At 32.0% G+C, this 106,313-nt stretch overlaps 8 protein-coding genes and 1 pseudogene across 26 annotated transcripts; 6 read left to right on the top strand and 3 right to left on the bottom strand.

The window, feature by feature from the left end:
- The first annotated feature begins 5,177 nt into the window (after positions 1–5,177).
- On the top strand, positions 5,178–22,187 carry LOC107911689 (DNA topoisomerase 3-alpha). 5 transcript variants are annotated; one of them, XM_041105672.1, is made up of 25 exons: positions 5,178–5,590; positions 6,173–6,351; positions 6,438–6,510; positions 7,223–7,345; positions 7,429–7,550; positions 7,650–7,722; positions 7,825–7,941; positions 8,311–8,394; positions 9,907–10,086; positions 10,177–10,305; positions 11,212–11,286; positions 11,990–12,079; positions 12,191–12,295; positions 13,534–13,568; positions 14,936–15,065; positions 15,558–15,610; positions 15,683–15,782; positions 16,687–16,725; positions 16,887–16,965; positions 17,328–17,423; positions 19,574–19,645; positions 20,084–20,245; positions 20,772–20,892; positions 21,303–21,545; positions 21,781–22,187. In XM_041105672.1, exons 1-24 carry the CDS (start codon positions 5,303–5,305, stop codon positions 21,529–21,531), a joined length of 2,754 nt encoding a protein of 917 aa, XP_040961606.1. In that variant the 5' UTR covers positions 5,178–5,302; the 3' UTR covers positions 21,532–21,545; positions 21,781–22,187. The 5 variants fall into 5 exon arrangements, 3 of the variants coding, with proteins under 3 accessions (XP_040961606.1, XP_040961607.1, XP_040961608.1); XM_041105673.1 differs by having other exon boundaries at positions 20,784–20,892; XM_041105674.1 differs by having other exon boundaries at positions 17,328–17,399.
- Positions 22,188–23,828: 1,641 nt separating this feature from the next.
- LOC107911690 (aspartic proteinase Asp1) lies at positions 23,829–27,658 on the top strand. Its single transcript, XM_016839570.2, has 8 exons — positions 23,829–24,700; positions 25,010–25,127; positions 25,419–25,639; positions 26,241–26,465; positions 26,566–26,704; positions 26,806–27,009; positions 27,128–27,200; positions 27,316–27,658. The coding sequence occupies exons 1-8, from the start codon at positions 24,513–24,515 to the stop codon at positions 27,426–27,428; spliced, it is 1,281 nt and encodes a 426-aa protein (XP_016695059.1). The 5' UTR covers positions 23,829–24,512; the 3' UTR covers positions 27,429–27,658.
- Positions 27,659–28,666: 1,008 nt separating this feature from the next.
- LOC107911691 (probable glucan 1,3-alpha-glucosidase) lies at positions 28,667–35,634 on the bottom strand. The gene is made up of 6 exons (XM_016839571.2): positions 33,748–35,634; positions 31,667–31,940; positions 31,454–31,589; positions 29,768–29,978; positions 29,451–29,657; positions 28,667–29,165 (listed from the first exon to the last, which is right to left on the bottom strand). The coding sequence occupies exons 1-6, from the start codon at positions 35,317–35,319 to the stop codon at positions 28,812–28,814; spliced, it is 2,754 nt and encodes a 917-aa protein (XP_016695060.2). The 5' UTR covers positions 35,320–35,634; the 3' UTR covers positions 28,667–28,811.
- A 10,270-nt stretch (positions 35,635–45,904) lies between these two features.
- On the top strand, positions 45,905–55,121 carry LOC107911692 (fatty acid amide hydrolase-like; annotated as a pseudogene).
- A 1,150-nt stretch (positions 55,122–56,271) lies between these two features.
- LOC107911693 (CBS domain-containing protein CBSCBSPB3) lies at positions 56,272–63,476 on the top strand. 5 transcript variants are annotated; one of them, XM_016839572.2, is made up of 15 exons: positions 56,272–56,534; positions 56,621–56,789; positions 56,884–57,016; positions 57,899–58,063; positions 59,398–59,476; positions 59,594–59,707; positions 59,834–59,900; positions 60,559–60,664; positions 60,743–60,801; positions 61,596–61,702; positions 61,817–61,950; positions 62,199–62,281; positions 62,382–62,471; positions 62,938–63,109; positions 63,192–63,476. In XM_016839572.2, the coding sequence occupies exons 1-14, from the start codon at positions 56,419–56,421 to the stop codon at positions 63,106–63,108; spliced, it is 1,593 nt and encodes a 530-aa protein (XP_016695061.2). In that variant the 5' UTR covers positions 56,272–56,418; the 3' UTR covers position 63,109; positions 63,192–63,476. The 5 variants fall into 5 exon arrangements, with proteins under 5 accessions (XP_016695061.2, XP_016695062.2, XP_040961609.1 ...); XM_016839573.2 differs by having other exon boundaries at positions 63,220–63,476; XM_041105675.1 differs by having other exon boundaries at positions 62,977–63,109.
- A 497-nt stretch (positions 63,477–63,973) lies between these two features.
- On the bottom strand, positions 63,974–65,447 carry LOC107911225 (aspartic proteinase nepenthesin-1). The gene has a single exon (XM_016839101.2). It carries the CDS (start codon positions 65,396–65,398, stop codon positions 64,067–64,069), a length of 1,332 nt encoding a protein of 443 aa, XP_016694590.1. The 5' UTR covers positions 65,399–65,447; the 3' UTR covers positions 63,974–64,066.
- A 3,353-nt stretch (positions 65,448–68,800) lies between these two features.
- Positions 68,801–81,865, bottom strand: LOC107911694 (uncharacterized). 10 transcript variants are annotated; one of them, XM_016839576.2, is made up of 22 exons: positions 81,241–81,865; positions 81,112–81,174; positions 80,841–81,007; positions 80,682–80,742; positions 80,523–80,600; positions 80,378–80,437; positions 80,154–80,258; positions 79,733–79,843; positions 78,838–78,879; positions 78,575–78,688; positions 78,312–78,499; positions 76,620–76,909; positions 76,425–76,546; positions 76,225–76,267; positions 76,032–76,123; positions 74,093–74,141; positions 73,370–73,440; positions 73,095–73,214; positions 72,031–72,131; positions 70,611–70,656; positions 69,670–69,726; positions 68,801–68,983 (listed from the first exon to the last, which is right to left on the bottom strand). In XM_016839576.2, exons 1-22 carry the CDS (start codon positions 81,376–81,378, stop codon positions 68,915–68,917), a joined length of 2,187 nt encoding a protein of 728 aa, XP_016695065.2. In that variant the 5' UTR covers positions 81,379–81,865; the 3' UTR covers positions 68,801–68,914. The 10 variants fall into 10 exon arrangements, 9 of the variants coding, with proteins under 9 accessions (XP_016695065.2, XP_040961611.1, XP_040961612.1 ...); XM_041105677.1 differs by having other exon boundaries at positions 69,670–69,763; positions 81,241–81,811; XM_041105678.1 differs by lacking the exon at positions 78,838–78,879 and having other exon boundaries at positions 81,241–81,811.
- A 10,740-nt stretch (positions 81,866–92,605) lies between these two features.
- LOC107911696 (chloride channel protein CLC-c) lies at positions 92,606–98,653 on the top strand. Its single transcript, XM_016839580.2, has 8 exons — positions 92,606–92,888; positions 93,073–93,284; positions 93,687–93,887; positions 95,180–95,357; positions 95,616–95,878; positions 96,335–96,604; positions 96,917–98,045; positions 98,253–98,653. Exons 2-8 carry the CDS (start codon positions 93,112–93,114, stop codon positions 98,340–98,342), a joined length of 2,304 nt encoding a protein of 767 aa, XP_016695069.1. The 5' UTR covers positions 92,606–92,888; positions 93,073–93,111; the 3' UTR covers positions 98,343–98,653.
- Positions 98,654–100,032: 1,379 nt separating this feature from the next.
- LOC107911697 (GDSL esterase/lipase At5g08460) lies at positions 100,033–102,289 on the top strand. 2 transcript variants are annotated; one of them, XM_016839582.2, is made up of 4 exons: positions 100,033–100,595; positions 101,103–101,230; positions 101,308–101,809; positions 101,910–102,289. In XM_016839582.2, the coding sequence occupies exons 1-4, from the start codon at positions 100,355–100,357 to the stop codon at positions 102,128–102,130; spliced, it is 1,092 nt and encodes a 363-aa protein (XP_016695071.1). In that variant the 5' UTR covers positions 100,033–100,354; the 3' UTR covers positions 102,131–102,289. The 2 variants fall into 2 exon arrangements, with proteins under 2 accessions (XP_016695071.1, XP_016695072.1); XM_016839583.2 differs by having other exon boundaries at positions 100,060–100,571.
- Positions 102,290–106,313: the final 4,024 nt, after the last annotated feature.

Genomic DNA, 106,313 nt, shown 5'->3' on the forward strand with positions numbered 1-106,313 from the left:
AGTTTGATTATATGCCCTTATTCATCGGTCGGTATCTAATGGCTCTCACTCTATTTCTCATGAAGTTTGGCACACAACTTGTGCCTCTCAAACTTCCTTATAAAATCATCATTTTTCTTTAAAAAAATATGCAATAATTACCTTCCAATCAAAGATCTTCTCTCGAGAAGATCACCTCTCAATGATAATATTTGTTTTTTTATGCAAAACTAATAGAGAATCTGTTGAACATCTTTTCTTTGATTATAATTTTGTTAGGGCGGTTCAGTTTGGTTCTTCATTTGTTAACGGATTAAATTACTTCTGCATTTTTTCGTTATCTAACCGGTTTCTCAATTGGCTCCAATTAAATAATACTAGTACCTATGAATAAGGAGATTATGTAGTGTCATTGCTTGCACTCTTTGTATCATTTGTAAATCAAGAAATGAACTCATTTGTTGGAATGCCAACCTCGCCCCATGTGTTGTAGTCGAAAGGATCCATGATCTACACCTTTCTATTCTCAACGCTTACTCTCTTTGACTCTATTCAAATATCTCTTTAAGGAATTTGATATTTGGGTGCGATTTAAGAGCTATTAACTGCCTAGACTCTTTCATTTTGCATTGTTCATAAAAATCAAATGAATATGACAGGTGAAACTGCAATTGCCTGGGATCATAGAGGCTCTCAATTTTTGTTCATCCGAAGCTTTAGATTTGCAAGCAAGCTCTAAGTCAGGCTCCTTATCCTTCACTCTATTATTTTAAGCTTTAAAACTCACAAAATTGCTTTTTATAACCTCTTTAGAAATGATAAAAAAAATGATAAAATATCATATTCAAACGCACAAAGGTACGATGAAAATTCCAACCAACACTTGAAGATATATAAGGCAAAACTCTAACATGTCACCATTCAACATCAACTGTTGAGCGATAATTCGCTATGCAAAGAAGGGATTTTTTGCTTATATAATATAAAATAAAATAAAAAATACTGAAATAGCATGTTTCAAAAATTATATATTAAAATGGTACATTCAAAGGGGTGGAGGGTGATGCATAGGCGGCATCACCCTAACATTCTGACAGCATTCTGTTAAAAAAATATATTTTAATAGTGGTGCCAAAGTGATAGGCGACACCACTTTTTCTTTTTTAGTTTGTAAGCAGATAATTATGTATCCAAATGAGTAATTATGTGAAAATTTTTAATGATATTTTTTCACATGTTTTATTATTTTTAAAATTTTTAAATATAATTTAAAAATAAATGGTATAATTAAAAAAATTACCATTAATGTATTAAATAATTATCATATATAAATTATTTATTTTTATTAATTGAGCCAGATGGGAGAGGGGGGAAATACCACTGGTGCCGCCTATTAGGTAGGCACCATACCCTTATACCCCTAAGTGGTGCCACCTATCACTTTGGCACCACTATTAAAATTTTTTTTTACCAGAATGCTGTCAGAATAATAGGATGGTACCACCTATGCACCACCCTCCACCTCTTTAAATGTACCATTTTAACACATAATTTTTGGAACATGTCATTTCAGTATTTTTTTTAATATTACATAGGTAAAAAACCCGTAAAAAAGCCAAACAATGGACAACATATGCCTCAAAAACTTTTATTTGTTTTCCATGAAATAACCTTTCTTGCTTTTGTACCCAAAAAAAAAGTCTCTAATATCTCTATATTTTATCAATTAAATTTTAATCATAAAATATATTAACAAATTTATTTCTCAATATTTATCCAATCTATGCTTTAAGTATCAATTTTGAATTAAAAAAATGAATTCCAGAAAAAAGAAATTTAAAAATGTATTTTTATAAAAATACATAAAAAATAAAAAAATATAAATATTAGTAAGATTAATTTTAAAATATTTAATTATTATTTTAATAACCTATAAACCTTATTTTTCATTTATTTTAATAGTTATTAGCTTTTTTCTCTCACAAATTCTTTCCCCCACCCAAATGTTCAAAATTTCCAAAACTCGGTCATTCTCCATGGTGGGAGTCGTTGTCAGTCGCCACCCCTACCATCAAATGATATGATCTTGATCTCATTTTTATTTCAAAATATTTTTATATATCGTCCTATATGACCATAGATTTAGAAGTTCACAAAAAAAATCCTTCTGATCGCCATTCTTTTGGAGTTAGCTTCAAGCTGTGTTTCTCTCTTCGTTCTACTTTTCCTCCTCCATAAAATTCCAGTTTAAAAGCCCTCTATAAGTGTCTCAAACCACTGACACATGAGGAGAGAGAGAGTTTTGACAAAAAAAAAACACTGAAAGTTACTTAATGAGGTTTAATGGGGGGTTTTGTGGTTTTTATTTCGTGATTTCATATGTGATATTTTTTAGTTTTTTTTTTAGGATATTTGAAGTCATTTTATTCATGAAATTGTAAAATGGAAAACTTTCTCTAAATTTTTTTCATGTTTCTAAAAATAAAATGTGTTGACATGCGTAAATTACAAAACAAATTTATATTTAAATGTTTTGATAATATATGAGTACGTTATTGTTTATGAATTAGATTATATAACTTTGTAAAAATAAAATTAGATTAACTTATTATTTCACTCTGCCTTGGATCACTTATTCAATGGAGAGACCATCAAATATTACCTCTTTCATAAATAAATTCGTATTCAATATGGGTCCTAACAGCTTATTACAAACAATCAAACAATTGTTTAGTGATGAGCCGCTTAATTGGGCTGTAATGTATTGTTAATTCCCTTCAACAAGTGTTGAAATACAATCATGTATGAAGTTATGAAAAGTTCATCAACCTAAAACTTTCATCCAAAATAAAGACCAAGTTGCATTACACCTGTTCAAACTTACCAGCAACAACATGAACAATAGACTTGAAGGGCCATCGAAACTAGCTCAAATCCAACTTCTTTAAAGAAGTCCAAACTTGATCGTAAGGAGCAATAACAAAACCATTCTTTGAGAATAGATCCACCATTAACATAATGAAAATGAAAGTTGTCGTTGTCGGCAACAATCTTGAAGTTGTTGCTAAATGGGAACAAAACTTGAAAGCAAACCAAGTGGATTAAGGCTTAGTTTGGATAGACGGTGTATTTACTTGCGATTAGTGTAAAAACAACGGTGGTAGTGAGATTAGATACTGTAGCGATATTGTAGCGTGAAACAAAAAGTAAACTACATGCACTACACTGCACCCAATTACCCATTCAAATCCCACCTAAATAGCTTACTCAATATTAAAAACGATGCTCTCCTTAAAGTTAAAAATAAATAGGAAAAGTGGAGCAACTCGAATACTTTTTTCAATTTGATTCTAATTTTAATACTGAAAGACATAACTTCTTGAACGATTAAATTCAAATTATACTTACTTTATACATGAACCGTCTTGCACTAACATCCACTCAAAAGGGTCATTGCCCCGTTCTAACTCCACATTAATTACCTATCAAGGTTGTTTGGCTTTATGCAACATGTGACAACCTTTCAAGTCATTGTCCATCCTTTTGACCTCATTGCAATACCTTTATTCCTACATGCTCTACCTTTGTTGATCTTCAAGGACCTCAATCGATACATTGCATTAGGTCTTCTATTATGGTTTATTCCATAGGAAATTGTTTGATTTTGATCATTTGGTTTCCTAGCATGCAATGCTTCTTCTTATTCTTTTTCTCCTTTTGATGGATCACCTCTTAAGTTAGCAAATGAAAGGTTTTCTCTAAATAAGTGTGCTTTAGTCTCTTACCAGGTTGATATCATTGTATTGTCTCATTCTTCAAACAACGTTATATATTTCTTTTCATTGATTTCCAATCAAAAGTTGTTGCTTTATTTTTAGTATCATTAAGAGGTTGTGAATAATCTTATATTTTTCTTCTCTTTTTTTCAATAGACATTGTTTATATCTCTCATCGTAATCGTTACTTTTATTTCGAACAAAAAAAAACAATGAATTAAAGTCTCATTCATAAATATAAAGACATAGAGGGCTGAGTGACTATAAATTACTTTGTTAATATGGAAAAATAAGAATAAGAAAATTTTCATCCCTATTTACTCGGTGGTGCAATATATTATTTTTCAAATCAAATTTTGATTTATTTTAGAGTAGTAAAATTTGTCATGAAATGCGTTTTAGTTAGCTTTGGCTTTGCAATGGTTTATTGATATTTGAATAGAGTTATTGGCATTGTATTATTTATCAATGATGCAAAGGGTTTGTAAGGAAAATAAAAAATGATAATTCTAATTAAAGTGTTTGGATAAATTATAAAATATAAGTTTTAAAATTACAATTATTTGAATTTATAATTAAATTTGAATTCAAGATTTTTATTTAATATATAATTAATTTTAAAATTTTATTATATAAAAATAAATATTTTATATTTAGAAAGGTATAAATAATTTAAAAGTTATTTAAATTTTATTGTTTTTAGAAATATTTATAATTTTTTTAATTTGTCAAATAATATTCAAAAATCATAAAACAAAGTTTATTTTGTTAAAATAAATCTAAAATTTTAAAACCAAAAATTAATATAAAAAATTGAAAATCAAACCAAACTAAAACGATTTACAATAGTCAATTCAAAAATCGAAAAAATTCCATCAAACCAGATAAATATCACTCATAATTATACTTATTAATGCATACTAGTTTTAATGTAAAATAAAATGATACTATAGCACATTTTATCATGGTATCGAATCATATTGGACATAGTGGATTGTGTCAATCTATATTGATTAATACTTGTACGTGTTGATTTATACTGTTTCTACGAGATTTTATTTTCTCAAACCAAATTTTAAAGTTTTTTATTAATAATTTTTATTTTTCATATTTTATTCTAAAAATGGTCCATAAAAAAAGATGTCGGGATATTTAATTTTATAATTTTAAATTTTATATTTTCACCTTAGCATATTCTATACATAAATAATTGAATCATATTTACATGTATGCATAGTTTTATTTTGCTAAAATCAAATTTTTAATTAAAAAATATTTAAAAATATCAATTAAATCGAAATACATTGATATTAACTAAATTATAGCACGTACACAAGATGAATAAAGAAAATATAATAAATTTATAAAAAATGAATATAAAAATTATTATGGCTTTACGTTTGACACCATTGCCATTCGAGATCGGCTCGCTTCTTCTAGAAATTTACCTCCTATTTTCTAATACGCGGGAAAGGCCTCTTTTAAAACTTCCATTGCCAAGACTAAAATAAAAAAAATAAACAAAATCCAAAACCCTCCCACATCCGATGTCGGGCACAATCAAGGTTCTGAACGTGGCGGAGAAGCCGTCGGTGGCGAAGTCAGTGTCGGGCATCCTCTCAAGGAACCAAGCCCTACGTGTGCGCGATGGCCGCTCCCGGTATAACAGGATATTTGAGTTTAATTACTCGATTCGTGGCCAACCCTGTCATATGCTCTTCACCTCTGTCACTGGCCACTTAATGGAGCTCGAATTCGAGGACCGCTTCCGCAAGTGGCACTCCTGTGACCCACTCGATCTCTACCACGCCCCGGTTCGCAAATTCGTTCCTGAGGTTTCCCTCTTTTCTTACATTTTTACCTTTTTCCTCAGTGATGTACTGTTTTCCTTTCTCAAATGATGATAAAAGAAAAACAAGTAAATTGTAAATAGCGAAATCAGATTACAACAAAAATGATGCATTATTTAAAATGTAGGATCTATATTTGATGCATTGTCGGTGTATAAATATATACACTAACAGTGAATTATGTTATGCCGTCTTTTAAGTTAGAATTTTAATTATCTGTATTTTCTTTTATGAGTTTTTAACACGATGTCAACTTGTTGTTTTCTGTCACTGTATAGATTTATAGACTGCACAAGCCTTATTTCAAAATGACTGATATAAGTGATAAGTAGAATCATGCGTTGTGCTATTAAGAAAAGTTAATGTTTTAGTTTTAACTAGCAGGTCAGGGAAATGTTGAAGTGCTAATCTAAATTATTCTTTAAAAAGGGGCAATGAAAGTGGTCAACAATGAAAATCTGACTCCCGCCTAGTCTTTGCATTTGAGAATTTCCGTAATTTGTTTTGTATAGTGTGCTAAATGTTTATATGCTGGATTTCACTTTTATTGGACTTTTGATGATTTAGGATAAACTGGATATTAAGAGGACGTTGGAGGAGGAAGCTAGGAGGTGTCAATGGTTGGTTCTCTGGCTTGATTGTGACAGAGAAGGTGAAAACATTGCATTTGAGGTTATCAACGTTTGCAGAGCTGTGAATCGTCATCTTACAATACGAAGGGCTCGATTCTCCGCATTGATTGACAGGTTCTTAAAGCCTAATGCTTTTGTTCTTTTTCTTTTGTTGTTTTCTTTGGCTTAGATTTAAGGTGGTCTGATGTTGGAAATGCCAGGGAAATCCATCATGCTATGCAGAATCTTATTGATCCAAATCCATGGTTTTCTGATGCTGTAGATGCTAGGCAGGCAAGTAACTCCCCTTATTGTGGTTGAAATGTAAAATTCTTATTTGATTGATACACAATTGATTTACAAGTTTCTGCATACTTTTGATTATTAGGAAGGAAGGTCATTTTATGACCTATTCATGTGTTTACTAAATTTTGTATAGAAAATTTGTTTAACTATATTATCTCATATTGGGGTTTGTTGTCATCTTCTGTTTAAGTTAAGCCACTCATCAATAAGTTTATGTTGGATGTTTAACATGAAATCTAGTTATTTGTTTCCTAAGTGGTTATTTTATGTGTTTTACATTGCCTCGTATTAGTTGCTTAAATGGTAGGCCTCTTTGTTGCTGTTTTTACATTGGGACTAATGTGAGGGGGAGTGCTGAGCTATGTTGCTCTGGCACTTCATTTTTCTTGAAGGTCCTGTGTTCGACATATGTATCCGACAGCTATTCGGATATGTGTATGGGGGATATGATTCTCCTAACACATGTAAGTCTTTGAAAAAATTGAACACTCACAACCGAGTCTGAGCACCATAGATGCTGAGTAGTGTTGTTTTGCGTCAGTTAAGTTTGGGGAGAACTAAAGTTGGATCTCCATATGTTCCCAATTGGTTTTACAATGAATGTTTAAGAACATTCTATCTTCATATTACTTCTGTCTTTGTTAGTATTTATACATCTAAAATCTGCAAAGGAAAAAGTTAATGTTTATAAATTTATCAGGAAATAGACCTGCGAATTGGTGCTTCCTTCACCAGATTTCAGACTATGCTGTTGAGAGATAAATTTGTTATCGATTCTGCTACAGATGACAGAAATCTTGTTCTAAGTTATGGTCCTTGTCAGGTACAGTGAGAAATTTTCTTGTGAATGGCAACCTCATAATGTATACGTTTTTTATAGTTGTCTTATATCTTTTAACAATTTAGTTCGCGACGCTCGGCTTTGTTGTGGAACGGTATTGGGAAGTACAGTCACATGAGCCTGAAGAATTTTGGACAATCAACTGTTCTCACAGATCAGATGAAGGTGTTGCCACCTTCAATTGGATGTAAGCTGGAAAGCTTTCTGTATATGTAAAATTCTAAGTTTCTTTCCCTTCATTCAAGGTAGTTGTAAGGATACAGTTAATAGCATTCTGAATTTGCAGGCGTGGTCATCTTTTTGATTACACTTGTGCAGTTATAGTTTATGAAATGTGTGTTCAAGAGCCAACTGCTACTGTGAGTTGTACTAAACCAAGTATTTGAGAACAATTTCAACTCTTGATCTTAGAGAAAACTCTTACTGAATGATAGTAGTTTCCGTTATCACTTGTCTTATAGGTCACAAAAGTTCAACACAAGGAAAAGCTTAAGTATCCTCCATATCCTTTGAATACCATTGAGCTTGAAAAGCGTGCTTCACGGTATTTCCGTATGAGTTCTGAACACACTATGAAGGTGAGCCGCTGGAAACATACATGTTTTAATTTGGTTTTACCGTCCTTTTGTGCACCAACTAGAAATGAGAGGTTAATTTGATAGGCTTGCTAAAACAATTCTTTCAAATCTGCATGTTTGTAGATATTTTTATATATTAGGTTGCAAGCAATTTTTTTTTTCTTTTTTAGTTGTTTTAATTGATATATGCCTATCTTATGATTTTCTTATATCTAGCATTAACTATTAAAATTTTGCGATACCAATCATAAAAAATACTACCTGTGAAAACTGTCCTTGAATTACTATAATTAATGGTGGAGATAATCATATGTTGGTTAATTAACAAGGCTTAATTCACTTTTTTACTTTCATTTTTATTGTTTATAGGTGGCAGAGGAACTATACCAAGCTGGGTTTATCAGTTATCCTCGTACAGAGACTGATTGCTTTTCAAGCAGGACTGATTTGCATGTTGGTAACTGTTTCCTCTTCACAAGATTCTTTTGTCTCAAGTTGTGTTAGTAATTTACAGTTGAAATAAAATCTTTTGGTAGGTCTCTTGGTGAATTTTAACAGTTAAAATTTTCAATATGGTCGGGTCTATTTTTCAACTTGGATTATTTATATTTTTTCTCCTTTTTCAAATGGATTTTACACGTTAAAATTTAGAAGCTGTTCCCTTTCTTCTATGTAACTGGTTGTACATAATCTTATGCTGATTCATGAAGCTGATTTGTAGGGATTTGTTTTTTGATTTCTTTCCTTTCTCTATCCTCTGCAACATGTATAAATTCTTCACTTCTGAGATGAATAGGACACAAGTATTCTTCACTTGACTTCAATTTCTAAAATAGCGTTATGATCTTTCTGAAGTTCATCTCTCACACACTTGTGCATATTTACCTAAATTGCTACTATAATTTGAGTCTCGAGTACTATAAAGAAGAGATATTAGTAAGAATACAGATACGAATTATCAATCTTATATGTGTAAATAAGAATAATTAAGTTATGTAATAATTAATTAAGAACTATGAGAAAAGCTACCCGAAGAGAAAATCTGTTGAGTGAGATGGATATACAGGAATAGAAATGTTTATGTAATAGGAGGAAAATTTAGAAAGTTTGTGCTGCTTCTCTTTCATGTTTCAAGAGCAGAATCTCAGATTGAGGGTAATGGTTGTGAAATTTAAGCTTGTCTTCGCTAGGTTTGGTGAGTGATGGCTGCACAGTTATAAGATTTGAAGCATCGGTAGGTTCAATTAGAACAGAACTTGTATGCTATTTTCCAGGTGATTGCATTTCTGTTATTCACAAGAATTTCTCAACGATATTTGTCTTTTCAACTAACTGATAATAAGAAAAAAAAAACCCTAGAGTTGGAGATTCAAAATATTTTTATCAAATATTTGGGCAATAAGTTTTATGGCTCTGTTACTTTCTTTTATGGACTTGTTTAGTTATTCTGATTGAAGATTCCATTCCTAGCACATTTAAGTCACTTTCTTATTTGTTTCTTGGTAGTTAAAACTCATTTTCTTGAACTTAAATCTCATAGTGGTGCCCTGCAGGATTTTGGAGGTGTTTTGGTTCTCTCTTTCTAATATATATATACAATTCCATGTTACATTTACAGTTCCTTCTTAACTAGTTACCAAACTTCTAAAGCCAAACCAAGACGATTCTTAACTTTTCATTCCCATTATCATTCTGATGTCTAGTTAACAGTCAACTTTTGTGAAAAAGGCAGTGGATTTATGATTGGGATCATCACCTTAATAAATAAAAATGTCTGAGGATGCTTGCTCCTCCATAAAAATCTAAAAAAAGTTTCTTTTTTATATTACCATTTCATATTGCCTTTTTGCTTTCTTAGAATAATGTTTCTTCAGGTAACATATATTTATGATCCCTTGTCATTTATTACCTGCAAAAGTTGTTTGAATTCAATGAAATTATTACTCAAGGTTCTATTTTATGCAGGCAATTGTGCAAGAACAACAGGGGCATCCTGATTGGGGTTCTTATGCACAGAGATTATTAGACCCTGAGACAGGACTCTGGAGAAACCCTGGCAGTGGTGGACATGATGACAAGGCTCATCCACCCATTCACCCAACAAAATTTTCTACTGGGGAACATGGTTGGAGTCAAGACCACCGTGTAAGCAAGTGTATTATGGCTAATAATAATTACTGTCTTGTCAGTTTCTTTTTGAAAATTTAATTCCTCCTTTTCCCCATTGCATCACAGACATTATACGAACTGGTTGTCCGCCATTTCTTGGCTTGTGTTTCACAACCAGCTGTAGGGGCTGAAACCACAGTTGAAATTGATATTGCGGGTGAATTATTTTCTGCCTCAGGAAGAGTAATATTAGAGGCAAGTATTTTCATTGCATTCCCATATTTTCTTTTTATTTTAACTTGAGATTTTCTCATGAATTAAGAAGCATTGGAGTGTTCAGCATTTGTTTGTTTATTTATTTTATTAATTTGGTAGCTAACCATTATATCACCTGCGACAAGACTTGTGATATTTGGAATGATTACAAACATAGGAATTAAAAAAAAAGTCAGGCTTCTGTTGTTTCCTTGTATGAGCATTCAGTATATCTCAATGGTCCAAGAGATGCCATTCCTGTTTGAGCTGCAAGTTGCATAAGGAAACTTGTAACTGAAAGTTGTTTTTGATTTCTGTTGACAACAAGTTGCCGTTTTGAACATTAAGGTTGGACAAGATTTTGGTCAACTCTAGCTTTCATTCAATTAAATATAATTTCTGAAACCAAGCAGCTTACAATGTCAATCCTGTTTGAACTGGAAATGGCTGATGGAAATTTGTGACTGGAAAGTAGTTTCTCATTTTCTGTATGATTTTAAGTTGCCATTTTGTTTAGGTTGGACAAGTTTATGGTAAAACCTTACGTCTTCTGAGTTCATTAACATAAATTTCACAAGTCATGTCAGTAGCAAATAGAATATGGCTTCTCTTGGAATAAGATAAAAGATTAATACCTTTTATTAAGCTCTGATGAGCCAATCAGCAATGTACACTATGACAAAGACATTAATACCTCCTTAGCTTTTCTTGTCCGCAATAGTTTTTTTTGAGATGTAATACAATATTGAAACTGCTTCATTTAACTGCATGAATGATTTGTGGTTGCTGGTTGGCTAGGTATCTTTTGTCTATAGGTGGTGTTGTAGCTTTTCTAATGCTTCATGACGTCTTTAGATTTGTTAACCATCTTGAGTTTTGACTAGGTTGCTTTTCTATTTTGACCAGAGAAACTACTTAGATGTTTACCGGTATGAATCATGGGGAGGTTCAATGATTCCAACCTACACTGTTGGACAGCAGGTTTTTCATTGTTTCTATACAAATCATTTCAAGCTTTTCAATTGGAAGTTAAATTGTTTGATAAAAAGTTGCAAGTTGGTTGTTGTTTATTGTGCTCCTGTAAATTGATATGCTCTTCTTCCATGTTGGGTTGCCTCTCTGATTGCCATTTTTGCCAACTATTTGATAGCTTGTCAGCCTAATTGGGGACTATTACTAGTAAAAGGATTAAATTGTTGGCTTAGAAGTTTGTGATGCAGATTTTATTAATAGAATTACTCGATACTGCCCTTGGCACATATAGATTTTTTTTCCCTCTTTTTGGTGATTAACCAATGACTCAAAATAACAATCTTAAAAGACTATAATTTCTTAATTTCGGGTTAGCAAAAGGGAAAGAAATGAAATAAAAGATGTTTTTAGTTCAATTGTGTAGATGGAATAACTTTTTGTGGAAGAGGCTGAGTGCATGTAGGTAAATGTTTGTATTTCCAAACAAGATGGTCATGTTGATTTTTAATGTTTCAACATCCATCTAGTACTTTATTTATTGATTTTCATTTCTCTCTTATTGATGGCTGAGAGACATTCAACTCTTAGATTTTATGACTTCCATGATTTATCATTCAAGTTTGATTTTATAATAGGCTTAAGCATCCACATTGCTCTCTTGAATTTTTAGGCCAGAATTGTTTTTATTCTTCAATTTCTTGTGATGTTTCAGTTTGCCCCGGCATCACTGACTTTAGACACAGGAGTCACTAGACCACCACCCCTTTTGAGTGAAGCTGATTTACTAAGTTGTATGGACAAGGTGAGAAGTCCGAAGTGCTTTTGTCTGACCAAGTTAATTATGGTTTCAATGGTTTTTCAGAGAGTAATTATTTTGAATTTTGAAACTTTTTTCACTCTTCTGCATTGCAAGGCGGGAATTGGTACTGATGCAACAATGCATGATCACATTAAAAAGCTGCTAGATCGATTTTATGCAACAAAGGACTCAAATACTCGTTTCTCGCCCACCAATCTTGTAATCTATTTTTCTTTTTTTTTCTCACTTTAGCTTTTTATCATATACTATTTACTTTTGAATATTCTGTGTTACCGCTTTTGCTTTGCTTATGAGCTAGGGGAGAAGTTGGATTAATGTGAGAGTACAATAAAGATTTTAGATTTGTGAGAATAGGAGTTTTAAAATAGCTTTTTCCTCTAAAATCCAGTCGACACAAGGCTATCTTAAACAAAAACATAGTAATTTTTAAATAATCTTTTTGTGCATCTATTAATGTTAGAGAATTACAAAACTTTATTAATATCTGTAAGTAGGTACTTATGTTTGTATGCCTATGAATACATATATGTGCACAGCAATGCATGTGTAAATGCCATGCACTAAAATGAAGAGAAAATAGTATCTAATTGTGTTCTATTTTAGAATTTTAATATTTTGTTCATAAAGAAAACAGTATCTATTTTTTATTGTGGAATAGTTTTGAAGTAAATAACAATAGTAAATAGATAAGGTGTTGAGGAAGACTCAAAACAGTAGCTTAGAATAGGTCTGCAATCAGGACCCCAAAACCTCCTTTGCTGTTGCCAAAAGTGTGCAGGTAACCCGAGTTTATCAATGGATTCCATAATGTGGGCATCACCATTGAGTCTTCCTCAACATGCAGCAAACTTTAGATCATCTTTTGTGATCTTGTTCCAAAAAGATGACTCAGTTTGTTCGTCCTTTTTATCAAGGTTCGAACAAATTGTTACCGCTTTGCATAGTTGTTCCCATTAAGATTTGAGACGTAAACCAGGTTAACTGTGCTGCTTCTCTCCTATTGCAATGTTGATGACTTCATTTGTTGTTGTCAGATTTAAGAGCTGCTTATTGTAGATTCAGAGACCTAAGACCTGATTCAGAGTCCTGGAGAAAATGACAAAGCAGGCCTAAAAAATGAAACCTTTTTTTCTAGATAACTTTCTATTCAGCATTGCAGGCTGCAAATTTACGCAGATTCCCAGAGAGCATTCAGTTCTGGTTCCATGCAAAATATGGGAAAATCACTCTTGTATATTAACTAAAATATATAGGAAAAAAAGTAGGCTATAAAAGGGACTCCTCTCAGAGTCTAAGGAACTACCCTACTTACCTAACATTCTCTTATTTCCTTATTTTTTTCCAATAAAAAATAAAATGTGTTTCTTACTAAGTTGTAATAGTAGTTTTATGACAGAAGTTGATTGGTACTGACTATGAGACTTTTGTAATCTCAGGGTGAAGCACTGGTTATGGGATATGATGACATGGGGTAAGTAGGATTTATTTTATTTTTTTGAGAAGCCAGTTTACTTAAATTAAAGTGTTAAGGACAATATACACAATCTTAATTCTTATTTCACTTGTTGAAAGGTTAATTGGTTTAATGTCAAGTTTATAAGTGGCATGCCATATCTGAAATGGTAATGAAGGTGCATTGTTTATATTTATTTCTGTTGTACTTTTTTACAGTTTCATTTGTCAAAATAGTGATATTAGGCTATAGTAAACTTCAGGGCTATTCTAGAATATATTTCATTTGGAGAAGTCTACTATTTAGTTGAGGCATTTGAATTTATAGGAAGTCTACTAAAAGAAACACATTTCTCAACACAAGTTTTTCCAACTTCAAAATATGGTGATTATGAGAGGCAATTAGGATTTAGGGGGTTAAAACATATTGAAAAGTGGTGCATACTTCCTTCCTTTTGCTGTCTTTCTGAACACTACTTCAATGGAGTAATTGGTCCTGTAAGACTATGACTATAAATCAAACAGAACAATTGGTGAGCAACTCTTGTGAATGGGTTTGGTTTCTCTTCATGTGATAATCTAAACAAATAGTTTTGAACAAAATTTAAGAGCTCATTTAATAAACAATCTGGTCTTGAACAAAATGTGTTCAATTCTTTATGTTTATGAACAAACTCGCTCATAATTGATGCAAAACTTGTTTATAACTTGTTTATTGTTTGACAATAAAAAACATTATATTTTATTGATTTTTGTTCTTTATTACTATATTTATTTATGCTTTCAATTTCTAATTGTTCCTAACATGTTCAGTATGTTCACAAACATGCTCATTTAATTTAAACAGACATGAATATGAGCTCAAACACCATGCTTGAATTATTAGTGAACATGAGTTAGTCTCTAACAGTAAAAATGAAGTAATTATCATGGACAGAGTCAAATTCATTCAGGATCTGCCCGTTCGAAGCCTTAATTAACTAGAAAACAATTCCTTGTGCTAACCTGTTGCAAACATGTGTAGAAATTGTTTCAAGAATTAGATTCTACGTGTTTTTGTTCTCTAAATCACTCACATGAGTTCCTATATATTTTTCCTCCTATCATATGAAAACTGAATCGTTTAACCTTGCAAAGTTGTATGGATGAGGATGGCCATGCTAAGTTGCACTGCTGTTTATGTTTTTGAAAGATGACCTTCCAAAAGCCTGTATTATGTGATTGTTTTGGTTGGTAGCTGTATTACCTGAAGTCACTAAGTATTTGCTTTTGTGGTAGTGCTTTTGCGGTAGTTTTTATTGGGCTCATGGAAGTGGTTGTATCGTAAACAATATCGTCTTCCGTCCTCTTACCTATTTTTGTTTGTCATTCATTATGGATATCTAGGTATGAACTCTGGAAACCAAATCTCAGGTCAATGATGGAGTTTGACATGAAAGAAGTTAGTGTAGGCAATAAGAGTAAAGATGAAGTTTTGGCAACTTGCTTGCAGCAGATGAAAGCTTGCTTCTTTGATGTAAGTTACTTGCAATTTGTGGGATTATCTTTTCGGATACTATCCCACCTGACATATACTGTTGATGATACATTGCTATCAAGTTTCTAATACCTGAATCACAGATGATGAAATTGATACATGGAACAAAACATTACTTGATGATACATGGAACACAACATTAGTTGATCCATGATGCCTAATTTGATGCATTATTTGGAACTAAAAGAAAAAAACTGGCATTTATTAAACGCAAATTTGGATGAGGCAATTTTGATGCCTGTTTTGGGTTCTTTAATGCAAATATTAGTTATCCTGTGAGTAGTCTGGACTCTGGTGGGACTTATGCAATAAATGTGCCTGATTTTCCAGGGAGAAAATAAAGTGCCTGTGGAGTTAGTGCTACCTATTAAATTTTCAACAGATTTGCTTAATTAATACTGTGATTGGTTGATGTGTTCATATACACTTTGATTGAGGTTATGTTTTTGACAAGCTGAGTATGGTATGCAGGCTAGGTTGAACAAAGTGAAACTATTAGAAGCTATGGCGGTTTTCTTTGAGAGGTACTATTTAATATCCTATATTGTAACAGAAAATATTGGATTGTTATGATGTGATGTTAACTGCTTCTGCAGATCAAATCGAGCTGTTGGGGGTGACAACTATGCAGCTGGAGAGGTGGTTAGGCAGTGTGATCTTTGCCAAGAATCTTCTATGGTGCTGAAGAAAAACCGTGTATGGATGACACTGATTCAATTTCTCTTTTTAAGTTCAGAAATTCTGTTTTATATTATCTTGGTGCTTGCTTTTTTGTCGCATTTCTGATCTCCTGTGCACTATTCTTCTTTCTTGCTTGTAATTATCTCAAATGAAGTCATCCATTCTTTCCCTTTTCAATATTCTTGATGTAACTTCTCTTATGCATAATATGAAGATTTGGTGGTTGATTAGATCTCTGCTTGAGCTTTTCTGTAAGCGAGGGCGTCAATATAACTTCATGGTGGATGACGTTCTTAAGGGTCATCATCTTTTGTCATGCAAATGGATTTCTATGTTTTGATTATTTATTTCCTCTAGTTTGCAGACAGCAGTATGTCTGTTGTCGGGCAAAGCTTGAATTGTTTCTATGTCATTAATTTTGTTGTCTAATAATGTAGTGATTGTGCAACAAGTAACATAGATGTCCTAAAGGCTAGATTTAGGATAGGCTCAGGCTTTGAATTCTATGGTATTGAAATGAAGGAAATATTAAATCTTTGGAATAGGAGTTGGCCCCTATACGTTGTTGGGCTGTGTGGTTATTATGAAGGGTACTGATCAACAAAAGTGAGAATAATTGATAATTTGTAACATGACAGATGTTTCATGAATTTCACTGGAGAGAAAAGATTCATGTTCTATAGCCAAAATCTGGCCTAGGCATCCTAAAACGTAAACCTTTTCTTATTTTATACTTAATTTTTATGGTTCTTTATGATTATCCTGCCCATTAATTCTTATGTTGCATTATGATTACCCTGCCCATCAATTTTTTTCATGATCTTGCCTTACTGTGTGCAATGTTTAATATTATTTTATAGTATTTTTGGCAAATAGTTGAGGTATTCATTTTGTTATTAACCACTGTACTTTTCAACAGGATGGCAATTTCATGGTTGGATGCTCAGGTTTTCCACAGGTCAGTCCTGGATTTATTTGTTTGTTGAAAATATGATTCAACAAAAAGCTAAAATAACTGGCTGGTGCATTTCAAAAAAAAAAGAAGAGTTAATTGAAACTTGATCCTGATAGATGTGGATTTGAAAGGCTAATGTAACACCTTCTGTGAACTCTCATCAGTGTAGGAATGCTATTTGGCTCCCTGGATCTATACTGGAAGCTGCAGTAACCAGTAATATTTGCAGCTCCTGCAATCCAGGTATGTACTTGGGATTGTATCTTCAAGTTTAGCTAGCAGTGATTGTATCTGCAGACCTGGATTAGATTGTTCGGGATCACTGAATATTTAGGAAAACTATTCAGTGCAATGCATAATTATAGGGTGAGGGGCTGAGGGCTATAAGCTAGATGCGACACTCCGAAGTTCTATTAATGGTTCTATGGCAGAGTTCAGCTTCACTGCCATACTGGTAGTTTTAAAAGCATAGTATAATGTAGAGCAATTCTTAAACAGATTATACTTGTTCTATATCACATGTGCCACCTTATTTAAAGTGCTCATTGACGTGCATTGTATTCTTCATGCTTCTTAACAGACTGCACTTTTGCCTTTTTTGATAGGTCCCGTTTATTTGATTCAATTTAAGTTTCTCCAAATTGAAATACCACCCGGCTTCAATGCTAATCATCTCGGTAAGGATATAGGTCCCATGACAGGTAGGGTCTTTACATCAAATTTGAAAATGACCAAGTTAAATTGGTCCTCTTTTTTAATATTTCATGAATTGAACTTATCCTTTTTATGACTTATTTTCTCGTATATCTTCTTTATGCAGTGCTATTGTCCCATTATTTTCCCCGTTGTCCTATTCTAATGAAATTTTCTTCTTAGGGTAATTATTTTATATACCATCAGTAAAATTTTTAGATTTCACAAGCAGAATTGAAAAGATGACATATTTCATTTTTTCATATATTTAAATTTTCTTTTCTTTTTTTTTTACTATAACCTACAACCATATGCCTCATTTTCAATCTTACTTTTGGAATCCAAAAATTTCATTGACAGCTTATGGAATAATTTTCCTTTCTTATCCCCTTTATAGAAATGTTTATATAAATTTATTGCTTTTTGAGAAACCTCCTTTCGTTTGTTAATCATATATGCATGTGCATGCGCCTTAAATAACTAAAATATTCTTTCAAAAATTCCACATTTGCACATAGAAATATCACACTTTTCTTGACAAATTTTCAAAAATGTGAAAACCTTTTATCTTAAAGTTCTCAATGATTTTTTTATCTCCAGTTTTAAATCAATGGTAAATGTTGAAAAATGAGCAATTCTTTTTTCATATATTTTATTCAAAGAACATGCACTGGTTATATAGAGGATGCAAACGACCTAAAAGGAAATAATCACCTATAGCTAGCCTAAGAATGGCTAGTCACATCACATGGTGTCAGGGTCAAGTTTGGTTCGGTTTGGTGAGTTTTTTGGATTTTTCTTGGCTTTTCCATAATAACTTCGGGTTTTTGAAATTTTTTTGACAAAATAAGTTTGTTTTATGATTTTGGATATTATTCATAAATTTTCAAAGTCTTTCATAAATATTTTAAAAAAAATTAAATTTTCAAGTAAATAAAAAAATCAATAACTTTGGCATAGTATTTTTTGAAAAATAATTGTTATATATAGTTTTTACGTCATTTTCATTATTTTAAATATAAATATTTATTTTCACATCATAAACAAATCAAAATTAATTATAAATGAAATAAAAAATAGAAATCGGTTTGGTTTGAGTAACCACAGTTTTTTAAATTGTATTGAAAAAATTGTTTAAACCCACGATTTGAATCTGTTTTCAATTTCTTGGTTTCATTGAGACACTAGTTTACAGGCAGATGACAAAGCAAATAAATGATTTTTCAATATTTTGTCTCATGTTTACATCTCCTTGGTCAAAATATTAGCTAACTCCTCTCCGTTATAAATAAAAGGAGTTTAAATTTGGCCACTCTATTTTTTCCTTGATGGTCTGTTAAGTTCATCATGTTTTGTCATATCATGCTTAATAGGATTATGAGCTATGTTCATAGCAGCTTCATTATGTCATTAAAGCTTCATTGTATTAGTTTTAACTCGTAACTCTTCTAGCAATGTTATTAACCAAATATGCTCACAATCCCTTGAGTCATTCTACTAAACTCAGCCTTAGCAATAGATATAGTTGCCACTGTTTGTTTCTTTGGATAGACCGTATAATCCTTTTTTATTTATCTATTAAGATTAAATGTGAGTTTTTAAAATTTCTAAAATAAAAAAGTTATAACATTTTAAAAAACAGTAGGAATCCATTTTACTTGGATTTGCTTCTTTTACACGTTAACTTAAGAGAAAAGCATCCTAGATGCGAAAAGCCCTTGGGGTGCCTCATCAAGAGGCCTTGCTTGTAGGCTCTTGAGGAGGTAACTTACTCTGCATGGTGCCTTAGCGCCTAGGCACGTGCTTTGGCAACGCTAGGCTAGGTTACTCCCAATTTAACAAATGTTGGATTTGCTTTATCTCCACTTGAAATGATCAATTTGTTTTAGGTTGGATACTCCTCTAAAAGTTAACAAGCATAAATGAAATTGTTTATACTTTCAACTTCACTGTCTTCTGCTATAGGACTCTTTTAGATTCTCAATATAGATTTATTTCTTGTTCTTTACCTTGTATAGATAATCAACACTCAGCATGTCTCCATTTAATCTACAACTTGTGCATAAACATGTATACTTACAAGGATCTGACCGATGTTCATATCTAAAGCTGCTGCTTTGTAGTGAGTGACTGAAGAGTTTCTTGTCTACCTGCTCAGGTTGCATTGGCGGTTGTGACGATACTCTTAGACAACTGATTGAGATATGTGGAACAGGTTCTCGCATGTCAGGTCTGTATACTTGTTTATCTGTAGTAATCATGTAGCTGTTCAAAAAGGAAGAGTAACACTTGATTTATGGATCTTCTGGTGTTTACCAAAATAATGAAATCATAACACTTATTATTGGCATCATCTATTTATGTAATTCCCAGGAACCGATCACAGTTTATTCTTAGCCAGTTTAAGAATTTTTTTAATTGACATTTAATTAATATTCTGTTAAGGTGTTATCAGATTTGTGCTGAATCTTTTCCTTGCATTATATTGAATCTTGTCCTTGCAATTGATAATGCCCTATCCACTTTTTGTGCTTAGAATTTTAAGTGTCTATATGTATATACTCAAAAACGAAGGTAGGAATATGAATATAAGTTGGTATTAGCATGTCTTGCTCTAGTCGAAGATAAAGATTAGGATTTTTGTAATTTTGTTTAATGTGTAATTCAGCACGAGGTAGAGGACCCACTACAACATCCAGCAATGGCCAGAGAAGTAGCAACAGACACAATGGTTGCGTACACTGTCAGCAAACAGGCCATTCTTCAAATGATTGCCCTTCACAGTTTTCACGTTCTCGAAATTCTCAGTCTCATACTCACTCAGAAAATGGTATGCAAGAAAGATTTATTTCTTTTTATGAATTTAACATTCATGAGAAGAACAAGTGTTGTTGCTTGATCAAAGTATAGTTAAATTTACACTTGCAGTAGGCTTGAGTATAATACTTTGCACAAATTGCATATTGTGGTTAAGCATCGCATTTTGGATGTGGTAACAGTTGACTCAAGCTGAACAACCTTACTTGACTAGATAGAAACTTGGCATCTAGGACACAGGCATCACGTTTTGAACCCAAAAACAAACTTGAAAGAAGCTGAAACTTGAAATAGACATCTGTAAAACCCAATCACAAACTTAAGTTATATTCTATAGGCATAGCATAGTTTTCCTTTCATTGTTGTTGTGATGCAGGTGCTGGCATCTAGGACATAGGCAGGCATGCTCTGTGTTGAGAATAGCATAATTTACTATCATTTCCGATTCTGAATCCTCTACACGGAACTGAAATGGTCTTTTTTTGTTTCTCTTTTTGAAAGTAAACTGGTCTATTTTTATGATGCTTGCATTTTTGCAGGGGACCCTTCAGTGTCCTGTAGCACATGTGGAATGCCATGTGTTTTACGAACTGCTAATACAGCAAATAACAGGGGAAGAAAGTTCTACTCATGTCCATCGCAAGAATGCAACTTCTTTATGTAAGTAAAAATAAGCTCAAGAGAATGTTCTCCTCTAACTACTGGTTCCCTTTGTAGTTTTTGATAGTTCAATTCAGCAGCACTCCTCAGGATTCAAAGAATTAAACTTGCGTTAGTGCTCTTCAAATACATCTGATAAGTGATGACAACAATTTTCACTGATTTTGGATTGAAAAGTAACTTTTATTAACATGTTATAACTTAAATAATGTTGCTCTAAAATGCATTTATAGTGCCAATAGGGCAAATAAGACAGGCAGTGATTAATAGTTTCATTTGGAAATAAGATACACAAAAGATGTATCTGATCTAATTCTTGTGTAATGTTCATGCCTTAAAAAAAGATGTCGTTATGTTACATGCTTCATCGAATGGCTGGTTTACTCAATCATCAAACCATGTTCATGCAGATGGGAGGATGGCGTCAGTAATGGTAATGATGGAAGAAGCATTCCTTCCACCAATTGCTCAGCATCCAATTCTGGCAGGAGAGGTGGCCGTGGTCAATCTGGTCGCAATAGATCACATGCTGCTGACACGACTTTTGTGTCAGCAACCGGGGATCCTGTATCCAACAGGTGTTATGTTTGTGGTGATCCATCACACTTTGCTAATGTCTGCCCTAATCGTGGCATGTAATGCCCTTCCAAATGGTATTTCTCATTCATACCTTGTTTCTCTGTTTGGTTACTTTTCTTCATTCTATGAGCTCACAATGCACTCCTTACCCATAAATTGTGGAGCTTCTTCATACAACTGATTGGTGATAGGATGATTTTGTAAGAAATGTGGTAAAAGGGAATTATAAGTGACATGCTCCCTCATTTTCTTTGGTACCAAAACTTGATAAAAAATGTGCTTTGATACCTTCTTTATTTTGTCAAATAGGAAGTTAAATGGTTTGGCTCCGATGGAAGTTAAAGAAATGGAGACGGCGAATCGGAACTCCAAAAGCAACATCCTATGTTACCTGTAAGATTCACATGTGCAGACCAGAACCGATCTCAACTTTTTTTTCTCTAACCAAACCTGCTTCTATCGTAGTTTAGATTGTAAAATTGTATTATCTGAACCATTGATATAATGTTAATAGATATCTACGAATATTCATATAAAATTTATAAGTTTTGCAATATATCATAGGTATACTCAAATGCAGTGGAGTTTCGACAAGATAAGTTTTGTAATATATTTATAATTTATTAAGGTTTTTATTCATTGACACCAAATGTTTTCCAAGTACGATGAGCGAAAAGTTTAAGTTCATTTGTGAAAGTAGACATTCTCTTTGTTAACAAAATATCTCTACTGTCGAAAACAGGATCAATTTCTGCGGAATGTTGATGTTATCAGATTAGTGGCTAGTTTAGCTACACATTATTTGGTCCTAGATATGCGTTTACAGCATATTTTACAAGAAATCTTATTGTTGCTGAAACTTGCATTTTTGTGTAATGTCTCAACTTACAAGCTTAATTCTCGTAAATTTAAAACAGTATTCTGTAAAGGGTTATTTTGATTGGGAATGTAAACCTTGGAAATTAGTAAAACGGAGTGTTTGTAGAAAAATGGTGGGGGACGATTGAAGAGAACAAGTGCGGGGGGGAATATATTGTTAGGTAGAGGTTAGTTAAGTTCACATGAATGTGATATAAACCATATATGTATATTAAGGTGGTTAGGTAGAGGTTACACAATGTTTTGACAAAAAAGTGTTGTTACATGCTTAGGTGGAATTGTATTTTTAACACTTGTCCAAACCACCTGACTCCAAAACAAGTATAATCCAGAGATCTATTTTTCTACCATTTTTTATTTTCTAAATTCCTTTTATATATTACTTTGATTCTCATATCATTCCCTATCTTTGAGATTCAAATAATTGAGAGCAGAAGCGGACTGTAACCGTGGCCTTAAGCGCGTTTGGTCCCCAAAATTTTGGGAAATTTTCATTTTTTTTCTAGAAAATTTTAATTAGGCTACTTAAATTTTTGAAATTTTACTAGCTCTCTCAAAACTTAATCTTAAGATCTGCCACTGAACTTAATTTCTTAATTTTTTAATAAAAAGCCTTAATAAGTCAATTGTTATTCAAGCTTAATATTTTTTTCCTAATGTAATACATGTATTAAGCAAAAAGTATATATTTTGATATTCAAATATCGTAGTGTTAATTTTTTAAAATTTAATTTAAGTTTTAGGTTTATTTTTTATGATTGTAATTTTTCATGTTTTATGATTAATTTAATAAAAATTAATTACAATTAAGATTTTTTATTAATCAATCTTTAAATTTAAATTAAATATTAAAAAATTAATACCATTATATTCAAATATTAAATGTAAGTACCACATTAAAAAATATTAAAATTAAGTACCAAATTCAGATATTAAATGGAAAAAAAAACCCACTCATATTATAGGGAATGTCAAAATCTAAAAGTTTTAACGTCTCCTTTTCACTTATGTCCCCCAAAAGAGTTCTCTTTTACACATAAAGGACCTTGTTAGTTGTCTTTAAATGGTTATTTATTTTGGCCAAATGTCTTTAAAAAGTTGGGAATATTTAATAAACAAAACCTTTTAACCGTTTGATCAATTTTATTCATTAAACATGGTCTGATACTAATATATTTTACATTATTATATTTTATAATAAGTAAAATATAAATAATATAAAATGTTAACAAAATAACAAAAATAAAACCAGAGTTTTGTTGCAACTAGCAAGTAAAAACTCATAAATTAAATTTAGGGTTGAATTAAATTATCTTATACAATCAATTATTTATATTATCATTCCCAGTAATCTCTTAATCTACTAAGAACAGCATTTATATTATTAATTTAAGTTCAACCCATTCCTACCCAATTATCAAAAAATATTATTTATATTATTAAATATCATAAAATGAGTGCTGACATGAAAGGAAACTGAGGATTTTGGCAATCAGAAATAGAGCCCTATTTCTCATTCTAAAAGACTTTACAAGGAAGTTTCCAAGAAATTACCCTACTTTATTTATTATTTTAATTGAATAAATATGCTTTCTTTATTTTATAAACCCTTTATACCTTAACTCCTTTTATTTTATTCCTCAAAGCTGTTTCATTGTTTGACTTGTTTCTTCCATTTTTCTTTTCTTTTTTTAAAGGAATTATTTATTTTTATATATTGGTCAGATAACGTGTTCATGGTTTAGAATGATTCCAAAGAACATACCACTGTGCAAACAATCCTCCCCCATCTAAGAGGAAAGGAAGCAAAGAACCTATTGGCATTGGCAACACTACACCAGAAGAACAAACCCTCTTTATTAATAATCGGAAATACCATTGAATGGGAAATTTCAAGAACCAAGCAATTCTCCTGCATTGTTTATATTACCTACAAGAAAAGCACCTTTTGGTAGATTGTCGACATTAAATACCAGATATGTTTCGTTAATCAATTCAAGGCCCTATATATAAACATACAAAAAAAAAGAGGCCGAAACCAGAATAAAACTAATAGTCTTAGTCTTGTTTCTTTCAGCCATTTTTTTTATAACGAATAGCCCAAGTGAAAGTTCCTCACAATCATTTGTCATTCAAAGAGGGGAAGCTCAAAACAGTGATCAATGAGAAAAGGGCAAGTGAATGTGTTCTTTTTGTTACTGTTTTTGAGTCTCTCTTCAGCTTCTGATCAGAAATGGAGGAAAGCAATGATGTCAGCTTACAATGGTTCTTCTTCTTCTTCTTCCATGATGATGAATAGAGTTGGGTCCTCCATCCTGTTCCCAATTCATGGAAATGTGTATCCAACAGGGTAAGTTCAGCAAATTATTTTCTGGGTCAAAATAGGCTCTTCTGCAAAGTTCTTTTATAAATCATGTGTATTGGGAATCTAATATGGAATCTATAGATACATTAAAGTGTGTACTTTTCCTTTGAATGTTGTTCATCTGGAACAGGGTCTATGAATATAGGGGATTTTATGTCTGTCTCTGACTTTATTTTTTGGGTTCTTTTTTTTTCTTTTTTAAATTTCTTGAACGAAGTTTTTAAATTTGTATGCTCACAAATTTCTGTAAATGTGAATGAAATCATGGAGTTCACTGTTGTTCTCTGTTTGTAGGTACTATAATGTTACCATCAATATAGGTCACCCTCCCAAGCCTTACTTTCTTGATTTTGATACTGGAAGCGACCTCACATGGCTCCAATGCAACGCTCCATGCGTCCATTGTATTGAGGTGAAATTATTCGTATATAATATTTTGAATATATATATGTACGCATACATATATATACTTTCCTTATCGTTAATGACAGTACTGCCAAATTCTTTGTTGTTTGTAGTATGTATGGAGCTTTTCTTTTAATTGATATGAACTTGCTGATTCTCAATCACCTCGAGTCCTGATGGATTCATGATGAGATAACCAGCAAACTGACTAATTAGTCCAATTATTTGCTGCAGATGTCACATACTACAAAATTCTAGCCTAATTTCTTATTAAATATTGTTATCACTGTCTTTGCAGGCACCTCACCCGCTTTACCAACCCAGCAATGACCTAGTTGCCTGTAGACATCCGCTATGTGCAGCATTGCATCCGCCTGACTACAAATGTGAAAGTCCAGACCAGTGTGACTATGAGGTTGAGTATGCAGATGGTGGTTCATCCCTTGGAGTCCTTGTGCGAGACGTGTTTTCTTTAAACTATACAAATGGAGTTCGACTCAGTCCTCGTTTGGCCCTCGGGTTTGTACATTTGTCCAAAATTATATTCGATATCAGTAGTAATATTCCTTTCAAGTTCATTGATCTTGCAAGCTGCCCCTGGCACCATCCCATGTTATATAAGCAAAGGTCATTTATCATTTCCAAGCGCTTATTTGGGAAAGAAATTTGGAGCAGAGAGGGAGAGGGTGTTGTCATGAAGAAATCCCAATGATACATATCAGGAAATTAAAAATGAATCTGTTTGAATCTGCATTAGACCTTATTTCTCAACTTCCTTAGTTTTTACATAACATCTACCATATAAGGAAGCTTTTTGATACTGCCGATCGAGTCTTAGCTCGATTGGCATAGATATTATTGCCAATGCAGGAGAACGTGGGTCCGAGTATGCTGAAGTGTGTTTATCCTCCTATTTAAGGGTCAGGATGAGTTATGGGTAGTTTTAAGCATGGTATAAAAAAAAAAAAGAAAAAAGAAGAAGCTTTTTTACTCCAATAGGTGCATTTAATTGTTTCTCAGTGCATTTAGCAGAATAAGTCTACTAGCAGATCTCATCCTCTGATAAGTTGTCTCTCAATACATCCTTAAACATTATGCCTTTTGGTTTCCTTGTCTGCAGATGTGGCTATGATCAAATTCCGGGCACATCTTACCATCCCTTGGATGGAATACTTGGCCTTGGAAGAGGAAAATCTAGCATTGTGTCACAACTTCAGAGCCAGGGTTTGGTGCGGAATGTCGTAGGCCACTGTTTAAGTGGAAGAGGGGGCGGATTTCTTTTCTTCGGGGATGGTCTCTATGATTCTTCACATGTGACTTGGACATCAATGTCACAGGAGTTTACGTAATTAAGCGTTCATCTTCGCTCCCAGTGGTTAAAACTTGATTATAACTGATTGCTTCTAAGACCTGATAAGAAATCTTCTGCTTGGCTTTCATGGCAGAAAATACTATTCCCCGGGAAGTGCAGAACTACACTTCGGTGGGAAAGCTACCGGTATTAAAAATCTCATCGTTATTTTTGACAGTGGGAGCTCTTACACTTACCTTAATTCTCAGGCTTATCAAGCATTAACATTGTTGGTAAGTTCAAGGCCAATTTCAGAATATCTTCCAAGTCTTAATTTTGTTACTTAGAATCCAAGAATGATGTTTTTCATACAAGTTCACTCTTACATGTATAGTTGAAAAAAGAACTAAGCGGACGGTCGCTAAAGGAAGCCCCGGAGGACCAGACACTTCCACTATGTTGGAAAGGTCGAAAGCCTTTCAGAAGTGTGCACGATGCCAAGAAATACTTCAAGACCTCACTGGCTTTGGCCTTTGCAAATAGTGGCAGAAGAAAAACCCAGTTTGAATTACACCCTGAAGCTTACCTTATAATATCAGTGAGCACTAAACATACACACACATACACACACATACACACACACACATATATGTGTGTGTATATGTTTTATTTATGTCTTTTTGTTGTTCATACTGAAACACTTAATGTTTTGACAGAACAAGGGAAATGTTTGCTTGGGAATTCTAAATGGAACACAAGTGGGGCTGCAAAATTTGAATGTCATTGGAGGTAAAGACTTAATGTTCCAGTTTACTGTTTTAATCGAATCGATCAATCGTCGGGTCTGCGGTTTTTTATTCTTAGTGATATAACCTTCTCCTTTTCTGTTTGGTGATTTGAACAGACATATCAATGCAAGACAGAATGGTGGTTTATGACAATGAGAAACAAGTGATAGGATGGAGCCCTGCAAATTGTGATCATCTTCCTAGGTTCAAATCTGCTTATTATATGTGAACAACATATGATACCTTCAATCTTAGGTAGTGTTATGCAGAAGATTACCCACAAACCATGAATGTGTTTACTTTGTATATATATTTGTATGGTTATACGTCTAATTTATTTTCTTAATATATATAATAACCAAAAGAAAGAATGTGTAGTATTCTGATTTCAATAAAAAAAATGTCTATTATTGAGAGCAAATAATCATAAAAAATAAAATAAGGCAGTAATATGAAGTGTAACATCTTAGTGTACATACAAATATCTTAGTCCAAAATATGATAGAAAATTTGAAATCAAATCATATTTATTTATCAGAAATGGGGATTACTCTCTCTAGAAATTCTTAATTGCCTGTTGTGAAAGAATTTGGATTCAAATTATTTGTTTGGATATCCAATACAAAAATAGATTTGGATTTGAGGAAATTCAATTTCAATTTTATAAGAGATAAATTTAATGGTAAAAAGAATTTTTTAGTTCTCTCAATCTTGATATTGAGCAAATTAATTTTTCATAAAAAAATTAATGTAATTTAATCTTGTCAATTTCAAAATTAAGCAACTAAAGATTAGTCACGGTGTTAATATTTTTCATCAATTGTATATTTTTTTAATTAGCATAATAGCAAATTGAACGCTTCGTTAATGGGTGGCCGTGCGTCCACGTACATTGTGCTCCCTTAAAGAGTTCTCTCTCATGAATCGTACATAACTCTTGACAAAAGCAAAAGACAAAACCCTAACACAACCCAAAAATAATACCACTTATTGAGGGGTCGACGAGATACCCAACATATGACACTTTGAAAACTTTCCGCAAAAAATATCGGCCCACTTTAACATATATTAGTATAATGTCAATGTCTGTTTTAAATTTTTAAAGTGATTTAAATTCAAATCTAAAAACATGGTTTTAAAAAACATTTTTGAATTGATTATGCGTGTGTGATGTTATATATATAATATTTCTAAAACAATGTTTTTAAAATTTAAAATTGATTGAAATTCAAAATAATGAAATTTCAAATATTTTAATTTGTAAATCGTGAATTTAATTTTTATAATTTTAATTCCCAATCTACCTAAAAATTTCCCAAACTCATTTCTTCAATAAAATTTGTTACAAGGATCTGGATCTCGAAAATTAGCTTGAAAGACCATCAGGAAACTTGGGCTTAAAATTTTGGAATTAGGGTTTCTGGAGATAAAATCTTGAAATTTGCGTTTAAGAATGATAGAGATAAATTCTTAAAAGTAGAAAGTAAATTGAACGAAGGAAATGTCAACGGCTTTCCAGTTTTCTCCATCATAAACTCTAAAAAGTCGAGAATAACGAAGTAGCAGGAGAGCTTTACTTGGCATTACATTTTCACCGAACTAAATAGACATCCTACAAAATTTTTATCTTCCAATCTTCAGCCACCCTCACACCAGGCTTCCGGATGGTTACAGCAACAGCAGCATGTTGTCCCCCGAACCGAAGTGGACCAAGTTCGATTTCAGCCTTCTGATTTCCTGGTTCGACAAGAGCAGTTTTAGCCCCAGGGGTAAATCCAAGAAGAATAACCCGCTCGATAATGCAGTCAGACGAAAACCTAGAGTTGCCAACGGGAGAGGATGTTAGATGCCCATTCGAGAACACAAAGCGGCGATGGATGTATGCCCCATGTTTGAAGTCATAGCTTTTTCCATCATCAACATAGAGTTCACCTTCAGCTGCTTGGGAACTGTTCAGAGCTATTACCTAAACACGCCAAGAGACTTCAAGTCAAGCATGCTTTCTATAACCTTTTGCCTACCAAAAACACAATCAAGTGCCTAATCAAAGGCACCTAACCAGAAGTTGTGCTCGTGTGCTTTAGTTGATTTGTTCTGTGCCTTAGGGGCTAGACATAAACCATGTCAATATTGAACCATCAAAAAGCCACTAGAAAATACATATTGCAAGAATTATCTGGTACTATTTTACACCAAGTATAGTAAGATATATTAGAGAATATTAAAGGGGCCAATCGGCATCATCACATACCAGTGTGTAAGGATCATGCACCATTTGTGTGGAGCTTCTACGGAACCGGTCTTTTCTTGGCACTATTGTGCCAGCTCTTTGGAAAGCAGGAATGCTCTCTTCTGAAACTTCAAGTTTATGGACCTTTCCTCCCTTATATGCAGTTCCTGTTCTAAGGTCGTACCACGATTCCTTCCCAGGCAAATATACTGATGCATGTTTAGCCCTCTATATAAAAGAAAATATATGAGACTCCAATTATTTAAGGGCTAAGAAGATAAGAAAAGCAAAGCAACAGAGAAAATAAGAAACAGTAGAGGTCCAGTTATGAGCAGTACTGCAGTATAGATCCCTTGTACTAAAAGACTGTTCCCAACCATGAAGGCTTCATCATTGCTGAAAGCTGCTTCATCAGATGGGAACTCCATCCATAATGGCCGTACAACAGGAACACCACTAACATTTGCTTCTCTGAATAATGTGTAGAAGTATGGAAGCAAGGTGTAACGAATTCGTATGGCATCTCTCATAAGTGCGGTATTTCGTTCACTGAAATAACATAAACCTCGTTACATAGCAGATCGGAAAAGTAAATACATAATAAATGTAGAGATATTGTATGATAACAATAAACTTTTTTATTTCATAAACATTTCCATGATTACATCACACCAAAATACATTTTAATTAGTACAACCACAACTTCACAGGAGGAAGAAAAAATAGTCCTGATTAGCAACAGAAAACCAAAAATTCAGTCGCAGTCGCAGCAATTAAATCTAAATACTAACACATTTTAAACCTTCATGATGCACTAAGGGAATGATAGCTAGGCTTATTGATGTGGTGCTAAAATAAACCCACCTATATGTTAAAATACATGCCACATGATAATTTATTGCCCCTAGATGTGTGGGGGGACTGTGAGTAGTGATGAGAGAACAAATACCATATCAACTAAAAGTGGGTTATCACAAGTCCTTAAATAAAGGGGCCTTTCCACCTATACCAAGCGGTTTTACGATGGGAACCTCATAATAATTTTTTAAAATGGCTCCATATGGGCTTTTATAGTGCAAGTCATTGCATAACCTCAGAAAAAATAAAGTAAATTCATTGAAGCAATGCCATAAAAGCAAACTCGAGTTACTAGTAGCTACAAATACTGGATTTGCAATCAGTCATTGAGCAGTTGAGGCTCGGCACGGAAACCTTTCCTTCATAAATAACATTTTTCTATTCAAATCCATGGCCATATCTTTTATTACAAAAAAAAATAAACATCAAGCTATATAAAATCCTTGACCAAAATTCACTTTGTTCATGTCCTCTTCATATAGATAAAGTAGCCACCCTCAAAGAACCTTTGACTCAAATTATGCATGTCTCAACAATCCAAACTATTTTGTAGTTTCCAGCCAAAACATAGAATTGAAACTTGAAAGAAAATAAACTTGAAATTCATATAAGTAAAATGAAGTTACTTATTGAGGAAATGAGCCATCATAAATCAGTGTGAGAACTAGAATTTTGAACTTCAAAACATTAAGCAAAACAGATCAGAAAACTACTTTCAGTCAAACCGTTTCTACCAAAAGGGTTTTTTCAGGGATCAACCAGATCACTTACTCCAAGAAAATCTATAAACACAAATGAAAGCAGTTGCATAAATCACGGAGGCTCAGAATGATCAATACCCCCAAAATACAATGTAGTGCTGCTGATCAGAATTCAATTCACATGCTCTCACTGGAGACTCAAACGACAGGCATACCAACAGTGAAAAAGTAAAGTTGAATAAAAACAATTCAGGAACTCATTAAGATGTACAGAATGAGATGCAGAAGAAAATGAGAACAGCGGAATGTTCCTAAGTGAGATTACTGCAACTTTGGTGAAGAAATGAGCTCAATATGCAGTTGTAGTTTTGCATGTTAGTGACATTTTATATAAATATGAAAAGTGAATGTTAATACATCAAGATGAAGAGAGTAGAATTAACATGGATGTTAAAAATATCATACCCAAACAACCAAGGCTCTCGTCTTTTTGTGTCATGATGAGCATGACCTCTAAAGAAAGGATAATAAGCACCAAGTTGATACCAACGCACTAATAACTCAGGCTCAGGATTGCCAAAAAATCCACCAACATCAGCCCCTGTGAAAGTTTATCTAACATCAAAAGGGAGAAGGTGCAAAAGTTTTTAACTTTTTTCATTTAAATGGCATGCATACCAGAGAATGTCATTCCAGTAAGACCAAGCGTCAAAACCATTGGGACTGAAACCCTGAGATGATCCCAATCTGCCGAATTATCACCAGTCCAGACTGCTCCATACCTTTGACTTCCAGCAAAGAATGCTCTGGACAAGACAAAAGGTCTGTCCTTACCATCTCCACGCTTTAGAAGGCCTTCAGCTGTTGCCATGTGGAAGTAATATCCATAGGCATTATGTAACTCCCGATGTTCCACTCCACCAAGATGTAAAGCATCTCTGGGCATTGTCACCTAACCACAGCAAAAGTTTAGTCATTTGTGCTATTTTGCCTGCTAATATGCAATTTTTATGAGTTCACAAACACATCCATATATAAGAACAAGGTATGACTGCTTTTTTGCAAAAAAAAATTCTACAGAGTTTCCATGGTTTTCGAAGTGCAGCCACCGTAGATAAACAATACTCAGAAATAACTTCACCTCCATATTCATGGAAATGCGGTTTTGAAGTTAATTAATAACAAATCAAGCATGATTATAAACATGCTTTTACATTCCAAACATTGGACAAATAGAGGAAAACATTTTTCATGCTTAATTTAGAAAATAAAGAACTTCTATCATCACTAGCCAACCATTACTTATCTAAACAACAAAAATTGTAGCACAAAAAAATAGATAAACAAATAAAAGCTTTACATTCTTATCCATTTCATTGAAAACATTATAAACAAGATTATAGAGAAACCCAAAACATAAGGACAAACTAATTGTGTCTGCATAACATCCATGCATGCTAACATCCATAAACTTAAACACCCAAATTAAAGCACTATCATGGCTAAATCAGATAATATTTGTTAGAAAACCAGGGTACCATGTTAAGTACATTTATCTACAGAGAGTATGCCCACTTATTATTACTTTAATCTAGTTTATATATGCAAACAAGTAAATAAATGTATCATGCCAAACAACAGGTTAAAACAAAATAGCCTGATAAAAAGGCCAATGGCCATGCTGCATGAAAAGTGCAAATTATGGATATACAACAAAATACTCCCAATAACCACAACAAGAACCAAAGATCTGAGAATCTGCATTCTTTATGATTAACAAGTTTCCTCCGATAAAAGGTTGTAACTATGTTCTTCTCTGCTTTCCATAGGGGAAGGTCTCTTTTCCTTTTCTGTCTAATGCACTAAATCTATGTCAGACTTGAGTGTTCCAGATACGGATATGCATCAGGCACGGGTATGATTAGATTTTTTCAAGTTTTTCCGTGTGTTAGGAGAAGCCTTTAAGGTCATATCCTCATATCCATGCATCAGAGACAAGCATCAGATGCAGGTACTTCAAGAAAAACAAAGAGTCCAAGTAACATAGCACTAAATAAAAGCAAGAAGGCATCTTAAATAAAAGCAAGAAGGCATCTTAGGTAAAGAAATAAGTACAACCAGTTCATTACTATTTTAACCACAACCACCTATAAAAAGCGCGAACCTGAGTGGCTATGTCCACTTGTATTCAGTCTAAGGGCATATATAATGGTTAATTAAGTTCAATCCAACTTAAGTACCATAGAGTTTATTAGCAGACCAATGATTGCCCACTTTTGGCTATTTATTGTATGAACTATCCTGAATACAGAAACATTTGCTGACAAATTGTGCAGTTAAGTTCCTTCATAATTAATTAAGTGAACAGTGTGAGCTGAATTTTGTCACAACTATGTACAATACAATTTTAGATCATCATATAAGAAAATCCAATAAAATACCAACTTAGAAAGGTGCAATTTTATTTATTACTTGAATAAAAGAGAACCTTCTAATTAAGTGTTCATCTCATCTCTTGCTCTTCTCTCCATTACTTCTTATGAAATCTCTATATTTTTCCCTTGAATCATAACTACATCAATTCTCCTCTTCTCCCTCTTATCTTTTCTTGATTGATATAGGTGGGACAGCAATAAGCTAGAGCATATAATTGTATAATAGCTTAGAAGAATAAGCATTAGAATAATGCAAAATGGGATAAGAAGATAACAAAAGGACAACATCATGAATAGGTAATAGGATTAACAAAAGTGGCATACCTCAGGTCCATTAAACACAGAAGGCTCGTTCATGTCATTCCAAATGTACAATGAAGGAGTTGAACCGACATAATTATCATAGGAGAACTTCTCAGCCCACCATGACCTAATCTCGGGATTTAACATATCTGGGTAGGAGGAGGAGCCTGGCCAGCACCACCCATCATAATCCTTGCCAGTTGCATCCTTTATATAATACCCCCTCTGGGAAGCATCCTTGTGCAAGTGAAATGACTCATCCCTCTTAATATGTGGATCCACAATTGTCACCATATGCCTACCTTTGGCAGCCAATTTCCTTTGCATCTCTTCTGGATGTGGGAATAGCATCTTATCCCATGTGAAATACCTCTTTCCATCAGTATGCTCAATATCAAGCCACAAAACATCATATGGAATATCATGCTCATCAAACTTGGAGTCCACATTCTCTACATCCTCTTCATCCCGGTAATTCCAGCGACACTGATGATACCCTGTGGAGAACAGCTGTGGCATTGCTGGCAGACCTGTTACACTCACGTACTGCTTGACAACATCCTTTGGTCCTGGTCCAGCAAAAAAGAACGTATCTACAATCCCTGCCTCACTCATCCAAAACGTATCTATCCGACTCTGCTCTGTGGGCATCAGAATTCCACCTTCAGCATCCCAACCCTTTGCCAATACATCAATCTGCATCTCCGCAGCATTCAACCAGAAAAATCCAGAACTTTGTCCAGATTTCCCATGCGATACCATGAAGGGGATAGAACCATATATCCCAAAAGGCGACTCGTGATGATACTCAAAAACATCCAAGTTAAACAATCTAAATGGCTCAGATTCCTCAACTCCAGGTCCCCTAGTGGGTTTAAGTGCAAAACTAGAGGCATGTTCCGGTATTCCATACACAAAATCAGACCCATAAAAGGAAACATCGAAACTAATGGACTGTGGACCATAAGGCCTAGTATCAGTGTGCCCTCTAAACCTTTCCTCCCAATCCTCATCCTCTTTCTTCACTCTCAATTGTTCAAAATCAAATAACCCATGTGAATTCAATGAAACTACACGTCGGTTACCTGCCTTCTCCCTGACGTAAACCTCAAAAGGATCGTGCCTAAGAACCGCCTCGTATCCGTCAGATAAGTACACCACGGAAGATAAACCCCCATCATCGCCGTTGATTTTCTCCGTGGAAGCACTCTGCAACCAGAGTTTTTTGGTCTCGAATTCAGAAATAACCACATCGGCGACTTGGAACCGTTTCTTGCGTGGGTCCAACGAGGGATCTTCGTCGATCTTGAGCCGCATGATCCCATCCTGGTAGACTGAAACAGAGAGAGTCAACGGCTTGATCTGATCTTGGTCTTGGTCGTGTGGAGCTTTAGGAATGAGCTTGGCAGTGAGATCACCATCGGAGATGGAGACATCGTGGGCGATTAGAGTGCAGGCGCCGGGTTTGCGAAATCGAGCTCGCTTGCAGAAGGGGGTCTGGTCGCAGGCTCGGAACTCGTCTTTTTTCCAGGAATAGACTGTTTGGGAAGCGAGAAAAATGAGGAAAAGGAAGGCAACCTGCTTCATTTTCATGGGAAAAATGTCATGGGATGGATGGAAATGAAGCCTGTGTGAGTGACACTTATGTATAACGTCGGAGATAACACTTCAAATATTAGGTTAAATTGAATGCTTTCATTTAGGATTAAACCTTTTCATTTTAGTATATTGAGCTACAACATTTTCGATTTTCATCAATCTAACTTTTTTTTATTAATTCAGTTAGCACAAATATTTATTGAAAATTAATTATGAAAATACAGTATAAAAATAAAACAATGATGTAGCATTTCATCTTCGTCTTTGAGTATAAAGCAGTTTAAAAATTTGCAGTTTATTCTCTTAAGAGACCTACAAAATATGGATGAGACTAATATTTAGTAATTTGAAAAATTAGACATTAACTAATTTTATAAATATATATTAAAATATATTATACTTATTTCTTAAAAAATATTATAGAATTCGTGACATTTCAAAAATAATATGATTGAAAAAGTAAAATTAAAATATTTAATTTTTAGATTTTGTTTTCAAATATTAATCTATTACTAATAATTTTAAATTATTTTTAATAATTTTTTATGTTTTTTAAGGTTATATATAGAGAAAGTTATAATGTTTCTTAATTTATATTTTTTTTACTTCACATTACTTACTAAAAATACAATTTAAGATTTTGTGTAATTGTTTCTTTAAAAAAATACTTTGTATAATTTTTGAATTTATAAATTTATAAATATGTTATTTATTTATGTAATTAATTTTGAAAAATGATAATTTAATTTTAAATTTTGTTTTAAAGAGGTTGTTCTTCAAAAATATTTTAATTCTATTTTATTAAACATAATTATTTATATTAATGCATTATATAGTCAAATAGTTATCACCATACACAAATTAATTGTATGTATTAATTAAAATGTAAATTAAATTATTACGATAAATCCTAAAATTATACATAAATTATAACTTAATGTGCAATTGTATACACGAACTTTGATTTTGTGCAATTTTATACATAAAATTTTGATTTGATCCAATTCTTGTAAATTATTAACACAATTATTGATATAACATCATTTTATGTTTATATATTATATACATAAGTAATTGTATTTATCCAATATAAAAATAAAATGATGTATTTATTTCTTTAAATGTGTATGATTAAATTAAAATTAAAGTTTCAAGTATACATTTGAACCACAATTAGAGTTCCATGTGTATAATTGCACCAATTTAAAATTCATATATGCAATTGCACATTAAATCAAAGTTCATGTATAATTTTGAGATTTATCCCTAAATTGTTTTATATTTCTTTTATAAATTTAATTAATATTTTATGTAAAAGTAAAGAAAACTTTGTAAATTTTTATACAATATTTTATTCTTATAATTTGTTTTTATAAGTATATAAATTTTATTAACAAATATTTAAATATATATTTTATAATATTAGATTAAGTGAATATTTATTATTATCATGTCCTGATTATAAATGTCCATTACTATATAGTACAAAAATTAGACACCACACATAAATGGATTATAGGCTTGCAATATATTGATATCAAAGCATTTAAATATATAATTTTTTATTTTTGCCGATTGAGTATTAATTTAATTGGCATTAGCATTATTGCCAATGTAGGAGGATGTGAATTTGAGTGCACTGCAACGTATTATCCTTCTATTTAAATGTTAGAAAGGGGATATACATAGTTATAGATATTGTATCAATAAAAAGCGGATATAATAAGATCAATGTAAAAAAAAACTCTAAAAATAACATATAATTGAAAAAATAATCTCAAAATTGTTTTATTTTGAAAATTAATTAAAAATGTAATATTTTAATAAAAGTCCAATTTTGTTAAAAACATTGTTCATAGAAAAGGAAATCTCAAAAATAATAACACTAAATATATCTCACAAATTTTCAACTGATAATATGTGTAAGTCTCTCTACATTTTTTATTTGTGGATTATAGGTGTGAATGGTTTATGCAACGGCCCAATCCTTTAAAATGCTTTGAGTCTTTACTTAAGTTGGGCCTAGATTGATCTACCATTGTTTCAGAATTTAAAGTATTAACACATTTTTATATTAATATTTTGCGTATTTATAATTAATTTGAAACAAAGTAAAATTTACTATTTAAATTTAATTTCAACTGATTTAGAATTTTTTGAAGTCTTTTTTCTCTGGTCGTTTCCCTCGGTTCTCTAATGGGACGTGCTAGGAAATAACTAAGTGCCATGCACAACGACATGTTATCCCTCAAAGTTTGACATGAAATCCCAAAGGTACCTTTGAAGGGGCCTCCTCGCGAGTAGGTGAGCTGGGGAACAATGAGCTGAGAGGTAAAACTGGAGAGTGGCGAACTGACCAACCGATGAACAGGGAAACAGCGAATTGTGGATTAGCTACCTAGTGAACTGGCGAGCTGTTCGGATTTCCAAGTTGGGTTGCCATATTCAGGTAGTCGGGTCGCCAATTGGATTAGGGTTGTCATAATTAAAATCTCGTCTAATATTCAGTTCGTACTGTCTATTCTTATTTTGTGCCTCTATCATAAAATTTTCATCTATTCTTATTGCTTTTTTTTTCTTCATATTTTGAATATGTTGGGAGATAATATTAATAAAATAAATAATTATAAACTTTGAAAAAAATTAAATTTTATGAATTGTAAAATAAAAATGGAGAATACCTTAATTCTACTAAATATATATGTTTTTTTAACTGCCATAAATTTTTTAAATTGACTTAAATATTAATTTGGCCCTCAATTTGATATTTTCTTTTAATTTGAGTATTATGATTTTGTTTGTTCCAACTTCAAACCTACTTTTTTGGGTCCACTATTTTGACATATGTATAGCCATAAAATGAGTAATAGTTATGTGAATCATAAGGAGCCGAGAATTATTGGATTATGGATAGCCAAGATTTGTTTAAGATTAATGTTTTGATCCATATTTTTTAATATCCGGCTAAAATTGGTATGTGAAACAGTTTTGATTTGTTTCAACTGTATAGGTAATAATTGGTAGTGATAGAGATTTTTGACGATGAAGTTATGAGTTGTTTGGGTACGTGAGCGGCCGTCCAGCCTCTTGCCTGGCGTCACTCACCACCATACATTTTTATCCCGACTTCTCTTCCGCTTTCATCCTCTTCTCTATTGATATATTGTTTTTTGCCGAGATCTAAAGCCTGGTTTTTCCGTTGAATCCGATCTCTCCAGTGCCGAGGAGCCTTCCATCGGGCTAGAGGAAGGAGGACGGAGCCTCTTGCTCTCTCTCTCTCTCTCTGTCACTTCACTCCATCTGCCTGGATCGATGATGATAGTAAGCCCATTCTGATTTTCGGTTGATTCTCTGCTACCAACCCTGTTCTGATGACTAAGGCAATGCTCAATATCTCAACGGACTCCATCGCTAGTCTGCCTTAAACACCTCCATTCGAAACCGAGCACTTTTTGCTAAAGTGCGGTGAAAAACTAAAAATTGGAAGCAAAAGAATTTTAACTGCACGCAGCTTTATTTTGGAAGTGTATGGATAACACCAGCCTGCCATTCTGGTCTTTCCAAACCTGGTTACTGACCGATGCTTTTACATCCAGTAAAAATTGTAAATCCCAATCGGTTATTCAATCTATCAGCTTACTTCATACATGTATCTCGCATCATTATCTCAATCAATCCTCGGTCTAGTTCGTACAATCATAATTCTAAATCTCTAAACATTATATATATTTAAAATTTAATCTCTATTCTTCTTTTCAAAATTTTATTTTTTCTCAAAATCATTAATATTTTTATTTTTTGAATTTAAAAATTTATTTTTAAATTATATATAACCATATAATTTTTTTTTAAAATAACGAGAACTAATTAATAATATTATAAAAATAAAAACATCAAGTTATATTAAAAATTAAAGTACGAAGACTAAATCTTATATTTAAGCATAATAAAAAATCAAAATTAAAATTTAACAAAAAAAAAGAAGCTTCCTTTTATATATATTTATCAAATTGTTTCTATTTAATTTATCTTACCTAAAATATCTTTCTCCTTTCTTTTCATTTTAAAACTTAAAATAAAAAACAGTTTAAGAAAAGAAAAAAACTTTAAAATATGAAACTACTAAATAAATCAATTTAATTATTATATATAATTTATCTAAATGTAAATAAGTATATGAAAATTTTAAAATTTTAAAATATCTATATTTCTAATTATTTATTATATTATCGATACATTCTACTAATGTCTTCCAATCATTTATATTTTTATATCATTATCTCTATTACAACTGAATCTAAACACAAATCATATCATTAATTTTAATCTCTTGTTATATTATCCAATCTAATCTAATCGCTATACTAACTAATTTCATTGCCACCATTATTTTTAACTTCATCAAAAAAAAAATCGAAAAAAAATCTAATTTTATAAAGTCGGAACGTTACTAAAATACAAATAATAAGCCTCGGTAAAAAACAAAAGAAATAATTTAGTCTCCAAAAAGTTCAATTAGAAGCACTTCATTTGAAATACTTCTGATTTCCACTAAAACAAAATGCATATAAACCAAAATAATGTAAATCTAAAAATTCAAAGAGCTTTCAGTAATTTAAAGAAATTTTTAAAGGTTAAAATATGTTGTTACTTCTATAAATTTCGAGATTTAGTTTGTATATTTTAAAAGTTAAAAAAATCATTTTTTCTATTTTTTCAATTTAAAAAGCCTACTTAAATTATTATTATTGGTAGTTTTTATTAAAATTTATTAATTTATCATATTTATTTTTTATTAATCATATGTCATATCATATGAAAATTATCTAATCAAAATTTAAAGTTGACAAATTTTATCAAAATTTATTTACTTATCATATTTATTTTTATTAATCATATGAGAATAATCTAATCAAAATTTAAAGTCGACAAATTTTATCAAAAATAACTTATGGTTGTAATTACTGTCATGTGATTTTTTAAATAAAAAAAGTAGGAAGACTTAGGGTGGGTTTGGATGGGCAATTGATGCTGTGCGGTGCGTTTAGCTTACTTTTTGTCTCACGCTACAATATCATAATGACTGCTGTTTTTACACACTGCCCATCTAAACTCACTCTTAATTTTTAACATTCAAAATATATGGATAAAATCTCAATTTTTATCAAAATACAGGGGCTAAGACATTAATTTAACAACTTTAAAATATTTTAACCAATCAGCATCCCATTCATTAAATGCCGCAAAAGTTGTCGTACTACCATCTACAATAAATCTACAATAAACCATTTTCTCTTGCAATGAAATTTGACTTTAGTTTAAAAAAGTTGTACAATCACATCACATTCATTAATGGCATTGCTTTTTAACAATAAATTATAATAGTGTCATTATCTGAAAAAAATTTTAATGTTGAGAGGTGCCCAACTCTCATCGGTCTAACGAAGTAAAAATATTCTTAGCACTCATCGGCTTGTAGCTAAAGTAATTCATACTCGGTATATCTTATGATATGTTAATTATATCTGATTCTACTCGTATAATGAATAAGGTAATAACCATTTAATTTCCAATTATAGGTAATTCATAATTTATCATATTCAATTCATCAATCAAATAATCATTTCATTCATACGATAGCATGAATCAATCAAATTCAAGTTCAATTTCACATTTTCATCAGTTTACACTATTTTTAATTTAGTCCCTTATATTGAAAATCAATATTTCCATGCCAATACAATTCATCTAATCGATCCCAACTTACCTCAATATTTTGTCATGTTATATAATGAAGTTATGCAACAATTTAAACAATTTAAATTGTAGAAATACAAATTAAAAATTCTAAATTATCCATCGACGACTTAGAATATATATATGGTTTTTATATTACCTGAAGAAAGTTTTTTTTTTAATATTAAAATTGTTGCAATATATATATATATATATATATGATTTTTATATTACCTAAAGGTCACGAAAACCTCGAGCTTCCCTGAAGGTCAAAGAAGAAAGTGTTTTTTTTTTTTATATTTTAAAATTTTTAAAAAATAAATAATATTTAAATAATTTAAATAATGATATATGAAAGGTTAAAATTTTCTATTAGACTTTTTATTTTGCGTAAGTGGTTGGTTTAATACTTGTATTTTAATTTTATTATTTTCAACCTTTGTAATTTTAGAAATTAAAAAGCTCAGTCCTAGTCAAATGATAGCTATTAAAGTCATTGAGTTAAGTTTTGTTATTTTTAAAATTTGATATGACAAGCTTATTATCACATGTGTAATGTTATATTTGTTTGTTATTTTCACATATTACTCACACAAAATTAATTAATAGATTCAACGACTATTGTTTGCATTATGACTAAAATTTTCAAATTTAAAAAATATAGCCACTAAGAATGATCCAATTACTGAACGTGGACCAATTGTATAACTTTACGCATAATACAAGACTAATAACATAATTTAATCAAATAGATTTAACTATTATTGTTGGATCAGGATTATAATTTCAAAATTTAAAAAGTACAGGGGCTAAAATTGATTAAATTAAAATATAGTTACTAATTTCACAATTTACACAAAATACAAGGTCTAACCGTGGAATTTGACATGTATGAAATATTTAAGCAACAGCCGGTAAAATTACCAAGAAGCCCTTGTATTCAGGGACGGATTGCATTTCGGCCCTCTACTAAAAAATTGGGAAAATTAGTCATTATACATTTTGAAACATGCAAATTAGCTCATCCATTAAATTTTATTTGTTAAATGATGACGTGGAACATTAATTAAAATAATGAATTACTAAACTAATTCTTGAACTATAGCTAAAAATTCATGTGCCACGTCATCATTAAAAGAGAAAATTTATCGGATGATTTAATTTGCGTGTTTCAAAAGGTATAAGAATTAATTTGCTCAATTTTTTTTAGTAGATAAGCCAAAATACAATCCGCTATTAAATACAAAAGCTTCCTTAATATTTTTACCCCTCTTAGTGTGATTTTTTTTCCTCCAATGATACTCTTATTTTCAACTAGAAATGTTAGGTTTAGCTAACAATTGTAACTTTAGTAGAGGTCAAAAGTATTCTTTTAATCTTCCTTTCATTTCTTTTTACTATTTAACTTGTAATTACTTTAGTTATATTTATTTATGTTTTTTAAATATATTTTAAATTAACTATATTTAATATTTTCATGTAGTTAATTTATTTTAACAATCCTACCATCCATTCAAATGTAACTTAAGTCTCTAAATACTTGCAGAAATATCAAAAGCATTAACAAATTAAATAGTTACTATAGAAAAATTAAAAGTCCTATTATTTAGAAAGGTAAACAATTTTTTTCGATAATAATCCCATCGCGTCAAATAATATGTTTATTATACATGTGATGTGTATTACATTCTATTTTTTAAAAAATAAATTGAATCACAAATATCATTATACATCAAAACTAAAATTATTAAGGTAAATTCAATCTCTCAACTTACTAAAGATGCATATGAGGTTATATAAAAGGACGACCTTCCTCATAAGCATTAATTAAAAAAAATGTGGGGATAATTTTCAACTCTAAATAATGATCTCATGTCAAATAATGAATGAGTAGATTATGGTTATATAATTTGTATTTTTATATATTATATGAGGACAATTTCACTTTTAAAGCATATAATATATTATAATTAATTTTAACGCAAAAAGCTTAAAATATAATTATTTATGCATGAAATAAAGCGTTGATACAATCCTATTTTCTACTTACAACTCGTTTAAAGCAGAGAGAATGTATTTAAACGCTCTCAAATGAACCTCGTTTTTATTATTATAACAATGATGTCAATTGAATTAAAACTCAATCAACCAAAAAAATTATATTTTATATCATTATTCCACATAAACATAAATATAAATTACATATTTGTGACAATAATCATGTGATATATTAATAGAATAATGATTTCAAAATTCAAATTCTAACCGTCTAATAAAAAATGTGTCCTTATAAAATCATACTTTTATGAATTAGTTAGTGGGTTGAGATGAATCCATCATAAAGGAGCGTAGGGATTGATATTTCTATAGAATGTGAAGTTTACCTCATCTCATTCTATGTATGAAAATCTGGTGTGTATATATATAGTAAAAACTTGTATCCAGTAAATTTATAAAATATATATAAATTAAATGTGGTTTTGGTTGAAATAGTAAATTTGATATATCAAAAATTATGATATTTTGGATTTAAATTTAATCATATGTACGCATTTTTCTTAGATTTAAATAATATTTTAAAAAAGTAAAAATAAAATATCTTAGTTTTACAAGTGATTTTAGGGATAGTTTTGTTATCGTCTTCTTTAGTTTGGTTAATGCTTAATTATTTTGTCGATTTTTACTTGCCGCTTTGGATTATCTAGGATTGATTTTCTTATCGTATTAAGTGCTTGCAATCACTCTATATATGTCGTGCTTGAGTTGTGACAAAATCAATTATCAACATGTCATGATATTTTATTGATGTTAAGACTGAAACCTTTTTTGTATTGATAAAACTTATTATTCATTATCCATTATAAGTATTTGTTATTTTTTTATTGTATGACTCTATTTATGGAATAAATTAATAAATTTACTTTAAAAAAACAAAAACATAATAATAGTGAATAATTAATAACGTGAGCAAGACAGCTGTCTGCTTTAAATTGGACAATGGAGAAAATAATAAAACGTACTCCTCCTTGGCAGCCTGTAAAGGGTCCCTTATTATTATATCTAATTCCACTTTTCACTTTTACAGTTTTACCCAATTCAAATACCCTTAAACATTTATTTTTCACTTTTTACACTCAATAAATAATATTAAAATTTGGTCCGTTCTTTATTTTTATATAAATATAATAAACCTACTTTTAATTCAATTTTTAAATAGAAATTCCAATAGAGGTAGTTTCCTTGATTTTTTTTTATTCTTTTATTGAATCGATGTTAGTTATTCTTGCTATCAAATTCGGTAAGATACTTTTATAATAGATGAAACGAAACGAATGGAGAGGTTGATATTAATAAGGACGAATTATTAAATAGTCACTTTTATTTGTATCAAGTTATATTTTAGTAATTTATGTTTGAAATGTTACATTTTAGTCACTTATGATATCGTTTTGTTACGAAATGATCACATTGCCATTAAGATCTGTTACCTCCCAAACGACAGTCAGACGTAGGGGTGTCCATAATTCGGGTAAAACCGAAAAAATTCGGTTAACCGACCGAATTCGGTTAATAGGTTGGTTAACCGAATTTTTTCGGTCGGGGGTCGATTAATTTTTTTATGATTTTTCGGTTAACGGTTAATTCGGTTCGAAACCGGTCGGTTAACCGAAAATTTTTGGTTAACCGAAAAAATTAATAAATAAAATTATCCAACCCAACCCAAACTCAATTACCCAACCCAATAAAACTAAAACTAAAGTTTACCCAATTACCCAATCCAATAAAACTAAAACTAAAAGACAACCCAATTTACTAAAGTCTAAAACCCAATTTACTTTAATAATTTATAAATTTTTTAAATTTTAAAAATAAAAATAAAAAAATTCGGGTATTTTTCGGTTAATTCGGTTAATTCGGTTAATTCGGGTAATTCGGGTAATTCGGGTAATTCGGGTAATTCGGGTAATTCGGGTAATTCGGGTAATTTTTAACCAAAAATAAAAAATACATAATTTTCGGTTAATTCGGTTAACCGACCTTATTAACCGAAAAAATTTCGGTTCGGTTAAATTTTTTTTAAAAAAAATCGGTTCGGTTAACGGTTAAAATTTTTGGAAGGTCGGTTAATTCGGTTATAGTAATTTCGGGTCGGTTAACCGGTCGGTTAACCGAATGAACACCCCTAGTCAGACGTGATAGTTAAACCATAACATCTACTGTTAAAACATTATCGTTTTAGTTTCTTTTATTATTGGTTTGAGCATGTCATTTGTTTGTCACACATATAGAAAAACATGAAAAATAGAACCATCTTTTTGCAAAAAAAAAAACCCAAAATCTAGGTAAAGAATAAAAAACTCATTACTTACTGTAATCCATGACTGGACCCTCTATTGAATCGATCATTTGTTTTTTCATTTTGAATAAAAAATCCAATCGGTTGATGGAGCACCCAATTTGATTCTATTGTTTCGGTTTAACAAAGATGGCTATGAAAATAAATGATTTTTTCAGTCAAATTGAAAACGAAAAAGAAAAGAAAAAGGAGACCAAAAGTTTTTTTTTCCAATTCGAGGATTAATCTGGTGCATTGGTTTTGATTATTTCAAAAAACCAAAATAATATTTTCCTTTAATTAATTCGAAAAATTCAATTAGTTAAATTTATTTAATTAAAAAATCAATTAATTTACTTGATCAGATATCTACATTGACATTTAAAGCCCATTTTAACAACAGAGTGATCATTTCGTAATAAAACGATAACATAAGTGACAAAACGATAATTACAAAACGATCGGTAATAATAATATTAGCATTGATAGTAACGACCAACATGTAGTCATCTCCTCACACTTCTCTCTCACAAATATCCTATCATATCCTAGCTGTACTTTATTTACTTGCAGTACAAATTATATACATATATATGTATTGTTTGACTTTTTATTGAACCTCTGGTACTGAATTTGCCCAAAACCAGCAGCAGCGATCTACAAAGCATTTTTTTTCCAGTAAAATGGGATTATTGAGAGCTGCTGGCGTGGTTTACAAGCCAGTAGAGCAACTTGATCTTGGTCCTGACAGTAACGAGATATATGTCGAAGCCGATATCAAAGGTTTCTATTTCCTCATTTCCATCCATTTTTCTCCATTCATCATCATCATCATCATCATCACTTTTTTTCTTTTACATCAAATTCATATATATATAGAGAGAGAGCGAGAGAGAGAGAGGGGTTTATTTAAATAGATAAAATGAAAGGCTTTGAGAAGCTTTGTCTGAATCTGAGAATTCATCGAATTGTTTAAGAATCTCTTTTTACTGACTCAACAGTTGCTGAATCCGGAATCTCAGATGTTCTGTTTCTACTTAAGATAGCTGTCGTTGACTTTCTCCTTCAAAGTTTGCCTCCTTTTGCATGTATATATAATTTTCTGAATATGTATGTATGTATGTAGCTCCTCGCATGGGAGGATTGCTGGCAAAAATATTTGCGTGGATTCTGGAGTCAAGGATATTTGGAGCATTGGCGTTCTACATTTTGAAGAGGCTGAATCGAGTTCACAAGGTACACACTTATTGCCTTCATTCTCCTTCACTTGTTCTTTTTTTTTTTGTTCTTTAATTATTATAATCTCGAAGAAGCAACGCCATTAATGTTTCTGGTTCACTCATCACTATCATTGACTTTATGACCAACGCTCTTGTTGTATCTAGAGTTCTCTATGTGCCGGTACTAATAAAATTTTAGGTTGGTGCTCAATCGAAAAAAGAGTTTAAAATTTTTTTCAAATTTGATTTGAATAAAAAATCTAAAATTCTGATATGATTGCTGGTATTAATTTTTGTAATTTTATTTTTATGTAAAAAATAAAAATATAATATATCAAAAACACTAAATTTTTTTATACTTAAATAATATTAATATAGATACAATTTAACAATTAAATGTCTCTAAAATAATGGCAAAATTAATAATAAAATAAATAGTTATACAATATCCAAACAATAATAATAAAATAATAGTACCATAATAATGAAATGACAGGAAACAATTAATAATAGTAACAAAACAATAATTTTTTCTTTTGCAAATTCGGGTCAACCCGGGCTCAAGTGAAAAAAACTCTTACTCGAAACTCGACCCGTTTTCTAAACGGGTCTTATTTTTTTCCCAAATACATTTTCTAGACTTATATTTTCGCCAAAATCCTTCTACTTTTTAAATGGGCTTTTGGATCCAATCGACTGGTTTGACCCACAGGCAAGTCTAGTGACTATGATAATTTTTTTTAGGCCTAATGATAAATTTGGCCACTAACGTTTACATATTTTGTCAAAATGACTCTAATTGTATTTTTGAGCCTTTTTTGGCCATCAACCTTTTTTTTTTAAATTGCTTTTTTAATAAATTTGATGAAAATATTGTTAAAAAAGTTAACGGGATGATGTAGAATTTCATAAGTGGAATATTTTTAATGAGATGTAATTTATTACTTAGATAACCCAATAAAATAATTACATGTGAAAATAATAAAATATATAAATAATTCATGAAGTTTAAAAAAATCTCATAATTTAAAGAAAATAAACCTATGAAAGATTGAAACCTTAAATTTATTCATTAAATCTCATTAAAAATATTCCACATATGAAATTAAGAGTTAATTTTTCTTAGATAATTACGTTTATTTTCTTTAAATTAAGAGTTTTTTTTAATTTAATGTATAATTTTTCTTAGATAAGTACATTTATTTTCTTTAAATTAAGAGTTGTTTTTTTAATTTAATGTATTATTTATTTTATTATTTTCCACATTTCCACATCATCCCTATTAACTTTTTTTAATGGTACTTTCATTGAATCTGTTAAAAAAAGCATATTGAAAAAAAGAACAAAAGTTAATGGCCAAAAAAGGCTCAAAAATATAATTAAGTCCATTTTGATAAAACATATAAACTTTAGTGGCCAAATTTGTTATTAAACTTTTTTTTATATACTAAACTATTATAAATAAAACAATGTAATCTTATGATGAATAAAAATATTTGCATTAAAATTAAATTACTGTTTAATTAGCCACTTCATTGAATGCAAGTCTTGTTTTCTCTAACTAAATCACGGTTTTTTGTTTTTTATTTTTTCAAAATCCGTGCAGATTATAATTTATAACATGTTTAATACACTGAATTTGTTGCACTTTTATGTACTTGCAATGCACTGATATGAAGAGAATCATTCAGCCATAAAAAGAATATGGTATCTTCGATCCCTGAAAAAAGAACATAGTGTTTTTGTGATGGACATGGTTGTTTGTTTGGTGTTTATGGTTAATCTCTTACACAACATGTTTTACTCTTGTGCAGTTTATCTCGAATGCAACGGTGGAGGAACCACCCATGTTTGTTCCATTGCATCCTTATGTTGGTACGCATGCCTTAGATCAAACATATTTTGGATACAACTCATAGTCCTTGATCTTTATCACATTAGAAGTTCGATGATTGGAAGCATTGTAAAACTAGTTAACCAATGAATCAAAATATCGGCTGCCGTTTAGTGATTTATGAATTTTCTACAACTTCTGTTTGCAATTACCAAATGCTGGAAGTTTCTTATGCTTCAAAGGTGTTTGATGAATTGTTAAAGCTTCATCTAGTGGACTGTTAAGGGAACTATAAGGATGTTCATTATATAGTCAAGTTCATGGGATGCATAATTTGAGGTAGAAATAGGTCACAATAACTGGGGGAAATATCTAGCTATAGGGATGATGTCTTCAGAATGGCATATGTATGTATTTATGCTGCTGCTTTTTTTTTTGAATTATAGTTCTATGAGCTTCTGTTTATATCCTTTCAAATTATTAACTTCTAATGTTGTGTCAAATTTGGTTGCATCAACACAGACCTTGATGAGCAAGAAGTCATAGAGATTGATTCTGATGCATCTCCAGCAGAAAGAGTTCAACAAGCTATGAATTGCCTTCCTTTAACCTCAGAGAATTCACTAGATGCTTTCAAATTCAGCTGTTTCCGGCGTTGGACAATAGCGGATTATTCAAGAGCCTATAGAAATGGGGAAATAACTCCATTGAAGGTACCACTCTTGGTTACTTAGTTTATTGCATGTTGTCAACATCCCACTAATATTTGTGATTAGGTTTTCACCTAAAGAATGATTATTTGTGATTACATTTCTATCATTACGGAAACCAATTTTCAATTCTGCAGATTGCAGAGCGGTTTATAGATGCTGTTCATGAATCTTCCAGTCGTCCTTTGTCAATAGCCTTCTTCATTAACTATGATGCTGAAGATATCCTAAGGCAAGCTACAGAATCAACTCTTCGGTATGAAAGAGGTAACCTTTTACAGTAATTAAGTCACATATCTTAATGTGCTTTCTTATTGAGACATTGTTGTTTACATTATCATAAGGAAATAAGCATATTCAAGCATACTTCATCTTTCTTATATTCCATGCGAAGATCAAAGTGAAAAACAAGTTAGCTGATTTCCAAACTTAGTAGAAGTGGACTTCCATTTTCATATAGAATCTTTTTCTATTTGCAATATCCCTTTGTCAGTTCCGTCTAATATTCATACAGATCTAATTGTTCTCTTATTCAGGAGCTCCAATATCTGCTCTAGATGGAGTTCCAATTGCTGTCAAGGATGAAATAGATTGTTCTCCATATCCAACTACAGGTCACCCAAGTTCTTCAGTTGCACATCAATTCCTTTTATTTAATGGTTATTCTTTGTCCCTATCTCAGTTCTTATTCTTATAGGAGGTACAAAGTGGCTGCACAAGGTTAGACCATGTACAGGCGATGCATGCTGTGTTGCACGACTCAGGTCCTGTGGTGCTATACTTGTTGGAAAGACTAATATGCATGAGCTTGGAGCTACACCAAGTGGGATAAATCCCCACTATGGGTGGGAATTTCTTGTTGCTTTCCTCTTTCATAAACCAAACTTACAACTAAATACTGTAACATGTTCCTTTTGTGAATTTTGCAGGCCTCCGAGAAATCCCTATGATCCCAGCAGAATCTCTGGTGGTTCTTCTAGTGGATCTGCAGCAGTAGTGTGTGCAGGGTTATGCCCTGCAGCCCTTGGTGTGGACGGAGGAGGTAAAGTTTGTCATCCTTCATAAAAAAACAACCGAACTTTTAAACTTATGATCAATAGCCAACTCTTATGATTACGTAATCAACATAAACACTAAGTCTACGTAGATATACGTAAAAGTATAGACAACAAGTATAGAAATAGGTGTGCAATAAATTCCAGCTTTTAAACTTGTCCAAGGTAGCCATGGTTGAATGCTTTCAAGTTTCATCCCTGAATAGATTCTTTTGATTCTCTTGGACTGAAAACCAGAGGCGGACCTCATTAGCGCCTAGCGGGCCCTTGGCCCCCCACCCCAAGTTTTTGAAAATTTTAGTTATACCCTTAAAATTTTCTGAAATTTTAATTAGGCCCCTCAAATTTTTGAAAATTATTATTAAACCTTTGAAATTTCAATTAGACTATTCAAATTTTTATTTTTTATTGTAATTTTTCATAAATCCTCTAAAATTCTGAAAGTTTTTAATAGACCTACCAAAATTTTTGAAAATTCTCACTAAAACCCTCAAAGTTTTTAAAAATTTTAGTTAGGCCCCAAAATTTAATGCCAAGATCTGCCACTGCTGAAAACTCAGTGATAAATATCCAAATTAAACCTTCAAGACTGCAACTATGGTTAAATCCTTTATTATTACCTTCAAAATGGAAGAAGTGTGGAATTCTTAGTCATGTTTTTGAGTGATATACTATTGAGCCTGAGAACTGAATAGTTTAGCAATATTATAACAACCAATTAGGAGTAACAATTCTTTCATTGCCGTAACGAGCAGCTATGCACTATCATCTTTATTTTATCATCCTCTATGTACTGTTCATTCATCAAAATTGCAAAAAAGGCGACAGAAAATTTTGCCACGTGAATAAGTTCAAAGGACATACGCACTTCATATTTGGTTTCTGTGTAGGATCTGTGAGAATGCCTGCATCCCTTTCTGGTGTTGTCGGGTTCAAACCGACTTTTGGACGCATTCCTCATTCAGGGTGAGAACTTGTTTAGGTAAAACAATTCTTTGTGTTCAATTAGGTGTGAAATATAACCAATATCTAAAAATGTTTATCATGTTTCCAGTGTTCTTCCTCTGAACTGGACAGTAGGAATGGTTGGAGTACTAGCAGGTACCTTAGAGGATGCATTTATTGTGTAAGTTTTCTCTCCCTGTTTTTTTTTTTTTTTGGAATTGAGAAGGCCGCAAACAGGGAATAAGGAAGTGCTTGCAGATGGGATTCAAACCTGAAACCCCTAAACTGTTAGATGCCATCTCTTAAAAGTGATTGCATGAATCAATGGGACTAAGCTTCGAGTTTATATAGATCACTGAATTCCATTGACTTTCATAGGCTACATTGTTAGTTGTAGATATGACTTAGATTTGTTTTCTGTTTTCTGTTTTCAGTTATGCTGCTATTAGTGGTCATCTTCCATCACATGAGCCAACCACTTTGCCTGTGAGTACCAGTTATAGAGATTCACTAAAAATTCTGGGTATTAATTGTTGTTTTCAATGCACAGATCATCTTTCTTTCAGGAGAAAGCTGATTTTGATATCAGTTTCTGTGCCAAACCGATTTCTCATACAATCATATGTTTTTTTTCTTTTTTCTCGTGTAAATAAACATTTTGAAACTTAAAACTGTAAGTATAAAATTCTTTGATATGAATTTGCCTTTTCTTTAATTATTTTGATTTTTTATGACTTGAAGCTCTAGGAACATAGCGATAACCTTCGTTGGTTGGTTTCTAATAATGACTTTGTGATGTCTTCTTTTCACCTATATTTCCAGCACTCTTCATCTTTTTTTTTTCTAAAATATTCGTATTTAATATTTGTGTTCGAGTTAGACCTTTATATAAGATATAATACTCAAAATATATCGATTTTTTAAAAGAAGTTTAAACATATTCATTTTAAACACATACCATATATAACACTCACTAGGTAAGTCGTATGAGTAATGTATCTCTTCATACCATAGTAATTTTACAAGAGAATCTAAGTTTGGATAACTTTTACTTATCTTCTTTGGCGTTTGGATAACCTGCCAGCCCAAAATACATTTTCCGTTGCTGAACTCCACAAATCCAATATCAAACATCAAGCTTGCAATATATGGAGAGGTAAGTGATGAAATTATATGATCACTTAATTGGAGTCCACTTTTTTCATCAATTATAGCTTAAAAAGGGTTAAATTCTAATTCCTTCTATCCTGTTTTTTCACCAATCGGCTCTATTAGTGGTTCAATGATTGCAACGAAGAGATCAGATTATGCTGCTCTAATGCTGTGCAATTGCTTTGTGAGCGTTACAATTGGAAGGTAATTAGCAATGGATTCTTTCTTTAACTAGTACTACCCATTTTTGTATTAAAGTTGTTAACTGGTGTTATCACACATCTGTTAAAGATCGGTTTCATCAAAGCCCGAGTTTTGTTCTATTGTTAGGAATCTCTATTTGCTGTCAATTGGTTTTAGATCGGATGCATAATATGATATCAAAAACCAAGTTTTTTTAGTTATATATATTTTATATAACCAAGTTAGACTATTGCAGCAATAAATTTCCCTCTTGTTAAGACTGTAGAGGTTACCATACCAGAGCTAGAAGTAATGCGCCTGGCACATTATGTGACAATTGGTTCCGAATGCAGTACTGCACTGAGTTCTCATCTGGAAAATCTGTATGTTATATTCTAGACTTTAACCACCATGTTATATACTCTTTATATTCATGATCTCCAGTATTTTAAACTATAGATTCTGACAATATAAACTTTTTCAAGTAGGGGCCGTTCAGAATTTGGATGGGATGCAAGAGTAGTAGTTGATATATATGGTGCTTTCAACAGCAATGAGTATATAAAGGCCCAGAAACTGAGGTAAGCTGTCCCCCCCCCCGCCCCCCCAAAAAAAAAAGATGTCATTTATAATATAAACTTCGTAGGGGTGAGCAACCGTCTAGGTTCACCAATGGATTAGGATCAATTGTAGAGTCGTTTGGTGATTTAATAAGTTATTCATGGTCTGATATATTTTTTTTTGGATTGATACTTTTAAGATGGTGTATGATCTTAAACAAAAAATTTACAAGAACTTGAACTTATAAATTTTGAAAATTCTTTTAATATTGATAAATTGTGGTTACCTATTGTAGTTTTATTTTGATATTGGAACATCATGTTTTTTTTTTAGTATATATTAAAATTAAAACTAGCCAAATGATTTTATGTTGGATGCGTAACATGATATTAGAATTCAGGTTTTATTCTATTATTGTCCCTTTCAAGTTTGTCATCCGGTGGGTTCTTCGGTCTTCCCCTTTGCTTGCACATGATGGAGATCCATTACAGTTGTTAAGCGATATTAAATATTGGGCGTCCTATGGTCTTATATTAAAATTAGGCCAATCCCTTTATTGTCAATAGGTTTTAAGTAAGATGCTTGACTACAAATATGCAGGTACCGTCATATGCAGATTCATAACAAAATTTTCGCCAAGGCAGATTCATAGTTACTCCAACAACAGGGTAAACTCTTTTTCACTGCAACAACTTGCATCTATTCTTCTATTTTACTTAAACTTCCCACTGCAAGACCTTCTCTTGCAATGCCCAAGTTTAACCAGTTTTCTTTTCTTTCAAAACAGTATGACTGCATACTCAATATCTAAAAACGCTCTAACGACTGGTGAGCTTGACTACGTAAATGGAGGTAAGAATTTTTTACTTATTTTCCCCTATGTATTTTGTGTTTAAATCTTCATGCTTTATTAGCACAATCAGTTAACGAAGTGAAATTAATCCATCTTGTTATTTCAGGTACCATTATTCGATATCAGATAGCAGGAAACTTTTTGGGACTACCTGCTATTACTGTCCCTGTAATAACTTATTACCACTTGTCGCTTATTTGAAAATTTATGCAGTAATTAATGTCTATTAGCTTCACTGAAATGGTATGATTCTACTAATATCAGATTCTCCATGTATACTTTGATAGGTTGGTTATGACAAAGCTGGTTTGCCAATTGGCCTTCAATTTATAGGGAAGCCATGGTCAGAACCCACTTTAATGCACCTTGCTTTTGCAATGCAGGTAGGCCACTTATATTTTTTATTATGTTAATGTATAAATTGATCCCTAACTATACACCTTTTAACGATATGGTCTCTAAAGAATTTTTTTTTTCAAAATCAGGTACCTATGGTTTAATTCCATCGAGCGAATTTAACACAATGGACTAATGCGATTGTATAAATTGCTACCCTGATTTAGTTGACCTATAATAAGTTGCCATGTCTGAAGTTAATACCATGTCTGCATTTAGAAAAATATCTGTCTTGAACCATGACAAATTAGTATTGATCAACTCCATGCCATATCGGCAATTTGCTAGCAATACAAGTTCTGGGACAATTATTTAAATTTTCTCAAGTACCGTATTGTTAAAATGTTTATAGTTCGTGAGCCAATTTGCAGGTTAATCCTTTGGAGTCAATTTATATATTCAACCCTAAGTTCTATGTCAGGACTAATATGAGTTTATGTATATAGTATGGCTGACAAACAAAACATTTGTGGTTGTAGGCATTGTGCATCACAGATTACAGAAAACCAAAGGTTTTCTACGACATACTTGGTAAAAAGTGAAGAGAGCAGAGCAGAATTCACGAGACACCAATATTTTTGGCCTTCAACATATACCTTCTATTTCTCTTGATGGAATAACACTGTAAAACCAACTTACCATGGTATACAGCAATACAGAGTATTGCTTGATTATTTACAAGTTGCCATTGTTGCTATGATATCATATCATATAGGCTGCTGCTTGTACCATCTCATTTATATCAGTAGACTTATAGATATCTGCATTTGTCAAAACTGGTAACAGGTTTAAATTAAATTAGATTTTTCTTGTTTCATGCCTCTAAGTCTTTATGCAGTTCTTCTGGGTTATGAATTATAACAACCATATATGCTAAAGAAACATTGAACTTGTAGCACAAAAATTTGATTTTTTTTCTTCTAAGGATGTACTTGGACCCATTTCCTTCCATATAGGGGCGAAGCCAACAAATTTTGTTTGGGGCTGAAATTAAATTGTAATTTTTATGATAGTAAAAATGTAATTTTACCATTTTAATAGTCTATATATTTATAATTTTTAAAATTTCAAATCAAATTTTTATCATTTTTAAGGGAGGCTACAGTGTAATTTTATTTTTACTAATTTAAAATTTAAATTTTTTTAAAAAAAATCTAAATAAAAATTCTTTTATTTTAGGGGTCGAGCCCCAGCCGGTCCTAGCTATGCGGCTGCTTCCACGCAGAGAATTTCCTTTTTTTTTTTGGTAAATTTTGAATCTTATACACAACACATTGAAGAAGTAACTAAGGGTAGAAAAATGTAGAATAAAATCTAAAATTTCAAAGGCATTTGGAAACATGGAAAACAATGCTATTTATGGTTGTATTTTGATATTCTTTCTTTTTTGTCTAAATAATTAATAATGTCATAAATGGTCCTTGAAATTATCAATCTATTTATATTTGTAGTATTTATATTACATCAATTAAATTCTTTCATCTACCTAATGTTAGGTTAAGCGTTAAATGTCTGTTTGAATTTGACATAAACCATTTTAAAATACATAGATCAAATTTTAAACATATGTACACCTATTTTATAGGTAATTTAGGTCTGACTTACTAAATAATAGCACCATTAAGATTTAGTAAGACTATTTTTTTTATAGTGTGTCAAATTCAAACAATTTATGTGATAAGTATATATATATTTAAAATTTGATACATTTAATTTAAATATGCTCTACATTATATCTGAGCTAACATTTAACTCCTAATTTGATGGCTAGAATGATGAAAGAAACTAGAAGGATACACTATTAATACTTTGAGGACTTAAGTAGAACATTTTGAATTTTGGGATTGATTTAAAATCTAAATAATAATTTAGGGACTACTAATAAAATTAGCCCAATTAATTAATGAAATTGTAGCTTGTGATTGACAGTTTAATTATAAGTGGACGAATCAAATATAAATTCAGAGTTCAGACAACAATGAGGCTGAAGCCTTGAAACCATCCACCGTGGAAAGGGTGAGGGAGTGGTCAAAGAGGGAGGGCCACTCAAATTCCTAAACCCTAATAACCTAAAAAGCTTAATTGATCGATTGGCCCAAATTATTCGACGAAATGACCAGCCAATCGGTGTCTCTCCCGCCGGCATCCCGCCGGAATTCTTATAGAAGAGGTCCTTCTGCCCCTGAGAAGTCTCACACATCCGACAATGCCAAGCCGACTTCTCCTTCGTTAGTTTCCTTTACTTAGTATTGCTTTTCAATGTTCATTTTAACAAATGTTGTTTTAGTTAAGGTTCAAGCTCGTTCTTTGTCAGTTCTGTTGGTGGTGAGAGGACGGTGAAGAAGCTGAGGTTGTCCAAAGCTCTCACCATCCCGGAAGGAACCACTGTGTCGGAGGCTTGTAGGCGGATGGCAGCTCGTCGTATGGATGCAGTGTTGCTCACCGATGCCAATGGCTTGCTCTCTGGGATCATTACTGACAAGGTTTTTTATTTAGCATCTCTCGACTGTTTTATTCCTTCCATGTTCTTATTGTGTAGTGTGTAAAATTGCAAATTTATGTATGTATAATTTCCAGGACATTGCCACTAGAGTAATAGCAGAAGGGTTGAGGCCGGAGCAGACTGTGGTATCTAAGATAATGACATGTAGTCCAATTTTTGTAACGTCGGACTCTTTGGCCATCGAGGCACTTCAGAAGATGGTTCGAGGTGCTTGATTATGTTACTTTTTGCACTATAACCCTACTAAAACTGAATTCTATTTTTGTTTAGAAATAATTGGATATATCTTGGACAAAGAAAACCTATTCCAGCGTTGGTTTTGACGGCATTTGAAAGGAACTTTGGCACGTTTGTAAGGTTCAAACTCAATGGTAATTGATTTTCTTAGAAGAAATTTGAATAGAGAGAAAGGGACTTGCAAAAGACTTAGGGGGTTGATGGAGTGTTGGAAGAATATTATTGCTTTCTTTTAGTTCATGAAACTCATGTTAGCTAATTATCTGTGAGAAAGATGCGTGACAAAGCTAAGGTTTGGTGTTGAATTTAGATTCTCATGCAGGGTCTTCTATAAATGGTTTGACAGATTAGATCTGAAATTATCTATAATCATCAAACATTAGGCTTTGGGTTTAACCCTTGGACCAAGTGTATGAGTTTACATAGTGGGCTGAACTAAGGTGACTATTGGAATTTACTAAAAGTTTAGCTTAATTAAAAGTATGTTCTATAATCATCACACATTAGGTTTTGGGTTTAACCCTTGGACAAAATGTATGAGTTTACGTAGTGGGCTGAACCTAAGGTGGCCATTGGAATTTAGTAAAATTTTAGCTTAATTAAAAGTATGTTTTATGGTTTTATATAGTCCTCAATTATCAGTGTGGTTTTAAATAGTCCAATGTCATTTCTGGATTTTCCTTTGTCAAAAGCTATTGTACCATTTCTCTAAGCAATGGTGAAATTGCAAAGCGTTGACTTGATATATGCCAGAGCTGAACTAAGGTTGATCACAATAGCAGTACTTGTTTAAAACTTTAAATTCTATTGTACATGCATGTACTAAACCTAAGTAACTGGTTCTTTTGACAGGTAAATTCAGGCATCTTCCTGTTGTGGAAAATGGTGAAGTCATTGCCATGCTGGATATTACAAAATGCCTTTATGATGCTATCTCTAGAATGGAGAAGGCTGCCGAGCAAGGAAGTGCAATTGCTGCTGCAGTGGAAGGGGTTGAACGCCAGTGGGGAAGCAATGGTTAATTTTTCTTCTATACTAATGATCATAACATTCTAATGATTCAAGGCCACTGCATGCATATATGTGATAAGCTCTCGTTGTTGCCTTTGTTGTTCCAACAATATTCACCAATATAGACACTTACTGGCTCTTCTTCATAGCTGTAAATGCATGCAAACATGATCATTCATTCATTATTATTATCATCATTAATTTTTTTAATGGCATTTATAACATTCTAATGATTCAAGGCCATTGCATGCATATATTTGATAAGCTCTCGTTGTTACCTCTGTCGTTTCAACGATATTCACCAAAATAGACACTTGCTGTCTCATCTTTGTTGCTGTAAATGCATGCAAACATGATCATTTATTCTTTAGTATCATCATCATCAATTTTTTTACTGATGTATGTGTCAATGAAAATAGATCACTAGCATTATTTAATATCCTTGTGTGTGCTTACATATATCAACCTAAAGTTGGCACATGAAATGACAAGGATTACACTATTTCATGTTCTGCTTGAAAATTTGGTATCTGATCCAGTTAGTTTGATTCAGATAACCAACCTTTTCACCTGATACTATTATAGATTTTGATGCTTTAGTTTGTTGCTTTTTTTTCTCTGCATTAGATGTGAACGGGTACATTTTAAAAAAAAAAAGTTTGGCTCTTCTCAATATGATTTCCTGTTTTAATGTGCTTATTTTGTTGTTTTATGGACTAACTCTTGTGCTTTATTGCTTGGTGCATAGGTTGTTATACCTGCTAGTAGTTTCAATTTTTTGGCCATAAAGCATGGTTTTATATTTTTTAGCACATTACATTTTTCAGTATTTAAACTTTTTGTGTGTGCTGTTTTTTTAAATAGAAGTTAGTTACTAATGGTTGCATAATCACTAATAAATGCTCTACTTGGTGGCAAGATTCCAATTTATTGTCTAGCCTTAAACCCCAGTTGTGTGGTTGAGATTTGTAGTTGATTTAGGTTGCATTGGCATTGTGTTTGCAGTGCCAAAAGCTGATTTTTGCCAATCACAACCGCAAAACACTCTTAGGTTTTGCTCAAAGGTGCTTCTGCACCACGCTTCTTGAGCCAAATACTACAGGTGCTTTTGTGGTTGCTGAATGCACTTTTGAATAGAAATGACTCAACTTTGAAGTTTTCCTCGCCATTACATGTATATATTAAGAAGGTTCATATATAATATCAAAGTGCGTCTGCACAAACTTATATGTCTATTACATATCTTTTACTTGATGAGTGATCAAGGGTATAGATTAATGCTTGTACCATACAGATTGAAACCAGTTATTAGTTGTTTTGTTTGTCATGTTTTATTTCAGCACCATATGCCTTCATAGAAACTTTGAGGGAGCGGATGTTCAAGCCATCCTTGTCAACTATAATTTCTGAAAATCCGAAGTATTTTCTTCCATCTCAGTTGTCTAATGGCTTGTTATATACAAATACAATTTCCTAAATACCCTTGCTCGTTTTGTTATTGGTTTTACCTGTACTGGTATCTTCTTCCTTTTCCAGGGTTGCAATTGTTTCATCATCAGATCCTGTCCGTGTTGCTGCAAAAAAGATGCGGGAGTTGCGGGTTAATTCAGTTGTTATGATGACGGGGAACAAAATTCAGGGGATACTAACGTAACCTTTCTTATGAACTGATTAATATTAGCGTTTGAGATCTTTTGCACTGTAACATGTATTTGGTGTGGATTTAAAGGTCTCTTTCAATATTTTTGCAATTACTAACTTTACTACCCACTGCAGTTCAAAGGATATCCTTATGCGAGTTGTGGCACAAAATCTCTCCCCCGAGCTGACTATGGTGGAAAAGGTTCACTCATATACATTTGATTTGATGTGCATTTGTTTAAAAAATTGTGTATTTGAATAAAGTTTACAACTGAGTTTCAACTCTGCTTTATGCATAAATACATCAGCAATATAGTGAGCAATTATATGTCTGTAATTAGTATGCTTGACAATTTTCATGAATAGATTTTTATCTAAAAAGTACATCTTGATACCGTCTTTGGAAGTATACTATAAATTGTTAATTTGCATATAAATTGTATTTGTGGCCGTTGAAAGTTCATTTGCAGGCTTTCTAAATACCATTTTCAATTGATGTTTTGAGAATTGGTCACTGATTCTGTTTACTCATATACCTTTACTTTGGACAGTTACAGTGTTTATGTCGCATAGTTTATTATAAACTCTGCAGTGATACTTAAATTAAATTAAATTGGAAGTTTGGAACATGAACATGTTTGATTTCTTTTAAGTTTTACCTATTTCTCAATTGCATTATCTGATCTTGGAATAGAATGTGCAATTTTGTATCATGTATTCTTGACATTAGATGGCCCCAAGACATAACTTGCAATTTTTTAGCATAAATGGTTTCTGGTTATAAGCTTTTTTGTACTTTCATTTTGTATGAAGAAGACTTCTGATACTTCGTCATGACATTATCTTTCTTTATCACTCAGGTTATGACACCAAACCCTGAATGTGCAAAAGTGGAAACATCAATCCTTGACGCACTGCATATAATGCATGACGGGAAGTTTTTACATCTTCCTGTTCTAGACAAAGGTGAGTTTTTGTTCTTTCATACATTTTTATGATTACAATTTTTTCATGTTGATGTGTGTGGAAATGGCTGTTGTGCAGATGGAACTGTTGCTGCTTGTGTAGATGTTCTGCAGATTACTCATGCAGCAATTTCTATGGTATGTATTTTATGCATGTTTATATCTATCAAAATCCTTAGGTATTTCATGTATATGAATTGGATGTTTAGGCAATGGCTATTAGGCATAATGGGAAGATGAAGAACTTTGCTCAGCTCAATTCTTTTCACCCCAAGTGTCCAGAGTTGGAAATATTTTTGTCAATAGTTATAATTCTTGGGTCATTATATGTTCCGCGGTGGACTATATAGTTGACAAGATGAATTAAATTTCATTATAACAATTAAAAAAAAAGAGTTGGAAAGCAGTATTTCCATGTACATTATATTTTGTTGAAATCCTTAATATTTAAAATTTGCAAGTTTTGAAGGTAATTATGAAAACTACTTTTATTCTAACTTTTTCTTTTGTGTAAGTCCTAGTACTAACCTTCAAAACTTTTTGCCTGAACTTTCTCAGCCCTTTCTGAACCTCTTACTTATATCGATGGCTATATATAGATCAATACTTCTTGAGTTGTCGGGATACTTGTACATACAGAAACATATAGGTTAGTCCTTCTCAAGTTGTTGGATAAGGTCTTGACTCATTCCATTGCACTTGGCATGTCTACAGTTTTGTCCGACTGAACATAATTCACCAGTAACAAGCAAAAAGTTAAAAGACAAAGTTCCCTATAATATGGTTACAAATATACTGTGTAGTATTTTCTTATTTGAATCTGGCCGCTATTATTCCATAATTTGTTTAGCTTTCTTTATATTATCACACGAGGATGTCAAACAGCCCCCCCTAAATTAAATTTTTATTTCTGAAAATTTGATCTTTTGAAGGTTGAAAGTAGCTCTGGAGCTGTTAATGACATAGCAAGCACAATGATGCAAAAATTCTGGGATTCTGCCCTTTCTTTACAGCCGCCAGATGATTATGACACACAGAGGTAACTCATTCAGTCTCATTATGATCCCAACATGTTACACTGGGTAACTCATTCAGTCTCATTATGATCCCAACATGTTACACTGCAACCAACCTTACTGAATGTACATTTCAGTGAAATGTCTGCAATCTTGACATCAGAGGGGGCAGATGCTGGAAGGTTATCATCCTATCCTTCCCTTGGCCTTGGAAACTCATTTTGTTTCAAATTTGAGGATCATAAGGGTCGTGTACATCGATTCAATTTTGGTACGTAGCAATGTAGGTCAATATACTTGCTAAAGAATTTGACCTGAATATTATAAATAAATGCCATTTCATACCTATAAGCACCAATACACTGATTTCCTAATCCACACCTGGGCTTTATTATTGAAAAGAAAGATATCATCTGCAGCTGAATATGGTAGTAAGCATGTTTGCGGGCTTTGCTATTATCCTTTTTCCCATGATGTTTCATGCATGCAAAAATACCATATTTATATTTTTTTCTCCAGGTATTGAGAATTTAGACGAGCTTTCGTTAGCTGTTATGCAAAGAATTGGTTCTAGTAATGATCATAGTCATCCTCAGCTTCTGGTGAGTTGATTATTTGTTTATTTTGTACTTCACTTTCTGTGGTTTTATCAAATTTTATTGTTTGTACTCATTCCCTTTTTTTTCTCTCATTTTTATATAGTATGAAGATGATGAAGGTGATAAGGTTTTACTCATCACGGACAGTGATCTTATTGCTGCTGTTAACCATACTAGATCCCGAGGACTAAAGGTAACTCACTCTCTGTATTTGACTATTGGTTCTCTCCTGCTGGACCATCCTATTTTGTTTCTGCTGCTGGTTTCCTTGGTACTTTTTAATGAATATTTGCACAGATAAATTGCATTATTTTCATTGATTTTTCACTTTAAGAGGACAAGTTTATGGAGCCCAGCTTTAGGATTTAAGGTTTTCATAATTGAACTTGAATCTGTGAGCTGTAGTTCATTTCATTCGTATTGGATCTTTATTGTACTTGGTTGGTCATTGGCTAGTGTGATTTTCTATCTAACAAGGCTCAAGCTAGTTCTCAACTTGGGCTTTGAGATCAAACTCTTAAATCTTAACGAAGTAATGAAGGATAAAAAAAGGTGGAAAAAATTGTTGATATGAGAAATAAAGAGCCAAAATCGCTAAAGATTGTAGTTACTCCTAATATATTGTTCTAAATTTATTACTCACTGTTCCTGTCTTACAGGTTTTAAGATTGTATCTGGATTTTCCTGATTCCTCTCAGCAGATAACATCACAATCAAGTGTAACAGCCGCGGAAACTCGGTGGGCCTCTTTTCACACAGGCCTATTGGCGGGTGCCGTTGTCTTAACCAGCATTGGCGTGCTTGTGTACTTAAAGCGCTCAAAACTATGAGGTTGTGCCGATTTTATTTAGTAATCTGTCATACATCACTGCATTGATTATATAACTAGGGTAGGAAACATTGAACTTTTCAGACTAATCATGTTCGAATCATCGATTAAGTTGAAGGGGGTTTTTCTTTGAAGAAGAATAAGATCGACCCAAGAAATGGCTGGCCGATTGGAGCTGCTGTTGGTGTACGGTAGCAGGTTTGATACTTCAACTAATTTCAATCCATTATGATGTACAATTCATTTTTGTTTCACATGTAACTCACAATAGTAAACAGTCTGTATGAAAATGTAAGCATTTTGTATACTATTTTGACATGCATGGTTCTTTTAATGACTAAAGCTCAATGAAGGACTGCCCTTTACTAATTTTTTTTTTTTGTAGTTTTCATCTTAGCATTTTTATGAGCCGGAAAAGCTAGGTTAGGATGTGTTGTGATAAAAGCAGAGTAAATTGTTAGGTCAAATGTGGTTATACTCCCGTACCATCTCTAACCCAATAAAATCATGCCAGGTTAATATATGAAAAAGTCCTTTGACTGGTACAGTTTATTCAAATAAACCTCCATGTCTTTGATGCATACATGTAAATAGTTGGCATTTTATGAAAAAATGCATAAGTAAAAAAAGAAATATTATTTTATTTAGAAACATGTTACAGGTTTAGTGGTTATAATGTATTTATTAGGAATGTCTATCTAAACGATCAAGTGGATCTTATCACTAAATTTTCATCCTCCATACATAGATAAAAAAGAGACGAATTTTAACAATGAAACTTTGGTAGCCCTTACTTCAAATGATCTTTAAAATTAACTAGTAGGAATTTTTTGTGTTAAAACGAAATGTGATGCTAGCACTACTAATAAATTCAAACGTCGATTTTATTTAAAAAGATTTATTTATCGTCTACAAATGAAAAAATAGCAAATAAACGAAAATGAAGGCCACAAATTAATTCATAACTTGTGGCATTGTGTTTGGACGAAGGATAGAGTTTTCTTCTTAAGATCATGGAGAACCAACATATTCTGTTGTTGAATGTTGCCCAAGATCGATATACCATTTGAACGCCCCATTGCCAAGCAAATCAATCCCATATTCGAGTCAGCAATTACATAATTCTCTCCCGGTAAATCCAAATCTGCTCCATCGAAATGAAATATTAATTTCGGAACCTTTACTTCCGAAGCATCTGACGGCAAGATGAAGCAAAGCTCGAGCCCCGTTGAACCTGAATTGTCAACGGGAAGCTTCATTTGCTTGATGAATCTTTTGCTGAGCACATTGAAAACGCTTTCTTCAAGATACGTAATGGTGGTGCCGGAATCAATAATTAAGCCGCCACTGCCATCATCTTGGAATGCAAAAGTTGATTCGTTGAAAGGCAAACGAGTTCCTCCAACTGTAATTCCTTGGAGTGAAAGGTAGTAAAAAGATGGCTGCAATGGATTATGTATCAATGGTGTGGTCTTGATTGCACCCAATGTGCGATTCACACTTGCAATAGATCCCATCAAAAGTGTACTTTTTTGGGTCTCATCGAAGGGTGTTAGGCAATAAGAGAACTTGGGTTCCTTCAGTTGCGAAACTAGGGACAGTGGTCCACGCCCGAGCCCCACCAGGCCAGCACCTTGTGAAAATCCCTCCCCATCGTTTTCTTCTCCGCACCCAAATCCGATATTCGGAACGGAAACCTTGCCGAATGTGAATGTTTCAGTAGCCATCACCCCTTGTGTCGAGGAATAATCACCGTACGAATACACATACTCGCATCCATCACCGCATGTTTGTTCGGGTAGTGCCGCACAAAGGTGGCTAGAGCATGACAATTTAGAGAAGGTAGAAGACAATTTTGGATCGAAGATCGGGGTAGATTGTTTAAAACATTGAGAACAAGGCTTGCATTGAGTCCATATCAAATCACTACCGGTGTCCATGACCGCGGAGTAACTCTTCGGTGGTGTCCCAATAGATAAGTACATTAGAAACTCGCCGTTCCCCGCAGCAACAGGCGCCTTAACCACCGATGATGAACTGATGGCTGTCGAAAACATAACACTCAACCTCTGGAGCCTGCGTTGCCCACGCTTTATCCCACGTTGGATTCGTTCCCATTTGGTTAAATTCTTGCCCGAGTCAACGTGCTTGAGCATGACCCTGAACCCGTCTTCCACCTCATTCCGGCGCTCGAACCCTCGTCTCGACGTCGAAACAGCTGGCGAAACATACAAGGCAACTATTGCTAGTGCTAAAAATAAAACACAACACAAAGAATATAACGAAGCCATGGTAAAAGAAAAATTGTAAAAGGAGAAATGGGTGATGGGGTGAATTACAAAAGGTAATCAGTGAGATTAAGGTTATATAGAAATGAAGAGTGGAAATGGTCTTTACATAACACAGTTAAAACAAAGGAGTAGATGTAGGGAAATAGAAAAAGACTAGGAGAGAGCGTTGAAGAGAGACAATGTAGGCAATTTGACAAAGCGACACTCACCAACATGCACGGAGATTGAGATATCATCGTGATTAGAGCTGTCCAAGAGTTTAGTTACGAAATTTAATCCGATTTGATTTGAATTAAAATTTTAATAATAAAATTAATTGTTTTAAAATAATAATAATCATAAAATTATATGGAAATTAATGTAAATTTAAATATTTTATTATTATGGAATAATAACAAAATGAGATATTCTGTTACAAATTAAATTGAACGGACTTAAATAAATCATTTTAATTTTTTAAAGATAATTTGGAATCCAGAACAAGGATGTATATAGAGCTACAAATGAATGAATCAAGGTGGGATTGTAAAGCACAAAGGATTTGCTTCGACTCATATCGAGGAATTTGGCTAACCATATGTTATTGGCTGTTCTATTATAAAAAAAATTAATCCTTCTCAAAAAAATAAAAATTAATCCTTGGACGATTTTATTTATTGTTGCTAATTAATTTCTTATCAATATGTATACTAGACTTTTCTCCATCTATTTTTTTTTAATTTTTTTGTCAAATATATATTTCATTATATCATACTCAATGAAAAACGTAGTTAGATAATAAATATATTTATAAAAAAAACTGATATAATTAATAAAGTTTATTAAATAGTAAAAATATAAATATTAAAAATCAGAAGTTTAAATTTAAATTCTACAAATTTAAATTCATTTTGTCCCTTAGCGCAGTACATTTAAACTTGGATACAATTGGCCTTTCGTGTTCTATGTAAAAAAAAATTAATATAAGATATTAAATAGATATAAATTTTATCATTCGTAATTTTCATGTATAAGTTTTTAATCACAATATATGTATATGCCTTGAAGAAAATTTTGTTTTATTTTTTTTCTAATTTTCATCTAATTGTTCATTATTATGCTTCATATTGTTTGATTTTATAATGTAGTTGTTAAACTTGTACTATATTTGTAATAGTCAAATTTTCAAAAAAAATATTTATGTACTTTAATATGATATATAACACGATATGCAAGTTCTAATTTTATCTGATTGTATAGATGATATTTTGACTACATTTCAGTTTTCACAAACTACTCATGTCCATTACTGCACCATTACTTTTGTTTTATGTAAAACAAATAAAAGAAATTAACAAAATTATCTGGAAATATTCAGGGCCATACTGTAAATAGCTGCAGTCTTGTAGTCCTGTCTAAAGCCAGTTTAGCAATACCATCTGTTTCTAAGTTCTCTTATCTAGGAATATGTTCGAATTCCCAAATATATGTTTCCAACAAAAGTTGATGAATACGTCCGATTAGAGCTGAATGAGAAGTCTTTGAAGATGCTTCCTAAATTTCCTGAATAACCTCTAAGCTGTTTGTCTGAATCAATACTTTATCGTACCTTCTGCTCTGAATAAGAGACATGCCATCTAAAATACTTCAAAGCTCAACATTAGAGATTGTCCCAACCGTCTATTAAAACCAAGAATCAAATTCCTCTGCTGATCCTTGATAATAACCCCCGTGGCAGCATCACCAAAATCAATCTTAGCAGCTCCATCTAAGTTTAAAGGATCCAATTATCAATCCTACTTGGATTTGTGTGTGGTTTCGATCTTCTGGTATGATTTTCTTTGTGCATGGATTTGCACCATAAAGTCCAACTGTATGAGCATTTAATAATATCATCAACACTCCACAATGATCCCTAAAAAATGAAGATATTTCTATTTTTTCAGATTCACCAAGCTACTAACCCAAAGAAACACGGCCAGTCGATCTCCCTCATGAAAATACTTTGACTATTTCTCAAATTAGACTCAAGCCAATCATGTAAATCTCCTAAAAAGAATTGTTCTTACTTGTCCATAGGGATAACTTGTGACCAAACACCTTTAGCCACAGAACAGTCCTTGATAGCATGTAAAACATCCTCTGTGCAAAGCCCACAAATCGTACAACGCTCCTCAACCCCAATGACGCGTCTCACTCGTTCCACCTATGTTAGTAGTCTTTGTTTGAGGGCTAGCCAAATAAACATTCTAACCCTCTGAAGCCCCGAAAATTTTCATACTAGGTTCTAGACTTTCCCTCTTTGATCCCAAGAGTTCTCCGAAAGCATTTTGTAGGCACTCTTTATAGAAAAGGACCTGAACCACTCCTAATACAAGCAATTCTATCATAACCAACTGAAGAATCAGGCGAAGGAATACTCGCGATGCGTCTTATGATATCTTCTGACAGCCAAATCCTGAAAATATCCAAATTCCATATACCTTCCTCTGTAACCATATCCTTAAGCAGACAATCCAAATCAAGGTTTGCATGTGCAAGAATTAGATTAATTAAGGATCCAATTTCCAAAATCTAGTTATCCTTCCAACATTTAACTCTATCTTCATTGCCCACTGACCAAAAAATATTATCCCGAAATATGGTTCAGATCTTAGAAAGAGATTTCCACAAAAAAGACCCCCTACCACTAGCTAAGAATCGAAAATGCCTTCTTTAACCCCATAATTAGATCTAAGAACGCAAACCCACAGAGAACTAGTGTCAGTCACAAGATTGAACCCCAACTTCAACATGAAAGAATTATTTTGACCCCTCAATTGACGCAATCCAAAACCACCACAAGCTTTGGGTTGACATATCGTCTACTACACCATTACTTTAATTTATATTATATACTAGAAATCCTATCACACGCATATGCGTGTAGAAGCCACGAATTTAGAAGACAAATGTTTGTTAAAAATTAACACACAATAAATGATAAAACATATAATTTGAAACTAATTAATAATAACAAATGAAATATGTACATTATTAAAATACAAAAATTATATTAAATTATTTATCATGATATTGTCATCAATCTTGATTCAATATTAAGTTAACTTATCACACCAACTTAATCAAAAACATTATTAATATATACAATTGATGTAGATAATAAAATATGCATAATAAAATTAAAATGTATAAAATATTAAAATAAAACTTTAGTTAAATGATAAATTAAAAAATTTACTAGTACAATTGGAGAGAGTTCAAATCCCACAAGCATATTTTCATTGTTTTTTAAGTGAAAATAAAAATAACCTCAAATGATATTACTTATTTTGCTTATGAACGAACATTTCCATAATTTCTGAAACTTGTAACACCAAACTAATCAAAAAATTTAAATAATAGTATAGATAAACAATTATATTTATCTATAATTACTTTTTTTTTAAATGTCTAATTGACCTATTGAATTGCACAGAGTCAAAATTATTTTTTATATATTGAATTGTACAAAATCAAAGGTTATATATTACATTACTACACGAAAATAGCTACTGTGTTCCATTTTTTTCCTGTCGTGGCTTGGTAAAAGTTGCTACTTTCTGCCTTTTAGAAGCAAGGAAACAATGCAAAATTAGTTGCTGGGCATAATCTAGTCGAGTTGGCATTAATATAATATATATATATATAACAGATTCAATTTTTTAACTCAAATAATCGACCCCAATCACATAGAATTCCTACGAGATTTTTAGTTAATCAAATCAGATTTGAGGCAAAAAAAAAAACCCTTTATTTTACTTTTAACAAATTATATCCATTCGAAAAGAATAACAAAATCCCAAAAATATTATTCCAGTTTGCATCTCACACCACTACCCAGCAAGCTGGATCGGGATCGTGACAAATTTTATATAAAAAAATTTTTTGTTTAATCTCATCACTGTGTTTCATTTGGTTTTTCGTGAATATAAGACCCAAATGCGTTCTTTCCCGTTGTGAAAACCAAAAGAGAATCAGACAGGCAGACATGGAAAATTGACGATGATGATAACGACGATATACTAATAAGGGCTGAGATATATTACAGCATTGGGGGACAAAAATATTGATACAGTTTGTAATTACAAACTCAACACAGCTGCCTGCCTTTAAACAAAATATTTGAACACAAAAGCGACCAAGCTAGCTAGCTCGAAAAGTTACGGCTTTGCCAAGATAGCCGGTCTTAAAATAATAATAAATAATATCACTACACAATATCAATAGTTAATACTGAGTTAACCATGTACCTTGTTAAAGAATAAACCTCTCTTTTTCCCTTTCTTCCTCCCACCAGCCTGTGCAAGCTATATCACATGAAAAATATCTTGTAAGCCCATCATGCTGCAAGGATTACAAACCCTATCAAAACAAGCCTACAACATCTATTATAAATGCTAGAAACTCGGCTAATCGTTTTCTTTTCTTTTTTTTTTAATATGATGCCAAAATCTCAGGTTATTCGCATAGAAAACCTGGCTTAGATGCATTACAAAACCATACCAAAATATCAAAATAGATTCTCATCCTTTAAACTAGTTGAAACAACGAAACCAAAAATAAATGGTAGTGGAAAAGTTTTTTTTTTTGTCATCAAAGATAAGTTTGAATTCTTGTATGACTTTTTGGTGCGCTAAAATGGTAAACAAAATTTTAATTGTTTGGTTGGAGCCTTATACAGTTACTGGCCAAATTTGAGTGCCAAAACCAAGAAGACAGAAAGGGAAGGTGTCATCCTTGGATCCAGAAAAAGATAATACAGGCCTAAATCAAATTAATTTTGAAGGCATAGGACTTGAGGTGCTCTAAGTCTTCTATTTTAGAGTAGAATGACAGTCAACCAGTCCAGAATGACATAAGGTATAACTAAGGCAATAACCAAGAAATTTTGGCAAATACATAGCAAGTCATGTTCAAGAGCAGATTCATGCAACTGAAGCAGAACATTAGAAATTGTACTAGTACAATTTTTTTAAGAACTAGGAAAATTATTATTGGACCCCATAGTATTATTATTGCTATCCTGTCTGTAAACTTGAAAGAAATATCTGAAAGTAGATTTACAAATCCAAGATGCAGAAAAACAATTAGTTTGAAGCTCTTAAATTATTTTGGAATTTTTACTGTGGCAGTGAGCATGCAAGTTGGTACTCTTTCAAAGAGAAAAATGGATAGAAGGGAAGAGTAATACCCGTATGATAAATAATCTCAAGGTGAGCACAAGTGCATCTCTTGAACTGCACAAATGAAATGTAAACATAAATACAATACCCTCTGCAGACTCACTGTGGGTGAAAAGTAAAATAATATAATATAATATAGTTGTACCTTTTCACAACATTCTGTCTAGAGAGATTAAAGAGACAAAGGTATGGATGTATTAGCGTATTGGTGTTTAGAGAAGACAGAAAAAGGGGAACAAGTGTAATGTTTAACTGAAAAGACACCAAGTTGGCATGCACCGATTTCAAGATCTGGCATTATATATTTGAATATAAGCTGAATCATAATCATTCTATATATTTAGGCCTCCATTCAAGGCGAGTTTAGTGCTAGACACTTAGAAGATAGTGTTTTGTGTCCTCAGAGCCAAGAATCAATTCATATCAATATTTCCTCTTATTTAATCAGCGCTCCAACTTCAATAACTTTTCAGCTAACTGCCATTACAAGTACATAATGGACATAACCTTGGGCATAATATCTATGAAATCTACATGGAATTCTGGCCTTCTTATTTGCTCTCTCACTGTATTTCAGATCGGCAACAAGCTTTGGCATACTCCATAAACGTGCAAAAAAGGCTCTGAATTTTTTATGTTAAAACAAACCTGCCTAGCTATTAATTTCAAATTTCCCACTGATCGTGTCCCTTTCAATTTCACTTTCTTCCAGTATTATTCCCCCCCCCACCCCTTTTAATTCTCTCATCACATGCAACATTGTACATAGAGGTAGATGGAATAAGTAATCAAAAGTGATTATTTGGTATTACCCATATTCAGAGGAAAGAGTCAAGGATTATACTCACTGAACTCAGAATGCATAATGCCAGTGAACCGAAATGTTAAACTTGTGTCTATCTAGAATAGGATTCCGTATAAATGGCTTCGATTTTGTATGCTCACACAAACAAAGGAGGTGGGAGGAAGAAACACAGCCTGTTAGAATTGGCGAATAACAACCATTTTCAACCCTTCTATATTTTGATGCAGAAGTGGAGTTAAATAAGGTTTTAATGCTACATAACATTGAGCCTACCACTGCCATCAGAGCTTCCTAATGATAGTATATATCATAAGTAACCTAGGTAGATATTAGGTAAATGCTTGGAAGGTCCATTGGGCTTTGATTGCAAAAATAGAGGCACCCACCTCACAACCATAGCCCCCACCCCAAAATTCCTGAGCATAAAACTTCCAGGATGAAACATCAAAGAAGATTATGGAAGTCTCCATTTGGATAAAATGGAAGTACCTTGCTTGTTCTTAGAATAATATTTTGCGAACTATAAGAGGTGTTCCTCAAATTTACTTTGCTTATGGATTTGGAGCTTGTTAATTTCTTAATCCGCAATTATTTATTTCTTACAGGAGAAACTTCAAACTTACCAGCTAATATCTGGAGAGCTGCTATCAGCTCGTAACAGACGCTGAGCACCATTTGATCCAATAATCATAAACTCTGTAGGCTCTCCAAATGTTATCTTAATCTAAAGAAAACAATAAACACAAAATAAATATATATATAAATACATGATAATGTAATTTTGAAAGTACTTGCTATCCCTAATGCTTCAGGAAAAAGAAAAGATATATCAAAAGCAGACAAGATCAGTGAACCCAATTCCATTATTTCCATCAGAAAGATACAAATGGGCACAAGTGTATTAAGTCAATTTGTTAACTGCACAAAGGATAGCTGTTTTGAACAGACAAGAAATGTAGAATATGATATGGAACATCATAAAGTGAATATTAACTATCATTAGGATCTAAAAGGCCACCTCTAAGCTATTTTTACACTAGTCTAATCCTGGATCCCTATCATTATAATAAAACAATAAGACCTCTTGTGATATTTGATTTCCTGCAACAACTCAACTTTATCCTGCTAGATTCATTTATGACAAATAACCTCAAAAACTACTTTAAATGAGGTTAGCTTTACTTCAACATGATTAATTAAGAAGAGGCGGCAGGGGAAGTCAAATATACATGTTTGTCCATAAAGTAGAAAAAAAAAAAAAAAGCAATGTTATGAAACTGTGTAAAACAAGGCATAGAGGGTACTGAGGTTTATACTAATGTGCATGATCTTAGTGAAATGTTGAAGTCCACAGTGCTCAAAGCAACTCCTCTCCAACAGAGAGAAGCCTCTGAAGTACGCTGCATCATGAACTCTATGCATCCAAATCGATTGGAGTTATTATATGAATACTGGACTATAGAACAACCAGATGTGAAGTTTAATGCTGAGAAGCTTAGGGATCCAGTGAAGGAAAACAAGGTCTCATACTTCAGGGATTTTTTTTATTCTCTTTGAATCATCCAATTCCCCTGTTTTTCTCATGATTTCCATCAACTTAGATCTCAAATTTGCTGTAAATCTGAACCTCCTACTCCAGCATCATTCCAATAGGATCTCCAAAGAACAAGTAAATTATGAGTCATACCTCAGTGTTTGGATGAAACTTGTCAGTGACTACAAGACCATGGGGTCCACTACACTTAATAGTATAACCATCCCTCTTAATAGCCAATGTAGCCGGCTCCCATATATCTAGATATCCTATCTGTAATATAAAAGAGTTAAAAGTACTCTGTCACATTGTCACATTAAATAAAATTAATAGCTCAAACATATTGTGCTGATAAACAATAGAAAAATTAAATGGAACCATTATCGCACAAGGCAGAAAAAACAACCGTGCAAATGTAGAAGTCATACCGAATATGAAACTTTATATGAAGCATGACCACTATAAAGAGTCTTCTCTATATGGCCTAGCATCTCCGGATCTGTTAAAAGTAGAATGAAAAAAAAGGGAGAAGAGAAAAAGCAGGTAATGAATTTTCTTTATCAAGTGCAAGAAAATGAGTCAAAAAGTTAACAAGAGACTACACAGAGATTCTAGCTATTTTCAAATGATAAAATGCACAGAAATTGTTCAAGCACAGAGAAATATAAGCTTAATCTAGTGTAGAAGAGAACATAGCCAAAGCAGATGCTATGAAAAAACAAAATAAAAACCAAGATCATGCTGATACAAGTAGAACCCCCTCCCCCTTCTTAAGTTGTCATTAATTTCCAAAGCACCAATTATATCTCTAGGATTCAGTTATTAGTAATTGATCCCCCATATGCAAATGATGATGACGATGATACAGTACTGGAAAGTATTGGATAAAAAAGTAATTGGCAGGGGACATTGTAAAGCCAAACCAACATGGATATTGTTGTTGACCAATTGTCAATCTGACAAAAGGGTTGACTGTTGTGTCTATGTTTGTCCGGCACCCTTTATTAGTCAATATTAAACGCAGCAACAATTGCACTATTGAAATCAACTGGAAATTGCTAAGTTCTCTCTGATTTCAGAAAATCATATTTGCAAACATTAGAAAGAAAAGCTGTGCTAGGGAAACATGAAGTAATATCAATATCACTCACCACAAGTGATCTTCTTGTGCTCATTGGCAAAGACCTTCACCAGCTCTCCCTAAATTAACAAAGAAAACAAGTTATACAATATGGAAGGCAACAATAAGAAATAGTGTCCCTATGCAAAAATAGTTCTTCCTGCATATTTCATATTACTGAGTGCAATTTACCCAAAAAAGACTAATTGCAAATTTTTACAACAAAAAACCAGTCTATTCATCTTTATAGATGGCAACCCTCCAGTCTAATTGGCACCTCTTGATGTTATATCAGCAAGGAATAACAAATGCAGATACAAAAATGGAAAGACTTCTTGCAATATAGAAATGAATTGATGATATAACCAGGTCACAAATGCAGGGCATTCAATTGCCAATGCATTAAGGCCCCTATTTCATGGTTCATGTCTGAAACGTACAAAAGAAATGCCGGTTTTTGATTTTCTTTTTCATAATAAAATATGATCTCAGGCTACATCATGGAAAGAGAAGCCTCCTGCCCCCCTACTCTACTTCTCTCATCCCAAGAATCAAACTCAAGAGCCACAAGTTAAAGGCTCAGGTTCTTAGATGGTAGCATGTCCCTTAGGGATAGAATTATGGACTTCGATGATTGCACAATTAATTCTCCCATCAATCAAAGCTTTTTTTTAATAAGGGGAGAGTGTAAGGGATGTCCAAGGATTGAACCCGGGACCTAATGTCAACCAGGACTTCATTTCAATGGAAATCCTTTGCCCTTAAGACCACAGGCTCGATTGATATCAATCAAAGCATTTTGACTTGAGGCGTTTTTTAAAAGAATACAGGATATAAATAATTTCAGCATAAATTAATCTAATTTTGGGAGAGAACTAACATATTGAGGCAATTAACAAGGAAATGTTGGGAAAATATGTTGTGATCTAGGAATTAAGAATGGTAGGTATCGTTGGAAAGAAGTTAATCCTTGAGTTGATGAGTAGCATTATGAGAAGTCAATATTAGAAACCACTTAAACCGAAAAGCCTGGCTAATAGGTTGTAGGGGACCTTCATGTGCATGTCTCTTTCAAATCTTAGTTGCAACCAATAAAGGATCAACCTCAACAAATCTCATGTTCAGATGTTAGTCATGATTAAGCCCCTATGTGTGAGTAAACAATGTAGTACTCAATGTTGGAACTCCTTGTTGCCCATTATTCTCTTTGCCAACTCCACAACGCCATCACAAGGCTAAGCCACATAATAAAAGAGATTATTCTGAAAGCAAAGAGAAATCACTTATGTAGCAAAAATATAAGAACTAAATCAGCATTAGCTTTGCTAATTTTTTCCAGCATATAACCCCTGAAGATCTTATGAGGCAAAGTTATGTGAACCATGCAATTTTTGTCCAATAGAGCTTAGTAAGAAAAAAGATTAACACTTAAAGGCTCACTTCAACCAATAGATGAATAGGAACGGATTCCAATCTGATGCAAATAGCACAACTGCACACAAGGACTTTACAAGGTTTTTCTTTTTCTACCATTTCTTTTTATTGTTGTTTGCTTCCACATTAGTTAGAGATGGAATTCCATCACAACATGTATCATTTTGTATTTACATGAAAACAAACCCACTATTAAGAAAAAGAAGAGAATGAATTCAGAATGACCAATTGTTGAATATGAAGTTATGACTGTTACGTGCTAAACATACATATAGAAAATATGATAACTCTGCAATGCAAACTATCAAATACATGGATTTAGTTAAATAGGTATTCAAAGGTGAATATAAAATAAGTGGCTGCATCCTCAAAAAGTTCTTTCTTTCGATGTTCTAAACTCACCTTGCAATTTGTCCGATGATGCTCATAAGTCACCCTTTACCATATTCATAGGTTAAAACAAAAATGCGAAGGATAACATGCTACATATGAATGCACAAGGTTCCAGTTATGGAAAATGACATTAAAGCCAATACCTTGCGATTCCTGTTATCTAGAGGCTGGACTTCAATAGCAAGGTATGTATCAACATCATCAGCAGTAACAAGATAGTTTGGTTGCTTTGCTCCTGTTTTCCAAAACTCCTTTAGAAACATATTCAATGAATAACAGGGATTACATGGGAAGATAAATTAGAGAACCTCACAAAGATTAAGGATAAGAAACTACCATTAATATAATTAACAGATCCATCTTCCATATGACGCACCCACTGCCATTGCAAGCACATTACCGCATTATATATTCATACTTCCGAATCTAGAGAAATATTATCTAATGCAAGGCATCTCCAAATACATCGAAGAAGTACTTGTTCCCAATATCCTAAATGCTTAAAACAGTGGATAAAATAAATCCTGAAAAGGCACCTCAAAATTACAGCTGGTAGTTCCATTAATAGAATATCCGCATGCCTGGAGTTCCCTTCCTGGATAAGCTTCACCAGAAATTTGGAGACCTTCTATAGCTGGAAGTGGGTCATCCTCTGCAGCTGCAGAATGCAATAAACAATTTAAGATAGTCCTAAAAGTGCTTGCAACCACTAAAGCACTGTAACACTGTACCCTCAGAGAAAGAAGACGAAGGCTCCTCAAGAACCGGTGGTAGATAAGGAGGGTACGATGGACCGGGCTCATCATTTGCAGCGGCATAAGGAGAGTTTCCTGAACCCCAGTTGGAGGGAGGTTCTCTTTCATTCTGGTGTCCCTCAGCTTCAGGATAATCCATCTCACTACTGCTAACAGGGTCACGAAATGTAACTTGTTTATTAATTGTATCTTCACCATATCTTGTAATATGGGTGTCACTGGGAATAACTGCCGGCTGTGTTGGTATCTCATTGGGAGTGGAAGCCCTGGAAACCATTAACATCAACCCTTTTTTCAGTTTGACATATTTAAATGATGTCATACCCTTGTCATAAAAAAATGCTCACCATGTCCTCACAGAAAATTCTACACGTCTTCAATCAAACAAAAACTACAAGAAAATGTACCTCAATAATCTTTTTCATCTTGACTAACAACTTCAGTGTCCTAATTTGACTATTTCTCAAAAATGCTTTTATGCATATCAGTTATAAGGAATTACTTGGCTCGCAAATCTTGACAAAAAGGCCACATTTCTCTACTGGGATTCCCTAATAATGAGGTGAACTGAATTCTCTTTCTCTTCATATTTAAATTTATTTAGCTTTAAAATCTGCAAATAGCTTCTCTCAACTTTATCTCGAATGCAAAAGATAAACTAATTAGAGTTATTAATTCCGCTCATGGAAATGATTATTTTGAATAATACTAACAAAAATATTAATATTCATAAGCAGAAAATGAAACAATACTAAGGAAGAAAATACTCAGTAATACTATAATACATAATTAACCAAATTGAGACAAATTAATTATAGAAAGAATCTGGATTTCCTTGCATACAAAGGTAAGCTGCAGAAGCTATTGTTTCACCTCCAAGTCATACAAAGGACAAATACAGCAGAAAGAACTTCATATGGCTTTTAGCAGTCCAAAAAGCAGGCAAACTTCCATAAAAAAGAAATATCTCTTAGTTACATTAATATGACAGGGGACATCAGAGAAGGGACAACTCCAGCTATTTAAGTTTCCAATTAAGTTTAATTCATATCAAGATCCATTTAAGAGTTTAATATTTTGCTTGAACTATTAGTAAACTAAATAAGCATATTCAAGAAAATATTGCAAAGGATAGGCCAGCTGAGGATGAAACAACCAAGAAGCTTATTCCCAATGGCAACAAGGCAAAGTATAATGAAGACATCGGTTTTAGATTAAACAATTCAAAACATGTGAAGCACAATTCTGATAGATCTATTAGTGATATGAATAAAAAATATATGTTAGTAATAAAATAAGAATGATGTGAAAATTTTTTAGTATAGGAATCCTAGGCATGATATGTTTCAGCATCTTCAATTTATGATCAAGAAAGCAAGCAAGCTTGATTGACATTTATGAGATCAGAGTGTTGATCATAGAACAGCAGCTGCAGAACAGAAAGCATACCAATATAGTTAACCAGTAGACAGATAATCAAATGTGGAGGCAGTATAATGTCACAATGGAAGGTTCACATTGGTGCATCATGGATATTTAGCTTTAGAATTATTTATGTATACATGACAACAAAAAGAATTCAATGAAAACAGAACCCACCAACAAATGCAGATGGTTGTAATTTGTACATTCAGTTCATAGTAGCAGTCTCCATTTGACCAGGCTCACCTGCTTGCTATAGGTGAATACCTCCCCAAATCATCAGGTTCCAAATTTTTAGATGCAACACCACCACCCAAGCCACCTTGCTGCTGACTGGGTACATCCCATTTAAAGTCTTTTTGAGCATCAGAAATTAACTGCGTCTTTCCTAGGGAATATGTTGGTTGTGGCACCAATTCAAGGCCATTTTTGCTCTAAAACAAAGAATAGGACTTTAAGAAAATCGTTATGATATAAAAGTACAATCAAAAGAAGAAATATGAGCATACTGATGTAGGCAGTGTGGCACCAAGGGAATGTAATGGAGATTGGGGGGGAAAATTGGAATGATTGACATCCGACCGCCAAGGTGCCAATTGATATTGTGACTCCTTAAGCTTTGACTAAGGCCACAAAAGAAAAAGACAAACATGATTAAGTATTTAGAAAAAAAATATACAGATTACAAATTAACCCAGTTTAACTCCACCAGAACTGAAGAAAAAAGGTATGTCTCCAGCTATTATAAAGAACTTCATTTCCACAAACATACCTCAATAACTATAAGTTTCTCTTGCAGATGTTTAAATAGAACCTGCAAAAGTCAAGTACTAACCTCATGCTTCTGATTTAAAGAAAAGAAACATAAATGTTTTGACTTATTAAAAATAATTGTTCACTCTTCTGTCTTGTGCCATTGCTTTATCTAATATATGCCTCATTCGTTTCTACTCAGTCTCCTCAGAGATATCAAGGTAAAAAAGCAAATAGAAGCTAGGTATATTATATACTTTGCTACAGATAATGTTAATAAACTGTAGGATCAAAACATTATTATGACCGCTAAAACATCCCTCAAATTATAAGAATGAAAACACACCCACAAGCATACAAATAAAAGGCAATTTTGAAATAGAGAAAATAAAAAAATTGCAGGACTGGAAACAAAATCATCTCCCAGTTGTCTAAAAGACTTTAATGCCAATAAAACTCCAAAGATACATGAATGGAACACACTTTTTTAAATAAATTCTAAGAATGCTATCTTATTTTATCATATTCATCAGAAATTAGCCTAACTACAGTCAAAATGACTCAATCAAATGCAAATCATCAGCAGATACAATGATTTGATAGAACAAGGATATCAAAGCAGAGACTTCTTCTTTCGAGAGATAAGATGCTCATACCAACAACGACTATTTCAGTATCTGAGGAGGGGATATCTGCCCCCATGAATAGCATTAAGCTTGCCACTTGCATTTTGATATTGTTGATAGGATTAAATAGAACACTTCCATTTGAATTGATGAAATAAATCATATTAATATAGATACAAAATACAGACTACATCCCAGTTTTACAGCAAGTTGATATGGATTTTGCAACAAAACAGATTGTATGAGTAAAAATCCATTGATGCAATTGGAATGCATTAAGAGACTGACCTTGACATTGCTTACAATGGACTGAGCATCAGGTACTGGTGGCTGCAGGGAATATTCTGTCAGAAGGGGAAGCAAAGATGAAATAAAAGTTGTTCTTTCTTGCTGGGCGGCCTGAAAGAACCAGAAGTAGAACATTGAAATGAAAATGGATTCTAAAACAGATAAAATCATCAGCATTGTATCAATATGCAATATCAAAATATATGGCACCAAGACCACACAAGATGATGATAGAAAATCTTCTAAAATGAAAAGAAGTGTGAAGAAAAAAGGTAATTTTACATGTGAAATAGTTAGAGAATTAATGATGAGAAATATTAACACAGAAAACATGGTTCAATGCTCAAATAGGATACAGGCACATATCCAATAATGTCAAAACGAATATACATATAAACATATATATTAACAATAAAAACACCTGTAACTGATATGCAAGACGAATATTTTCCTCTATGATGTCTTGCCTATAAGAGAGAGCTTTTGATGCGGCATCAACAAGATCCTGTTGTTGCTGATCAAAGGCCTGATGTTAACATTTTTCAAAAATTATTTTATAAATTAGTTCTCCTTTACAGAACAAGAAAACAAATAAGGTGAAGAGAATGAGTGATTGTGTGAATGGAAGGAAAAGCTAGAACCTACCAATCGCATGTAGGAAATGCGCTTTTCAAGAGCATATTTTTCATTGCGTATTTGTGCTTCCTGTGATTAACCATGAATTATTAAAGAATCGAAAACTAAAACATTTTCAATGAAGATATAAAGGGGAAAAGAAGCAAGAGACAACCTTGACAGAAAATTCAGCAAGCTGTTTGCGCAACTGCAAAATCTCTTCTTCTTGTTCCCGTACCTTTAGGGTAACATCCTGGAGAGAAATAGTAGTTACTCGGTCTATATAAGAAGGGGGGGGAATTGCACGGTAAAAGGGCATGAAAGAACTATTTACTTTGGGAATCGGCATGAGACCTTGAGGCAATGTAGAATCATATTCTCCATCTAATTGACGCCTACCATATTAAAACAAGTAAACCAGAAAAATGGTACATTTCATGTTATAACACCTCCAGTTATTATAGCTACATGGCGCCACGTAAAAAAGAAGTACCTGGTAGGGGGAAAAGAGACAGCTGATAAAGGTGAAGAGGGAAAAGAAAAAGGAAGGCCCTTGTTATTGTCAGAAGAAGAAGAAGCAGGTGCAGTGAAAGTTCCATTAAAATCGGTATTGGCAGCTTTGTCAGCTGAAGCATTCAGATTACTACCACCATCCACTTTCTGATTACCATTAAATATAAATAAATTCGCGCAGAAATAAAGCATAACAACCATATAGAGCTTAATTTGATTAAAATGAAGAAAAAAAAGGTTAATTTTCCTACATATTTTTCGAGTTGCTCAATTTTTTTCTGGAGTTCAGACCTTAATCGATTGTTCTCTTCCGCCTGCAACACAAAGAATAAATTATCATTCTATTATTACTACTATTCAAAGAAGAAGAAGAAGAAGACCTGTTGTTTAATGGTGGCTTCGGCGGCCTCAACGGCTTTCATGACCTGAAACAAGCTATCGTCGTTGAAGAGCTCCTTGTCGTTGAGGGCCAATCCCGATAATTTGCCCGCCAATTTCCCACCGTGACCGTTCTCCATGCCCCTACTCCCACCGATTGATTCTCAATAATCAAAATCTCAAATCAAATCTCGATGATGCTGACCCTTTTTGTCCCAAAAACCCGAACCTAACAAATTTCAAATTTCAAAGAAAATTGTGCATGAAATGGGGAAAAGCAATGAAATAAGTGGGAGTGGCGGAGGAAAGGGAAGAGGAAGGCGAGAGTGTGCCTGCGTGTTAACTAAGACAATATATTTCATTACAGCACCCGGCAACGATTCACCCATGCCAATAGTATTAATTTCTATAATTATTATTATATTCAATTTCCTAAGTTTTCACAAACAAATTATAATTATATTATACTAATTAGGTAATATTTAATTATTATATTTATATGATAAATCAAAGAAATAGAAATGCAGCGCGATAAGGGCTGACTCTTTCCTCCACTCATTGGTTCTTGCTCTTGAAAGGTGGCGATAACGTATTTGCTTAAATCCATTTTTAAACATCAAAGGATAATAACTAAGTGTTTTTTTATATTCATTTTACGATTTTATTTAAATTATTTCTTTTAGAGTTACAATAATGATGGTTAAAATTCAAATCTAAGTTCATCGCGCTCAGCATTTTTTATAATTATAAATCAAATTAGATATTAAAATAATCAACCCCATTCAAATTTCAATTAATTTGATACCTTCATTATTTTCACTATTTTAAATATATATTATTTATTTCATGCTATCAAAATTATAAGTTGAATACAAAAATATAATATAATTTTAACTCAAAAATATATTAAAGTGAACACATTAAGTAATATCCTAATCAAATTCGATTAAATTTTATAATAAAAAAAATCAATCAAACATTACAATTCAAAATCAATACTTTAGTTTTCGAAGTTTTCTTTCAATTTCTTCTTCCTTTTTGCTTTTTGATTAAAAATAGGAGAAAATGCATTGTTTAAGTTAATCTGTCGAACCAAACCCAACTCGTCAAATAAAGTTATAAATCAATCTGCATACTTTCTGTTAGGGATGAGTGTTTGACCAAATAGACTCAACTGAAATAATTTTGAGTTTACGAGTCTCATTTCATCATCCTAAGTCGATTTGAATTTTTTTTAAATGGAGTCTAATTGAATCAAATGAAATTGTTTGAGTTAAATTAAAATAAGTTTAACATGTCAAATATTGTTACGATATAACTAATTGTATGTTAGAGCATATAAATTTGAAAGCATATATTTTTTAAAACTCTTTCAGAGCAAAATAAGAGAAAAAAAAGGTACTTTAGTATGATAAACTTGAATAACTTAATTCAATTAACTCAAAATTTAAAATTTTCCGAATTGAATCGAATTTGACCCATTTCTATTTTTTATTTATTAAATAGTGAATTAAGCTTGATATTAATTAAATTGACAAAGGAAGCGTGTAATGGGAGTTGGGCAGAAATGATGGATATTATCATTAGAGCTAAGCTAGGAGGCTTTAATTCAAAGCATCAACAACACACGTTAGTGGGACAATATGATTTCACGTTAACAGTAATGGAGGAAAAATATTGAAAAACTCGGGATAAAATCAAACAATTAAATCCCTCACACTGGCCCAACTATGTCAATCAACAATACAGCTTTGTTGGGCCTGTTTTCTTTTAACTACAAAACCAATCCGTTATTTAGATATATTAAAATCAAATAAAAGTAGAATGAAAAATTCATTAATTAAATAATTAGCCTTTGAGTCATCACAATTTGAGAGAGAGCATGGGTGGTTACATAGGAATTCAACATTGATTTTTTTATGTCAAATTTACGACAACCCCTACCACTGTGATTGTATCTATTATTTTCGCTTTAAAATTATTGTTTAGATTAAAAATGGATTAGTGTTCCGATTTAAATAAAGAGAATGAACCGATTTTTTATCTAATCACTTGAAACTAGGGTTAAACAGGGAATTGGGAACCAGGAAAGTCAGTCTGTTTGATTTATTAGCCCATAAATTAATACTTTGGCCCAAAGCCATTGTATAAGGCTCGGAAAGAATGGCCCAGTGGAAAACTCAAAACCTACCCTAAAACAATGAAGAAAAAAAATATAAGGGTGTAAAAACTTAAAAAAAAAAAAAACAATTAAGCCTGTGTTTTCTTTCACTCATTTGAGTGCTTGAACTTTCACAATGTATTAAAAAAACCCTTAATTTTTTTTTAAAAAAGTAATTAACACTCTGCTTTTATTTTTGCACTAAATTAGATACTTGAACTTTTAAAATATATCAAAAAGGCCTTCAAACTTTTTCAAAAAAGCAATTACTCCTTTTTTTTTTGCACTCAATTGGATACTTGAACCACATTTAATATTTTTCAGTTAAAATCACCACGTGTCGCAACCACAACGTGACATATGACAAAAGAATGATAAAAAATAAAAATCACTAAAAGTTATAAAATGACTAAATTTTAATGAAAATATTTAAACTTTATTAAAAGTTAGAAGAAAAATTACAAAATTTGTTAAAAAATTATAATATATATAGAAATATAGAAAAATTATAAAATTTTATAACGTCGTAAAAAAATTATAAAAAGGTAAAGAAATATAAAATGCGTAAAAAAATTATCGTACTAAAAGAAGCATTTTATAATTTTTCTACAATTTTTATTGATTTTTATTTTTATCATTTTTCGCCACGTCACACTATGTTGCGACACATAATGACTTCAACACGAAAAAAACTAAAGGTCATTAACTTTAACGGTCAACGGTTGAAGTTAATGGTTAAAGGGTCTTTTTGATACATTTTATATTTTTTTATGATTTTTATAAAAAAATTACAGTTTTTTATATTTTTTTACGATTTTTTTAAATTTTAATAATTTTGATAACTTTTATTTATTTTTACTTGTTATAATTTTTTTATCACATGTCACGCCGTGGTTGTGACACAGGTGATTTTAATTGAAAAAATTAGGGGCAGCTAAATTTAATGGTCAACTATTAAAGTTAATAATCAATTAGTCTTTTTGATGCATTTTACAATTTAAGTACCTAATTGAGTACAAAAAAAATCAGAGGCTTGATTGCTTTTTTTGATGTATTTTAAAAGTTTAAGTACTTAATTGAGTGTAAAAAGGAAAAGCAATAGTTTAATTTTTTTTAATTTAAAAACTTTTTACACCCTTAAAGAAAAAACTAAAATTCCTAAACTTATAATAGTAATGTCTTAATTTAAGTTTGATGGATGATGTAATAGACTCGTATTAGGCCAATACACTGAACCAAACAATGTATTGAGTGGGGCCATGGAAAAGGGGTGTAATGGCATGCAAATGTTTTAATTTTTTAATTCAATTTGAAATGTATAATTGATATTAAGGTATGGATCCCTTTCTCGATCAAAGCATCGGATTTCTAAATTCTCATAGGGACCACCCGGAATTCCTTTCAGGGCCTGTTGAATTATTTTTATAGATTCCGTCATTTCACTGATTCGGACTAAATAACGAGCTAATGAATCTCCTTCTTTTTGCCACTAGATTTCCCAATCAAATTCGTCGTAACACTCATAATGATCAACTTTCCGAAGATCCATTTATGGCCATAAATATTGTGACCACCACTCCCTTTCCTTGTTCCAACCCATGGTTGCAAACAATCACAATTTTTTTTTTCTTGAAAGATAGTAGTGGGAAATCCCAATACATTTATTGCGCGTGAAGGCATTTTCTGGAAACAACAATGCCTTTACAAGCACTTAAAAGTCATCCTAGTGATACTACTCCGATTGTCCTGATTAAACGAATCCAATATTTTTTACACAAGGAGAACAGTAACTCTTACATTACATATTTAGAGAGTAAAATCAAATTTCATACGATTGCATATATAATTTTATTTTTTTTCCTGGATTGATGATTGGTGAATTGTTTTGAATCGAGATTAAATTATATATTTTTTAAAAATTAAATATGTAATTTTATTATTATATTAATAAAATTTTTATAATTTAAAAAAAATAAATTAACATTTTCTAATTTAAAGTTTATAGATTTTAAATAGAATAAAATATAATATTTTACATTGTAGGGCCCTCACCCCCAACAATACTGTCTTTTTCCTTTTCTAGAAAAAAGGTTGTGGTCTACAAGAATAAATGCATGACCTGAGACACATTTCTATACAGCATTAGTCAATAAAATAAAAATACATGAAATTTTTAGTAGGGTGAAGTTAATCTTTCATTTTTATTCGAGGTCAGGAAGGTATTTATAAGGAAAAGTAGTCTCCAACATGGGACTCATTCATTGAGTTTAGGTGCAATTGTAGAGTGGCGGGTATCATTTTAAAGTATTATTGAATTTAATTTGAATAATTTAATGGGCGTCTTTAAAGAATCTTTCCAATATATATCTTGCAAATTATATAAACTTGAAGATATAATGCTTGAGCGAAAATATAAGATTCAAACTTCTTGAGCCAAACAAGAATAGGGTATGTCGCCATAACTAGCGTAAAGATGTGAAGATGCACATTTTCGACCAACGTCCTTATGTTAACAATTCGTTCTAATTAGACAAGAAAGGGTTACATATTTTAAATATTATGTTTTTATTATTAACTTATATGGATTATAATACAAACTATAAATCTTCTAAAAGTTAAATATTTATATTATTTTATTTTTACGTTTTCAATTTTAAAACATAAATATAATATATTTTAATTAGTACTAACAACTTAGGCATTTTACTCTATATATAAACTATTGATCCGATTAATAGGTACCTATAAATATCAAATATTATTTGAAATTTTTTATATTTAATATAATTAATATTTATTTTATAAATATAAAGCTAATATTCATTAATTAAAAATGTTCAAAAGTTAATTGGGGCACGCAACAAAAACGTGACACTTCAACTTGGGTAGCTAAAGTTTGAGTGAGACACGCAAGTTGCATCTGATAAATAAAAAATAATTAAAGACACGCAACTTACCGTGACTCCTTGAGTACGTGGCTGACCGTTAGCTGGGAATTTCAAATAAGGCGATTCGTGACAAATTATTAAGCTCTACTTACCCTTAATATAGTTAATTGTTTATGCGGAACCACTCCTTAATTTAAATTCGAATTTCAAGCCAGCCCACAAAATGATTAGTGTAAAGCTCGATTGCGATTCGCTAACCTTCAAGGAACTATGCATAAGAAAAATAAAAAGGGTTTAATTCTGTAGCCAGTCCTTGATCTTTTGTAAAGTTTGAAATTTAGTTTTCTTATTTAGAAGGTTGTTAATTTTATTGGGTTAAAATATGTTTCTAATCCTTATACTCTTCATGTATTTGAAAATTAGTCACTCTATTTTTATGTCAAAGAATTTAGTCTATTTACTTTTCATATTTCAATTTTCAGGTCCAATTATTATTATTGTTAAAATTATTCTATTAAATTTGTTAATGTGATAGTTTGAAATAAAAGAATTACTTGATAATTGTGACTTGTGTAGAAAAAAATATGTTGTAATGAATAGTATAGGGACTTAAAGCACATTTTAACCATTTAATTATTGCACTTGTACATCCAATTTGTTGTTACAAAATGCACGTGAAAATTTTCTAATTCTCCTTGTGGAATTAAAAATTATTATTAGTCAATGTTGAAAAATGGATTGGTGGTTAGCCATTAAATCGCCCATTTAATCAGTTAAATTATCGATTAAAAAAACATTACGGATTGAATGACAAATCTTATTATAAAGTCAAACCATTTTTATAACAATGTATAAATATGTATTTTTAAAATTAATAATATATTTTAAACAAAAGCTGCTTTGAGTCCTCAACTTTATGTGCTTTTTTTTTAAATTTTAATTTTCTTTCCTTACAATTTTTTAGCCATACCAAACAATAAATGAGAAGATATTTTCTTTTAAAAAAATGGTTTCATCCTCCCTACCACCATGCTAATGGAAATAAATATTTTTTTTTTCATTTTTTCCTACACTTTTTGATTTTTCATCTATTTTTCCATCTTACCATCTAAAGCCAAATTATATAAAAATAAATAAATTAAACTATTAATTTTAATTTGTGTAAATATGTTTTAATATAAATTAAAATAAAAATTTCAATTAACACTATTATTATTCTAACAATAAAAAAATATGAATTCGAGCATGTTTAAGCATATAGTATTCTTTGATTTGAATTTTTAAAACTATAAAAAGTAGTAATAATTACATACAAAAATAATTTCAAATTAGTGATTGACAAAATCGAGCTAAAACAATTTTGATTTTGATTAATTTTCAAATTTCCTTGAGTGGAATTAATTAAATCTTAAAGTTGAACTAGCAAATGATGAACAAATAACTAAAAAAAGTAGTGTCAGTGAAATCTTTTTACTTAAATATCACGCGGCTGTGGTTATATCAACAGAGTTTTCCTGTAAAACGCAAGTTACTTTGATTCCAATCCCCAAAGTTAATTTCTTTTCCTTTTCGTCTTTCAATGGATGACAACTGTTTATTCCTTCTCCCATGCCAATACAACTACGACAATACACTCATTTATGGCCATATCAAATTTGCACCAATTTTTAATTGCTAAAATATATTTTATTTTTATTTATAAGTTTTTTTCTATAGCTTTTTCTTTTCTCTAAATTATATATTATGGTGGGTTTAGGATTTTATTTTATTTACTATATATAAAACCTGATTATATAGTTTTAATTAAATCTTCTATATATAATCTTTTATATTTATTTCATCAATTTATTTGTAAAATATTCAAGTGGTTAAGATTAATACATTGTTTTAACTCTCTTTATTGTTCCTTTAAATGTAACGTGTGAATACTGAGTATTGACATTTTAATTGTATATTATCAAATAAGATTTTTTTTTGAGAAATGAGTTGTATATATTCATATGTATATTCTAGAAGGGCTAATCATAGTATGGGAAAATGGATTTAGAGAGTTGGATTTAATGCGTTATTGTTGGAGGCTCTCTTAGCTGGGGGTGCTGCTAATAGTAAGGCGGTAGAGTTACGTCTTATCCATCAACTACTCTATCGAAATTAGAAAGTTCGAATTCGCCATATTCTTAGGCCTCAAAATGAAGTTGCCAATCACATGACCAAGATCACTAGCTTCAGTTACGCCAGCTTATGGTTGTTTTAAGACCCTCCCATTTCAATTCAGGGGTTGCTGCATGCTAACCGTGCTCATACGCCTAATGTTCTTTAATAGTGCTTTTCTAACTTTGTAACCGTTTTTATGCTGCTATTTATTACCCAAAAAAATTAACTTATTATTTATCAAAGGTAAGCTACTAAATCACTTTTATTCTATTTAAAAGTTTAAATAAAAATTTTAATATATATTTAATATTTAACAAATATTAGGTATAGTGGTAAGATGGATTACATTTTCAAAAGAGAATATAAATTTAAATTTTAAAGATAATATTATTGAAAAAACAATCCCAAATCATAATCATGAATCCTACAACAAACATACAGTAGTACAATCTAAATTGCTTTAAATAAGAAAACATTTATTTTAAAAATGAAAATTTAATTACTTTATACTCAGTTAAACATTTTTTATAAAGTACTTTTATTAATAGAGGCATTTTCTTTTGTCCAGTTTAGAATAATACAGCGATTTGTCTATGAGAAAAATTATTGAGAAATATTTTTTTAATTTATTTCTTCAATTATCTGTATATTTGTCCACACTTTTTTCAGTTTAAACCAAAAATTGATATGAAGAACAATACTTAGAGAAAATAATAAATATATCAAATTTTGTATGAAAATTTCGCTACGCTTTGACCTGATTGCGTTGAAAAAATCCACACAAATTTTGATGCAACTAAATCACATTTTTTAAATGGTCAAATGTTTGATATACTTCATACCTAAATTTAATATTAACAAAAACTTCAAAATCAACAAAAGTTGGATTTAACCCCAAAATCTTTTCGACGTGTGCTCAAATTTTTTATTATAATGAAATTTTATGGAATTTTAAAATTACTAATTAGAATAAAAAAATCCCATGATGTGCTATTATAATAAAACCTTACATTATAAGTTACAGCAACAAGAACTAATTATTATAAAATTCGAATTGTGAAATTTCAAAAGCTAAATTATCATAATTTTGAATTAAAGGGGAAAAATAATTGACCTAATAAAAAATAAAAAGAATTGGAAGAAAAATCAAATGAACACACAAACTTGATTGAAATGTCAAATAAGCATAAATGTAATTGAAAAAATATGTAGAAAATATAAAATATAAAACAAAAAAATTTATCAAAACCACCGCAATTAAATTTATTAACTAGACCTAAATTCTATTGTAACTTTTTAAAAGTTTATTTTTATGATGTAATAAATATTATTTTAAAAATATTTTTTATATTTTAATAAATTTAAAAAATTATACACACGTGATAAAAATGATGGGATTTGAATCTAAAACATTAAAATCTTTATCCTTTCAGTTAAAGTTACATTTAATTTTTATACCAATTTATTTTCATCCCTATTGCTAATATGATAAAATTTAGTGCATAATTGTTTCATTTGCATTTCTTAATAAAAGTTGCTTTCACCAAACAACATAAAAGATAATTTCTTTTCTTTTAAAGACTAAGGATCTGTTTTTTAAACTGAGTAATTAAATGAAAGTAATTACACTTTATTGCAATTATAAAGAATTCTATTTCATTAGACGTGTTTGGCTGATAAAGTGTAATTACATGATAATTTTTTCTGTCATGTTGTAGTTACATTATTGCATAATTTATACTTTTAAAAATGTTAATTACTATGATAAAAATAATTTCTAAACAAGTGACAAAAATTAAAATAAAATCATCATATATATTATGTTTGTCTAAAAAATTAGTTGATAATATGATTACTAATAAAAATAGTAAAAATAAATAAACATCATATGCAATTTCATCTAATTGTTCTAGTGCTTGTTGGGTTATTCCCTCTTTAATATTTAACATGTATTCCTTATCATCATATATTGGTCATTGATCGAGTTCGTCATCATCATCTGAATTTACACTCACATCATTAAAAATATCAATATTTATTTCTTCCATGTACTCTACGAAGTATGAATTGTCTCAATTCCCCACTTGATTGAAGTTGTGAAATATGTAATATGCTAGTACGACCCAACCTTGAATTTTATGTTATACTAAGGTGGTGATGTTAATATGAGAAATGTTTTTTTTGTAAACATTGTTCACGAGCTGCTTATAACGTTATTGCATAACACTATTTTTTCAAATGATATCATACCCTATGGTATTGTGTAAGAAAATATTTTTTATTTGCATCGTTAGTATCGACCTTTTAATATTTGAGTTCACAATCCAAATAGTTTATAGTTTTAATTATAAAAAAGTACATATAAACGTAATTTGTAGAAAGACTTATGCTAGGTTAAATCCCCTTTTATGATATGTAAATTAAGTAAAAAATAATATAAATTTTTAATAAAAATGTTTTATAAATTTTTTTAAAATGTTCATAACACTTATTGTAAATAATATAATTTTGTCCATAATCTTAGAAAATTATTTTTTTATAAATAAGTTATAAACATTTTTATGAATAGATATATTATTTTTATAACACATAGCAATGATACATAAATAAGTTATGTCCATATTTAGCCATAATTTTTTTATAAATAAATATATTATAACACTTTTATAACAAAAAAAGTATCTACTTTAGAAAATTTTAGGATTTAAATAATATAATTTTTTGTTATAACTTAATAAAATACACAAATTATTCTTATAATATATATTTTTAAAATTTATAATATAAGAATTTTTTCCATAACCATCCAAAGTAGTAATATCTATTTGCTTATAATATAATTTTTATAATTTATATAAAAATATTTTTTAAAAAGGGTGAGTGTTTACTTTTTTTTTTTGTTCCACAAGCCATTTAAAAAAATTGACATGTCTCTTTTTTTACTATACTATTGTAAGACACTTGTCAACTCCCTACACCTGCTTGTGGAGTCTAAAAACTCCACTAGTGTGGTACTAAATAATTTTATTTTTAAAATTAGATTTGAGTATAATTATCTATGTAATTACTTCGATTTTCACACTCTCTCCCAAAAATCAGAAAATATAATTAGAGTGTTCCAATTACACCTAATTTATTGTGACCCATAATTACAATAGTTACCCAAATATATTATTTTTATGTAATTATAAATAATTATATTTAAATCCTTGAGTTTGTGAAAAATAATATAAATAATACATGGAATTAAAAAATAACTCTTAATTTAAAGAAAATAAACATAATTATCTAAAAAAGATATAACTCAGTAAAAAACCTCTCAATAAATAAACGTATAAAAGATTGAAACCTTTTGAAAAAAAGAAAAGAAAAATTGAAACCTTAAATTTATTCATAAAATATGTTAGAAAAAACAAATTGAAAAAAAAAATCAAAAGTTGATGGCCAAATAAGACTAAAAAATACAATTAGGATCATTTTGACAAAATATACCAACATTAATGGTCAAATTTATCATTAAACCTTAAAAAAAAGAAACATCCAGTCAGACTCAAATTATATTTATCCTATCGTTCAATTTTGTAATTCCGCCATTTTCTCTTTATTTATTTATCAATTTACCACCTTCTATCATTTGATTGATGACACCTATCTATATTCCCACCTCGCATGTGAATCCAATAATAATGCATAACAAGTCAAAAAAATTAACACCTCCTATTTCTTTCTATAAACATCCATATATGATATGTTCAATATTAAATTTCATATATACCATATTTAGCTTTATTACCTTATTAATTTTACCATCTCTTAGAAAAAATACCATTACAACTTAATTAATAATCAATTAAATGTTATCACACTGAGCGAATGAAATTACTATTAAAATCATATTTACAAAAAAAATTAACAATTAAATTATAAACGAAAATAAAGTATTTGTGCTTAAAAAAAGAAAGAAATAAACTATTTATGAATAATCTCTTCTTAGACAAAAATAACAAAAAGACAAAATGCCTTAATATTGGTATTTATTAGTTTAATTAAAAATTATTTTAAAGTAATAGAATTGATTTGTAAATTATAATTATATTTTTTAATTACTGATATAAAATTGATTATTATTAAAAAATATAAAGAAAGAAAACCATTAAGCATGGATGGTACATGTGGTGTTGATTTACAAGTAAAGAATCGGGTGCGTCAATTTTTATTTATGTGAATATTGTTTGAAGTACTTTTTTTTTTATCTTAATCCCAATCCAATCATATAGGATTTTGTCAGTTCAACTCTTTTTTCATTTTTTTTTTGGGTTGTATTGCTTCATTTCTGGATTTTGGCCTCTCCTTTTCTCTGCAAAGTACAACAATTAAACCCTGCTCTCAGGATTCACTGAACAAATCTGTGTTTCTTTTCCACCCCCAAGGACTAGGAAAAGAAAGGGTATGTTTTTATCCCCCTCTCTTTTCTTTATGTTTTCTGTGTTAGTATCTCATGTATGATGAGCTTTTTTTGAAAGCCCAGATATGAGAAATGAATCGGGTGTTTCTTTTGGGGATTGGGTTTTGAAAATTGAGTTCTGGAATGAGTATATATATATATTACCATTTTCATGATTGGAGTGCAGGTAAAATAAGGAAAGAGAAGTGTTTGTTAAATAATAGTGATGGACCAAGAAAATAAAGTAGCGAACGAGGAAGGTGATATTGAATGCTACTACGGGAAGGACATGGAGGATAGGATCTATAGTCAACCCCTGTTGACTAAGAGATACAACACCACCTCCCAGATCGCTATTGTGGGTGCCAATGCTTGTCCCGTTGAGAGCCTTGATTATGAGTAAGCTCTAAGTCCTCAGCTTTATGATCTAAGCGCTGTAGTATCTCTCTTGCTATACGCGCTCGGATTGTGTTTCTTTGTTGCTGTTTTTTTTTTTTTGTAATCAACGGTCAGCTATGCTAATTGTGATGCAATCTGTTGTAAGAGAGTGACATGCTTTGATTTATAGCAGCCTCAAGTACCGTGATGAAAAGATCAACTATGATCTTGTTGTCTTTGCTACTTGTTCAATTGTGTGTGTGTGTTTATGTGTTGGTATTGATTGCTACTACTCCAGACATTAATATTCTTAAAAAATGTGTAATTACTACTTTTTTATGGATTAGTTATGTTTAAATTGTTGTTGAATAATTAGTCTTAGCTACCAACCTTTGTTTTATATATATATATTTGTTTGAACAGGATTATAGAAAATGAATTATTCAAGCAGGATTGGAGATCAAGGAGGACGATCCAAATATTTCAGTATGTTCTGCTTAAATGGGCATTTGCACTGATTATAGGCCTCGGCACTGGACTTGTTGGGATCTTTAACAATATAGCAGTTGAGAATATTTCTGGGTTCAAGCTGCTAATGACCACGAAACTCATGCTCGAGCACAAGTAAGCCAGCTTTACTATTGGTGCAACTTCTAAATTTTTCTAAGTTATAAGCCTTGATTCCTTAGCCATTTTTGTGAATTGCTTATGCTATCTTGTAATTTTGTTCTGCTTTCTCGCTTTCTGGGGAATACAGATCATTGATCCATTCACAGCCCGTAATGCTTTCTACTTGGACAATTAGAGTCTTTACATTTTTCTGTCAGGCAAATTTAGATCTGCAAATGACCAAAGTGATCCAAAACTACTCCTTAACTTCTAGTTTTGCATATTTTGGTTTTTCTTGCACATCGCCACCTTGCATATGTATGATGACATCCTCATATGTTCTTAAATATCAGAAAATGCTACACTAATGTGAAAACTTGTTATTATTTGACCACTGGAACTGCCTTGAATATGTATGATGAAATCTTCATATGGTCTTGAAACCTCTAATTAGATGTTAGTAGTTTTTACTTTTTCCAGTTTATAGTTAAACCACCGGACTAGTTTAGTTATTTATCAGTGTTCTAAAGTTCAACATATTTCGGTTTTTCATGTAAGTCAAATTTCGAAAATATTTGTGGTTCTATCATTGGAAGAGGATAATTGAACATCATCTTTAAGATTGAAAAAGAAGAGGAAAAAGGGGGAAAAAGTTTCCTCCATATAACAAGACTAAGAAGAATTAATGGACTTCATGAATGCTTTTTCTTTCAAGGCAGGCATTTCATGTACATTGTTGATATATATAAGATACGAGAGAATCTAGCTAATATTGTGGCACTGTCAAAATTATTTGGTTTTGAGATAATGGGCATCAGGAATGGTTGGTCATTAGCAGAGATTGGTGGTTAAAGGTAATTACAAATTGGTTTCATAATTTCATTGATGGTTCATGTTAAAGTGGTTATCAGCTGGAGTAAGAATGGGTTTAGCAGCCACTACAGCACTAGTGCTGATGCATGTGCTTGAAGATCTGGCTGTAAGTAGTTTCAATGATGGAAAACTAGTTGGGATGTAGTAGTTGAAAATGGATTTAGCCAAACATAGAATAGCATGGTTGCTTCGCATGTCCACTATTTTCTAATTTTCTTCTTGACTACAAATTCATAAATTGCATAATAATATTTAATTTCTAGCAATTATTTCAGATTGATCTGCATTTTTATATTTTCAAGTGTGATCAACTTATTGAAAACTTACAGTTTGATCATTTTAGTACGGGTCTAATGTGGTTAGTGTTAGACTTTTAGGTGGGATTTACTTGAGAGTCCCACATGATAACTAAGACATATAATGATCCAGTGCAGATACTACAAGGCTTTTGCAGCTTTAGCTAGTTGCAATTTAGCTCTGGCAGCAGCAGCTGCAGCTCTTTGTGCTTATATTGCTCCAGCAGCAGCAGGTTCTGGTATTCCTGAAGTGAAAGCCTATCTCAATGGCGTGGATGCTCATTCGATACTGGCTCCAAGTACTCTCTTTGTAAAGGTGAATGGCATTGGTAGTTTAAACAATATTTAGCAAGCTTCTTTTGCCTTTTATCTTTACCATTGCCTCCTGTGCTTTTGATACTGGTTTGCAACTTTTGTATATACCAATGACTACTGAATTGTTTACTACTCATGTGAACATAGTCTTGGATTGCAGGGACACACATCTTTAATATTTATGTTTATTGATTGAACTTGAACCTGTTTTCTGTATGTTCTTTTAATATAATTTCATTTCTTATTGCATATCTGGCAGATTTTTGGTTCGATTCTTTGTGTATCTGCTGGATTTGTTGTTGGCAAAGAAGGGCCTATGGTTCATACAGGTGCTTGCATAGCTTCTTTAATTGGACAAGGAGGTTCACGAAAATACCATTTGACTTGGAGATGGCTTAGATATTTCAAAAATGATCGTGATAGGCGGGACCTGATAACTTGTGGAGCTGCTGCTGGTGTGGCTTCCGCCTTTCGTGCTCCAGTTGGCGGTGTACTCTTTGCCCTTGAAGAGGCAGCATCATGGTAACCCCTATTTCTCTGACAAATGAGTATTTTTTGTTACAGCTTCTCCTCTCTTTTCCCTTGTTTTCTCTTGCAGACTCTCATAATGCTGGTAGATTTTTACATATGGCATGAAAGATAATTAATAACATTACTGAAAAGATTGTTTTCCGTGCTATTCATGCTGTGTAACTTTTTCTAGTTTTATTTATTCAACTTGCAAGACTTCAAACACTTGATATCTCTACTAAATGAAGCAGTCATTCTGCATAATTGTTTGGAAGCCTGGTATTAGATTGCATGTTTACATAGAAAATCAGAAGTGTGTGAATCACAATGATCGACTGAAATGTTACTTGAATATTTAGTGATTTCATTCTTATTTCTTGATGCTTAGTTGAACACGTTGCATTTCATGTTGAGTACATTATATACATGTCCTATCATGATGTGTGTTTTTCCTTTTCTTATCCATAGGTGGAGGAGTGCACTTCTTTGGAGAACCTTTTTCACAACAGCAGTAGTTGCTATAGTTTTGAGAGCTTTCATACAGTTATGCTCTACTGGAACTTGTGGTTTGTTTGGGGAAGGAGGACTAATTATGTATGATGTCAGTGCGGCCAAAGTGGCATATAGCGTGCCAGATATTCTTGCTGTGATACTTCTAGGAGTTATTGGAGGCATTTTTGGAAGCTTATATAACTATCTTGTGGATAAGGTCCTTCGCACTTACAGCATCATTAATGAGTATGTACTGCAATCAATCTATCATAGTTCCTGGTGTACTCAAGCATAAGTAGTTTGATAATACTATTATTATCAGTAACATGACAACATCAATAATAAATGCTTACTAGTAATAACTAGTTTGCTTCTCTTCTAATTTAAAAAAAAAAAAAAGGCAAATTTCTGTTGTCCCTCATGTGACAGCCCTATACTATTTAATTTGATTAAAACACTGGTAAAGGTTCTACAGTAGCAGTTTCTAGTGAATAAAAATTTACCTTTGTGCTACATTTGATGAATCCTATAGCCTAAGTTGTTCACCTGTTTCTGCAGAAAAGGACCTGCTGTTAAGATCCTACTTGTTGTTACCATCTCCCTGTTAACATCAATCTGTTCCTATGGATTGCCATGGTTTGCTACATGCATCCCTTGCCCCATTGACACGACTGAAAGCTGCCCCAACACTGATCTATCTGGAAACTATAAAAGCTTTCAATGTCCACCAAATCATTACAATGATCTGGCCTCCCTCTTTCTAAATACTAATGATGATGCTATCCGTAACCTATTGAGTACCAGTACTACGAAAGAATTTCATATCTCCTCCCTTTTCATTTTCTTCATTGCTATTTACTGCCTTGGTGTTATCACTTATGGGATAGCTATACCCTCTGGGCTCTTCATTCCTGTCATATTGGCTGGAGCTGGCTATGGCCGCCTTATTGGTAGACTATTTGATCCGATCACTAAACTCGATGTTGGTCTGTTTGCCCTCCTTGGGGCAGCTTCTTTTCTTGGTGGCACTATGAGAATGACAGTTTCCTTGTGTGTTATACTGCTTGAGCTCACTAATGATCTGTTGCTGCTTCCACTTGTCATGCTGGTTCTCCTTATCTCGAAAACTGTGGGTGATATGTTCAACCATGGGGTCTATGACCAAATAGTAAAACTAAAAGGATTGCCATACATGGAGGCTCATGCAGAACCGTACATGAAACATTTAGTTGCTCGAGATGTTGTTTCTGGTCCTTTAATCACCTTTTCTGGTGTTGAGAAGGTCGGAAACATATTACATGCTTTGAAAACTACAGGGCATAATGGGTTCCCTGTTATTGATGAACCACCTTTTGCAGATGCTCCGGAGTTGTGTGGGCTTGTTCTAAGGTCTCATTTACTTGTTTTACTTAAAGGAAAGATATTTTCAAGGGATAGGGTACTTTCAGGAGATGAGGTAGTACATAGAATCTCCAAATTTGACTTCGCCAAGGCAGGGTCAGGAAAGGGAGTCAAACTAGAGGATCTTGATATCAAAGACGAGGAAATGGACATGTATGTTGATCTCCATCCAATCACCAATACATCACCGTACACAGTGGTTGAGACCATGTCACTTGCCAAAGCTGCAGTTCTCTTCCGTCAGCTAGGTCTCCGGCACATGTGTGTGGTACCAAAGAGTCAGGGGGTAAGTCTCTCTTGCTCTCTATATGTTTTTGGTGCATGTCAGCATTTTTGCTTCAAATAATACATTTTGGTAAGAATGAAAAGCTTCCTTCGTGGAATTCGGAGTGTCAACAACTAGAACTAGTTAGTTCGTCAATTTTACCTCTTATATATATATACATGCAGGCAATTTCGTCTTAACTTTCCGCTATTTATCTGATAAATGCAGAGGCCTCCAATTGTTGGAATTCTGACCCGGCACGACTTCCTGCCGGAGCATATATTGGGACTGTACCCTCACATCAGGCTTCGGAAATGAGGATTAATGAGCTATGGTTGGTGTATGTTTGGTTCCTATGTAAGATGGCATCCATGGCCATTATGGAACTTGTCGAAGAGACATTCTGTGGATATTTTTCAGAGAGACATGCATTAAGCCCGAACACTTCCCCCCTCTTAAAAAAGTGTTTATTTATATTATCTTCATTTCTTCTCCCCTGTTTGAGCATGTGTGGTTTATACATACTACAGAGTTTTGTGGCAGCAATTAAACTAAGTTGCCTTGAAATTTGTTGATACAGAATGTACAAAACGAAGGAGGGGTAGGAATAAACAGGCTGTTTTTTTTAATCTCTTTTGATAAGATTTATTTATTTTGGAATATGTTCGAAAGAGGTATATACATCGTTCTACAAACATTTATCCATGGAGTTTAACAAGTTTTAGTATCAGTGAAGAGGATATTTTTTAATGTATAATCGATGTTATATTAATCTAAACCTTTAGAATTTTCAAACAAACGAACTTTATGCAACATTGGAGTTGGGCTTCAGAATTGATCTGTTAGGTGTATTTGTTGTGCTTTTCTCTTCTGTTTTTGCAAGAAAATGCATTGGATCATTATTAATATTAAATTCTAAAGAGGTGTTAATGACTTAATATAAAATATACCATGCACCAAAAATATATAAAATATATTGAATCAAGTTTTTAAAAGTTTTATGAATATACTTAACACAAACATAGTTGGGAAAAGATTAAAAATTATTATCTTTTAAAAATATTTTTACATAAATTAATAAATTTGAACTAAAACTTTATTTAGAATGTACCATAATTTAGTAATTTTAGTGAGGTCTTGAAAATCTATAAATTTTTTTTTGTACAATTACAAGTATCCTTATTTGATTTACTTTTTGAAAGTAGTTTTATTTAGCTTGTGAGAACTTTGAAATCCCAAGTTCCAGTTTTATCAAGTGAATTTTCATTCCAAATTTTATTGATATAGGTATTTAAATGTGTATTATTTATATTTGTAATTGTATATTAGTTATATCTAGAATTTAAAAAAGAAGGATTAACTCCTTATTTATTTGCGTCTTGACTTGAATACCGCGGTGATTAAAACTCTTATTCCCATCCTGTATCCCTAATATTATATAAAAACACTCCTTATTTATTGGTCAAATAAATAAAATATTCTCAACAATTTTGACGCAAGCAGATTTGTTTCTTTTTTTTTTACAACTCACGTATCACTCTGCAAATTATTGTGGACGCACATTACAACATACAATATATCTGCAATTTGATCTCATACAAATTTTTTTGAGTTGGACCAATGCTGAACCGATCAAGTGATCAATTTGTCAGTCCGACCTTTCCAATTAAAAATTATTTAAAAAAAACTCAATTCAATTATAGGTTCAACCAATTTTTTAGCCGGTTTATTCGATCCGTACCGGTTCGCTATTCAACCAATCCAATTTGATTCAAACATCAACCACATCCTGGGTTTCTAATATGTAAAATTTTTTTATTTATACAATTTCTAGAACTACTTATAAGTAGTAATTTTATTCAACACTTGAATAGAAAGATAAGTGTATTCGAATTAATATCTTTCTGTATTGACTACAATACTAATGTCAACTGTGCTAAAACTTAGTCTACTTATTATTATGTAAGCATATATATATATGTATAGATATAAAATATGATTTGATGATAATAAAGTTAGATATAAAAAAAATGGAGAAGCTGGAAAAGATGAATAGAAACGCTCTCCGAAAACAGCCTCAACTAACCGACTGAGCAAGCCATAAAGGATTCGAGAAAAGGACAAGAAACTGCTGGAAAACTGCAAAGGAGTCGATAAATGAGCATCATCATCATCTCTCTCTTTTTTCTTTTCTCAATGGATCATTGCTGATTCAAAAGCCGTTTTAACTTTTAAAACACAATCAGCATCATCGTCTCCATCTCATTCACCGCTGAATTATCTTTATATTCACACAATTGCTGCACTGGAGAAATATATAAAACCCAGAGATGGAAAGGATGAGCTGGGCCTTGGTGTGGCTGAGCTTGGCCTTCAATTTGGTGGTGGCAATCTCAGTGTGTGATGGCCAGTTTCCGGCGATGTTTGTGATGGGGGATTCCTTGGTGGATAATGGGAACAATAACGGCTTAAGTTCATTGGCAAAATCCAATTATCCTCCCTATGGTACTGATTTTCAGGGGGGTCCAACGGGGAGGTTCACCAACGGTAAAACCATCATTGATCTCCTTGGTACTCATTCTTCTCTACATAATCTCTCTTTTGTATGGTTTTTTAGTGATATTCAAACTCATTATTGTTACGCTATCATGATAATTATAGTGCCTCTTCCCTTTGTTAATAAAAGACTACATAAAATAATATGAAATAGAACTGTTAAGAGTTAATTTATTTGGTATTTGAAATTTAAAAAAACATACAAATTGGTGCATAAAAATGAGACCTCTAATGTTTCTCAACTTTGGGGTATTTACTATTTTGGTACTTCCAAAAAGTAATTTATAAACACTTATGTGTAAATGGAGAATCGTTTATGGGTGGTAAATCTTACACAATTCATAAGTTTTAAATGTAATTTGATAATTATAGTCAAAGAAATGATCTAATTTACGAGTTTGATCACGAAAATCTTATATTTATTTCGATGTAATTAATCAATCCAAATGCTCTTAATTAAGATGTATGCATTCAAATAGCTGTCCCATTGTCATCCATATCTCTACTAAAACCATTTTGCAGGGGATTTGCTAGGCCTTCCACTTCTTCCAGCCTTCACCGTAACTTTCACCGGCCAACAAGACATTTGGGTCGGAGTAAACTATGCTTCAGCAGCAGCCGGGATCCTTGATGAAAGTGGCCTAAATCTAGTAATTTCTAATCTAATAAGTTCAAAGCTTGATTCTCTTTTTTCCCCTTTAAACGAAAGGAAATAATGACCATGCAGGGGGACAGGTTCAGCTTAAGGCAACAGGTAGAGAATTTCAAAAGCACATTGAACCAGCTTAGAAACCAAATGGAGCAGGACAGACTGAACCAATATTTGGCCAAGTCTTTAGTTGTCATCAACATCGGCAGCAACGACTACATCAATAATTATCTCATGCCCTCTATTTATTCCTCAAGCTCCACTTACACTCCCGAAGCTTTCGCTGAACATCTAATAAATGACTATGATGCTCAAATAATGGCACTATACAACTTGGGGCTCAGAAAATTTTTGTTGGCGGCCATTGGACCACTCGGTTGCATTCCAAACCAGCTGGCCAAAGGCTTTGCGCCGCCGGGGAAGTGTGTGTCGGCTGTGAACGATATGGTGGAAATTTTCAACCGGCGGCTTAAGAATCTTGTTGATCAGTTGAATCATGGTAACTACACCGAGGCTATTTTTGTTTATGGCAATACATATGGAGCCTTCAATGACATATTGGGTAATCCGGCTACTTACGGTAAACATTAATTAATTGTTTCTTTCTTCCTACACAAATTTGTTTAATCTTATATAAAAATTTTAGTTTAAATCAGATATTATTTTAATTATTAATGCAGGATTTAAAGTGGTGGATAAAGGGTGTTGTGGGGTTGGAAGAAACAAAGGGCAAATAACGTGTCTTCCATTTTCAATCCCATGCACGAATAGGGACGAATACGTGTTTTGGGATGCTTACCATCCAACCCAAGCTTTCAATAAGATTATAGCTCAAAAGGCATATTCAGGCCCTCAATCTGCATGCTATCCCATCAATGTTAAGCAAATGGCTCAACTCTAGGGATTGCAATATCCCAGCTGCTTCAAACCAAGAGTTTCTTTTTTTCTTTTTTTGGGTGAATAAGGATAGTGGAATATGGAAATTTTGGTAAATGCTTGCTGCACAATTTTTAAAATAATTATGGCACTCCTTATAATATTATATAATATCAATTTTATATTTTTGATATTGTATTAATTAATACATATACTAAAAATCATATATATACAAATACCTTACATATATATTTTATATTGTTGGCTCTCACAAGGTTTAATTTATTCATTCAATACTTTTATATATCGATGTTTATCAAATTGAATAATAAGAATATCAATATCCATTAAACAAGTCTCGATTTTGAGAATGTGAATAAAAATAAATAATCCATATGTAAATTTTCTCCTATTTAGACTCTAAAACATTCGGCCTGAATGACTAGTTAGAAGAAAAACATGAGTAGAATCAAATATGTTGATAGAGAAAAATTAAGTTGGTTCATAATAACACTATTTAATATAACATGTATATTCTAATTAATCTGATTAAATCTTAATTAGCATGCATACACCAACAGTCTTAAGCCTGGAGCATGAAACTCAAGTGATCAAAACAAATATTCTTTCAATCGGGAACAATAATAATGAAGAGGTTAGTTCTATATCCAAACCAACACTTAGTATAGTTATACATGCATATATATGTAAAATTTGTAATATACATATACAGCTCGCTTTCGAGGCGAATTACAAGCATAATGATGAGGAGCTTAATCACCAAGGAAGAATCACCTGATACGAATGGAACCCAGCCCAGGTTAAGTTTTTGAAGATAGAGCAAGTCCTCTCCTCCCTTTACTCGACAAGCGAAACATTAACTAAAACCCTGTTTATAATGATGAGGGGTTTACTTAGTTCTTTAAAACCAAGTTGCCAAGGTAAAAGATCTTGATCTTCAAGGTCTTCATCACCGCCAACAAGCTGATCTTACTCTGTTTCTTGGGGTAAATCATCATCCCCGTCCCACTGTTCATGGCCTCCTTCACCTCTTTCCGGCTGCGCAAAGAAGAGGCACGTTTGAGTTCGTTGAATTCCTCCCACAGCATGTCCATTTTCTCCCTGTCTTCACCGTCTCTCTTGTTCGCTTCACTTTCCGATGATAAGCAGGAGACGGACAAGTTCTTCCTTCTCATCGGTTCTTCCTCTTCTTCATTATTATCTCCATATTCGGGATATACCAAGGAAGTTACACGCCATAACGATGGTAAAGACGTGAATTGAGGCAAAGGGTTGGTGATTTTCGGGAAGCTAAAATCGTCGGAGACCATTACGATCCGATCCCCAGTAAAAACAAGTTAAGAAATTATGGGGTGGGGAGGAGGGAGGAGATAGAAGATCAAAGAGACTCAAGCGTTAGTAAGAAAAATATATAGGTATACGTGTGGAAGGGGAAACCATAAAACAAAGTCAAAGTGAAGATGGCTCCTTCATTCCCAGCTAGCGCCGGATTGTTCGGATGAGATCAATTTCATGGAAACACACCCGTCACTGAAATTGATGTGAGCGACGATACAAATATATTGCCAACTAGGCCTATAAACGAAGTATGTATTTAGAAAAAATATTTATTCGTGGTGAAAAACCCTAGCCGTCAATTTTTTTTAGATTAAATTTTGTTTCGGCAGCCGGGCCGTGGACCTTCGGCTCATTATTTTTCATGACTTTTTCAACATTATTCTTCGTCATTTTTATTTTGTTTTAAATTTAAATTCATATTATCATTTTTATAATGTTTTGTTTAAAAGTAAATGTGTTTTCATTTTTACTTATGTTTTGATATATATATATGAGATTTATTACGATATTTATGGAGAACCATATGATACAAACATAAATAGTTTGATTAAGTTGACATTTTTTATTATTTTTTTCTCTAGATTCTTCCAGTGGTGAAGTCAGAAAATTTTTTAGAGGGCCAAAATAAAATTTTAATTTTTAATAGTATATATCTTTATAATTTTTAAAAAATTAAATCAAATTTTTATAATTTTAAAGGGTAAAGTGTAATTTTACCTTTACTAATTTAAAATTTTAAAAATTTCTAAATAGCTTAAATAACTAGGCGGGCTAGGCCTCTGCCAGTCCCTCTAGATTCGCCTCTAGATTATTCTAATGTTGCAGTTAGTGCTCATTTGCCTTTTTAACTTTTTTGAAATTATTCTATAGACATGATATTATGTATCAATTTATAGTAATTTTATATTCTTATTATTTATTATTTCTTCTATTGATGATCACAATTTCTTAAATAAAAGTAAGTATTTATGTTATCTCATTTTAAATTAAAATGACGTGAACCTACCAAGGGGCGTTTACATTAAAGAAGATATTGCCAAATGCCAAGCCAACAAATAAAAATTGAAATTAGGCGTTTATATTTAGAAAAATATGTATGTGGTTTTATGTTATTATAAATTACAAACCAACCAAGCCTTGGGGTGTGGGCCAAAACATGGACGATAGATGATATAAGCAGGAAAAACGTGGGTGACTTAGTGTTGACTAGTTGGTTACTTGTTGGCGACGCCGTCCACCCTGGGTTGGGGGTCATCATCCATCGCTAATGGTGGACTAATTAGAGAACCATCCCCGACTACTCTCTCTAATGATCTAATTCCATTCCCACATGCCTCTCTTAAATGCCCCATCTTTCTTACCCCTAACTTTTACCCCACTCCACACTAATCTTATATTCATTTTCTCAAATGCATATTTTTATTTATTTTTAATAAATTAATTTTTATCATAATAATGTTTTTTTAATAGTTTAAAATTAAATTATTTCCTTTCGTTTTTTTAAATAATTAACTGGGCAACTTTCAATCAAATATACTACATAACTTTTTTAATAAATAATGGTTTACAATATAAAACAACGAAAAATATCGAACATAAATACTTATGGTCATTGTTTGAATTAAATGTCAAAATCCGAATGTTATAACATCACTATCTAGCACGTCAAACCACCGACAAGAATGTCGAATTTATTTGAACTAAAAATTGAAAACCGTTAAAATTTTCTAGGCACTCGAAAACTTCACTAGATGGTATATAAGATTCTTTATCTTTGAAATGGAATTGTTTTTTTTCTTATACGTAGAAACCTTATGCTAAATGGTATTTATAGTGGTTATTCTCCATAAATCACTATCACGCATATAAATGTGTGAAAACATGAGAATAACTCCCAAATCTAAACAGTTCTAAAATTAGTTAAAAGAAAGTGAACTGACATGTTATAATTTCCTGCTCCATTAATTTGTTGGGTAATATTTTTTCAACATTCACAATGATTTAGAGATGTGAACAAAAATGGATTCTAGTTGCTCGTTGCTGATTTCAAACGACCCCTATTATATATATATATATAATTTCAAAGACGGCCATACTTTTTAACCCAAATTTCTATCCCATTGTTGATCTTCTTCTTGTTGCTAGTTCAACATTTTCTTCAACAGGTAGACCTACCATCGCCATTTGAGAAACGTTTTTTTGCCATAATGTGTTGTCCAGTTGAAAATTTTCAAATTAGCTTGAAATGAAAGAAATTTGGACATAATAAGCAATGCAATAGCTTTGGTAAGCTCTGAATCGAGTGATTTTTGGGAGTTTGCAAATATAACTTCAGCATAATTATAAGTAGAATACAGAATCAATTCAGGAAAGTTCATATATGATTGGATCTAATTACCCATTTTGTTTGTTTTGGCCATGATTTTTGACAAGTTGATGGCTTGTAGCTTAGAATTTGCACATCTGTTCAATTATGCATGTATCGTATTTAAGTTGATATGAATTAGAGGGTCCACGCCTAGATGCTTTGGACTTTGGAGCTGTGTTTGACCGTATTGTCGTAGCCTTTGGCCCCTTTGGGTTCAGTATGATAATTGGTATGCGACAACACTTCAATTTTGTTTCATAATTTTTATTTGATTCATAAAATAGAAAAATAAGTACTTGAATACAGTTGAACCCACGTTGATGGAAGTGATTGATGTTATATTTTGTATCTAGCTGTTGCTTTTATTTTGTTAGAGATTTGTTTTCAATTAATTTAGTTTTTTTATTATTATTAGAGAAATCAAATAATGTTAAATTTTAATAAAAGTTATTTTTTATTAAAAAATATCATTTATTATTGG

This window comes from Gossypium hirsutum, chromosome D11 (genome assembly GCF_007990345.1).
Source record: "Gossypium hirsutum isolate 1008001.06 chromosome D11, Gossypium_hirsutum_v2.1, whole genome shotgun sequence".
Lineage (NCBI taxonomy): Eukaryota > Viridiplantae > Streptophyta > Magnoliopsida > Malvales > Malvaceae > Gossypium > Gossypium hirsutum.

Excerpts from the sequence above, each read along its gene's own strand:
- LOC107911689 (XM_041105672.1), top strand. The coding sequence starts at position 5,303 with ATGTCGGGCACAATCAAGGTTCTGAACGTGGCGGAGAAGCCGTCGGTG. Across the intron at positions 6,511-7,222 it reads ATGCTGTAGATGCTAGGCAG|GAAATAGACCTGCGAATTGG; the intron begins GCAAGTAACTCC and ends TAAATTTATCAG. Across the intron at positions 12,080-12,190 it reads TACTAAGTTGTATGGACAAG|GCGGGAATTGGTACTGATGC; the intron begins GTGAGAAGTCCG and ends CTGCATTGCAAG.
- LOC107911690 (XM_016839570.2), top strand. The coding sequence starts at position 24,513 with ATGAGAAAAGGGCAAGTGAATGTGTTCTTTTTGTTACTGTTTTTGAGT. Across the intron at positions 26,705-26,805 it reads ATCAAGCATTAACATTGTTG|TTGAAAAAAGAACTAAGCGG; the intron begins GTAAGTTCAAGG and ends TTACATGTATAG. Across the intron at positions 27,201-27,315 it reads AAATTTGAATGTCATTGGAG|ACATATCAATGCAAGACAGA; the intron begins GTAAAGACTTAA and ends TGATTTGAACAG.
- LOC107911691 (XM_016839571.2), bottom strand. The coding sequence starts at position 35,319 with ATGAAAATGAAGCAGGTTGCCTTCCTTTTCCTCATTTTTCTCGCTTCC. Across the intron at positions 31,941-33,747 it reads CTGTGTTTAATGGACCTGAG|GTGACAATGCCCAGAGATGC; the intron begins GTATGCCACTTT and ends TGCTGTGGTTAG. Across the intron at positions 31,590-31,666 it reads TACTGGAATGACATTCTCTG|GGGCTGATGTTGGTGGATTT; the intron begins GTATGCATGCCA and ends AAACTTTCACAG.
- LOC107911693 (XM_016839572.2), top strand. The coding sequence starts at position 56,419 with ATGACCAGCCAATCGGTGTCTCTCCCGCCGGCATCCCGCCGGAATTCT. Across the intron at positions 56,535-56,620 it reads GCCAAGCCGACTTCTCCTTC|TTCTGTTGGTGGTGAGAGGA; the intron begins GTTAGTTTCCTT and ends GTTCTTTGTCAG. Across the intron at positions 62,282-62,381 it reads ATAGTCATCCTCAGCTTCTG|TATGAAGATGATGAAGGTGA; the intron begins GTGAGTTGATTA and ends ATTTTTATATAG.
- LOC107911225 (XM_016839101.2), bottom strand. The coding sequence starts at position 65,398 with ATGGCTTCGTTATATTCTTTGTGTTGTGTTTTATTTTTAGCACTAGCA.
- LOC107911694 (XM_016839576.2), bottom strand. The coding sequence starts at position 81,378 with ATGGAGAACGGTCACGGTGGGAAATTGGCGGGCAAATTATCGGGATTG. Across the intron at positions 80,601-80,681 it reads GTCTCATGCCGATTCCCAAA|GATGTTACCCTAAAGGTACG; the intron begins GTAAATAGTTCT and ends ATTTCTCTCCAG. Across the intron at positions 72,132-73,094 it reads AGTTTCATCCAAACACTGAG|ATTAAGATAACATTTGGAGA; the intron begins GTATGACTCATA and ends TGTTTTCTTTAG.
- LOC107911696 (XM_016839580.2), top strand. The coding sequence starts at position 93,112 with ATGGACCAAGAAAATAAAGTAGCGAACGAGGAAGGTGATATTGAATGC. Across the intron at positions 95,879-96,334 it reads CTTGAAGAGGCAGCATCATG|GTGGAGGAGTGCACTTCTTT; the intron begins GTAACCCCTATT and ends TCTTATCCATAG. Across the intron at positions 96,605-96,916 it reads ACTTACAGCATCATTAATGA|AAAAGGACCTGCTGTTAAGA; the intron begins GTATGTACTGCA and ends CTGTTTCTGCAG.
- LOC107911697 (XM_016839582.2), top strand. The coding sequence starts at position 100,355 with ATGGAAAGGATGAGCTGGGCCTTGGTGTGGCTGAGCTTGGCCTTCAAT. Across the intron at positions 100,596-101,102 it reads AACCATCATTGATCTCCTTG|GGGATTTGCTAGGCCTTCCA; the intron begins GTACTCATTCTT and ends ACCATTTTGCAG. Across the intron at positions 101,810-101,909 it reads GGGTAATCCGGCTACTTACG|GATTTAAAGTGGTGGATAAA; the intron begins GTAAACATTAAT and ends TTATTAATGCAG.